Source organism: Melospiza melodia, chromosome W, assembly GCF_035770615.1.
Source record: "Melospiza melodia melodia isolate bMelMel2 chromosome W, bMelMel2.pri, whole genome shotgun sequence".
Lineage (NCBI taxonomy): Eukaryota > Metazoa > Chordata > Aves > Passeriformes > Passerellidae > Melospiza > Melospiza melodia.
Window position 1 is genome coordinate 33683769 of NC_086225.1, and position 142268 is coordinate 33826036.

Here is a 142268-nt window from a genome sequence, read left to right on the forward strand (position 1 = left end):
TACAACACTGGGAATGTGTGCGCAGCTTGCCAACTGATAGAAAACAGTACCGTTGCACTCTCCTGACTTTTCCAATCACATGAACATTCGATTGGAAGCTGTTTTGGACAACTTTTCTTTTCTTCCTGCCAAACACTTGGCAGACCTCCGTGCAACATCTAGAACACGATGGGAGATGTTTTCTGCGCTGGCACAGTTTTTCCTAGCCAGACATAGTGGAAAAGCGTTTTGCTGAGATGTAGATGAGAAGAGACGCTAAAGACAAAGGTACGATGCTCTCCCGAGCTAAGAGCCGCTCCCGAGCGTCTTTCGGCAGAAGCCGCGCTAAGGAGAGCACTGTGAGCGGCACAATCGTCTTTGCGCGAAGAAGCCGCTTCTTCGGCTCCGGGAGCCGTAGGGAGCGGCAGCTTCGGGAAGGTGAAGAAGCAAGCTGTACAACACTGGGATTGTGTGCGCAGCTTGCCAACTGAAAGAAAACAGTACCTTTGCACTCTCCTGACTTTTCCAATCACATGAACATTTGATTGGAAGCTGTTTTGGAAAACTTTTCTTTTCTTCCTGCCAAACACTTGGCAGATATCTCTGCAACGTATAGAACACGATGGGAGATGTTTTCTGTGCTGGCACAGTTTTTCCGAGCCAGAAAAAGTGGAAAAGTGTTTTGGTAAGATGTAGATGAGAAGAGACGCTAAAGACGAAGGTACGATGCTCTCCGGAGCTAAGAGCCGCTCCCGGGCGTCTTTCGGCAGAAGCCGCGCTAAGGAGATCACTGTGAGCGGCACAATCGTCTTTGCGCGAAGAAGCCGCTTCTTCGGCTCCGGGAGCCGTAGGGAGCGGCATCTTAGGGAAGGTGAAGAAGGAAGCTGTACAACACTGGGATTGTGTGCGCAGCTTGCCAATTGATAGAAAACAGTACCTTTGCACTCTCCTGACTTTTCCAATCACATGAACATTCGATTGGAAGCTGTTTTGGACAACTTTTCTTTTCTTCCTGCCAAACACTTGGCAGACATCTCTGCGACTTCTAGAACATGATGGGAGATGTTTTCTGTGCTGGCACAGTTTTTCCTAGCCAGACATAGTGGAAAAGTGTTTTGGTAAGATGTAGATGAGAAGAGACGCTAAAGACGAAGGTACGATGCTCTCCGGAGCTAAGAGCCGCTCCCGGGCGTCTTTCGGCAGAAGCCGCGCTAAGGAGATCACTGTGAGCGGCACAATCGTCTTTGCGCGAAGAAGCCGCTTCTTCGGCTCCGGGAGCCGGAGAGAGCGGCATCTTCGGGAAGGTGAAGAAGCAAGCTGTACAACACTGGGAATGTGTGCGCAGCTTGCCAACTGATAGAAAACAGTACCGTTGCACTCTCCTGACTTTTCCAATCACATGAACATTCGATTGGAAGCTGTTTTGGACAACTTTTCTTTTCTTCCTGCCAAACACTTGGCAGACCTCCGTGCAACGTCTAGAACACGATGGGAGATGTTTTCTGCGCTGGCACAGTTTTTCCTAGCCAGACATAGTGGAAAAGCGTTTTGCTGAGATGTAGATGAGAAGAGACGCTAAAGACAAAGGTACGATGCTCTCCCGAGCTAAGAGCCGCTCCCGGGCGTCTTTCGGCAGAAGCCGCGCTAAGGAGAGCACTGTGAGCGGCACAATCGTCTTTGCGCGAAGAAGCCGCTTCTTCGGCTCCGGGAGCCGTAGGGAGCGGCAGCTTCGGGAAGGTGAAGAAGCAAGCTGTACAACACTGGGATTGTGTGCGCAGCTTGCCAACTGAAAGAAAACAGTACCTTTGCACTCTCCTGACTTTTCCAATCACATGAACATTCGATTGGAAGCTGTTTTGGACAACTTTTCTTTTCTTCCTGCCAAACACTTGGCAGATATCTCTGCAACGTCTAGAACACGATGGGAGATGTTTTCTGTGCTGGCACAGTTTTTCCTAGCCAGACATAGTGGAAAAGTGTTTTGGTAAGATGTAGATGAGAAGAGACGCTAAAGACGAAGGTACGATGCTCTCCGGAGCTAAGAGCCGCTCCCGGGCGTCTTTCGGCAGAAGCCGCGCTAAGGAGAGCATTGTGAGCGGCACAACCGTCTTTGCGCGAAGAAGCCGCTTCTTCGGCTCCGGGAGCCGGAGAGAGCGGCATCTTCGGGAAGGTGAAGAAGCAAGCTGTACAACACTGGGATTGTGTGCGCAGCTTGCCAACTGATAGAAAACAGTACCGTTGCACTCTCCTGACTTTTCCAATCACATGAACATTCGATTGGAAGCTGTTTTGGACAACTTTTCTTTCTTCCTGCCAAACACTTGGCAGACCTCCGTGCAACGTCTAGAACACGATGGGAGATGTTTTCTGTGCTGGCACAGTTTTTCCTAGCCAGACATAGTGGAAAAGCGTTTTGCTGAGATGTAGATGAGAAGAGACGCTAAAGACGAAGGTACGATGCTCTCCGGAGCTAAGAGCCGCTCCCGGGCGTCTTTCGGCAGAAGCCGTGCTAAGGAGAGCACTGTGAACGGCACAATCGTCTTTGCGCGAAGAAGCCGCTTCTTCGGCTCCGGGAGCCTTAGGGAGCGGCAGCTTCGGGAAGGCGAAGAAGCAGGCTGTACAACACTGGGATTGTGTGCGCAGCTTGCCAACTGATAGAAAACAGTACCTTTGCACTCTCCTGACTTTTCCAATCACATGAAAATTCGATTGGAAGCTGTTTTTGATAACTGTTCTTTTCTTCCTGCCAAACACTTGGCAGACCTCCGTGCAACGTCTAGAACACGATGGGAGATGTTTTCTGTGCTGGCACAGTTTTTCCTAGCCAGACATAGTGGAAAAGTGTTTTGGTAAGATGTAGATGAGAAGAGACGCTAAAGACGAAGGTACGATGCTCTCCGGAGATAAGACCCGCTCCCGGGCGTCTTTCGGCAGAAGCCGCGCTAAAGAGAGCACTGTGAGCGGCACAAGCGTCTTTGCGCGAAGAAGCCGCTTCTTCGGCTCCGGGAGCCGGAGAGAGCGGCATCTTCGGGAAGGTGAAGAAGCAAGCTGTACAACACTGGGATTGTGTGCGCAGCTTGCCAACTGATAGAAAACAGTACCGTTGCACTCTCCTGACTTTTCCAATCACATGAACATTCGATTGGAAGCTGTTTTGGACAACTTTTCTTTTCTTCCTGCCAAATACTTGGCAGACCTCCGTGCAACGTCTAGAACACGATGGAGATGTTTTCTGTGCTGACACAGTTTTTCGTAGCCAGACATAGTGGAAAAACGTTTTGGTAAGATGTAGATGAGAAGAGACGCTAAAGACGAAGGTACGATGCTCCCCGGAGCTAAGAGCCGCTCCCGGGCGTCTATTTGCAGAAGCCGTGCTAAGGAGAGCACTGTGAGCGGCACAATCGTCTTTGCGCGAAGAAGCCGCTTCTTCGGCTCCGGGAGCCGTAGGGAGCGGCAGCTTTGGGAAGGCGAAGAAGCAAGCTGTACAACACTGGGATTGTGTGCGCAGCTTGCCAACTGATAGAAAACAGTACCTTTGCACTCTCCTGACTTTTCCAATCGCATGAAAATTCGATTGGAAGCTGTTTTTGATAACTGTTCTTTTCTTCCTGCCAAACACTTGGCAGACCTCCGTGCAACGTCTAGAACACGATGGGAGATGTTTTCTGTGCTGGCACAGTTTTTCCTAGCCAGACATAGTGGAAAAGCGTTTTGGTAATATGTAGATGAGAAGAGACGTTAAAGACGAAAGTACGATGCTCTCCCGAGCTAAGAGCCGCTCCCGGGCGTCTTTCAGCAGAAGCCGCGCTAAGGAGAGCACTTTGAGCGGCACAATCGTCTTTGCGCGAAGAAGCCGCTTCTTCCGCTCCGGGAGCCGTAGGGAGCGGCAGCTTCGGGAAGGTGAAGAAGCAAGCTGTACAACACTGGGATTGTGTGCGCAGCTTGCCAACTGATAGAAAACAGTACCTTTGCACTCTCCTGACTTTTCCAATCACATGAACATTCGATTGGAAGCTGTTTTGGACAACTTTTCTTTTCTTCCTGCCAAACACTTGGCAGACATCTCTGCGACTTCTAGAACATGATGGGAGATGTTTTCTGTGCTGGCACAGTTTTTCCTAGCCAGACATAGTGGAAAAGCTTTTTGCTGAGATGTAGATGAGAAGAGACGCTAAAGACGAAGGTACGATGCTCTCCGGAGCTAAGAGCCGCTCCCGGGCGTCTTTCAGCAGAAGCCGCGCTAAGGAGAGCACTGTGAGCGGCACAATCGTCTTTGCGCGAAGAAGCCGCTTCTTCGGCTCCGGGAGCCGGAGAGAGCGGCATCTTCGGGAAGGTAAAGAAGCAAGCTGTACAACACTGGGAATGTGTGCGCAGCTTGCCAACTGATAGAAAACAGTACCGTTGCACTCTCCTGACTTTTCCAATCACATGAACATTCGATTGGAAGCTGTTTTGGACAACTTTTCTTTTCTTCCTGCCAAACACTTGGCCGACCTCCGTGCCGCGTCTAGAACACGATGGGAGATGTTTTCTGTGCTGGCACAGTTTTTCCGAGCCAGACAAAGTGGAAAAGCGTTTTGCTGAGATGTAGATGAGAAGAGACGCTAAAGACAAAGGTACGATGCTCTCCCGAGCTAAGAGCCGCTCCCGGGCGTCTTTCGGCAGAAGCCGCGCTAAGGAGAGCACTGTGAGCGGCACAATCGTCTTTGCGCGAAGAAGCCGCTTCTTCGGCTCCGGGAGCCGTAGGGAGCGGCAGCTTCGGGAAGGTGAAGAAGCAAGCTGTACAACACTGGGATTGTGTGCGCAGCTTGCCAACTGATAGAAAACAGTACCTTTGCACTCTCCTGACTTTTCCAATCACATGAACATTCGATTGGAAGCTGTTTTGGACAACTTTTCTTTTCTTCCTGCCAAACACTTGGCAGACATCTCTGCGACTTCTAGAACATGATGGGAGATGTTTTCTGTGCTGGCACAGTTTTTCCTAGCCAGACATAGTGGAAAAGCGTTTTGCTGAGATGTAGATGAGAAGAGACGCTAAAGACGAAGGTACGATGCTCTCCGGAGCTAAGAGCCGCTCCCGGGCGTCTTTCAGCAGAAGCCGCGCTAAGGAGAGCACTGTGAGCGGCACAATCGTCTTTGCGCGAAGAAGCCGCTTCTTCGGCTCCGGGAGCCGGAGATAGCGGCATCTTCGGGAAGGTAAAGAAGCAAGCTGTACAACACTGGGAATGTGTGCGCAGCTTGCCAACTGATAGAAAACAGTACCGTTGCACTCTCCTGACTTTTCCAATCACATGAACATTCGATTGGAAGCTGTTTTGGACAACTTTTCTTTTCTTCCTGCCAAACACTTGGCCGACCTCCGTGCAACGTCTAGAACACGATGGGAGATGTTTTCTGTGCTGGCACAGTTTTTCCGAGCCAGACAAAGTGGAAAAGCGTTTTGCTGAGATGTAGATGAGAAGAGACGCTAAAGACAAAGGTACGATGCTCTCCCGAGCTAAGAGCCGCTCCCGGGCGTCTTTCGGCAGAAGCCGCGCTAAGGAGAGCACTGTGAGCGGCACAATCGTCTTTGCGCGAAGAAGCGGCTTCTTCGGCTCCGGGAGCCGTAGGGAGCGGCAGCTTCGGGAAGGTGAAGAAGCAAGCTGTACAACACTGGGATTGTGTGCGCAGCTTGCCAACTGATAGAAAACAGTACCGTTGCACTCTCCTGACTTTTCCAATCACATGAACATTCGATTGGAAGCTGTTTTGGAGAACTTTTCTTTTCTTCCTGCCAAACACTTGGCAGACATCTCTGCGACTTCTAGAACATGATGGGAGATGTTTTCTGTGCTGGCACAGTTTTTCCTAGCCAGACATAGTGGAAAAGCGTTTTGCTGAGATGTAGATGAGAAGAGACGCTAAAGACGAAGGTACGATGCTCTCCGGAGCTAAGAGCCGCTCCCGGGCGTCTTTCGGCAGAAGCCGCGCTAAGGAGAGCACTGTGAGCGGCACAATCATCTTTGCGCGAAGAAGCCGCTTCTTCGGCTCTGGGAGCCGGAGAGAGCGGCATCTTCGGGAAGGTGAAGAAGCAAGCTGTACAACACTGGGATTGTGTGCGCAGCTTGCCAACTGATAGAAAACAGTACCGTTGCACTCTCCTGACTTTTCCAATCACATGAACATTCGATTGGAAGCTGTTTTGGACAACTTTTCTTTTCTTCCTGCCAAACACTTGGCAGACCTCCGTGCAACGTCTAGAACACGATGGGAGATGTTTTCTGTGCTGGCACAGTTTTTCCTAGCCAGACATAGTGGAAAAGCGTTTTGGTAATATGTAGATGAGAAGAGACGCTAAAGACGAAAGTACGATGCTCTCCGGAGCTAAGAGCCGCTCCCGGGCGTCTTTCGGCAGAAGCCGCGCTAAGGAGAGCACTGTGAGCGGCACAATCGTCTTTGCGCGAAGAAGCCGCTTCTTCGGCTCCGGGAGCCGGAGTGAGCGGCAGCTTCGGGAAGGTGAAGAAGGAAGCTCTGCAACACTGGGATTGTGTGCGCAGCTTGCCAACTGATAGAAAACAGTCCCGTTGCACTCTCCTGACTTTTCCAATCACATGAACATTCGATTGGAAGCTGTTTTGGACAACTTTTCTTTCCTTCCTGCCAAACACTTGGCAGATATCTCTGCAACGTATAGAACACGATGGGAGATGTTTTCAGTGCTGGCACAGTTTTTCCTAGCCAGACATAGTGGAAAAGCGTTTTGCTGAGATGTAGATGAGAAGAGACGCTAAAGACGAAGGTACGATGCTCTCCCGAGCTAAGAGCAGCTCCCGGGCGTCTTTCAGCAGAAGCCGCGCTAAGGAGAGCACTGTGAGCGGCACAATCGTCTTTGTGCGAAGAAGCCGCTTCTTCGGCTCCGGGAGCCGTAGGGAGCGGCAGCTTCGGGAAGGTGAAGAAGCAAGCTGTACAACACTGGGATTGTGTGCGCAGCTTGCCAACTGATAGAAAACAGTACCTTTGCACTCTCCTGACTTTTCCAATCACATGAACATTCGATTGGAAGCTGTTTTGGACAACTTTTCTTCCTGCCAAACACTTGGCAGACATCTCTGCGACTTCTAGAACATGATGGGAGATGTTTTCTGTGCTGGCACAGTTTTTCCTAGCCAGACATAGTGGAAAAGCGTTTTGCTGAGATGTAGATGAGAAGAGACGCTAAAGACAAAGGTACGATGCTCTCCGGAGCTAAGAGCCGCTCCCGAGCGTCTTTCAGCAGAAGCCGCGCTAAGGAGAGCACTGTGAGCGGCACAATCGTCTTTGCGCGAAGAAGCCGCTTCTTCGGCTCTGGGAGCCGGAGAGAGCGGCATCTTCGTGAAGGTGAAGAAGCAAGCTGTACAACACTGGGATTGTGTGCGCAGCTTGCCAACTGATAGAAATCAGTACCGTTGCACTCTCCTGACTTTTCCAATCACATGAACATTTGATTGGAAGCTGTTTTGGACAACTTTACTTTTCTTCCTGCAAAATACTTGGCAGACCTCCGTGCAACGTCTAGAACACGATGGGAGATGTTTTCTGTGCTGGCACAGTTTTTCCTAGCCAGACATAGTGGAAAAACGTTTTGGTAAGATGTAGATGAGAAGAGACGCTAAAGACGAAGGTACAATGCTCCCCGGAGCTAAGAGCCGCTCCCGGGCGTCTATCTGCAGAAGCCGCGCTAAGGAGAGCACTGTGAGCGGCACAATCGTCTTTGCGCGAAGAAGCCGCTTCTTCGGCTCCGGGAGCCGTAGGGAGCGGCAGCTTCGGGAAGGTGAAGAAGCAAGCTGTACAACACTGGGATTGTGTGCGCAGCTTGCCAACTGATAGAAAACAGTACCTTTGCACTCTCCTGACTTTTCCAATCACATGAACATTCGATTGGAAGCTGTTTTGGACAACTTTTCTTTTCTTCCTGCCAAACACTTGGCAGACATCTCTGCGACTTCTAGAACATGATGGGAGATGTTTTCTGTGCTGGCACAGTTTTTCCTAGCCAGACATAGTGGAAAAGCGTTTTGCTGAGATGTAGATGAGAAGAGACGCTAAAGACGAAGGTACGATGCTCTCTGGAGCTAAGAGCTGCTCCCGGGCGTCTTTCGGCAGAAGCCGCGCTAAGGAGAGCACTGTGAGCGGCACAATCGTCTTTGCGCGAAGAAGCCGCTTCTTCGGCTCTGGGAGCCGGAGAGAGCGGCATCTTCGGGAAGGTGAAGAAGCAAGCTGTACAACACTGGGAATGTGTGCGCAGCTTGCCAACTGATAGAAAACAGTACCGTTGCACTCTCCTGACTTTTCCAATCACATGAACATTCGATTGGAAGCTGTTTTGGACAACTTTTCTTTTCTTCCTGCCAAACACTTGGCAGACCTCCGTGCAACGTCTAGAACACGATGGGAGATGTTTTCTGTGCTGGCACAGTTTTTCCTAGCCAGACATAGTGGAAAAACGTTTTGGTAAGATGTAGATGAGAAGAGACGCTAAAGACGAAGGTACGATGCTCCCCGGAGCTAAGAGCCGCTCCCGGGCGTCTTTCGGCAGAAGCCGTGCTAAGGAGAGCACTGTGAGCGGCACAATCGTCTTTGCGCGAAGAAGCCGCTTCTTCGGCTCCGGGAGCCTTAGGGAGCGGCAGCTTCGGGAAGGCGAAGAAGCAAGCTGTACAACACTGGGATTGTGTGCGCAGCTTGCCAACTGATAGAAAACAGTACCTTTGCACTCTCCTGACTTTTCCAATCACATGAAAATTCGATTGGAAGCTGTTTTTGATAACTGTTCTTTTCTTCCTGCCAAACACTTGGCAGACCTCCGTGCAACGTCTAGAACACGATGGGAGATGTTTTCTGTGCTGGCACAGTTTTTCCTAGCCAGACATAGTGGAAAAGTGTTTTGCTGAGATGTAGATGAGAAGAGACGCTAAAGACGAAGGTACGATTCTCTCCGGAGCTAAGAGCCGCTCCCGGGCGTCTTTCGGCAGAAGCCACGCTAAGGAGAGCACTGTGAGCGGCACAAGCGTCTTTGCGCGAAGAAGCCGCTTCTTCGGCTCCAGGAGCCGGAGAGAGCGGCATCTTCGGGAAGGTGAAGAAGCAAGCTGTACAACACTGGGATTGTGTGCGCAGCTTGCCAACTGATAGAAAACAGTCCCGTTGCACTCTCCTGACTTTTCCAATCACATGAACATTCGATTGGAAGCTGTTTTGGACAACTTTTCTTTCCTTCCTGCCAAACACTTGGCAGATATCTCTGCAACGTATAGAACACGATGGGAGATGTTTTCTCTGCTGGCACAGTTTTTCCTAGCCAGACATAGTGGAAAAGCGTTTTGCTGAGATGTAGATGAGAAGAGACGCTAAAGACGAAGGTACGATGCTCTCCCGAGCTAAGAGCCGCTCCCGGGCGTCTTTCAGCAGAAGCCGCGCTAAGGAGAGCACTGTGAGCGGCACAATCGTCTTTGTGCGAAGAAGCCGCTTCTTCGGCTCCGGGAGCCGTAGGGAGCGGCATCTTCGGGAAGGTAAAGAAGCAAGCTGTACAACACTGGGATTGTGTGCGCAGCTTGCCAACTGATAGAAAACAGTACCTTTGCACTCTCCTGACTTTTCCAATCACATGAACATTCGATTGGAAGCTGTTTTGGACAACTTTTCTTTTCTTCCTGCCAAACACTTGGCAGACCTCCGTGCAACGTCTAGAACACGATGGGAGATGTTTTCTGTGCTGGCACAGTTTTTCCGAGCCAGACAAAGTGGAAAAGCTTTTTGCTGAGATGTAGATGAGAAGAGACGCTAAAGACAAAGGTACGATGCTCTCCCGAGCTAAGAGCCGCTCCCGGGCGTCTTTCGGCAGAAGGCGCGCTAAGGAGAGCACTGTGAGCGGCACAATCGTCTTTGCGCGAAGAAGCCGCTTCTTCGGCTCCGGGAGCCGTAGGGAGCGGCATCTTCGGGAAGGTGAAGAAGCAAGCTGTACAACACTGGGATTGTGTGCGCAGCTTGCCAACTGATAGAAAACAGTACCGTTGCACTCTCCTGACTTTTCCAATCACATGAACATTCGATTGGAAGCTGTTTTGGACAACTTTTCTTTTCTTCCTGCCAAATACTTGGCAGACCTCCGTGCAACGTCTAGAACACGATGGGAGATGTTTTCTGTGCTGGCACAGTTTTTTCCTGCCAGACATAGTGGAAAAACGTTTTGGTAAGATGTAGATGAGAAGAGACGCTAAAGACGAAGGTACGATGCTCCCCGGAGCTGAGAGCCGCTCCCGGGCGTCTATCTGCAGAAGCCGTGCTAAGGAGAGCACTGTGAGCGGCACAATCGTCTTTGCGCGAAGAAGCCGCTTCTTCGGCTCCGGGAGCCGTAGGGAGCGGCAGCTTTGGGAAGGCGAAGAAGCAAGCTGTACAACACTGGGATTGTGTGCACAGCTTGCCAACTGATAGAAAACAGTACCTTTGCACTCTCCTGACTTTTCCAATCGCATGAAAATTCGATTGGAAGCTGTTTTTGATAACTGTTCTTTTCTTCCTGCCAAACACTTGGCAGACCTCCGTGCAACATCTAGAACACGATGGGAGATGTTTTCTGTGCTGGCACAGTTTTTCCTAGCCAGACATAGTGGAAAAGCGTTTTGGTAATATGTAGATGAGAAGAGACGTTAAAGACGAAAGTAAGATGCTCTCCCGAGCTAAGAGCCGCTCCCGGGCGTCTTTCGGCAGAAGCCGCGCTAAGGAGAGCTCTGTGAGCGGCACAATCATCTTTGCGCGATGAAGCCGCTTCTTCGCCTCCGGGAGCCGGAGAGAGCGGCAGCTTCGGGAAGGTGAAGAAGGAAGCTGTACAACACTGGGATTGTGTGCGCAGCTTGCCAACTGATAGAAAACAGTACCTTTGCACTCTCCTGACTTTTCCAATCACATGAACATTCGATTGGAAGCTGTTTTGGACAACTTTTCTTTTCTTCCTGCCAAACACTTGGCAGACATCTCTGCAACTTCTAGAACATGATGGGAGATGTTTTCTGTGCTGGCACAGTTTTTCCCAGCCAGACATAGTGGAAAAGCTTTTTGCTGAGATGTAGATGAGAAGAGACGCTAAAGACGAAGGTACGATGCTCTCCGGAGCTAAGAGCCGCTCCCGGGCGTCTTTCAGCAGAAGCCGCGCTAAGGAGAGCACTGTGAGCGGCACAATCGTCTTTGCGCGAAGAAGCCGCTTCTTCGGCTCCGGGAGCCGGAGAGAGCGGCATCTTCGGGAAGGTAAAGAAGCAAGCTGTACAACACTGGGATTGTGTGCGCAGCTTGCCAACTGATAGAAAACAGTACCGTTGCACTCTCCTGACTTTTCCAATCACATGAACATTCGATTGGAAGCTGTTTTGGACAACTTTTCTTTTCTTCCTGCCAAACACTTGGCCGACCTCCGTGCAACGTCTAGAACACGATGGGAGATGTTTTCTGTGCTGGCACAGTTTTTCCGAGCCAGACAAAGTGGAAAAGCGTTTTGCTGAGATGTAGATGAGAAGAGACGCTAAAGACAAAGGTACGATGCTCTCCCGAGCTAAGAGCCGCTCCCGGGCGTCTTTCGGCAGAAGCCGCGCTAAGGAGAGCACTGTGAGCGGCACAATCCTCTTTGCGCGAAGAAGCCGCTTCTTCGGCTCCGGGAGCCGTAGGGAGCGGCAGCTTCGGGAAGGTGAAGAAGGAACCTGTACAACACTGGGATTGTGTGCGCAGCTTGCCAACTGATAGAAAACAGTACCGTTGCACTCTCCTGACTTTTCCAATCACATGAACATTCGATTGGAAGCTGTTTTGGACAACTTTTCTTTTCTTCCTGCCAAACACTTGGCAGACCTCCGTGCAACGTCTAGAACACGATGGGAGATGTTTTCTGTGCTGGCACAGTTTTTCCTAGCCAGACATAGTGGAAAAACGTTTTGGTAAGATGTAGATGAGAAGAGACGCTAAAGACGAAGGTACGATGCTCCCCGGAGCTAAGAGCCGCTCCCGGGCGTCTATCTGCAGAAGCCGTGCTAAGGAGAGCACTGTGAGCGGCACAATCGTCTTTGCGCGAAGAAGCCGCTTCTTCGGCTCCGGGAGCCGTAGGGAGCGGCAGCTTCGGGAAGGCGAAGAAGCAAGCTGTACAACACTGGGATTGTGTGCGCAGCTTGCCAACTGATAGAAAACAGTACCTTTGCACTCTCCTGACTTTTCCAATCACATGAATATTCGATTGGAAGCTGTTTTTGATAACTGTTCTTTTCTTCCTGCCAAACACTTGGCAGACCTCCGTGCAACGTCTAGAACACGATGGGAGATGTTTTCTGTGCTGGCACAGTTTTTCCTAGCCAGACATAGTGGAAAAGCGTTTTGGTAATATGTAGATGAGAAGAGACGCTAAAGACGAAGGTACGATGCTCCCCGGAGCTAAGAGCCGCTCCCGGGCGTCTATCTGCAGAAGCCGTGCTAAGGAGAGCACTGTGAGCGGCACAATCGTCTTTGCGCGAAGAAGCCGCTTCTTCGGCTCCGGGAGCCGTAGGGAGCGGCAGCTTCGGGAAGGCGAAGAAGGAAGCTCTGCAACACTGGGATTGTGTGCGCAGCTTGCCAACTGATAGAAAACAGCCCCGTTGCACTCTCCTGACTTTTCCAATCACATGAACATTCGATTGGAAGCTGTTTTGGACAACTTTTCTTTCCTTCCTGCCAAACACTTGGCAGATATCTCTGCAACGTATAGAACACGATGGGAGATGTTTTCAGTGCTGGCACAGTTTTTCCTAGCCAGACATAGTGGAAAAGCGTTTTGCTGAGATGTAGATGAGAAGAGACGCTAAAGACGAAGGTACGATGCTCTCCGGAGCTAAGAGCCGCTCCCGGGCGTCTTTCGGCAGAAGCCGCGCTAAGGAGATCACTGTGAGCGTCACAATCGTCTTTGCGCGAAGAAGCCGCTTCTTCGGCTCCGGGAGCCGGACAGAGCGGCATCTTCGGGAAGGTGAAGAAGCAAGCTGTACAACACTGGGAATGTGTGCGCAGCTTGCCAACTGATAGAAAACAGTACCGTTGCACTCTCCTGACTTTTCCAATCACATGAACATTCGATTGGAAGCTGTTTTGGACAACTTTTCTTTTCTTCCTGCCAAACACTTGGCAGACCTCCGTGCAACATCTAGAACACGATGGGAGATGTTTTCTGCGCTGGCACAGTTTTTCCTAGCCAGACATAGTGGAAAAGCGTTTTGCTGAGATGTAGATGAGAAGAGACGCTAAAGACAAAGGTACGATGCTCTCCCGAGCTAAGAGCCGCTCCCGAGCGTCTTTCGGCAGAAGCCGCGCTAAGGAGAGCACTGTGAGCGGCACAATCGTCTTTGCGCGAAGAAGCCGCTTCTTCGGCTCCGGGAGCCGTAGGGAGCGGCAGCTTCGGGAAGGTGAAGAAGCAAGCTGTACAACACTGGGATTGTGTGCGCAGCTTGCCAACTGAAAGAAAACAGTACCTTTGCACTCTCCTGACTTTTCCAATCACATGAACATTCGATTGGAAGCTGTTTTGGAAAACTTTTCTTTTCTTCCTGCCAAACACTTGGCAGATATCTCTGCAACGTATAGAACACGATGGGAGATGTTTTCTGTGCTGGCACAGTTTTTCCGAGCCAGAAAAAGTGGAAAAGTGTTTTGGTAAGATGTAGATGAGAAGAGACGCTAAAGACGAAGGTACGATGCTCTCCGGAGCTAAGAGCCGCTCCCGGGCGTCTTTCGGCAGAAGCCGCGCTAAGGAGATCACTGTGAGCGGCACAATCGTCTTTGCGCGAAGAAGCCGCTTCTTCGGCTCCGGGAGCCGTAGGGAGCGGCATCTTAGGGAAGGTGAAGAAGGAAGCTGTACAACACTGGGATTGTGTGCGCAGCTTGCCAATTGATAGAAAACAGTACCTTTGCACTCTCCTGACTTTTCCAATCACATGAACATTCGATTGGAAGCTGTTTTGGACAACTTTTCTTTTCTTCCTGCCAAACACTTGGCAGACATCTCTGCGACTTCTAGAACATGATGGGAGATGTTTTCTGTGCTGGCACAGTTTTTCCTAGCCAGACATAGTGGAAAAGTGTTTTGGTAAGATGTAGATGAGAAGAGACGCTAAAGACGAAGGTACGATGCTCTCCGGAGCTAAGAGCCGCTCCCGGGCGTCTTTCGGCAGAAGCCGCGCTAAGGAGATCACTGTGAGCGGCACAATCGTCTTTGCGCGAAGAAGCCGCTTCTTCGGCTCCGGGAGCCGGAGAGAGCGGCATCTTCGGGAAGGTGAAGAAGCAAGCTGTACAACACTGGGAATGTGTGCGCAGCTTGCCAACTGATAGAAAACAGTACCGTTGCACTCTCCTGACTTTTCCAATCACATGAACATTCGATTGGAAGCTGTTTTGGACAACTTTTCTTTTCTTCCTGCCAAACACTTGGCAGACCTCCGTGCAACGTCTAGAACACGATGGGAGATGTTTTCTGCGCTGGCACAGTTTTTCCTAGCCAGACATAGTGGAAAAGCGTTTTGCTGAGATGTAGATGAGAAGAGACGCTAAAGACAAAGGTACGATGCTCTCCCGAGCTAAGAGCCGCTCCCGGGCGTCTTTCGGCAGAAGCCGCGCTAAGGAGAGCACTGTGAGCGGCACAATCGTCTTTGCGCGAAGAAGCCGCTTCTTCGGCTCCGGGAGCCGTAGGGAGCGGCAGCTTCGGGAAGGTGAAGAAGCAAGCTGTACAACACTGGGATTGTGTGCGCAGCTTGCCAACTGAAAGAAAACAGTACCTTTGCACTCTCCTGACTTTTCCAATCACATGAACATTCGATTGGAAGCTGTTTTGGACAACTTTTCTTTTCTTCCTGCCAAACACTTGGCAGATATCTCTGCAACGTCTAGAACACGATGGGAGATGTTTTCTGTGCTGGCACAGTTTTTCCTAGCCAGACATAGTGGAAAAGTGTTTTGGTAAGATGTAGATGAGAAGAGACGCTAAAGACGAAGGTACGATGCTCTCCGGAGCTAAGAGCCGCTCCCGGGCGTCTTTCGGCAGAAGCCGCGCTAAGGAGAGCATTGTGAGCGGCACAACCGTCTTTGCGCGAAGAAGCCGCTTCTTCGGCTCCGGGAGCCGGAGAGAGCGGCATCTTCGGGAAGGTGAAGAAGCAAGCTGTACAACACTGGGATTGTGTGCGCAGCTTGCCAACTGATAGAAAACAGTACCGTTGCACTCTCCTGACTTTTCCAATCACATGAACATTCGATTGGAAGCTGTTTTGGACAACTTTTCTTTCTTCCTGCCAAACACTTGGCAGACCTCCGTGCAACGTCTAGAACACGATGGGAGATGTTTTCTGTGCTGGCACAGTTTTTCCTAGCCAGACATAGTGGAAAAGCGTTTTGCTGAGATGTAGATGAGAAGAGACGCTAAAGACGAAGGTACGATGCTCTCCGGAGCTAAGAGCCGCTCCCGGGCGTCTTTCGGCAGAAGCCGCGCTAAAGAGAGCACTGTGAGCGGCACAATCGTCTTTGCGCGAAGAAGCCGCTTCTTCGGCTCTGGGAGCCGGAGAGAGCGGCATCTTCGGGAAGGTGAAGAAGCAAGCTGTACAACACTGGGATTGTGTGCGCAGCATGCCAACTGATAGAAAACAGTACCGTTGCACTCTCCTGACTTTTCCAATCACATGAACATTCGATTGGAAGCTGTTTTGGACAACTTTTCTTTTCTTCCTGCCAAACACTTGGCAGACCTCCGTGCAACGTCTAGAACACGATGGGAGATGTTTTCTGTGCTGGCACAGTTTTTCCGAGCCAGACAAAGTGGAAAAGCGTTTTGCTGAGGTGTAGATGAGAAGAGACGCTAAAGACAAATGTACGATGCTCTCCCGAGCTAAGAGCCGCTCCCGGGCGTCTTTCGGCAGAAGCCGCGCTAAGGAGAGCACTGTGAGCGGCACAATCGTCTTTGCGCGAAGAAGCCGCTTCTTCGGCTCCGGGAGCCGTAGGGAGCGGCAGCTTCGGGAAGGTGAAGAAGCAAGCTGTACAACACTGGGATTGTGTGCGCAGCTTGCCAACTGATAGAAAACAGTACCTTTGCACTCTCCTGACTTTTCCAATCACATGAACATTCGATTGGAAGCTGTTTTGGACAACTTTTCTTTTCTTCCTGCCAAACACTTGGCAGACCTCCGTGCAACGTCTAGAACACGATGGGAGATGTTTTCTGTGCTGGCACAGTTTTTCCTAGCCAGACATAGTGGAAAAACTTTTTGGTAAGATGTAGATGAGAAGAGACGCTAAAGACGAAGGTACGATGCTCCCCGGAGCTAAGAGCCGCTCCCGGGCGTCTTTCGGCAGAAGCCGTGCTAAGGAGAGCACTGTGAACGGCACAATCGTCTTTGCGCGAAGAAGCCGCTTCTTCGGCTCCGGGAGCCTTAGGGAGCGGCAGCTTCGGGAAGGCGAAGAAGCAGGCTGTACAACACTGGGATTGTGTGCGCAGCTTGCCAACTGATAGAAAACAGTACCTTTGCACTCTCCTGACTTTTCCAATCACATGAAAATTCGATTGGAAGCTGTTTTTGATAACTGTTCTTTTCTTCCTGCCAAACACTTGGCAGACCTCCGTGCAACGTCTAGAACACGATGGGAGATGTTTTCTGTGCTGGCACAGTTTTTCCTAGCCAGACATAGTGGAAAAGTGTTTTGGTAAGATGTAGATGAGAAGAGACGCTAAAGACGAAGGTACGATGCTCTCCGGAGATAAGACCCGCTCCCGGGCGTCTTTCGGCAGAAGCCGCGCTAAAGAGAGCACTGTGAGCGGCACAAGCGTCTTTGCGCGAAGAAGCCGCTTCTTCGGCTCCGGGAGCCGGAGAGAGCGGCATCTTCGGGAAGGTGAAGAAGCAAGCTGTACAACACTGGGATTGTGTGCGCAGCTTGCCAACTGATAGAAAACAGTACCGTTGCACTCTCCTGACTTTTCCAATCACATGAACATTCGATTGGAAGCTGTTTTGGACAACTTTTCTTTTCTTCCTGCCAAATACTTGGCAGACCTCCGTGCAACGTCTAGAACACGATGGAGATGTTTTCTGTGCTGACACAGTTTTTCGTAGCCAGACATAGTGGAAAAACGTTTTGGTAAGATGTAGATGAGAAGAGACGCTAAAGACGAAGGTACGATGCTCCCCGGAGCTAAGAGCCGCTCCCGGGCGTCTATTTGCAGAAGCCGTGCTAAGGAGAGCACTGTGAGCGGCACAATCGTCTTTGCGCGAAGAAGCCGCTTCTTCGGCTCCGGGAGCCGTAGGGAGCGGCAGCTTTGGGAAGGCGAAGAAGCAAGCTGTACAACACTGGGATTGTGTGCGCAGCTTGCCAACTGATAGAAAACAGTACCTTTGCACTCTCCTGACTTTTCCAATCGCATGAAAATTCGATTGGAAGCTGTTTTTGATAACTGTTCTTTTCTTCCTGCCAAACACTTGGCAGACCTCCGTGCAACGTCTAGAACACGATGGGAGATGTTTTCTGTGCTGGCACAGTTTTTCCTAGCCAGACATAGTGGAAAAGCGTTTTGGTAATATGTAGATGAGAAGAGACGTTAAAGACGAAAGTACGATGCTCTCCCGAGCTAAGAGCCGCTCCCGGGCGTCTTTCAGCAGAAGCCGCGCTAAGGAGAGCACTTTGAGCGGCACAATCGTCTTTGCGCGAAGAAGCCGCTTCTTCCGCTCCGGGAGCCGTAGGGAGCGGCAGCTTCGGGAAGGTGAAGAAGCAAGCTGTACAACACTGGGATTGTGTGCGCAGCTTGCCAACTGATAGAAAACAGTACCTTTGCACTCTCCTGACTTTTCCAATCACATGAACATTCGATTGGAAGCTGTTTTGGACAACTTTTCTTTTCTTCCTGCCAAACACTTGGCAGACATCTCTGCGACTTCTAGAACATGATGGGAGATGTTTTCTGTGCTGGCACAGTTTTTCCTAGCCAGACATAGTGGAAAAGCTTTTTGCTGAGATGTAGATGAGAAGAGACGCTAAAGACGAAGGTACGATGCTCTCCGGAGCTAAGAGCCGCTCCCGGGCGTCTTTCAGCAGAAGCCGCGCTAAGGAGAGCACTGTGAGCGGCACAATCGTCTTTGCGCGAAGAAGCCGCTTCTTCGGCTCCGGGAGCCGGAGAGAGCGGCATCTTCGGGAAGGTAAAGAAGGAAGCTGTACAACACTGGGAATGTGTGCGCAGCTTGCCAACTGATAGAAAACAGTACCGTTGCACTCTCCTGACTTTTCCAATCACATGAACATTCGATTGGAAGCTGTTTTGGACAACTTTTCTTTTCTTCCTGCCAAACACTTGGCCGACCTCCGTGCCGCGTCTAGAACACGATGGGAGATGTTTTCTGTGCTGGCACAGTTTTTCCGAGCCAGACAAAGTGGAAAAGCGTTTTGCTGAGATGTAGATGAGAAGAGACGCTAAAGACAAAGGTACGATGCTCTCCCGAGCTAAGAGCCGCTCCCGGGCGTCTTTCGGCAGAAGCCGCGCTAAGGAGAGCACTGTGAGCGGCACAATCGTCTTTGCGCGAAGAAGCCGCTTCTTCGGCTCCGGGAGCCGTAGGGAGCGGCAGCTTCGGGAAGGTGAAGAAGCAAGCTGTACAACACTGGGATTGTGTGCGCAGCTTGCCAACTGATAGAAAACAGTACCTTTGCACTCTCCTGACTTTTCCAATCACATGAACATTCGATTGGAAGCTGTTTTGGACAACTTTTCTTTTCTTCCTGCCAAACACTTGGCAGACATCTCTGCGACTTCTAGAACATGATGGGAGATGTTTTCTGTGCTGGCACAGTTTTTCCTAGCCAGACATAGTGGAAAAGCGTTTTGCTGAGATGTAGATGAGAAGAGACGCTAAAGACGAAGGTACGATGCTCTCCGGAGCTAAGAGCCGCTCCCGGGCGTCTTTCAGCAGAAGCCGCGCTAAGGAGAGCACTGTGAGCGGCACAATCGTCTTTGCGCGAAGAAGCCGCTTCTTCGGCTCCGGGAGCCGGAGATAGCGGCATCTTCGGGAAGGTAAAGAAGCAAGCTGTACAACACTGGGAATGTGTGCGCAGCTTGCCAACTGATAGAAAACAGTACCGTTGCACTCTCCTGACTTTTCCAATCACATGAACATTCGATTGGAAGCTGTTTTGGACAACTTTTCTTTTCTTCCTGCCAAACACTTGGCCGACCTCCGTGCAACGTCTAGAACACGATGGGAGATGTTTTCTGTGCTGGCACAGTTTTTCCGAGCCAGACAAAGTGGAAAAGCGTTTTGCTGAGATGTAGATGAGAAGAGACGCTAAAGACAAAGGTACGATGCTCTCCCGAGCTAAGAGCCGCTCCCGGGCGTCTTTCGGCAGAAGCCGCGCTAAGGAGAGCACTGTGAGCGGCACAATCGTCTTTGCGCGAAGAAGCGGCTTCTTCGGCTCCGGGAGCCGTAGGGAGCGGCAGCTTCGGGAAGGTGAAGAAGCAAGCTGTACAACACTGGGATTGTGTGCGCAGCTTGCCAACTGATAGAAAACAGTACCGTTGCACTCTCCTGACTTTTCCAATCACATGAACATTCGATTGGAAGCTGTTTTGGAGAACTTTTCTTTTCTTCCTGCCAAACACTTGGCAGACATCTCTGCGACTTCTAGAACATGATGGGAGATGTTTTCTGTGCTGGCACAGTTTTTCCTAGCCAGACATAGTGGAAAAGCGTTTTGCTGAGATGTAGATGAGAAGAGACGCTAAAGACGAAGGTACGATGCTCTCCGGAGCTAAGAGCCGCTCCCGGGCGTCTTTCGGCAGAAGCCGCGCTAAGGAGAGCACTGTGAGCGGCACAATCATCTTTGCGCGAAGAAGCCGCTTCTTCGGCTCTGGGAGCCGGAGAGAGCGGCATCTTCGGGAAGGTGAAGAAGCAAGCTGTACAACACTGGGATTGTGTGCGCAGCTTGCCAACTGATAGAAAACAGTACCGTTGCACTCTCCTGACTTTTCCAATCACATGAACATTCGATTGGAAGCTGTTTTGGACAACTTTTCTTTTCTTCCTGCCAAACACTTGGCAGACCTCCGTGCAACGTCTAGAACACGATGGGAGATGTTTTCTGTGCTGGCACAGTTTTTCCTAGCCAGACATAGTGGAAAAGCGTTTTGGTAATATGTAGATGAGAAGAGACGCTAAAGACGAAAGTACGATGCTCTCCGGAGCTAAGAGCCGCTCCCGGGCGTCTTTCGGCAGAAGCCGCGCTAAGGAGAGCACTGTGAGCGGCACAATCGTCTTTGCGCGAAGAAGCCGCTTCTTCGGCTCCGGGAGCCGGAGTGAGCGGCAGCTTCGGGAAGGTGAAGAAGGAAGCTCTGCAACACTGGGATTGTGTGCGCAGCTTGCCAACTGATAGAAAACAGTCCCGTTGCACTCTCCTGACTTTTCCAATCACATGAACATTCGATTGGAAGCTGTTTTGGACAACTTTTCTTTCCTTCCTGCCAAACACTTGGCAGATATCTCTGCAACGTATAGAACACGATGGGAGATGTTTTCAGTGCTGGCACAGTTTTTCCTAGCCAGACATAGTGGAAAAGCGTTTTGCAGAGATGTAAATGAGAAGAGACGCTAAAGACGAAGGTACGATGCTCTCCCGAGCTAAGAGCAGCTCCCGGGCGTCTTTCAGCAGAAGCCGCGCTAAGGAGAGCACTGTGAGCGGCACAATCGTCTTTGTGCGAAGAAGCCGCTTCTTCGGCTCCGGGAGCCGTAGGGAGCGGCAGCTTCGGGAAGGTGAAGAAGCAAGCTGTACAACACTGGGATTGTGTGCGCAGCTTGCCAACTGATAGAAAACAGTACCTTTGCACTCTCCTGACTTTTCCAATCACATGAACATTCGATTGGAAGCTGTTTTGGACAACTTTTCTTCCTGCCAAACACTTGGCAGACATCTCTGCGACTTCTAGAACATGATGGGAGATGTTTTCTGTGCTGGCACAGTTTTTCCTAGCCAGACATAGTGGAAAAGCGTTTTGCTGAGATGTAGATGAGAAGAGACGCTAAAGACAAAGGTACGATGCTCTCCGGAGCTAAGAGCCGCTCCCGAGCGTCTTTCAGCAGAAGCCGCGCTAAGGAGAGCACTGTGAGCGGCACAATCGTCTTTGCGCGAAGAAGCCGCTTCTTCGGCTCTGGGAGCCGGAGAGAGCGGCATCTTCGTGAAGGTGAAGAAGCAAGCTGTACAACACTGGGATTGTGTGCGCAGCTTGCCAACTGATAGAAATCAGTACCGTTGCACTCTCCTGACTTTTCCAATCACATGAACATTTGATTGGAAGCTGTTTTGGACAACTTTACTTTTCTTCCTGCAAAATACTTGGCAGACCTCCGTGCAACGTCTAGAACACGATGGGAGATGTTTTCTGTGCTGGCACAGTTTTTCCTAGCCAGACATAGTGGAAAAACGTTTTGGTAAGATGTAGATGAGAAGAGACGCTAAAGACGAAGGTACAATGCTCCCCGGAGCTAAGAGCCGCTCCCGGGCGTCTATCTGCAGAAGCCGCGCTAAGGAGAGCACTGTGAGCGGCACAATCGTCTTTGCGCGAAGAAGCCGCTTCTTCGGCTCCGGGAGCCGTAGGGAGCGGCAGCTTCGGGAAGGTGAAGAAGCAAGCTGTACAACACTGGGATTGTGTGCGCAGCTTGCCAACTGATAGAAAACAGTACCTTTGCACTCTCCTGACTTTTCCAATCACATGAACATTCGATTGGAAGCTCTTTTGGACAACTTTTCTTTTCTTCCTGCCAAACACTTGGCAGACATCTCTGCGACTTCTAGAACATGATGGGAGATGTTTTCTGTGCTGGCACAGTTTTTCCTAGCCAGACATAGTGGAAAAGCGTTTTGCTGAGATGTAGATGAGAAGAGACGCTAAAGACGAAGGTACGATGCTCTCTGGAGCTAAGAGCTGCTCCCGGGCGTCTTTCGGCAGAAGCCGCGCTAAGGAGAGCACTGTGAGCGGCACAATCGTCTTTGCGCGAAGAAGCCGCTTCTTCGGCTCTGGGAGCCGGAGAGAGCGGCATCTTCGGGAAGGTGAAGAAGCAAGCTGTACAACACTGGGAATGTGTGCGCAGCTTGCCAACTGATAGAAAACAGTACCGTTGCACTCTCCTGACTTTTCCAATCACATGAACATTCGATTGGAAGCTGTTTTGGACAACTTTTCTTTTCTTCCTGCCAAACACTTGGCAGACCTCCGTGCAACGTCTAGAACACGATGGGAGATGTTTTCTGTGCTGGCACAGTTTTTCCTAGCCAGACATAGTGGAAAAACGTTTTGGTAAGATGTAGATGAGAAGAGACGCTAAAGACGAAGGTACGATGCTCCCCGGAGCTAAGAGCCGCTCCCGGGCGTCTTTCGGCAGAAGCCGTGCTAAGGAGAGCACTGTGAGCGGCACAATCGTCTTTGCGCGAAGAAGCCGCTTCTTCGGCTCCGGGAGCCTTAGGGAGCGGCAGCTTCGGGAAGGCGAAGAAGCAAGCTGTACAACACTGGGATTGTGTGCGCAGCTTGCCAACTGATAGAAAACAGTACCTTTGCACTCTCCTGACTTTTCCAATCACATGAAAATTCGATTGGAAGCTGTTTTTGATAACTGTTCTTTTCTTCCTGCCAAACACTTGGCAGACCTCCGTGCAACGTCTAGAACACGATGGGAGATGTTTTCTGTGCTGGCACAGTTTTTCCTAGCCAGACATAGTGGAAAAGTGTTTTGCTGAGATGTAGATGAGAAGAGACGCTAAAGACGAAGGTACGATTCTCTCCGGAGCTAAGAGCCGCTCCCGGGCGTCTTTCGGCAGAAGCCACGCTAAGGAGAGCACTGTGAGCGGCACAAGCGTCTTTGCGCGAAGAAGCCGCTTCTTCGGCTCCAGGAGCCGGAGAGAGCGGCATCTTCGGGAAGGTGAAGAAGCAAGCTGTACAACACTGGGATTGTGTGCGCAGCTTGCCAACTGATAGAAAACAGTCCCGTTGCACTCTCCTGACTTTTCCAATCACATGAACATTCGATTGGAAGCTGTTTTGGACAACTTTTCTTTCCTTCCTGCCAAACACTTGGCAGATATCTCTGCAACGTATAGAACACGATGGGAGATGTTTTCTGTGCTGGCACAGTTTTTCCTAGCCAGACATAGTGGAAAAGCGTTTTGCTGAGATGTAGATGAGAAGAGACGCTAAAGACGAAGGTACGATGCTCTCCCGAGCTAAGAGCCGCTCCCGGGCGTCTTTCAGCAGAAGCCGCGCTAAGGAGAGCACTGTGAGCGGCACAATCGTCTTTGTGCGAAGAAGCCGCTTCTTCGGCTCCGGGAGCCGTAGGGAGCGGCATCTTCGGGAAGGTAAAGAAGCAAGCTGTACAACACTGGGATTGTGTGCGCAGCTTGCCAACTGATAGAAAACAGTACCTTTGCACTCTCCTGACTTTTCCAATCACATGAACATTCGATTGGAAGCTGTTTTGGACAACTTTTCTTTTCTTCCTGCCAAACACTTGGCAGACCTCCGTGCAACGTCTAGAACACGATGGGAGATGTTTTCTGTGCTGGCACAGTTTTTCCGAGCCAGACAAAGTGGAAAAGCTTTTTGCTGAGATGTAGATGAGAAGAGACGCTAAAGACAAAGGTACGATGCTCTCCCGAGCTAAGAGCCGCTCCCGGGCGTCTTTCGGCAGAAGGCGCGCTAAGGAGAGCACTGTGAGCGGCACAATCGTCTTTGCGCGAAGAAGCCGCTTCTTCGGCTCCGGGAGCCGTAGGGAGCGGCATCTTCGGGAAGGTGAAGAAGCAAGCTGTACAACACTGGGATTGTGTGCGCAGCTTGCCAACTGATAGAAAACAGTACCGTTGCACTCTCCTGACTTTTCCAATCACATGAACATTCGATTGGAAGCTGTTTTGGACAACTTTTCTTTTCTTCCTGCCAAATACTTGGCAGACCTCCGTGCAACGTCTAGAACACGATGGGAGATGTTTTCTGTGCTGACACAGTTTTTCCTAGCCAGACATAGTGGAAAAACGTTTTGGTAAGATGTAGATGAGAAGAGACGCTAAAGACGAAGGTACGATGCTCCCCGGAGCTGAGAGCCGCTCCCGGGCGTCTATCTGCAGAAGCCGTGCTAAGGAGAGCACTGTGAGCGGCACAATCGTCTTTGCGCGAAGAAGCCGCTTCTTCGGCTCCGGGAGCCGTAGGGAGCGGCAGCTTTGGGAAGGCGAAGAAGCAAGCTGTACAACACTGGGATTGTGTGCACAGCTTGCCAACTGATAGAAAACAGTACCTTTGCACTCTCCTGACTTTTCCAATCGCATGAAAATTCGATTGGAAGCTGTTTTTGATAACTGTTCTTTTCTTCCTGCCAAACACTTGGCAGACCTCCGTGCAACATCTAGAACACGATGGGAGATGTTTTCTGTGCTGGCACAGTTTTTCCTAGCCAGACATAGTGGAAAAGCGTTTTGGTAATATGTAGATGAGAAGAGACGTTAAAGACGAAAGTAAGATGCTCTCCCGAGCTAAGAGCCGCTCCCGGGCGTCTTTCGGCAGAAGCCGCGCTAAGGAGAGCTCTGTGAGCGGCACAATCATCTTTGCGCGATGAAGCCGCTTCTTCGCCTCCGGGAGCCGGAGAGAGCGGCAGCTTCGGGAAGGTGAAGAAGGAAGCTGTACAACACTGGGATTGTGTGCGCAGCTTGCCAACTGATAGAAAACAGTACCTTTGCACTCTCCTGACTTTTCCAATCACATGAACATTCGATTGGAAGCTGTTTTGGACAACTTTTCTTTTCTTCCTGCCAAACACTTGGCAGACATCTCTGCAACTTCTAGAACATGATGGGAGATGTTTTCTGTGCTGGCACAGTTTTTCCCAGCCAGACATAGTGGAAAAGCTTTTTGCTGAGATGTAGATGAGAAGAGACGCTAAAGACGAAGGTACGATGCTCTCCGGAGCTAAGAGCCGCTCCCGGGCGTCTTTCAGCAGAAGCCGCGCTAAGGAGAGCACTGTGAGCGGCACAATCGTCTTTGCGCGAAGAAGCCGCTTCTTCGGCTCCGGGAGCCGGAGAGAGCGGCATCTTCGGGAAGGTAAAGAAGCAAGCTGTACAACACTGGGATTGTGTGCGCAGCTTGCCAACTGATAGAAAACAGTACCGTTGCACTCTCCTGACTTTTCCAATCACATGAACATTCGATTGGAAGCTGTTTTGGACAACTTTTCTTTTCTTCCTGCCAAACACTTGGCCGACCTCCGTGCAACGTCTAGAACACGATGGGAGATGTTTTCTGTGCTGGCACAGTTTTTCCGAGCCAGACAAAGTGGAAAAGCGTTTTGCTGAGATGTAGATGAGAAGAGACGCTAAAGACAAAGGTACGATGCTCTCCCGAGCTAAGAGCCGCTCCCGGGCGTCTTTCGGCAGAAGCCGCGCTAAGGAGAGCACTGTGAGCGGCACAATCCTCTTTGCGCGAAGAAGCCGCTTCTTCGGCTCCGGGAGCCGTAGGGAGCGGCAGCTTCGGGAAGGTGAAGAAGGAAGCTGTACAACACTGGGATTGTGTGCGCAGCTTGCCAACTGATAGAAAACAGTACCGTTGCACTCTCCTGACTTTTCCAATCACATGAACATTCGATTGGAAGCTGTTTTGGACAACTTTTCTTTTCTTCCTGCCAAACACTTGGCAGACCTCCGTGCAACGTCTAGAACACGATGGGAGATGTTTTCTGTGCTGGCACAGTTTTTCCTAGCCAGACATAGTGGAAAAACGTTTTGGTAAGATGTAGATGAGAAGAGACGCTAAAGACGAAGGTACGATGCTCCCCGGAGCTAAGAGCCGCTCCCGGGCGTCTATCTGCAGAAGCCGTGCTAAGGAGAGCACTGTGAGCGGCACAATCGTCTTTGCGCGAAGAAGCCGCTTCTTCGGCTCCGGGAGCCGTAGGGAGCGGCAGCTTCGGGAAGGCGAAGAAGCAAGCTGTACAACACTGGGATTGTGTGCGCAGCTTGCCAACTGATAGAAAACAGTACCTTTGCACTCTCCTGACTTTTCCAATCACATGAATATTCGATTGGAAGCTGTTTTTGATAACTGTTCTTTTCTTCCTGCCAAACACTTGGCAGACCTCCGTGCAACGTCTAGAACACGATGGGAGATGTTTTCTGTGCTGGCACAGTTTTTCCTAGCCAGACATAGTGGAAAAGCGTTTTGGTAATATGTAGATGAGAAGAGACGCTAAAGACGAAGGTACGATGCTCCCCGGAGCTAAGAGCCGCTCCCGGGCGTCTATCTGCAGAAGCCGTGCTAAGGAGAGCACTGTGAGCGGCACAATCGTCTTTGCGCGAAGAAGCCGCTTCTTCGGCTCCGGGAGCCGTAGGGAGCGGCAGCTTCGGGAAGGCGAAGAAGGAAGCTCTGCAACACTGGGATTGTGTGCGCAGCTTGCCAACTGATAGAAAACAGCCCCGTTGCACTCTCCTGACTTTTCCAATCACATGAACATTCGATTGGAAGCTGTTTTGGACAACTTTTCTTTCCTTCCTGCCAAACACTTGGCAGATATCTCTGCAACGTATAGAACACGATGGGAGATGTTTTCAGTGCTGGCACAGTTTTTCCTAGCCAGACATAGTGGAAAAGCGTTTTGCTGAGATGTAGATGAGAAGAGACGCTAAAGACGAAGGTACGATGCTCTCCCGAGCTAAGAGCCGCTCCCGGGCGTCTTTCAGCAGAAGCCGCGCTAAGGAGAGCACTGTGAGCGGCACAATCGTCTTTGGGCGAAGAAGCCGCTTCTTCGTCTCCGGGAGCCGTAGGGAGCGGCAGCTTCGGGAAGGTGAAGAAGCAAGCTGTACAACACTGGGATTGTGTGCGCAGCTTGCCAACTGATAGAAAACAGTACCTTTGCACTCTCCTGACTTTTCCAATCACATGAACATTCGATTGGAAGCTGTTTTGGACAACTTTTCTTTTCTTCCTGCCAAACACTTGGCAGACCTCCGTGCAACGTCTAGAACACGATGGGAGATGTTTTCTGTGCTGGCACAGTTTTTCCGAGCCAGACAAAGTGGAAAAGCGTTTTGCTGAGATGTAGATGAGAAGAGACGCTAAAGACAAAGGTACGATGCTCTCCCGAGCTAAGAACCGCTCCTGAGCGTCTTTCAGCAGAAGCCGCGCTAAGGAGAGCACTGTGAGCAGCACAATCGTCTTTGCGCGAAGAAGCCGCTTCTTCGGCTCCGGGAGCCGTAGGGAGCGGCAGCTTCGGGAAGGTGAAGAAGCAAGCTGTACAACACTGGGATTGTGTGCGCAGCTTGCCAACTGATAGAAAACAGTACCTTTGCACTCTCCTGACTTTTCCAATCACATGAACATTCGATTGGAAGCTGTTTTGGACAACTTTTCTTCCTGCCAAACACTTGGCAGACATCTCTGCGACTTCTAGAACATGATGGGAGATGTTTTCTGTGCTGGCACAGTTTTTCCTAGCCAGACATAGTGGAAAAGCGTTTTGCTGAGATGTAGATGAGAAGAGACGCTAAAGACGAAGGTACGATGCTCCCCGGAGCTAAGAGCCGCTCCCGGGCGTCTATCTGCAGAAGCCGTGCTAAGGAGAGCACTGTGAGCGGCACAATCGTCTTTGCGCGAAGAAGCCGCTTATTCGGCTCCGGGAGCCGTAGGGAGCGGCAGCTTTGGGAAGGCGAAGAAGCAAGCTGTACAACACTGGGATTGTGTGCGCAGCTTGCCAACTGATAGAAAACAGTACCTTTGCACTCTCCTGACTTTTCCAATCGCATGAAAATTCGATTGGAAGCTGTTTTTGATAACTGTTCTTTTCTTCCTGCCAAACACTTGGCAGACCTCCGTGCAACGTCTAGAACACGATGGGAGATGTTTTCTGTGCTGGCACAGTTTTTCCTAGCCAGACATAGTGGAAAAGCGTTTTGGTAATATGTAGATGAGAAGAGACGTTAAAGACGAAAGTACGATGCTCTCCCGAGCTAAGAGCCGCTCCCGGGCGTCTTTCGGCAGAAGCCGCGCTAAGGAGAGCTCTGTGAGCGGCACAATCGTCTTTGCGCGAAGAAGCCTCTTCTTCGCCTCGGGAGCCGGAGAGAGCGGCAGCTTCGGGAAGGTGAAGAAGCAAGCTGTACAACATTGGGATTGTGTGCGCAGCTTGCCAACTGATAGAAAACAGTACCGTTGCACTCTCCTGACTTTTCCAATCACATGAACATTCGATTGGAAGCTGTTTTGGACAACTTTTCTTTCCTTCCTGCCAAACACTTGGCAGATATCTCTGCAACGTATAGAACACGATGGGAGATGTTTTCTGTGCTGGCACAGTTTTTCCTAGCCAGACATAGTGGAAAAGCGTTTTACTGAGATGTAGATGAGAAGAGACGCTAAAGACAAAGGTACGATGCTCTCCCGAGCTAAGAGCCGCTCCCGAGCGTCTTTCAGCAGAAGCCGCGCTAAGGAGAGCACTGTGAGCGGCACAATCGTCTTTGCGCGAAGAAGCCACTACTTCGGCTCCGGGAGCCGTAGGGAGCGGCAGCTTCGGGAAGGTGAAGAAGCAAGCTGTACAACACTGGGATTGTGTGCGCAGCTTGCCAACTGATAGAAAACAGTACCTTTGCACTCTCCTGACTTTTCCAATCACATGAACATTCGATTGGAAGCTGTTTTGGACAACTTTTCTTTTCTTCCTGCCAAACACTTGGCAGACATCTCTGCGAATCTAGAACATGATGGGAGATATTTTCTGTGCTGGCACAGTTTTTCCTAGCCAGACATAGTGGAAAAGTGTTTTGCTGAGATGTAGATGAGAAGAGACGCTAAAGACGAATGTATGATGCTCTCCGGAGCTAAGAGCCGCTCCCGGGCGTCTATCTGCAGAAGCCGTGCTAAGGAGAGCACTGTGAGCGGCACAATCGTCTTTGCGCGAAGAAGCCGCTTCTTCGGCTCCGGGAGCCGGAGAGAGCGGCAGCTTCGGGAAGGTGAAGAAGCAAGCTGTACAACACTGGGATTGTGTGCGCAGCTTGCCAACTGATAGAAAACAGTACCGTTGCACTCTCCTGACTTTTCCAATCACATGAACATTCGATTGGAAGCTGTTTTGGACAACTTTTCTTTTCTTCCTGCCAAACACTTGGCAGACCTCCGTGCAACGTCTAGAACACGATGGGAGATGTTTTCTTTGCTGGCACAGTTTTTCCTAGCCAGACATAGTGGAAAAGCGTTTTGCTGAGATGTAGATGAGAAGAGACGCTAAAGACGAAGGTACGATGCTCTCCGGAGCTAAGAGCCGCTCCCGGGCGTCTTTCGGCAGAAGCCGCGCTAAGGAGAGCACTGTGAGCGGCACAATCGTCTTTGCGCGAAGAAGCCGCTTCTTCGGCTCCGGGAGCCGGAGAGAGCGGCATCTTCAGGAAGGTGAAGAAGGAAGCTGTACAACACTGGGATTGTGTGCGCAGCTTGCCAACTGATAGAAAACAGTACCGTTGCACTCTCCTGACTTTTCCAATCACATGAACATTCGATTGGAAGCTGTTTTGGACAACTTTTCTTTTCTTCCTGCCAAACACTTGGCAGACCTCCGTGCAACGTATAGAACACGATGGGAGATGTTTTCTGTGCTGGCACAGTTTTTCCTAGCCAGACATAGTGGAAAAGCGTTTTGCTGAGATGTAGATGAGAAGAGACGCTAAAGACGAAGGTACGATGCTCTCCGGAGCTAAGAGCCGCTCCCGGGCGTCTTTCGGCAGAAGCCGCGCTAAGGAGAGCACTGTGAGCGGCACAATCGTCTTTGCGCGAAGAAGCCGCTTCTTCGGCTCCGGGAGCCGGAGAGAGCGGCATCTTCGGGAAGGTGAAGAAGCAAGCTGTACAACACTGGGATTGTGTGCGCAGCTTGCCAACTGATAGAAAACAGTACCGTTGCACTCTCCTGACTTTTCCAATCACATGAACATTCGATTGGAAGCTGTTTTGGACAACTTTTCTTTTCTTCCTGCCAAACACTTGGCAGACCTCCGTGCAACGTCTAGAACACGATGGGAGATGTTTTCTGTGCTGGCACAGTTTTTCCTAGCCAGACATAGTGGAAAAGCGTTTTGCTGAGATGTAGATGAGAAGCGACGCTAAAGACGAAGGTACGATGCTCTCCGGAGCTAAGAGCCGCTCCCGGGCGTCTTTCGGCAGAAGCCGCGCTAAGGAGAGCACTGTGAGCGGCACAATCATCTTTGCGCGAAGAAGCCGCTTCTTCGGCTCCGGGAGCCGGAGAGAGCGGCATCTTCGGGAAGGTGAAGAAGCAAGCTGTACAACACTGGGATTGTGTGCGCAGCTTGCCAACTGATAGAAAACAGTACCGTTGCACTCTCCTGACTTTTCCAATCACATGAACATTCGATTGGAAGCTGTTTTGGACAACTTTTCTTTTCTTCCTGCCAAACACTTGGCAGACCTCCGTGCAACGTCTAGAACACGATGGGAGATGTTTTCTGTGCTGGCACAGTTTTTCCGAGCCAGACAAAGTGGAAAAGCGTTTTGCTGAGATGTAGATGAGAAGAGACGCTAAAGACGAAGGTACGATGCTCTCCCGAGCTAAGAGCCGCTCCCGGGCGTCTTTCAGCAGAAGCCGCGCTAAGGAGAGCACTGTGAGGAGCACAATCGTCTTTGCGCGAAGAAGCCGCTTCTTCCGCTCCGGGAGCCGTAGGGAGCGGCAGCTTCGGGAAGGTGAAGAAGCAAGCTGTACAACACTGGGATTGTGTGCGCAGCTTGCCAACTGATAGAAAACAGTACCTTTGCACTCTCCTGACTTTTCCAATCACATGAACATTCGATTGGAAGCTGTTTTGGACAACTTTTCTTTTCTTCCTGCCAAACACTTGGCAGACCTCCGTGCAACGTCTAGAACACGATGGGAGATGTTTTCTGTGCTGGCACAGTTTTTCCTAGCCAGACATAGTGGAAAAACGTTTTGGTAAGATGTAGATGAGAAGAGACGCTAAAGACGAAGGTACGATGCTCCCCGGAGCTAAGAGCCGCTCCCGGGCGTCTATCTGCAGAAGCCGTGCTAAGGAGAGCACTGTGAGCGGCACAATCGTCTTTGCACGAAGAAGCCGCTTCTTCGGCTCCGGGAGCCGTAGGGAGCGGCAGCTTTGGGAAGGCGAAGAAGCAAGCTGTACAACACTGGGATTGTGTGCGCAGCTTGCCAACTGATAGAAAACAGTACCTTTGCACTCTCCTGACTTTTCCAATCGCATGAAAATTCGATTGGAAGCTGTTTTTGATAACTGTTCTTTTCTTCCTGCCAAACACTTGGCAGACCTCCGTGCAACGTCTAGAACATCTTGGGAGATGTTTTCTGTGCTGGCACAGTTTTTCCTAGCCAGACATAGTGGAAAAGCGTTTTGGTAATATGCAGATGAGAAGAGACGTTAAAGACGAAGGTACGATGCTCTCCGGAGCTAAGAGCCGCTCCCGGGCGTCTTTCGGCAGAAGCCGCGCTAAGGAGAGCTCTGTGAGCGGCACAATCGTCTTTGCGCGAAGAAGCCGCTTCTTCGGCTCCGGGAGCCGTAGGGAGCGGCAGCTTTGGGAAGGTGAAGAAGCAAGCTGTACAACACTGGGATTGTGTGCGCAGCTTGCCAACTGATAGAAAACAGTACCGTTGCACTCTCCTGACTTTTCCAATCACATGAACATTCGATTGGAAGCTGTTTTGGACAACTTTTCTTTTCTTCCTGCCAAACACTTGGCAGACCTCCGTGCAACGTCTAGAACACGATGGGAGATGTTTTCTGTGCTGGCACAGTTTTTCCTAGCCAGACATAGTGGAAAAGCGTTTTGCTGAGATGTAGATGAGAAGAGACGCTAAAGACGAAGGTACGATGCTCTCCGGAGCTAAGAGCCGCTCCCGGGCGTCTTTCGGCAGAAGCCGCGCTAAGGAGAGCACTGTGAGCGGCACAATCGTCTTTGCGCGAAGAAGCCGCTTCTTCGGCTCCGGGAGACGGAGAGAGCGGCAGCTTCGTGTAGGTGAAGAAGCAAGCTGTACCACAATGGGATTGTGTGCGCAGCTTGCCAACTGATAGAAAACAGGACAGTTGCACTCTCCTGACTTTTCCAATCACATGAACATTCGATTGGAAGCTGTTTTGGACAACTTTTCTTTTCTTCCTGCCAAACACTTGGCAGACCTCCGTGCAACGTCTAGAACACGATGGGAGATGTTTTCTGTGCTGGCACAGTTTTTCCGAGCCAGACAAAGTGGAAAAGCGTTTTGCTGAGATGTAGGTGAGAACAGACGCTAAAGACAAAGGTACGATGCTCTCCCGAGCTAAGAGCCGCTCCCGAGCGTCTTTCAGCAGAAGCCGCGCTAAGGAGAGCACTGTGAGCGGCACAATCGTCTTTGCGCGAAGAAGCCGCTTCTTCGGCTCCGGGAGCCGTAGGGAGCGGCATCTTTGGGAAGGTGAAGAAGGAAGCTGTACAACACTGGGATTGTGTGCGCAGCTTGCCAACTGATAGAAAACAGTACCTTTGCACTCTCCTGACTTTTCCAATCACATGAACATTCGATTGGAAGCTGTTTTGGACAACTTTTCTTTTCTTCCTGCCAAACACTTGGCAGACATCTCTGCGACTTCTAGAACATGATGGGAGATGTTTTCTGTGCTGGCACAGTTTTTCCTAGCCAGACATAGTGGAAAAGTGTTTTGGTAAGATGTAGATGAGAAGAGACGCTAAAGACGAAGGTACGATGCTCTCCGGAGCTAAGAGCCGCTCCCGGGCGTCTTTCGGCAGAAGCCGCGCTAAGGAGATCACTGTGAGCGGCACAATCGTCTTTGCGCGAAGAAGCCGCTTCTTCGGCTCTGGGAGCCGGAGAGAGCGGCATCTTCGGGAAGGTGAAGAAGCAAGCTGTACAACACTGGGAATGTGTGCGCAGCTTGCCAACTGATAGAAAACAGTACCGTTGCACTCTCCTGACATTTCCAATCACATGAACATTCGATTGGAAGCTGTTTTGGACAACTTTTCTTTTCTTCCTGCCAAACACTTGGCAGACCTCCGTGCAACGTCTAGAACACGATGGGAGATGTTTTCTGTGCTGGCACAGTTTTTCCTAGCCAGACATAGTGGAAAAGCGTTTTGCTGAGATGTAGATGAGAAGAGACGCTAAAGACAAAGGTACGATGCTCTCCCGAGCTAAGAGCCGCTCCCGAGCGTCTTTCAGCAGAAGCCGCGCTAAGGAGAGCACTGTGAGCGGCACAATCGTCTTTGCGCGAAGAAGCCGCTTCTTCGGCTCCGGGAGCCATAGGGAGCGGCAGCTTCGGGAAGGTGAAGAAGCAAGCTGTACAACACTGGGATTGTGTGCGCAGCTTGCCAACTGATAGAAAACAGTACCTTTGCACTCTCCTGACTTTTCCAATCACATGAACATTCGATTGGAAGCTGTTTTGGACAACTTTTCTTTTCTTCCTTCCAAACACTTGGCAGACCTCCGTGCAACGTCTAGAACACGATGGGAGATGTTTTCTGTGCTGGCACAGTTTTTCCTAGCCAGACATAGTGGAAAAGCGTTTTGCTGAGATGTAGATGAGAAGAGACGCTAAAGACGAAGGTACGATGCTCTCCGGAGCTAAGAGCCGCTCCCGGGCGTCTTTCGGCAGAAGTCGCGCTAAGGAGAGCACTGTGAGCGGCACAATCGTCTTTGCGCGAAGAAGCCGCTTCTTCGGCTCTGGGAGCCGGAGAGAGCGGCATCTTCGGGAAGGTGAAGAAGCAAGCTGTACAACACTGGGATTGTGTGCGCACCTTGCCAACTGATAGAAAACAGTACCGTTGCACTCTCCTGACTTTTCCAATCACATGAACATTCGATTGGAAGCTGTTTTGGACAACTTTTCTTTTCTTCCTGCCAAACACTTGGCAGAAATCTCTGCGACTTCTAGAACATGATGGGAGATGTTTTCTGTGCTGGCACAGTTTTTCCGAGCCAGACATAGTGGAAAAGTGTTTTGGTAAGATGTAGATGAGAAGAGACGCTAAAGACGAAGGTACGATGCTCTCCGGAGCTAAGAGCCGCTCCCGGGCGTCTTTCGGCAGAAGCCGCGCTAAGGAGATCACTGTGAGCGGCACAATCGTCTTTGCGCGAAGAAGCCGCTTCTTCGGCTCTGGGAGCCGGAGAGAGCGGCATCTTCGGGAAGGTGAAGAAGCAAGCTGTACAACACTGGGAATGTGTGCGCAGCTTGCCAACTGATAGAAAACAGTACCGTTGCACTCTCCTGACTTTTCCAATCACATGAACATTCGATTGGAAGCTGTTTTGGACAACTTTTCTTTTCTTCCTGCCAAACACTTGGCAGACCTCCGTGCAACGTCTAGAACACGATGGGAGATGTTTTCTGTGCTGGCACAGTTTTTCCTAGCCAGACATAGTGGAAAAGCGTTTTGCTGAGATGTAGATTAGAAGAGACGCTAAAGACAAAGGTACGATGCTCTCCCGAGCTAAGAGCCGCTCCCGAGCGTCTTTCAGCAGAAGCCGCGCTAAGGAGAGCACTGTGAGCGGCACAATCGTCTTTGCGCGAAGAAGCCGCTTCTCCGGCTCCGGGAGCCGTAGGGAGCGGCAGCTTCAGGAAGGTGAAGAAGAAAGCTGTACAACACTGGGATTGTGTGCGCAGCTTGCCAACTGATAGAAAACAGTACCTTTGCACTCTCCTGACTTTTCCAATCACATGAACATTCGATTGGAAGCTGTTTTGGACAACTTTTCTTTTCTTCCTGCCAAACACTTGGCAGATATCTCTGCAACGTATAGAACACGATGGGAGATGTTTTCTGTGCTGGCACAGTTTTTCCTAGCCAGACATAGTGGAAAAGTGTTTTGCTGAGATGTAGATGAGAAGAGACGCTAAAGACGAAGGTACGATGCTCTCCGGAGCTAAGAGCCGCTCCCGGGCGTCTTTCGGCAGAAGCCGCGCTAAGGAGAGCACTGTGAGCGGCACAATCCTCTTTGCGCGAAGAAGCCGCTTCTTCGGCTCCGGGAGCCGGAGAGAGCGGAATCTTCGGGAAGGTGAAGAAGCAAGCTGTACAACACTGGGAATGTGTGCGCAGCTTGCCAACTGATAGAAAACAGTACCGTTGCACTCTCCTGACTTTTCCAATCACATGAACATTCGATTGGAAGCTGTTTTGGACAACTTTTCTTTTCTTCCTGCCAAACACTTGGCAGACCTCCGTGCAACGTATAGAACACGATGGGAGATGTTTTCTGTGCTGGCACAGTTTTTCCGAGCCAGACAAAGTGGAAAAGCGTTTTGCTGAGATGTAGATGAGAAGAGACGCTAAAGACAAAGGTACGATGCTCTCCCGAGCTAAGAGCCGCTCCCGAGCGTCTTTCAGCAGAAGCCGCGCTAAGGAGAGCACTGTGAGCGGCACAATCGTCTTTGCATGAAGAAGCCGCTTCTTCGGCTCCGGGAGCCGGAGAGAGCGGCATCTTCAGGAAGGTGAAGAAGGAAGCTGTACAACACTGGGATTGTGTGCGCAGCTTGCCAACTGATAGAAAACAGTACCGTTGCACTCTCCTGACTTTTCCAATCACATGAACATTCGATTGGAAGCTGTTTTGGACAACTTTCCTTTTCTTCCTGCCAAACACTTGGCAGACCTCCGTGCAACGTCTAGAACACGATGGGAGATGTTTTCTGTGCTGGCACAGTTTTTCCGAGCCAGACATAGTGGAAAAGCGTTTTGCTGAGGTGTAGATGAGAAGAGACGCTAAAGACGAAGGTACGATGCTCTCCGGATCTAAGAGCCGCTCCCGGGCGTCTTTCGGCAGAAGCCGCACTAAGGAAAGCACTGTCAGCGGCACAATCGTCTTTGCGCGAAGAAGCCGCTTCTTCGGCTCCGGGAGCCGGAGAGAGCGGCAGCTTCGGGAAGGTGAAGAAGCAAACTGTACAACAATGGGATTGTGTGCGCAGCTTGCCAACTGATAGAAAACAGTACCGTTGCACTCTCCTGACTTTTCCAATCACATGAACATTCGATTGGAAGCTGTTTTGGACAACTTTTCTTTTCTTCCTGCCAAACACTTGGCAGACATCTCTGAGACTTCTAGAACATGATGGGAGATGTTTTCTGTGCTGGCACAGTTTTTCCTAGCCAGACATAGTGGAAAAGTGTTTTGGTAAGATGTAGATGAGAAGAGACGCTAAAGACGAAGGTACGATGCTCTCCGGAGCTAAGAGCCGCTCCCGGGCGTCTTTCGGCAGAAGCCGCGCTAAGGAGATCACTGTGAGCGGCACAATCGTCTTTGCGCGAAGAAGCCGCTTCTTCGGCTCTGGGAGCCGGAGAGAGCGGCATCTTCGGGAAGGTGAAGAAGCAAGCTGTACAACACTGGGAATGTGTGCGCAGCTTGCCAACTGATAGAAAACAGTACCGTTGCACTCTCCTGACTTTTCCAATCACATGAACATTCGATTGGAAGCTGTTTTGGACAACTTTTCTTTTCTTCCTGCCAAACACTTGGCAGACCTCCGTGCAACGTCTAGAACACGATGGGAGATGTTTTCTGTGCTGGCACAGTTTTTCCTAGCCAGACATAGTGGAAAAGCGTTTTGCTGAGATGTAGATGAGAAGAGACGCTAAAGACAAAGGTACGATGCTCTCCCGAGCTAAGAGCCGCTCCCGAGCGTCTTTCAGCAGAAGCCGCGCTAAGGAGAGCACTGTGAGCGGCACAATCGTCTTTGCGCGAAGAAGCCGCTTCTTCGGCTCCGGGAGCCGTAGGGAGCGGCAGCTTCAGGAAGGTGAAGAAGAAAGCTGTACAACACTGGGATTGTGTGCGCAGCTTGCCAACTGATAGAAAACAGTACCTTTGCACTCTCCTGACTTTTCCAATCACATGAACATTCGATTGGAAGCTGTTTTGGACAACTTTTCTTTTCTTCCTGCCAAACACTTGGCAGATATCTCTGCAACGTATAGAACACGATGGGAGATGTTTTCTGTGCTGGCACAGTTTTTCCTAGCCAGACATAGTGGAAAAGTGTTTTGCTGAGATGTAGATGAGAAGAGACGCTAAAGACAAAGGTACGATGCTCTCCGGAGCTAAGAGCCGCTCCCGGGCGTCTTTCGGCAGAAGTCGCGCTAAGGAGAGCACTGTGAGCGGCACAATCCTCTTTGCGCGAAGAAGCCGCTTCTTCGGCTCCGGGAGCCGGAGAGAGCGGCATCTTCGGGAAGGTTAAGAAGCAAGCTGTACAACACTGGGAATGTGTGCGCAGCTTGCCAACTGATAGAAAACAGTACCGTTGCACTCTCCTGACTTTTCCAATCACATGAACATTCGATTGGAAGCTGTTTTGGACAACTTTTCTTTTCTTCCTGCCAAACACTTGGCAGACCTCCGTGCAACGTCTAGAACACGATGGGAGATGTTTTCTGTGCTGGCACAGTTTTTCCGAGCCAGACAAAGTGGAAAAGCGTTTTGCTGAGATGTAGATGAGAAGAGACGCTAAAGACAAAGGTACGATGCTCTCCCGAGCTAAGAGCCGCTCCCGAGCGTCTTTCAGCAGAAGCCGCGCTAAGGAGAGCACTGTGAGCGGCACAATCGTCTTTGCGTGAAGAAGCCGCTTCTTCGGCTCCGGGAGCCGTAGGGAGCGGCAGCTTCGGGAAGGTGAAGAAGCAAGCTGTACAACACTGGGATTGTGTGCGCAGCTTGCCAACTGATAGAAAACAGTACCTTTGCACTCTCCTGACTTTTCCAATCACATGAACATTCGATTGGAAGCTGTTTTGGACAACTTTTCTTTTCTTCCTGCCAAACACTTGGCAGACCTCCGTGCAACGTCTAGAACACGATGGGAGATGTTTTCTGTGCTGGCACAGTTTTTCCTAGCCAGACATAGTGGAAAAGCGTTTTGCTGAGATGTAGATGAGAAGAGACGCTAAAGACGAAGGTACGATGCTCTCCGGAGCTAAGAGCCGCTCCCGGGCGTCTTTCAGCAGAAGCCGCGCTAAGGAGAGCACTGGGAGCGGCACAATCGTCTTTGCGCGAAGAAGCCGCTTCTTCGGCTCCGGGAGCCGTAGGGAGCGACAGCTTCGGGAAGGTGAAGAAGCAAGCTGTACAACACTGGGATTGTGTGCGCAGCATGCCAACTGATAGAAAACAGTACCTTTGCACTCTCCTGACTTTTCCAATCACATGAACATTCGATTGGAAGCTGTTTTGGACAACTTTTCTTTTCTTCCTGCCAAACACTTCCCAGACATCTCTGCGACTTCTAGAACACGATGGGGGATGTTTTCTGTGCTGGCACAGTTTTTCCTAGCCAGACATAGATGAAAAGCTTTTTGCTGAGATGTAGATGAGAAGAGACGCTAAAGACGAAGGTACGATGCTCTCCGGAGCTAAGAGCCGCTCCCAGGCGTCTATCTGCAGAAGCCGTGCTAAGGAGAGCACTGTGAGCGGCACAATCGTCTTTGCGCGAAGAAGCCGCTTCTTCGGCTCCGGGAGCCGGAGAGAGCGGCATCTTCAGGAAGGTGAAGAAGGAAGCTGTACAACACTGGGATTGTGTGCGCAGCTTGCCAACTGATAGAAAACAGTACCGTTGCACTCTCCTGACTTTTCCAATCACATGAACATTCGATTGGAAGCTGTTTTGGACAACTTTTCTTTTCTTCCTGCCAAACACTTGGCAGATATCTCTGCAACGTATAGAACACGATGGGAGATGTTTTCTGTGCTGGCACAGTTTTTCCTAGCCAGACATAGTGGAAAAGTGTTTTGGTAAGATGTAGATGAGAAGAGACGCTAAAGACGAAGGTACGATGCTCTCCGGAGCTAGGAGCCGCTCCCAGGCGTCTTTAGGCAGAAGCCGCGCTAAGGAGAGCACTGTGAGCGGCACAATCCTCTTTGCGCGAAGAAGCCGCTTCTTCGGCTCCGGCAGCCGGAGAGAGCGGCAGCTTCGGGAAGGTGAAGAAGCAAGCTGTACAACACTGGGATTGTGTGCGCAGCTTGCCAACTTATAGAAAACAGTACCGTTGCACTCTCCTGACTTTTCCAATCACATGAACATTTGATTGGAAGCTGTTTTGGACAACTTTTCTTTTCTTCCTGCCAAACACTTGGCAGATATCTCTGCAACGTATAGAACACGATGGGAGATGTTTTCTGTGCTGGCACAGTTTTTCCTAGCCAGACATAGTGGAAAAACGTTTTGCTGAGATGTAGATGAGAAGAGACGCTAAAGACGAAGGTACGATGCTCCCCGGAGCTAAGAGCCGCTCCCGGGCGTCTATCTGCAGAAGCCGCGCTAAGGAGAGCACTGTGAGCGGCACAATCGTCTTTGCGCGAAGAAGCCGCTTCTTCGGCTCCGGGAGCCGTAGGGAGCGGCAGCTTCGGGAAGGTGAAGAAGCAAGCTGTACAACACTGGGATTGTTTGTGCAGGTTGTCAACAGATAGAAAACAGTACCTTTGCACTCTCCTGACTTTTCCAATCACATGAACATTCGATTGGAAGCTGTTTTGGACAACTTTTCTTTTCTTCCTGCCAAACACTTGGCAGAAATCTCCGCGATTTCTAGAACACGATGGGAGATGTTTTCTGTGCTGGCACAGTTTTTCCTAGCCAGACATAGAGGAAAAGCTTTTTGCTGAGATGTAGATGAGAAGAGACGCTAAAGAGGAAGGTACGATGCTCTCCGGAGCTAAGAGCCGCTCCCGGGCGTCTTTCGGCAGAAGCCGCGCTAAGGAGAGCACTGTGAGCGGCACAATCGTCTTTGCGCGAAGAAGCCGCTTCTTCGGCTCTGGGAGCCGGAGAGAGCGGCATCTTCGGGAAGGTGAAGAAGCAAGCTGTACAACACTGGGATTATGTGTGCAGCTTGCCAACTGATAGAAAACAGTACCGTTGCACTCTCCTGACTTTTCCAATCACATGAACATTCGATTGGAAGCTGTTTTGGACAACTTTTCTTTTCTTCCTGCCAAACACTTGGCAGACCTCCGTGCAACGTCTAGAACACGATGGGAGATATTTTCTGTGCTGGCACAGTTTTTCCGAGCCAGACAAAGTGGAAAAGCGTTTTGCTGAGATGTAGATGAGAAGAGACGCTAAAGACGAAGGTACGATGCTCTCCGGAGCTAGGAGCCGCTCCCGGGCGTCTTTCGGCAGAAGCCGTGCTAAGGAGAGCACTGTGAGCGGCACAATCGTCTTTGTGCAAAGAAGCCGCTTCTTCGGCTCCGGGAGCCGTAGGGAGCGGCAGCTTCGGGAAGGTGAAGAAGCAAGCTGTACAACACTGGGATTGTGTGCGCAGCTTGCCAACTTATAGAAAACAGTACCTTTGCACTCTCCTGACTTTTCCAATCACATGAACATTTGATTGGAAGCTGTTTTGGACAACTTTTCTTTTCTTCCTGCCAAACACTTGGCAGACCTCCGTGCAACGTCTAGAACACGATGGGAGATGTTTTCTGTGCTGGCACAGTTTTTCCGAGCCAGACATAGTGGAAAAGCGTTTTGCTGAGATGTAGATGAGAAGAGACGCTAAAGACAAATGTACGATGCTCTCCCGAGCTAAGAGCCGCTCCCGGGCGTCTTTCGGCAGAAGCCGCGCTAAGGAGAGCACTGTGAGCGGCACAATCCTCTTTGCGCGAAGAAGCCGCTTCTTCGGCTCCGGGAGCCGGAGAGAGCGGAATCTTCGGGAAGGTGAAGAAGCAAGCTGTACAACACTGGGAATGTGTGCGCAGCTTGCCAACTGATAGAAAACAGTACCGTTGCACTCTCCTGAATTTTCCAATCACATGAACATTCGATTGGAAGCTGTTTTGGACAACTTTTCTTTTCTTCCTGCCAAACACTTGGCAGACCTCCGTGCAACGTCTAGAACACGATGGGAGATGTTTTCTGTGCTGGCACAGTTTTTCCTAGCCAGACATAGTGGAAAAGCGTTTTGCTGAGATGTAGATGAGAAGAGACGCTAAAGACGAAGGTACGATGCTCTCCGGAGCTAAGAGCCGCTCCCGGGCGTCTTTCGGCAGAAGCCGCGCTAAGGAGAGCACTGTGAGCGGCACAATCGTCTTTGCGCGAAGAAGCCGCTTCTTCGGCTCTGGGAGCCGGAGAGAGCGGCATCTTCGGGAAGGTGAAGAAGCAAGCTGTACAACACTGGGATTGTGTGCGCAGCTTGCCAACTGATAGAAAACAGTACCGTTGCACTTTCCTGACTTTTCCAATCACATGAACATTCGATTGGAAGCTGTTTTGGACAACTTTTCTTTTCTTCCTGCCAAACACTTGGCAGACCTCCGTGCAACGTCTAGAACACGATGGGAGATGTTTTCTGTGCTGGCACAGTTTTTCCTAGCCAGACATAGTGGAAAAGCGTTTTGCTGAGATGTAGATGAGAAGAGACGCTAAAGACAAAGGTACGATGCTCTCCCGAGCTAAGAGCCGCTCCCGAGCGTCTTTCAGCAGAAGCCGCGCTAAGGAGAGCACTGTGAGCGGCACAATCGTCTTTGCGCGAAGAAGCCGCTTCTTCGGCTCCGTGAGCCGTAGGGAGCGGCAGCTTCAGGAAGGTGAAGAAGAAAGCTGTACAACACTGGGATTGTGTGCGCAGCTTGCCAACTGATAGAAAACAGTACCTTTGCACTCTCCTGACTTTTCCAATCACATGAACATTCGATTGGAAGCTGTTTTGGACAACTTTTCTTTTCTTCCTGCCAAACACTTGGCAGATATCTCTGCAACGTATAGAACACGATGGGAGATGTTTTCTGTGCTGGCACAGTTTTTCCTAGCCAGACATAGTGGAAAAGTGTTTTGCTGAGATGTAGATGAGAAGAGACGCTAAAGACGAAGGTACGATGCTCTCCGGAGCTAAGAGCCGCTCCCGGGCGTCTTTCGGCAGAAGCCGCGCTAAGGAGAGCACTGTGAGCGGCACAATCCTCTTTGCGCGAAGAAGCCGCTTCTTCGGCTCCGGGAGCCGGAGAGAGCGGAATCTTCGGGAAGGTGAAGAAGCAAGCTGTACAACACTGGGAATGTGTGCGCAGCTTGCCAACTGATAGAAAACAGTACCGTTGCACTCTCCTGACTTTTCCAATCACATGAACATTCGATTGGAAGCTGTTTTGGACAACTTTTCTTTTCTTCCTGCCAAACACTTGGCAGACCTCCGTGCAACGTCTAGAACACGATGGGAGATGTTTTCTGTGCTGGCACAGTTTTTCCGAGCCAGACAAAGTGGAAAAGCGTTTTGCTGAGATGTAGATGAGAAGAGACGCTAAAGACAAAGGTACGATGCTCTCCCGAGCTAAGAGCCGCTCCCGAGCGTCTTTCAGCAGAAGCCGCGCTAAGGAGAGCACTGTGAGCGGCACAATCGTTTTTGCGTGAAGAAGCCGCTTCTTCGGCTCCGGGAGCCGTAGGGAGCGGCAACTTCGGGAAGGTGAAGAAGCAAGCTGTACAACACTGGGATTGTGTGCGCAGCTTGCCAACTTATAGAAAACAGTACCGTTGCACTCTCCTGACTTTTCCAATCACATGAACATTTGATTGGAAGCTGTTTTGGACAACTTTTCTTTTCTTCCTGCCAAACACTTGGCAGATATCTCTGCAACGTATAGAACACGATGGGAGATGTTTTCTGTGCTGGCACAGTTTTTCCTAGCCAGACATAGTGGAAAAACGTTTTGCTGAGATGTAGATGAGAAGAGACGCTAAAGACGAAGGTACGATGCTCCCCGGAGCTAAGAGCCGCTCCCGGGCGTCTATCTGCAGAAGCCGCGCTAAGGAGAGCACTGTGAGCGGCACAATCGTCTTTGCGCGAAGAAGCCGCTTCTTCGGCTCCGGGAGCCGTAGGGAGCGGCAGCTTCGGGAAGGTGAAGAAGCAAGCTGTACAACACTGGGATTGTTTGTGCAGGTTGTCAACAGATAGAAAACAGTACCTTTGCACTCTCCTGACTTTTCCAATCACATGAACATTCGATTGGAAGCTGTTTTGGACAACTTTTCTTTTCTTCCTGCCAAACACTTGGCAGAAATCTCCGCGATTTCTAGAACACGATGGGAGATGTTTTCTGTGCTGGCACAGTTTTTCCTAGCCAGACATAGAGGAAAAGCTTTTTGCTGAGATGTAGATGAGAAGAGACGCTAAAGAGGAAGGTACGATGCTCTCCGGAGCTAAGAGCCGCTCCCGGGCGTCTTTCGGCAGAAGCCGCGCTAAGGAGAGCACTGTGAGCGGCACAATCGTCTTTGCGCGAAGAAGCCGCTTCTTCGGCTCTGGGAGCCGGAGAGAGCGGCATCTTCGGGAAGGTGAAGAAGCAAGCTGTACAACACTGGGATTATGTGTGCAGCTTGCCAACTGATAGAAAACAGTACCGTTGCACTCTCCTGACTTTTCCAATCACATGAACATTCGATTGGAAGCTGTTTTGGACAACTTTTCTTTTCTTCCTGCCAAACACTTGGCAGACCTCCGTGCAACGTCTAGAACACGATGGGAGATATTTTCTGTGCTGGCACAGTTTTTCCGAGCCAGACAAAGTGGAAAAGCGTTTTGCTGAGATGTAGATGAGAAGAGACGCTAAAGACGAAGGTACGATGCTCTCCGGAGCTAGGAGCCGCTCCCGGGCGTCTTTCGGCAGAAGCCGTGCTAAGGAGAGCACTGTGAGCGGCACAATCGTCTTTGTGCAAAGAAGCCGCTTCTTCGGCTCCGGGAGCCGTAGGGAGCGGCAGCTTCGGGAAGGTGAAGAAGCAAGCTGTACAACACTGGGATTGTGTGCGCAGCTTGCCAACTTATAGAAAACAGTACCTTTGCACTCTCCTGACTTTTCCAATCACATGAACATTTGATTGGAAGCTGTTTTGGACAACTTTTCTTTTCTTCCTGCCAAACACTTGGCAGACCTCCGTGCAACGTCTAGAACACGATGGGAGATGTTTTCTGTGCTGGCACAGTTTTTCCGAGCCAGACATAGTGGAAAAGCGTTTTGCTGAGATGTAGATGAGAAGAGACGCTAAAGACAAATGTACGATGCTCTCCCGAGCTAAGAGCCGCTCCCGGGCGTCTTTCGGCAGAAGCCGCGCTAAGGAGAGCACTGTGAGCGGCACAATCCTCTTTGCGCGAAGAAGCCGCTTCTTCGGCTCCGGGAGCCGGAGAGAGCGGAATCTTCGGGAAGGTGAAGAAGCAAGCTGTACAACACTGGGAATGTGTGCGCAGCTTGCCAACTGATAGAAAACAGTACCGTTGCACTCTCCTGAATTTTCCAATCACATGAACATTCGATTGGAAGCTGTTTTGGACAACTTTTCTTTTCTTCCTGCCAAACACTTGGCAGACCTCCGTGCAACGTCTAGAACACGATGGGAGATGTTTTCTGTGCTGGCACAGTTTTTCCTAGCCAGACATAGTGGAAAAGCGTTTTGCTGAGATGTAGATGAGAAGAGACGCTAAAGACGAAGGTACGATGCTCTCCGGAGCTAAGAGCCGCTCCCGGGCGTCTTTCGGCAGAAGCCGCGCTAAGGAGAGCACTGTGAGCGGCACAATCGTCTTTGCGCGAAGAAGCCGCTTCTTCGGCTCTGGGAGCCGGAGAGAGCGGCATCTTCGGGAAGGTGAAGAAGCAAGCTGTACAACACTGGGATTGTGTGCGCAGCTTGCCAACTGATAGAAAACAGTACCGTTGCACTTTCCTGACTTTTCCAATCACATGAACATTCGATTGGAAGCTGTTTTGGACAACTTTTCTTTTCTTCCTGCCAAACACTTGGCAGACCTCCGTGCAACGTCTAGAACACGATGGGAGATGTTTTCTGTGCTGGCACAGTTTTTCCTAGCCAGACATAGTGGAAAAGCGTTTTGCTGAGATGTAGATGAGAAGAGAGGCTAAAGACAAAGGTACGATGCTCTCCCGAGCTAAGAGCCGCTCCCGAGCGTCTTTCAGCAGAAGCCGCGCTAAGGAGAGCACTGTGAGCGGCACAATCGTCTTTGCGCGAAGAAGCCGCTTCTTCGGCTCCGTGAGCCGTAGGGAGCGGCAGCTTCAGGAAGGTGAAGAAGAAAGCTGTACAACACTGGGATTGTGTGCGCAGCTTGCCAACTGATAGAAAACAGTACCTTTGCACTCTCCTGACTTTTCCAATCACATGAACATTCGATTGGAAGCTGTTTTGGACAACTTTTCTTTTCTTCCTGCCAAACACTTGGCAGATATCTCTGCAACGTATAGAACACGATGGGAGATGTTTTCTGTGCTGGCACAGTTTTTCCTAGCCAGACATAGTGGAAAAGTGTTTTGCTGAGATGTAGATGAGAAGAGACGCTAAAGACGAAGGTACGATGCTCTCCGGAGCTAAGAGCCGCTCCCGGGCGTCTTTCGGCAGAAGCCGCGCTAAGGAGAGCACTGTGAGCGGCACAATCCTCTTTGCGCGAAGAAGCCGCTTCTTCGGCTCCGGGAGCCGGAGAGAGCGGAATCTTCGGGAAGGTGAAGAAGCAAGCTGTACAACACTGGGAATGTGTGCGCAGCTTGCCAACTGATAGAAAACAGTACCGTTGCACTCTCCTGACTTTTCCAATCACATGAACATTCGATTGGAAGCTGTTTTGGACAACTTTTCTTTTCTTCCTGCCAAACACTTGGCAGACCTCCGTGCAACGTCTAGAACACGATGGGAGATGTTTTCTGTGCTGGCACAGTTTTTCCGAGCCAGACAAAGTGGAAAAGCGTTTTGCTGAGATGTAGATGAGAAGAGACGCTAAAGACAAAGGTACGATGCTCTCCCGAGCTAAGAGCCGCTCCCGAGCGTCTTTCAGCAGAAGCCGCTCTAAGGAGAGCACTGTGAGCGGCACAATCGTTTTTGCGTGAAGAAGCCGCTTCTTCGGCTCCGGGAGCCGTAGGGAGCGGCAACTTCGGGAAGGTGAAGAAGCAAGCTGTACAACACTGGGATTGTGTGCGCAGCTTGCCAACTGATAGAAAACAGTACCTTTGCACTCTCCTGACTTTTCCAATCACATGAACATTCGATTGGAAGCTGTTTTGGACAACTTTTCTTTTCTTCCTGCCAAACACTTGGCAGACCTCCGTGCAACGTCTAGAACACGATGGGAGATGTTTTCTGTGCTGGCACAGTTTTTCCTAGCCAGACATAGTGGAAAAGCGTTTTGCTGAGATGTAGATGAGAAGAGACGCTAAAGACGAAGGTACGATGCTCTCCGGAGCTAAGAGCCGCTCCCGGGCGTCTTTCGGCAGAAGCCGCGCTAAGGAGAGCACTGTGAGCGGCACAATCGTCTTTGCGCGAAGAAGCCGCTTCTTCGGCTCTGGGAGCCGGAGAGAGCGGCATCTTCGGGAAGGTGAAGAAGCAAGCTGTACAACACTGGGATTGTGTGCGCACCTTGCCAACTGATAGAAAACAGTACCGGTGCACTCTCCTGACTTTTCCAATCACATGAACATTCGATTGGAAGCTGTTTTGGACAACTTTTCTTTTCTTCCTGCCAAACACTTGGCAGACCTCCGTGCAAGGTCTAGAACACGATGGGAGATGTTTTCTGTGCTGGCACAGTTTTTCCGAGCCAGACAAAGTGGAAAAGCGTTTTGCTGAGATGTAGATGAGAAGAGACGCTAAAGACAAAGGTACGATGCTCTCCCGAGTTAAGAGCCGCTCCCGAGCGTCTTTCAGCAGAAGCCGCGCTAAGGAGAGCACTGGGAGCGGCACAATCGTCTTTGCGCGAAGAAGCCGCTTCTTCGGCTCCGGGAGCCGTAGGGAGCGACAGCTTCGGGAAGGTGAAGAAGCAAGCTGTACAACACTGGGATTGTGTGCGCAGCATGCCAACTGATAGAAAACAGTACCTTTGCACTCTCCTGACTTTTCCAATCACATGAACATTCGATTGGAAGCTGTTTTGGACAACTTTTCTTTTCTTCCTGCCAAACACTTCCCAGACATCTCTGCGACTTCTAGAACACGATGGGAGATGTTTTCTGTGCTGGCACAGTTTTTCCTAGCCAGACATAGATGAAAAGCTTTTTGCTGAGATGTAGATGAGAAGAGACGCTAAAGACGAAGGTACGATGCTCTCCGGAGCTAAGAGCCGCTCCCGGGCGTCTATGTGCAGAAGCCGTGCTAAGGAGAGCACTGTGAGCGGCACAATCGTCTTTGCGCGAAGAAGCCGCTTCTTCGGCTCCGGGAGCCGGAGAGAGCGGCATCTTCAGGAAGGTGAAGAAGGAAGCTGTACAACACTGGGATTGTGTGCGCAGCTTGCCAACTGATAGAAAACAGTACCGTTGCACTCTCCTGACTTTTCCAATCACATGAACATTTGATTGGAAGCTGTTTTGGACAACTTTTCTTTTCTTCCTGCCAAACACTTGGCAGACCTCCGTGCAACGTCTAGAACACGATGGGAGATGTTTTCTGTGCTGGCACAGTTTTTCCTAGCCAGACATAGTGGAAAAACGTTTTGCTGAGATGTAGATGAGAAGAGACGCTAAAGACGAAGGTACGCTGCTCCCCGGAGCTAAGAGCCGCTCCCGGGCGTCTATCTGCAGAAGCCGTGCTAAGGAGAGCACTGTGAGCGGCACAATCGTCTTTGCGCGAAGAAGCCGCTTCTTCGGCTCCGGGAGCCGGAGAGAGCGGCATCTTCGGGAAGGTGAAGAAGGAAGCTGTACAACACTGGGATTGTGTGCGCAGCTTGCCAACTGATAGAAAACAGTACCGTTGCACTCTCCTGAATTTTCCAATCACATGAACATTCGATTGGAAGCTGTTTTGGACAACTTTTCTTTTCTTCCTGCCAAACACTTGGCAGACCTCCGTGCAAGGTCTAGAACACGATGGGAGATGTTTTCTGTGCTGGCACAGTTTTTCCGAGCCAGACAAAGTGGAAAAGCGTTTTGCTGAGATGTAGATGAGAAGAGACGCTAAAGACAAAGGTACGATGCTCTCCCGAGTTAAGAGCCGCTCCCGAGCGTCTTTCAGCAGAAGCCGCGCTAAGGAGAGCACTGGGAGCGGCACAATCGTCTTTGCGCGAAGAAGCCGCTTCTTCGGCTCCGGGAGCCGTAGGGAGCGACAGCTTCGGGAAGGTGAAGAAACAAGCTGTACAACACTGGGATTGTGTGCGCAGCATGCCAACTGATAGAAAACAGTACCTTTGCACTCTCCTGACTTTTCCAATCACATGAACATTCGATTGGAAGCTGTTTTGGACAACTTTTCTTTTCTTCCTGCCAAACACTTCCCAGACATCTCTGCGACTTCTAGAACACGATGGGAGATGTTTTCTGTGCTGGCACAGTTTTTCCTAGCCAGACATAGATGAAAAGCTTTTTGCTGAGATGTAGATGAGAAGAGACGCTAAAGACGAAGGTACGATGCTCTCCGGAGCTAAGAGCCGCTCCCGGGCGTCTATCTGCAGAAGCCGTGCTAAGGAGAGCACTGTGAGCGGCACAATCGTCTTTGCGCGAAGAAGCCGCTTCTTCGGCTCCGGGAGCCGGAGAGAGTGGAATCTTCAGGAAGGTGAAGAAGGAAGCTGTACAACACTGGGATTGTGTGCGCAGCTTGCCAACTGATAGAAAACAGTACCGTTGCACTCTCCTGACTTTTCCAATCACATGAACATTTGATTGGAAGCTGTTTTGGACAACTTTTCTTTTCTTCCTGCCAAACACTTGGCAGACCTCCGTGCAAAGTCTAGAACACGATGGGAGATGTTTTCTGTGCTGGCACAGTTTTTCCTAGCCAGACATAGTGGAAAAACGTTTTGCTGAGATGTAGATGAGAAGAGACGCTAAAGACGAAGGTACGCTGCTCCCCGGAGCTAAGAGCCGCTCCCGGGCGTCTATCTGCAGAAGCCGTGCTAAGGAGAGCACTGTGAGCGGCACAATCGTCTTTGCGCGAAGAAGCCGCTTCTTCGGCTCCGGGAGCCGGAGAGAGCGGCATCTTCGGGAAGGTGAAGAAGGAAGCTGTACAACACTGGGATTGTGTGCGCATCTTGCCAACTGATAGAAAACAGTACCGTTGCACTCTCCTGAATTTTCCAATCACATGAACATTCGATTGGAAGCTGTTTTGGACAACTTTTCTTTTCTTCCTGCCAAACACTTGGCAGACCTCCGTGCAACGTCTAGAACACGATGGGAGATGTTTTCTGTGCTGGCACAGTTTTTCCGAGCCAGACAAAGTGGAAAAGCGTTTTGCTGAGATGTAGATGAGAAGAGACGCTAAAGACAAAGGTACGATGCTCTCCCGAGCTAAGAGCCGCTCCCAAGCGTCTTTCAGCAGAAGCCGCGCTGAGGAGAGCACTGTGAGCGGCACAATCCTCTTTGCGCGAAGAAGCCGCTTCTTCGGCTCCGGGAGCCGTAGGGAGCGGCAGCTTCGGGAAGGTGAAGAAGCAAGCTGTACAACACTGGGATTGTTTGTGCAGGTTGCCAACAGATAGAAAACAGTACCTTTGCACTCTCCTGACTTTTCCAATCACATGAACATTCGATTGGAAGCTGTTTTGGACAACTTTTCTTTTCTTCCTGCCAAACACTTGGCAGACATCTCTGCGACTTCGAGAACATGATGGGAGATGTTTTCTGTGCTGGCACAGTTTTTCCTAGCCAGACATAGTGGAAAAGCTTTTTGCTGAGATGTAGAGGAGAAGAGACGCTAAAGACGAAGGTACGATGCTCTCCGGAGCTAAGAGCCGCTCCCGGGCGTCTTTCGGCAGAAGCCGCGCTAAGGAGAGCACTGTGAGCGGCACAATCGTCTTTGCGCGAAGAAGCCGCTTCTTCGGCTCTGGGAGCCGGAGAGAGCGGCATCTTCGGGAAGGTGAAGAAGCAAGCTGTACAACACTGGGATTGTGTGCGCAGCTTGCCAACTGATAGAAAACAGTACCGTTGCACTCTCCTGACTTTTCCAATCACATGAACATTCGATTGGAAGCTGTTTTGGACAACTTTTCTTTTCTTCCTGCCAAACACTTGGCAGACCTCCGTGCAACGTCTAGAACACGATGGGAGATATTTTCTGTGCTGGCACAGTTTTTCCGAGCCAGACAAAGTGGAAAAGCGTTTTGCTGAGATGTAGATGAGAAGAGACGCTAAAGACGAAGGTACAATGCTCTCCGGAGCTAGGAGCCGCTCCCGGGCGTCTTTCGGCAGAAGCCGCGCTAAGGAGAGCACTGTGAGCGGCACAATCGTCTTTGTGCGAAGAAGCCGCTTCTTCGGCTCCGGGAGCCGTAGGGAGCGGCAGCTTCGGGAAGGTGAAGAAGCAAGCTGTACAACACTGGGATTGTGTGTGCAGCTTGCCAACTTATAGAAAACAGTACCTTTGCACTCTCCTGACTTTTCCAATCACATGAACATTTGATTGGAAGCTGTTTTGGACAACTTTTCTTTTCTTCCTGCCAAACACTTGGCAGACCTCCGTGCAACGTCTAGAACACGATGGGAGATGTTTTCTGTGCTGGCACAGTTTTTCCGAGCCAGACATAGTGGAAAAGCGTTTTGCTGAGATGTAGATGAGAAGAGACGCTAAAGACAAAGGTACGATGCTCTCCCGAGCTAAGAGCCGCTCCCGAGCGTCTTTCAGCAGAAGCCGCGCTAAGGAGAGCACTGTGAGCGGCACAATCGTCTTTGCGCGAAGAAGCCGCTTCTTCGGCTCCGGGAGCCGGAGAGAGCGGCATCTTCGGGAAGGTGAAGAAGGAAGCTGTACAACACTGGGATTGTGTGCGCAGCTTGCCAACTGATAGAAAACAGTACCGTTGCACTCTCCTGAATTTTCCAATCACATGAACATTCGATTGGAAGCTGTTTTGGACAACTTTTCTTTTCTTCCTGCCAAACACTTGGCAGACATCTCTGCGACTTCTAGAACACGATGGGAGATGTTTTCTGTGCTGGCACAGTTTTTCCTAGCCAGACATAGAGGAAAAGCTTTTTGCTGAGATGTAGATGAGAAGAGACGCTAAAGACAAAGGTACGATGCTGTCCCGAGCTAAGAGCCGCTCCCAAGCGTCTTTCAGCAGAAGCCGCGCTAAGGAGAGCACTGTGAGCGGCACAATCGTCTTTGCGCGAAGAAGCCGCTTCTTCGGCTCCGGGAGCCGGAGAGAGCGGCATCTTCGGGAAGGTGAAGAAGGAAGCTGTACAACACTGGGATTGTGCGCGCAGCTTGCCAACTGATAGAAAACAGTACCTTTGCACTCTCCTGACTTTTCCAATCACATGAACATTCGATTGGAAGCTGTTTTGGACAACTTTTCTTTTCTTCCTGCCAAACACTTGGCAGACATCTCTGCGACTTCTAGAACATGATGGGAGATGTTTTCTGTGCTGGCACAGTTTTTCCTAGCCAGACATAGCGGAAAAGCGTTTTGCTAAGATGTAAATGAGAAGAGACGCTAAAGACGAAGGTACGATGCTCTCCGGAGCTAAGAGCCGCTCCCGGGCGTCTTTCGGCAGAAGCCGCGCTAAGGAGAGCACTGTGAGCGGCACAATCGTCTTTGCGCGAAGAAGCCGCTTCTTCGGCTCTGGGAGCCGGAGAGAGCGGCATCTTCTGGAAGGTGACGAAGCAAGCTGTACAACAATGGGATTGTGTGCGCAGCTTGCCAACTGATAGAAAACAGTACCGTTGCACTCTCCTGACTTTTCCAATCACATGAACATTCGATTGGAAGCTTTTTTGGACAACTTTTCTTTTCTTCCTGCCAAACACTTGGCAGACCTCCGTGCAACGTCTAGAACACGATGGGAGATGTTTTCTGTGCTGGCACAGTTTTTCCTAGCCAGACATAGTGGAAAAGCGTTTTGCTGAGATGTAGATGAGAAGAGACGCTAAAGACAAAGGTACGATTCTCTCCCGAGCTAAGAGCCGCTCCCGAGCGTCTTTCAGCAGAAGCCGCGCTAAGGAGAGCACTGTGAGCGGCACAATCGTCTTTGCGCGAAGAAGCCGCTTCTTCGGCTCTGGGTGCCGGAGAGAGCGGCATCTTCGGGAAGGTGAAGAAGCAAGCTGTACAACACTGGGATTGTGTGCGCAGCTTGCCAACTGATAGAAAACAGTACCGTTGCACTCTCCTGACTTTTCCAATCACATGAACATTCGATTGGAAGCTGTTTTGGACAACTTTACTTTTCTTCCTGCCAAACACTTGGCAGACCTCCGTGCAACGTCTAGAACACGATGGGAGATATTTTCTGTGCTGGCACAGTTTTTCCGAGCCAGACAAAGTGGAAAAGCGTTTTGCTGAGATGTAGATGAGAAGAGACGCTAAAGACAAAGGTACGATGCTCTCCCGAGCTAAGAGCCGCTCCCAAGCGTCTTACAGCAGAAGCCGCGCTAAGGAGAGCACTGTGAGCGGCACAATCGTCTTTGCGCGAAGAAGCCGCTTCTTCGGCTCCGGGAGCCGTAGGGAGCGGCAGCTTCGGGAAGGTGAAGAAGCAAGCTGTACAACACTGGGATTGTTTGTGCAGCTTGCCAACAGATAGAAAACAGTACCTTTGCACTCTCCTGACTTTTCCAATCACATGAACATTCGATTGGAAGCTGTTTTGGACAACTTTTCTTTTCTTCCTGCCAAACACTTGGCAGACATCTCTGCGACTTCGAGAACATGATGGGAGATGTTTTCTGTGCTGGCACAGTTTTTCCTAGCCAGACATAGTGGAAAAGCTTTTTGCTGAGATGTAGATGAGAAGAGACGCTAAAGACGAAGGTACGATGCTCTCCGGAGCTAAGAGCCGCTCCCGGGCGTCTTTCGGCAGAAGCCGCGCTAAGGAGAGCACTGTGAGCGGCACAATCGTCTTTGCGCGAAGAAGCCGCTTCTTCGGCTCCGGGAGCCGTAGGGAGCGGCAGCTTCGGGAAGGTGAAGAAGCAAGCTGTACAATACTGGGATTGTTTGTGCAGCTTGCCAACAGATTGAAAACAGTACCTTTGCACTCTCCTGACTTTTCCAATCACATGAACATTCGATTGGAAGCTGTTTTGGACAACTTTTCTTTTCTTCCTGCCAAACACTTGGCAGACATCTCTGCGACTTCTAGAACACGATGGGAGATGTTTTCTGTGCTGGCACAGTTTTTCCTAGCCAGACATAGAGGAAAAGCTTTTTGCTGAGATGTAGATGAGAAGAGACGCTAAAGACGATGGTACGATGCTCTCCGGAGCTAGGAGCCGCTCCCGGGCGTCTTTCGGCAGAAGCCGCGCTAAGGAGAGCACTGTGAGCGGCACAATCCTCTTTGCGCGAAGAAGCCGCTTCTTCGGCTCCGGGAGCCGAAGAGAGCGGCAGCTTCGGGAAGGTGAAGAAGCAAGCTGTACAACACTGGGATTGTGTGCGCAGCTTGCCAACTTATAGAAAACAGTACCTTTGCACTCTCCTGACTTTTCCAATCACATGAACATTTGATTGGAAGCTGTTTTGGACAACTTTTCTTTTCTTCCTGCCAAACACTTGGCAGACCTCCGTGCAACGTCTAGAACACGATGGGAGATGTTTTCTGTGCTGGCACAGTTTTTCCTAGCCAGACATAGTGGAAAAACGTTTTGGTAAGATGTAGATGAGAAGAGACGCTAAAGACGAAGGTACGATGCTCTCCGGAGCTAAGAGCCGCTCCCGGGCGTCTTTCGGCAGAAGCCGCGCTAAGGAGAGCACTGTGAGCAGCACAATCATCTTTGCGCGAAGAAGCCGCTTTTTCGCCTCCGGGAGCCGGAGAGAGCGGCAGCTTCGGGAAGGTGAAGAAGCAAGCTGTACAACAATGGGATTGTGTGCGCAGCTTGCCAACTGATAGAAAACAGTACCGTTGCACTCTCCTGACTTTTCCAATCACATGAACATTCGATTGGAAGCTGTTTTGGACAACTTTTCTTTTCTTCCTGCCAAACACTTGGCAGACATCTCTGCGACTTCTAGAACATGATGGGAGATGTTTTCTGTGCTGGCACAGTTTTTCCTAGCCAGACATAGCGGAAAAGCGTTTTGCTAAGATGTAAATGAGAAGAGACGCTAAAGACGAAGGTACGATGCTCTCCGGAGCTAAGAGCCGCTCCCGGGCGTCTTTCGGCAGAAGCCGCGCTAAGGAGAGCACTGTGAGCGGCACAATCGTCTTTGCGCGAAGAAGCCGCTTCTTCGGCTCTGGGAGCCGGAGAGAGCGGCATCTTCTGGAAGGTGACGAAGCAAGCTGTACAACAATGGGATTGTGTGCGCAGCTTGCCAACTGATAGAAAACAGTACCGTTGCACTCTCCTGACTTTTCCAATCACATGAACATTCGATTGGAAGCTTTTTTGGACAACTTTTCTTTTCTTCCTGCCAAACACTTGGCAGACCTCCGTGCAACGTCTAGAACACGATGGGAGATGTTTTCTGTGCTGGCACAGTTTTTCCTAGCCAGACATAGTGGAAAAGCGTTTTGCTGAGATGTAGATGAGAAGAGACGCTAAAGACAAAGGTACGATTCTCTCCCGAGCTAAGAGCCGCTCCCGAGCGTCTTTCAGCAGAAGCCGCGCTAAGGAGAGCACTGTGAGCGGCACAATCGTCTTTGCGCGAAGAAGCCGCTTCTTCGGCTCTGGGTGCCGGAGAGAGCGGCATCTTCGGGAAGGTGAAGAAGCAAGCTGTACAACACTGGGATTGTGTGCGCAGCTTGCCAACTGATAGAAAACAGTACCGTTGCACTCTCCTGACTTTTCCAATCACATGAACATTCGATTGGAAGCTGTTTTGGACAACTTTACTTTTCTTCCTGCCAAACACTTGGCAGACCTCCGTGCAACGTCTAGAACACGATGGGAGATATTTTCTGTGCTGGCACAGTTTTTCCGAGCCAGACAAAGTGGAAAAGCGTTTTGCTGAGATGTAGATGAGAAGAGACGCTAAAGACAAAGGTACGATGCTCTCCCGAGCTAAGAGCCGCTCCCAAGCGTCTTACAGCAGAAGCCGCGCTAAGGAGAGCACTGTGAGCGGCACAATCGTCTTTGCGCGAAGAAGCCGCTTCTTCGGCTCCGGGAGCCGTAGGGAGCGGCAGCTTCGGGAAGGTGAAGAAGCAAGCTGTACAACACTGGGATTGTTTGTGCAGCTTGCCAACAGATAGAAAACAGTACCTTTGCACTCTCCTGACTTTTCCAATCACATGAACATTCGATTGGAAGCTGTTTTGGACAACTTTTCTTTTCTTCCTGCCAAACACTTGGCAGACATCTCTGCGACTTCGAGAACATGATGGGAGATGTTTTCTGTGCTGGCACAGTTTTTCCTAGCCAGACATAGTGGAAAAGCTTTTTGCTGAGATGTAGATGAGAAGAGACGCTAAAGACGAAGGTACGATGCTCTCCGGAGCTAAGAGCCGCTCCCGGGCGTCTTTCGGCAGAAGCCGCGCTAAGGAGAGCACTGTGAGCGGCACAATCGTCTTTGCGCGAAGAAGCCGCTTCTTCGGCTCCGGGAGCCGTAGGGAGCGGCAGCTTCGGGAAGGTGAAGAAGCAAGCTGTACAATACTGGGATTGTTTGTGCAGCTTGCCAACAGATTGAAAACAGTACCTTTGCACTCTCCTGACTTTTCCAATCACATGAACATTCGATTGGAAGCTGTTTTGGACAACTTTTCTTTTCTTCCTGCCAAACACTTGGCAGACATCTCTGCGACTTCTAGAACACGATGGGAGATGTTTTCTGTGCTGGCACAGTTTTTCCTAGCCAGACATAGAGGAAAAGCTTTTTGCTGAGATGTAGATGAGAAGAGACGCTAAAGACGATGGTACGATGCTCTCCGGAGCTAGGAGCCGCTCCCGGGCGTCTTTCGGCAGAAGCCGCGCTAAGGAGAGCACTGTGAGCGGCACAATCCTCTTTGCGCGAAGAAGCCGCTTCTTCGGCTCCGGGAGCCGAAGAGAGCGGCAGCTTCGGGAAGGTGAAGAAGCAAGCTGTACAACACTGGGATTGTGTGCGCAGCTTGCCAACTTATAGAAAACAGTACCTTTGCACTCTCCTGACTTTTCCAATCACATGAACATTTGATTGGAAGCTGTTTTGGACAACTTTTCTTTTCTTCCTGCCAAACACTTGGCAGACCTCCGTGCAACGTCTAGAACACGATGGGAGATGTTTTCTGTGCTGGCACAGTTTTTCCTAGCCAGACATAGTGGAAAAACGTTTTGGTAAGATGTAGATGAGAAGAGACGCTAAAGACGAAGGTACGATGCTCTCCGGAGCTAAGAGCCGCTCCCGGGCGTCTTTCGGCAGAAGCCGCGCTAAGGAGAGCACTGTGAGCAGCACAATCATCTTTGCGCGAAGAAGCCGCTTTTTCGCCTCCGGGAGCCGGAGAGAGCGGCAGCTTCGGGAAGGTGAAGAAGCAAGCTGTACAACAATGGGATTGTGTGCGCAGCTTGCCAACTGATAGAAAACAGTACCGTTGCACTCTCCTGACTTTTCCAATCACATGAACATTCGATTGGAAGCTGTTTTGGACAACTTTTCTTTTCTTCCTGCCAAACACTTGGCAGACATCTCTGCGACTTCGAGAACATGATGGGAGATGTTTTCTGTGCTGGCACAGTTTTTCCTAGCCAGACATAGTGGAAAAGCTTTTGGCTGAGATGTAGATGAGAAGAGACGCTAAAGACGAAGGTACGATGATCTCCGGAGCTAAGAGCCGCTCCCGGGCGTCTTTCGGCAGAAGCCGCGCTAAGGACAGCACTGTGAGCGGCACAATCGTCTTTGCGCGAAGAAGCCGCTTCTTCGGCTCCGGGAGCCGTAGGGAGCGGCAGCTTCGGGAAGGTGAAGAAGCAAGCTGTACAACACTGGGATTGTTTGTGCAGCTTGCCAACAGATTGAAAACAGTACCTTTGCACTCTCCTGACTTTTCCAATCACATGAACATTCGATTGGAAGCTGTTTTGGACAACTTTTCTTTTCTTCCTGCCAAACACTTGGCAGACATCTCCGCGACTTCTAGAACACGATGGGAGATGTTTTCTGTGCTGCCACAGTTTTTTTTAGCCAGACATAGAGGAAAAGCTTTTTGCTGAGATGTAGATGAGAAGAGACGCTAAAGACGAAGGTACGATGCTCTCCGGAGCTAAGAGCCGCTCCCGGGCGTCTTTCGGCAGAAGCCGCGCTAAGGAGAGCACTGTGAGCAGCACAATCCTCTTTGCGCGAAGAAGCCGCTTCTTCGGCTCCGGGAGCCGAAGAGAGCGGCAGCTTCGGGAAGGTGAAGAAGCAAGCTGTACAACACTGGGATTGTGTGTGCAGCTTGCCAACTTATAGAAAACAGTACCTTTGCACTCTCCTGACTTTTCCAATCACATGAACATTTGATTGAAAGCTGTTTTGGACAACTTTTCTTTTCTTCCTGCCAAACACTTGGCAGACCTCCGTGCAACGTCTAGAACACGATGGGAGATGTTTTCTGTGCTGGCACAGTTTTTCCGAGCCAGACATAGTGGAAAAGCGTTTTGCTGAGATGTAGATGAGAAGAGACGCTAAAGACAAAGGTACGATGCTCTCCCGAGCTAAGAGCCGCTCCCGAGCGTCTTTCAGCAGAAGCCGCGCTAAGGAGAGCACTGTGAGCGGCACAATCGTCTTTGCGCGAAGAAGCCGCTTCTTCGGCTCCGGGAGCCGGAGAGAGCGGCATCTTCGGGAAGGTGAAGAAGGAAGCTGTACAACACTGGGATTGTGTGCGCAGCTTGCCAACTGATAGAAAACAGTACCGTTGCACTCTCCTGAATTTTCCAATCACATGAACATTCGATTGGAAGCTGTTTTGGACAACTTTTCTTTTCTTCCTGCCAAACACTTCGCAGACATCTCTGCGACTTCTAGAACACGATGGGAGATGTTTTCTGTGCTGGCACAGTTTTTCCTAGCCAGACATAGCGGAAAAGCGTTTTGCTAAGATGTAAATGAGAAGAGACGCTAAAGACGAAGGTACGATGCTCTCCGGAGCTAAGAGCCGCTCCCGGGCGTCTTTCGGCAGAAGCCGCGCTAAGGAGAGCACTGTGAGCGGCACAATCGTCTTTGCGCGAAGAAGCCGCTTCTTCGGCTCTGGGAGCCGGAGAGAGCGGCATCTTCTGGAAGGTGACGAAGCAAGCTGTACAACAATGGGATTGTGTGCGCAGCTTGCCAACTGATAGAAAACAGTACCGTTGCACTCTCCTGACTTTTCCAATCACATGAACATTCGATTGGAAGCTTTTTTGGACAACTTTTCTTTTCTTCCTGCCAAACACTTGGCAGACCTCCGTGCAACGTCTAGAACACGATGGGAGATGTTTTCTGTGCTGGCACAGTTTTTCCGAGCCAGACAAAGTGGAAAAGCGTTTTGCTGAGATGTAGATGAGAAGAGACGCTAAAGACAAAGGTACGATGCTCTCCCGAGCTAAGAGCCGCTCCCGAGCGTCTTTCAGCAGAAGCCGCGCTAAGGAGAGCACTGTGAGCGGCACAATCGTCTTTGCGCGAAGAAGCCGCTTCTTCGGCTCTGGGTGCCGGAGAGAGCGGCATCTTCGGGAAGGTGAAGAAGCAAGCTGTACAACACTGGGATTGTGTGCGCAGCTTGCCAACTGATAGAAAACAGTACCGTTGCACTCTCCTGACTTTTCCAATCACATGAACATTCGATTGGAAGCTGTTTTGGACAACTTTACTTTTCTTCCTGCCAAACACTTGGCAGACCTCCGTGCAACGTCTAGAACACGATGGGAGATATTTTCTGTGCTGGCACAGTTTTTCCGAGCCAGACAAAGTGGAAAAGCGTTTTGCTGAGATGTAGATGAGAAGAGACGCTAAAGACAAAGGTACGATGCTCTCCCGAGCTAAGAGCCGCTCCCAAGCGTCTTTCAGCAGAAGCCGCGCTAAGGAGAGCACTGTGAGCGGCACAATCGTCTTTGCGCGAAGAAGCCGCTTCTTCGGCTCCGGGAGCCGTAGGGAGCGGCAGCTTCGGGAAGGTGAAGAAGCAAGCTGTACAACACTGGGATTGTTTGTGCAGCTTGCCAACAGATAGAAAACAGTACCTTTGCACTCTCCTGACTTTTCCAATCACATGAACATTCGATTGGAAGCTGTTTTGGACAACTTTTCTTTTCTTCCTGCCAAACACTTGGCAGACATCTCTGCGACTTCGAGAACATGATGGGAGATGTTTTCTGTGCTGGCACAGTTTTTCCTAGCCAGACATAGTGGAAAAGCTTTTTGCTGAGATGTAGATGAGAAGAGACGCTAAAGACGAAGGTACGATGCTCTCCGGAGCTAAGAGCCGCTCCCGGGCGTCTTTCGGCAGAAGCCGCGCTAAGGAGAGCACTGTGAGCGGCACAATCGTCTTTGCGCGAAGAAGCCGCTTCTTCAACTCCGGGAGCCGTAGGGAGCGGCAGCTTCGGGAAGGTGAAGAAGCAAGCTGTACAATACTGGGATTGTTTGTGCAGCTTGCCAACAGATTGAAAACAGTACCGTTGCACTCTCCTGACTTTTCCAATCACATGAACATTCGATTGGAAGCTGTTTTGGACAACTTTTCTTTTCTTCCTGCCAAACACTTGGCAGACCTCCGTGCAACGTCTAGAACACGATGGGAGATGTTTTCTGTGCTGGCACAGTTTTTCCTAGCCAGACATAGTGGAAAAGCGTTTTGCTAAGATGTAGATGAGAAGAGACGCTAAAGACGAAGGTACGATGCTCTCTGGAGCTAAGAGCCGCTCCCGGGCATCTTTCGGCAGAAGCCGCGCTAAGGAGGGCACTGTGAGCGGCACAATCGTCTTTGCGCGAAGAAGCCGCTTCTTCGGCTCCGGGAGCCGGAGAGAGCGGCAGCTTCGGGAAGGTGAAGAAGGAAGCTGTAAAACACTGGGATTGTGTGCGCAGCTTGCCAACTGATAGAAAACAGTACCGTTGCACTCTCCTGACTTTTCCAATCACATGAACATTCGATTGGAAGCTGTTTTGGACAACTTTTCTTTTGTTCCTGCCAAACACTTGGCAGACCTCCGTGCCACGTCTAGAACACGATGGGAGATGTTTTCTGTGCTGGCACAGTTTTTCCTAGCCAGACATAGTGGAAAAGCGTTTTGGTAAGATGTAGATGAGAAGAGACACTAAAGACGAAGGTACGATGCTCTCCGGAGCTAAGAGCCGCTCCCGGGCGTCTTTCGGCAGAAGCCACGCTAAGGAGAGCACTGTGAGCGGCACAATTGTTTTTGCGCGAAGAAGCCGCTTCTGCGGCTCCGGGAGCCGGAGAGAGTGGCAGCTTCGGGAAGGTGAAGAAGCAAGCTGTAAAACACTGGGATTGTGTGCGCAGCTTGCCAACTGATAGAAAACAGTACCGTTGCACTCTCCTGACTTTTCCAATCACATGAACATTCGATTGGAAGCTGTTTTGGACAACTTTTCTTTTCTTCCTGCCAAACACTTGGCAGACCTCCGTGCAACGTCTAGAACACGATGGGAGATGTTTTCTGTGCTGGCACAGTTTTTCCTAGCCAGACATAGTGGAAAAGCGTTTTGCTGAGATGTAAATGAGAAGAGACGCGAAAGACGAAGGTACGATGTTCTCCGGAGCTAAGAGCCGCTCCCGGGCATCTTTCGGCAGAAGCCGCGCTAAGGAGAGCACTGTGAGCGGCACAATCGTCTTTGCACGAAGAAGCCGCTTCTTCGGCTCCGGGAGCCGGAGAGAGCGGCATCTTCGGGAAGGTGAAGAAGCAAGCTGTACAACACTGGGATTGTGTGCGCAGCTTGCCAACTGATAGAAAACAGTACCGTTGCACTCTCCTGACTTTTCCAATCACATGAACATTCGATTGGAAGCTGTTTTGGACAACATTTCCTCCTGCCAAACACTTGGCAGATATCTCTGCAACGTCTAGAACACGATGGGAGATGTTTTCTGTGCTGCCACAGGTTTTTTTAGCCAGACATAGAGGAAAAGCATTTTGCTGAGATGTAGATGAGAAGAGACGCTAAAGACGAAGGTACGATGCTCTCCGGAGCTAGGAGCCGCTCCCGGGCGTCTTTCGGCAGAAGCCGCGCTAAGGAGAGCACTGTGAGCGGCACAATTGTTTTTGCGCGAAGAAGCCGCTTCTGCGGCTCCGGGAGCCGGAGAGAGTGGCAGCTTCGGGAAGGTGAAGAAGCAAGCTGTACAACACTGGGATTGTGTGCGCAGCTTGCCAACTGATAGAAAACAGTACCGTTGCACTCTCCTGACTTTTCCAATCACATGAACATTCGATTGGAAGCTGTTTTGGACAACTTTTCTTTTCTTCCTGCCAAACACTTGGCAGACCTCCGTGCAACGTCTAGAACACGATGGGAGATGTTTTCTGTGCTGGCACAGTTTTTCCTAGCCAGACATAGTGGAAAAGCGTTTTGGTAAGACGTAGATGAGAAGAGACGCTAAAGACGAAGGTACGATGCTCTCCGGAGCTAAGAGTCGCTCCCGGGCGTCTATCGGCAGAAGCCGTGCTAAGGAGAGCACTGTGAGCGGCACAATCGTCTTTGCGCGAAGAAGCCGCTTCTTCGGCTCCGGGAGCCGGGGAGAGCGGCATCTTCCGGAAGGTGAAGAAGCAAGCTGTACAACACTGGGATTGTGTGCGCAGCTTGCCAACTGATAGAAAACAGTACCGTTGCACTCTCCTGACTTCTCCAATCACATGAACATTCGATTGGAAGCTGTTTTGGACAACATTTCCTCCTGCCAAACACTTGGCAGATATCTCTGCAACGGCTAGAACACGATGGGAGAGGTTTTCTGTGCTGCCACAGGTTTTTTTAGCCAGACATAGACGAAAAGCGTTTTGCTGAGATGTAGATGAGAAGAGACGCTAAAGACGAAGGTACGATGCTCTCCGGAGCCAGGAGCCGCTCCCGGGCGTCTTTCGGCAGAAGCCGCGCTAAGGAGAGCACTGTGAGCGGCACAATCGTCTTTGCGCGAAGAAGCCGCTTCTTCGGCTCCGGGAGCCTGAGAGAGCGGCATCGTTGGGAAGGTGAAGAAGCAAGCTGTACAACAATGGGATTGTGTGCGCAGCTTGCCAACTGATAGAAAAACGTACCGTTGCACTCTCCTGACTTTTCCAATCACATGAACATTTGATTGGCAGCTGTTTTGGACAACTTTTCTTTTCTTCCTGCCAAACACTTGGCAGACCTCCGTGCAACGTCTAGAACACGATGGGAGATGTTTTCTGTGCTGGCACAGTTTTTCCTAGCCAGACATAGATGAAAAGCTTTTTGCTGAGATGTAGATGAGAAGAGACGCTAAAGACGAAGGTACGATGCTCTCCGGAGCTAGGAGCCGCTCCCGGGCGTCTTTCGGCAGAAGCCGCGCTAAGGAGAGCACTGTGAGTGGCACAATCGTCTTTGCGCGAAGAAGCCGCTTCTTCGGCTCTGGGTGCCGGAGAGAGCCGGAGCTTCGGGAAGGTGAAGAAGCAAGCTGTACAACACTGGGATTGTGTGCGCAGCTTGCCAACTGATAGAAAACAGTACCGTTGCACTCTCCTGACTTTTCCAATCACATGAACATTCGATTGGAAGCTGTTTTGGACAACTTTTCTTTTCTTCCTGCCAAACACTTGGCAGACCTCCGTGCAACGTCTAGAACACGATGGGAGATGTTTTCTGTGCTGGCACAGTTTTTCCTAGCCAGACATAGTGGAAAAGCGTTTTGCTGAGATGTAGATGAGAAGAGACGCTAAAGACGAAGGTACGATGCTCTCTGGAGCTAAGAGGCGCTCCCGGGCATCTTTCGGCAGAAGCCGCGCTAAGGAGGGCACTGTGAGCGGCACAATCGTCTTTGCGCGAAGAAGCCGCTTCTTCGGCTCCGGGAGCCGGAGAGAGCGGCAGCTTCGGGAAGGTGAAGAAGGAAGCTGTACAACACTGGGATTGTGTGCGCAGCTTGCCAACTGATAGAAAACAGTACCTTTGCACTCTCCTGACTTTTCCAATCACATGAACATTCGATTGGAAGCTGTTTTGGACAACTTTTCTTTTGTTCCTGCCAAACACTTGGCAGACCTCCGTGCCACGTCTAGAACACGATGGGAGATGTTTTCTGTGCTGGCACAGTTTTTCCTAGCCAGACATAGTGGAAAAGCGTTTTGGTAAGATGTAGATGAGAAGAGACACTAAAGACGAAGGTACGATGCTCTCCGGAGCTAAGAGCCGCTCCCGGGCGTCTTTCGGCAGAAGCCGCGCTAAGGAGAGCACTGTGAGCGGCACAATCGTCTTTGCGCGAAGAAGCCGCTTCTTCGGCTCTGGGTGCCGGAGAGAGCGGCATCGTCGGGAAGGTGAAGAAGCAAGCTGTACAACACTGGGATTGTGTGCGCAGCTTGCCAACTGATAGAAAACAGTACCGTTGCACTCTCCTGACTTTTCCAATCACATGAACATTCGATTGGAAGCTGTTTTGGACAACTTTTCTTTTCTTCCTGCCAAACACTTGGCAGACCTCCGTGCAACGTCTAGAACATGATGGGAGATGTTTTCTGTGCTGGCACAGTTTTTCCGAGCCAGAAAAAGTGGAAAAGCGTTTTGCTTAGATGGAGACGAGAAGAGACGCTAAAGACAAATGTACGATGCTCTCCCGAGCTAAGAGCCGATCCCGAGCGTCTTTCAGCAGAAGCCGCGCTAAGGAGAGCACTGTGAGCGGCACAATCGTCTTTGCGCGAATAAGCCGCTTCTTCGGCTCCGGGAGCCGGAGAGAGCGGCATCTTCGGGAAGGTGAAGAAGCAAGCTGTACAACACTGGGATTGTGTGCGCAGTTTGCCAACTGATGGAAAACAGTACCTTTGCACTCTCCTGACTTTTCCAATCACATGAACATTCGATTGGAAGCTGTTTTGGACAACTTTTCTTTTCTTCCTGCCAAACACTTGGCAGACCTCCGTGAAACGTCTAGAACACGATGGGAGATGTTTTCTGTGCTGGCACAGTTTTTCCTAGCCAGACATAGTGGAAAAGCGTTTTGCTGAGATGTAGATGAGAAGAGACGCTAAAGACGAAGGTACGATGCTCTCCGGAGCTAAGAGCCGCTCCCGGGCGTCTTTCGGCAGAAGCCGCGCTAAGGAGAGCACTGTGAGTGGCACAATCGTCTTTGCGCGAAGAAGCCGCTTCCTCGGCTCTGCGTGCCGGAGAGAGCCGGAGCTTCGGGAAGGTGAAGAAGCAAGCTGTACAACACTGGGATTGTGTGCGCAGCTTGCCAACTGATAGAAAACAGTACCGTTGCACTCTCCTGACTTTTCCAATCACATGAACATTCGATTGGAAGCTGTTTTGGACAACTTTTCTTTTCTTCCTGCCAAACACTTGGCAGACCTCCGTGCAACGTCTAGAACACGATGGGAGATGTTTTCTGTGCTGGCACAGTTTTTCCTAGCCAGACATAGTGGAAAAGCGTTTTGCTGAGATGTAGATGAGAAGAGACGCGAAAGACGAAGGTACGATGTTCTCCGGAGCTAAGAGCCGCTCCCGGGCATCTTTCGGCAGAAGCCGCGCTAAGGAGAGCACTGTGAGCGGCACAATCGTCTTTGCACGAAGAAGCCGCTTCTTCGGCTCCGGGAGCCGGAGAGAGCGACATCTTTGGGAAGGTGAAGAAGCAAGCTGTACAACACTGGGATTGTGTGCGCAGCTTGCCAACTGATAGAAAACAGTACCGTTGCACTCTCCTGACTTTTCCAATCACATGAACATTCGATTGGAAGCTGTTTTGGACAACTTTTCTTTTCTTCCTGCCAAACACTTGGCAGACCTCCGTGCAACGTCTAGAACACGATGGGAGATGTTTTCTGTGCTGGCACAGTTTTTCCTAGCCAGACATAGTGGAAAAGCGTTTTGCTGAGATGTAGATGAGAAGAGACGCTAAAGACGAAGGTACGATGCTCTCCGGAGCTAAGAGCCGCTCCCGGGCGTCTTTCGGCAGAAGCCGCGCTAAGGAGAGCACTGTGAGTGGCACAATCGTCTTTGCGCGAAGAAGCCGCTTCTTCGGCTCTGGGTGCCGGAGGGAGCCGGAGCTTCGGGAAGGTGAAGAAGCAAGCTGTACAACACTGGGATTGTGTGCGCAGCTTGCCAACTGATAGAAAACAGTACCGTTGCACTCTCCTGACTTTTCCAATCACATGAACATTCGATTGGAAGCTGTTTTGGACAACTTTTCTTCCTGCCAAACACTTGGCAGATATCTCTGCAACGTCTAGAACACGATGGGAGATGTTTTCTGTGCTGCCACAGGTTTTTTTAGCCAGACATAGAGGAAAAGCATTTTGCTGAGATGTAGATGAGAAGAGACGCTAAAGACGAAGGTACGATGCTCTCCGGAGCTAGGAGCCGCTCCCGGGCGTCTTTCGGCAGAAGCCGCGCTAAGGAGAGCACTGTGAGCGGCACAATTGTTTTTGCGCGAAGAAGCCGCTTCTGCGGCTCCGGGAGCCGGAGAGAGTGGCAGCTTCGGGAAGGTGAAGAAGCAAGCTGTACAACACTGGGATTGTGTGCGCAGCTTGCCAACTGATAGAAAACAGTACCGTTGCACTCTCCTGACTTTTCCAATCACATGAACATTCGATTGGAAGCTGTTTTGGACAACTTTTCTTTTCTTCCTGCCAAACACTTGGCAGACCTCCGTGCAACGTCTAGAACACGATGGGAGATGTTTTCTGTGCTGGCACAGTTTTTCCTAGCCAGACATAGTGGAAAAGCGTTTTGGTAAGACGTAGATGAGAAGAGACGCTAAAGACGAAGGTACGATTCTCTCCGGAGCTAAGAGTCGCTCCCGGGCGTCTATCGGCAGAAGCCGTGCTAAGGAGAGCACTGTGAGCGGCACAATCGTCTTTGCGCGAAGAAGCCGCTTCTTCGGCTCCGGGAGCCGGGGAGAGCGGCATCTTCCGGAAGGTGAAGAAGCAAGCTGTACAACACTGGGATTGTGTGCGCAGCTTGCCAACTGATAGAAAACAGTACCGTTGCACTCTCCTGACTTTTCCAATCACATGAACATTCGATTGGAAGCTGTTTTGGACAACTTTTCCTCCTGCCAAACACTTGGCAGATATCTCTGCAACGGCTAGAACACGATGGGAGAGGTTTTCTGTGCTGCCACAGGTTTTTTTAGCCAGACATAGACGAAACGCGTTTTGCTGAGATGTAGATGAGAAGAGACGCTAAAGACGAAGGTACGATGCTCTCCGGAGCTAGGAGCCGCTCCCGGGCGTCTTTCGGCAGAAGCCGCGCTAAGGAGAGCACTGTGAGCGGCACAATCGTCTTTGCGCAAAGAAGCCGCTTCTTCGGCTCCGGGAGACGGAGAGAGCCGGAGCTTCGGGAAGGTGAAGAAGCAAGCTGTACAACACTGGGATTGTGTGCGCAGCTTGCCAACTGATAGAAAACAGTACCGTTGCACTCTCCTGACTTTTCCAATCACATGAACATTCGATTGGAAGCTGTTTTGGACAACTTTTCTTTTCTTCCTGCCAAACACTTGGCAGACCTCCGTGCAACGTCTAGAACATGATGGGAGATGTTTTCTGTGCTGGCACAGTTTTTCCGAGCCAGACATAGTGGAAAAGCGTTTTGCTGAGATGTAGATGAGAAGAGACGATAATGACGAAGGTACGATGCTTGCCGGAGCTAAGAGCCGCTCCCGGGCGTCTTTCGGCAGAAGCCGCGCAAAGGAGAGCACTCTGAGGAGCACAATCGTCTTTGCGCGAAGAAGCCGCTTCTTCGGCTCCGGGAGCCAGAGAGAGCGGCATCTTCGGGAAGGTGAAGAAGCAAGCTGTACAACACTGGGATTGTGTGCGCAGTTTGCCAACTGATAGAAAACAGTACCTTTGCACTCTCCTGACTTTTCCAATCACATGAACATTCGATTGGAAGCTGTTTTGGACAACTTTTCTTTTCTTCCTGCCAAACACTTGGCAGACCTCCGTGCAACGTCTAGAACACGATGGGAGATGTTTTCTGTGCTGGCACAGTTTTTCCTAGCCAGACATAGTGGAAAAGCGTTTTGCTAAGATGTAGATGAGAAGAGACGCTAAAGACGAAGGTACGATGCTCTCCGGAGCTAAGAGCCGCTCCCGGGCGTCTTTCGGCAGAAGCCGCGCTAAGGAGAGCACTGTGAGCGGCACAATCCTCTTTGCGCGAAGAAGCCGCTTCTTTGGCTCCGGGAGCCGGAGAGAGCGGCAGCTTCGGGAAGGTGAAGAAGCAAGCTGTACAACACTGGGATTGTGTGCGCAGCTTGCCAACTGATAGAAAACAGTACCGTTGCACTCTCCTGACTTTTCCAATAACATGAACATTCGATTGGAAGCTGTTTTGGACAACTTTTCTTTTCTTCCTGCCAAACACTTGGCAGACCTCCGTGCAACGTCTAGAACACGATGGGAGATGTTTTCTGTGCTGGCACAGTTTTTCCGAGCCAGACATAGTGGAAAAGCGTTTTGCTGAGATGTAGATGAGAAGAGACGCTAAAGACGAAGGTACGATGCTCTCCGGAGCTAAGAGCCGCTCCCGGGCATCTTTCGGCAGAAGCCGCGCTAAGGAGAGCACTGTGAGCGGCACAATCATCTTTGCGCGAAGAAGCCGCTTCTTCGGCTCCGGGAGACGGAGAGAGCCGGAGCTTCGGGAAGGTGAAGAAGCAAGCTGTACAACACTGGGATTGTGTGCGCAGCTTGCCAACTGATAGAAAACAGTACCGTTGCACTCTCCTGACTTTTCCAATCACATGAACATTCGATTGGAAGCTGTTTTGGACAACTTTTCTTTTCTTCCTGCCAAACACTTGGCAGACCTCCGTGCAACGTCTAGAACACGATGGGAGATGTTTTCTGTGCTGGCACAGTTTTTCCTAGCCAGACATAGTGGAAAAGCGTTTTGGTAAGACGTAGATGAGAAGAGACGCTAAAGACGAAGGTACGATGCTCTCCGGAGTTAAGAGCCGCTCCCGGGCGTCTATCGGCAGAAGCCGTGCTAAGGAGAGCACTGTGAGCGGCACAATCGTCTTTGCGCGAAGAAGCCGCTTCTTCGGCTCCGGGAGCCAGAGAGAGCGGCATCTTCGGGAAGGTGAAGAAGCAAGCTGTACAACACTGGGATTGTGTGCGCAGCTTGCCAACTGATAGAAAACAGTACCGTTGCACTCTCCTGACTTTTCCAATCACATGAACATTCGATTGGAAGCTGTTTTGGACAACTTTTCTTTTCTTCCTGCCAAACACTTGGCAGACCTCCGTGCAACGTCTAGAACACGATGGGAGATGTTTTCTGTGCTGGCACAGTTTTTCCTAGCCAGACATAGTGGAAAAGCGTTTTGCTGAGATGTAGATGAGAAGAGACGCTAAAGACGAAGGTACGATGCTCTCCGGAGCTAAGAGCCGCTCCCGGGCGTCTTTCGGCAGAAGCCGCGCTAAGGAGAGCACTGTGAGCGGCACAATCGTCTTTGCGCGAAGAAGCCGCTTCTTCGGCTCTGGGTACCGGAGAGAGCGGCATCGTCGGGAAGGTGAAGAAGCAAGCTGTACAACACTGGGATTGTGTGCGCAGCTTGCCAACTGATAGAAAACAGTACCGTTGCACTCTCCTGACTTTTCCAATCACATGAACATTCGATTGGAAGCTGTTTTGGACAACTTTTCTTTTCTTCCTGCCAAACACTTGGCAGACCTCCGTGCAATGTCTAGAACATGATGGGAGATGTTTTCTGTGCTGGCACAGTTTTTCCGAGCCAGAAAAAGTGGAAAAGCGTTTTGCTGAGATGGAGATGAGAAGAGACGCTAAAGACAAATGTACGATGCTCTCCCGAGCTAAGAGCCGCTCCTGAGCGTCTTTCAGCAGAAGCCGCGCTAAGGAGAGCACTGTGAGCGGCACAATCGTCTTTGCGCGAATAAGCCGCTTCTTCGGCTCCGGGAGCCGGAGAGAGCGGCATCTTCGGGAAGGTGAAGAAGCAAGCTGTACAACACTGGGATTGTGTGCGCAGTTTGCCAACTGATGGAAAACAGTACCTTTGCACTCTCCTGACTTTTCCAATCACATGAACATTCGATTGGAAGCTGTTTTGGACAACTTTTCTTTTCTTCCTGCCAAACACTTGGCAGACCTCCGTGAAACGTCTAGAACACGATGGGAGATGTTTTCTGTGCTGGCACAGTTTTTCCTAGCCAGACATAGTGGAAAAGCGTTTTGCTGAGATGTAGATGAGAAGAGACGCTAAAGACGAAGGTACGATGCTCTCCGGAGCTAAGAGCCGCTCCCGGGCGTCTTTCGGCAGAAGCCGCGCTAAGGAGAGCACTGTGAGTGGCACAATCGTCTTTGCGCGAAGAAGCCGCTTCCTCGGCTCTGCGTGCCGGAGAGAGCCGGAGCTTCGGGAAGGTGAAGAAGCAAGCTGTACAACACTGGGATTGTGTGCGCAGCTTGCCAACTGATAGAAAACAGTACCGTTGCACTCTCCTGACTTTTCCAATCACATGAACATTCGATTGGAAGCTGTTTTGGACAACTTTTCTTTTCTTCCTGCCAAACACTTGGCAGACCTCCGTGCAACGTCTAGAACACGATGGGAGATGTTTTCTGTGCTGGCACAGTTTTTCCTAGCCAGACATAGTGGAAAAGCATTTTGCTGAGATGTAGATGAGAAGAGACGCGAAAGACGAAGGTACGATGTTCTCCGGAGCTAAGAGCCGCTCCCGGGCATCTTTCGGCAGAAGCCGCGCTAAGGAGAGCACTGTGAGGGGCACAATCGTCTTTGCACGAAGAAGCCGCTTCTTCGGCTCCGGGAGCCGGAGAGAGCGGCATCTTCGGGAAGGTGAAGAAGCAAGCTGTACAACACTGGGATTGTGTGCGCAGCTTGCCAACTGATAGAAAACAGTACCGTTGCACTCTCCTGACTTTTCCAATCACATGAACATTCGATTGGAAGCTGTTTTGGACAACTTTTCTTTTCTTCCTGCCAAACACTTGGCAGACCTCCGTGCAACGTCTAGAACACGATGGGAGATGTTTTCTGTGCTGGCACAGTTTTTCCTAGCCAGACATAGTGGAAAAGCGTTTTGCTGAGATGTAGAAGAGAAGAGACGCTAAAGACGAAGGTACGATGCTCTCCGGAGCTAAGAGCCGCTCCCGGGCGTCTTTCGGCAGAAGCCGCGCTAAGGAGAGCACTGTGAGTGGCACAATCGTCTTTGCGCGAAGAAGCCGCTTCTTCGGCTCTGGGTGCCGGAGAGAGCCGGAGCTTCGGGAAGGTGAAGAAGCAAGCTGTACAACACTGGGATTGTGTGCGCAGCTTGCCAACTGATAGAAAACAGTACCGTTGCACTCTCCTGACTTTTCCAATCACATGAACATTCGATTGGAAGCTGTTTTGGACAACTTTTCTTCCTGCCAAACACTTGGCAGATATCTCTGCAACGTCTAGAACACGATGGGAGATGTTTTCTGTGCTGCCACAGGTTTTTTTAGCCAGACATAGAGGAAAAGCATTTTGCTGAGATGTAGATGAGAAGAGACGCTAAAGACGAAGGTACGATGCTCTCCGGAGCTAGGAGCCGCTCCCGGGCGTCTTTCGGCAGAAGCCGCGCTAAGGAGAGCACTGTGAGCGGCACAATTGTTTTTGCGCGAAGAAGCCGCTTCTGCGGCTCCGGGAGCCGGAGAGAGTGGCAGCTTCGGGAAGGTGAAGAAGCAAGCTGTACAACACTGGGATTGTGTGCGCAGCTTGCCAACTGATAGAAAACAGTACCGTTGCACTCTCCTGACTTTTCCAATCACATGAACATTCGATTGGAAGCTGTTTTGGACAACTTTTCTTTTCTTCCTGCCAAACACTTGGCAGACCTCTGTGCAACGTCTAGAACACGATGGGAGATGTTTTCTGTGCTGGCACAGTTTTTCCTAGCCAGACATAGTGGAAAAGCGTTTTGGTAAGACGTAGATGAGAAGAGACGCTAAAGACGAAGGTACGATGCTCTCCGGAGCTAAGAGTCGCTCCCGGGCGTCTATCGGCAGAAGCCGTGCTAAGGAGAGCACTGTGAGCGGCACAATCGTCTTTGCGCGAAGAAGCCGCTTCTTCGGCTCCGGGAGCCGGGGAGAGCGGCATCTTCCGGAAGGTGAAGAAGCAAGCTGTACAACACTGGGATTGTGTGCGCAGCTTGCCAACTGATAGAAAACAGTACCGTTGCACTCACCTGACTTTTCCAATCACATGAACATTCGATTGGAAACTGTTTTGGACAACTTTTCCTCCTGCCAAACACTTGGCAGATATCTCTGCAACGGCTAGAACACGATGGGAGAGGTTTTCTGTGCTGCCACAGGTTTTTTTAGCCAGACATAGACGAAAAGCGTTTTGCTGAGATGTAGATGAGAAGAGACGCTAAAGACGAAGGTACGATGCTCTCCGGAGCCAGGAGCCGCTCCCGGGCGTCTTTCGGCAGAAGCCGCGCTAAGGAGAGCACTGTGAGCGGCACAATCGTCTTTGCGCGAAGAAGCCGCTTCTTCGGCTCCGGGAGACGGAGAGAGCCGGAGCTTCGGGAAGGTGAAGAAGCAAGCTGTACAACACTGGGATTGTGTGCGCAGCTTGCCAACTGATAGAAAACAGTACCGTTGCACTCTCCTGACTTTTCCAATCACATGAACATTCGATTGGAAGCTGTTTTGGACAACTTTTCTTTTCTTCCTGCCAAACACTTGGCAGACCTCCATGCAACGTCTAGAACATGATGGGAGATGTTTTCTGTGCTGGCACAGTTTTTCCGAGCCAGACATAGTGGAAAAGCGTTTTGCTGAGATGTAGATGAGAAGAGACGATAATGACGAAGGTACGATGCTTGCCGGAGCTAAGAGCCGCTCCCGGGCGTCTTTCGGCAGAAGCCGCGCAAAGGAGAGCACTCTAAGGAGCACAATCGTCTTCGCGCGAAGAAGCCGCTTCTTCGGCTCCGGGAGCCAGAGAGAGCGGCATCTTCGGGAAGGTGAAGAAGCAAGCTGTACAACACTGGGATTGTGTGCGCAGTTTGCCAACTGATAGAAAACAGTACCTTTGCACTCTCCTGACTTTTCCAATCACATGAACATTCGATTGGAAGCTGTTTTGGACAACTTTTCTTTTCTTCCTGCCAAACACTTGGCAGACCTCCGTGCAACGTCTACAACACGATGGGAGATGTTTTCTGTGCTGGCACAGTTTTTCCTAGCCAGACATAGTGGAAAAGCGTTTTGCTAAGATGTAGATGAGAAGAGACGCTAAAGACGAAGGTACGATGCTATCCGGAGCTAAGAGCCGCTCCCGGGCGTCTTTCGGCAGAAGCCGCGCTAAGGAGAGCACTGTGAGCGGCACAATCCTCTTTGCGCGAAGAAGCCGCTTCTTTGGCTCCGGGAGCCGGAGAGAGCGGCAGCTTCGGGAAGGTGAAGAAGCAAGCTGTACAACACTGGGATTGTGTGCGCAGCTTGCCAACTGATAGAAAACAGTACCGTTGCACTCTCCTGACTTTTCCAATCACATGAACATTCGATTGGAAGCTGTTTTGGACAACTTTTCTTTTCTTCCTGCCAAACACTTGGCAGACCTCCGTGCAACGTCTAGAACACGATGGGAGATGTTTTCTGTGCTGGCACAGTTTTTCCGAGCCAGACATAGTGGAAAAGCGTTTTGCTGAGATGTAGATGAGAAGAGACGCTAAAGACGAAGGTACGATGCTCTCCGGAGCTAAGAGCCGCTCCCGGGCATCTTTCGGCAGAAGCCGCGCTAAGGAGAGCACTGTGAGCGGCACAATCGTCTTTGCGCGAAGAAGCCGCTTCTTCGGCTCCGGGAGCCAGAGAGAGCGGCATCTTCGGGAAGGTGAAGAAGCAAGCTGTACAACACTGGGATTGTGTGCGCAGCTTGCCAACTGATAGAAAACAGTACCGTTGCACTCTCCTGACTTTTCCAATCACATGAACATTCGATTGGAAGCTGTTTTGGACAACTTTTCTTTTCTTCCTGCCAAACACTTGGCAGACCTCCGTGCAACGTCTAGAACACGATGGGAGATGTTTTCTGTGCTGGCACAGTTTTTCCTAGCCAGACATAGAGGAAAAGCGTTTTGGTAAGATGTAGATGAGAAGAGACACTAAAGACGAAGGTACGATGCTCTCCGGAGCTAAGAGCCGCTCCCGGGCGTCTTTCGGCAGAAGCCGCGCTAAGGAGAGCACTGTGAGCGGCACAATCGTCTTTGCGCGAAGAAGCCGCTTCTTTGGCTCTGGGTGCCGGAGAGAGCGGCATCGTTGGGAAGGTGAAGAAGCAAGCTGTACAACACTGGGATTGTGTGCGCAGCTTGCCAACTGATAGAAAACAGTACCGTTGCACTCTCCTGACTTTTCCAATCACATGAACATTCGATTGGAAGCTGTTTTGGACAACTTTTCTTTTCTTCCTGCCAAACACTTGGCAGACCCCTGTGCAACGTCTAGAACACGATGGGAGATGTTTTCTGTGCTGGCACAGTTTTTCCTAGCCAGACATAGTGGAAAAGCGTTTTGGTAAGACGTAGATGAGAAGAGACGCTAAAGACGAAGGTACGATGCTCTCCGGAGTTTAGAGCCGCTCCCGGGCGTCTATCGGCAGAAGCCGTGCTAAGGAGAGCACTGTGAGCGGCACAATCGTCTTTGCGCGAAGAAGCCGCTTCTTCGGCTCCGGGAGCCAGAGAGAGCGGAATCTTCGGGAAGGTGAAGAAGCAAGCTGTACAACACTGGGATTGTGTGCGCAGCTTGCCAATTGATAGAAAACAGTACCGTTGCACTCTCCTGACTTTTCCAATCACATGAACATTTGATTGGAAGCTGTTTTGGACAACTTTTCTTTTCTTCCTGCCAAACACTTGGCAGACCTCCGTGCAACGTCTAGAACACGATGGGAGATGTTTTCTGTGCTGGCACAGTTTTTCCTAGCCAGACATAGTGGAAAAGCGTTTTGCTGAGATGTAGATGAGAAGAGACGCTAAAGACGAAGGTACGATGCTCTCCGGAGCTAAGAGCCGCTCCCGGGCGTCTTTCGGCAGAAGCCGTGCTAAGGAGAGCACTGTGAGCGGCACAATCGTCTTTGCGCGAAGAACCCGCTTCTTCGGCTCCGGGAGCCTGGGAGAGCGGCATCTTCGGGAAGGTGAAGAAGCAAGCTGTACAACACTGGGATTGTGTGCGCAGCTTGCCAACTGATAGAAAACAGTACTGTTGCACTCTCCTGACTTTTCCAATCACATGAACATTCGTTTGGAAGCTGTTTTGGACAACTTTTCTTCCTGCCAAACACTTGGCAGACCTCCGTGCAACGTCTAGAACACGATGGGAGATGTTTTCTGTGCTGGCACAGTTTTTCCCAGCCAGACATAGTGGAAAAGCGTTTTGCTGAGATGTAGATGAGAAGAGACGCTAAAGACGAAGGTACGATGCTCTCCGGAGCTAAGAGCCGCTCCCGGGCATCTTTCGGCAGAAGCCGCGCTAAGGAGAGCACTGTGAGCGGCACAATCGTCTTTGCGCGAAGAAGCCGCTTCTTCGGCTCCGGGAGCCGGAGAGAGCGGCAGCTTCGGGAAGGTGAAGAAGCAAGCTGTACAACACTGGGATTGTGTGCGCAGCTTGCCAACTGATAGAAAACAGTACCGTTGCACTCTCCTGACTTTTCCAATCACATGAACATTCGATTGGAAGCTGTTTTGGACAACTTTTCTTCCTGCCAAACACTTGGCAGATATCTCTGCAACGTCTAGAACACGATGGGAGATGTTTTCTGTGCTGCCACAGGTTTTTTTAGCCAGACATAGAGGAAAAGCATTTTGCTGAGATGTAGATGAGAAGAGACGCTAAAGACGAAGGTACGATGCTCTCCGGAGCTAGGAGCCGCTCCCGGGCGTCTTTCGGCAGAAGCCGCGCTAAGGAGAGCACTGTGAGCGGCACAATTGTTTTTGCGCGAAGAAGCCGCTTCTGCGGCTCCGGGAGCCGGAGAGAGTGGCAGCTTCGGGAAGGTGAAGAAGCAAGCTGTACAACACTGGGATTGTGTGCGCAGCTTGCCAACTGACAGAAAACAGTACCGTTGCACTCTCCTGACTTTTCCAATCACATGAACATTCGATTGGAAGCTGTTTTGGACAACTTTTCTTTTCTTCCTGCCAAACACTTGGCAGACCTCCGTGCAACGTCTAGAACACGATGGGAGATGTTTTCTGTGCTGGCACAGTTTTTCCTAGCCAGACATAGTGGAAAAGCGTTTTGGTAAGACGTAGATGAGAAGAGACGCTAAAGACGAAGGTACGATGCTCTCCGGAGCTAAGAGTCGCTCCCGGGCGTCTATCGGCAGAAGCCGTGCTAAGGAGAGCACTGTGAGCGGCACAATCGTCTTTGCGCGAAGAAGCCGCTTCTTCGGCTCCGGGAGCCGGGGAGAGCGGCATCTTCCGGAAGGTGAAGAAGCAAGCTGTACAACACTGGGATTGTGTGCGCAGCTTGCCAACTGATAGAAAACAGTACCGTTGCACTCTCCTGACTTTTCCAATCACATGAACATTCGATTGGAAGCTGTTTTGGACAACTTTTCCTCCTGCCAAACACTTGGCAGATATCTCTGCAACGGCTAGAACACGATGGGAGAGGTTTTCTGTGCTGCCACAGGTTTTTTTAGCCAGACATAGACGAAAAGCGTTTTGCTGAGATGTAGATGAGAAGAGACGCTAAAGACGAAGGTACGATGCTCTCCGGAGCCAGGAGCCGCTCCCGGGCGTCTTTCGGCAGAAGCCGCGCTAAGGAGAGCACTGTGAGCGGCACAATCGTCTTTGCGCGAAGAAGCCGCTTCTTCGGCTCCGGGAGACGGAGAGAGCCGGAGCTTCGGGAAGGTGAAGAAGCAAGCTGTACAACACTGGGATTGTGTGCGCAGCTTGCCAACTGATAGAAAACAGTACCGTTGCACTCTCCTGACTTTTCCAATCACATGAACATTCGATTGGAAGCTGTTTTGGACAACTTTCCTTTTCTTCCTGCCAAACACTTGGCAGACCTCCGTGCAACGTCTAGAACATGATGGGAGATGTTTTCTGTGCTGGCACAGTTTTTCCGAGCCAGACATAGTGGAAAAGCGTTTTGCTGAGATGTAGATGAGAAGAGACGATAATGACGAAGGTACGATGCTTGCCGGAGCTAAGAGCCGCTCCCGGGCGTCTTTCGGCAGAAGCCGCGCAAAGGAGAGCACTCTGAGGAGCACAATCGTCTTTGCGCGAAGAAGCCGCTTCTTCGGCTCCGGGAGCCAGAGAGAGCGGCATCTTCGGGAAGGTGAAGAAGCAAGCTGTACAACACTGGGATTGTGTGCGCAGTTTGCCAACTGATAGAAAACAGTGCCTTTGCACTCTCCTGACTTTTCCAATCACATGAACATTCGATTGGAAGCTGTTTTGGACAACTTTTCTTTTCTTCCTACCAAAAACTTGGCAGACCTCCGTGCAACGTCTAGAACACGATGGGAGATGTTTTCTGTGCTGGCACAGTTTTTCCTAGCCAGACATAGTGGAAAAGCGTTTTGCTAAGATGTAGATGAGAAGAGACGCTAAAGACGAAGGTACGATGCTCTCCGGAGCTAAGAGCCGCTCCCGGGCATCTTTCGGCAGAAGCCGCGCTAAGGAGAGCACTGTGAGCGGCACAATCCTCTTTGCGCGAAGAAGCCGCTTCTTTGGCTCCGGGAGCCGGAGAGAGCGGCAGCTTCGGGAAGGTGAAGAAGCAAGCTGTACAACACTGGGATTGTGTGCGCAGCTTGCCAACTGATAGAAAACAGTACCGTTGCACTCTCCTGACTTTTCCAATCACATGAACATTCGATTGGAAGCTGTTTTGGACAACTTTTCTTTTCTTCCTGCCAAACACTTGGCAGACCTCCGTGCAACGTCTAGAACACGATGGGAGATGTTTTCTGTGCTGGCACAGTTTTTCCCAGCCAGACATAGTTGAAAAGCGTTTTGCTGAGATGTAGATGAGAAGAGACACTAAAGACGAAGGTACGATGCTCTCCGGAGCTAAGAGCCGCTCCCGGGCATCTTTCGGCAGAAGCCGCGCTAAGGAGAGCACTGTGAGCGGCACAATCGTCTTTGCGCGAAGAAGCCGCTTCTTCGGCTCCGGGAGACGGAGAGAGCCGGAGCTTCGGGAAGGTGAAGAAGCAAGCTGTACAACACTGGGATTGTGTGCGCAGCTTGCCAACTGATAGAAAACAGTACCGTTGCACTCTCCTGACTTTTCCAATCACATGAACATTCGATTGGAAGCTGTTTTGGACAACTTTTCTTTTCTTCCTGCCAAACACTTGGCAGACCTCCGTGCAACGTCTAGAACACGATGGGAGATGTTTTCTGTGCTGGCACAGTTTTTCCTAGCCAGACATAGAGGAAAAGCGTTTTGGTAACATGTAGATGAGAAGAGACACTAAAGACGAAGGTACGATGCTCTCCGGAGCTAAGAGCCGCTCCCGGGCGTCTTTCGGCAGAAGCCGCGCTAAGGAGAGCACTGTGAGCGGCACAATCGTCTTTGCGCGAAGAAGCCGCTTCTTTGGCTCTGGGTGCCGGAGAGAGCGGCATCGTTGGGAAGGTGAAGAAGCAAGCTGTACAACACTGGGATTGTGTGCGCAGCTTGCCAACTGATAGAAAACAGTACCGTTGCACTCTCCTGACTTTTCCAATCACATGAACATTCGATTGGAAGCTGTTTTGGACAACTTTTCCTCCTGCCAAACACTTGGCAGATATCTCTGCAACGTCTAGAACACGATGGGAGAGGTTTTCTGTGCTGCCACAGGTCTTTTTAGCCAGACATAGACGAAAAGCGTTTTGCTGAGATGTAGATGAGAAGAGACGCTAAAGACGAAGGTACGATGCTCTCCGGAGCTAGGAGCCGCTCCCGGGCGTCTTTCGGCAGAAGCCGCGCTAAGGAGAGCACTGTGAGCGGCACAATCCTCTATGCGCGAAGAAGCCGCTTCTGCGGCTCCGGGAGCCGGAGAGAGTGGCAGCTTCGGGAAGGTGAAGAAGGAAGCTGGACAACACTGGGATTGTGTGCGCAGCTTGCCAACTGATAGAAAACATTACCGTTGCACTCTCCTGACTTTTCCAATCACATGAACATTCGATTGGAAGCTGTTTTGGACAACTTTTCTTTTCTTCCTGCCAAACACTTGGCAGACCTCCGTGCAACGTCTAGAACACGATGGGAGATGTTTTCTGTGCTGGCACAGTTTTTCCGAGCCAGACATAGTGGAAAAGCGTTTTGCTGAGATGTAGATGAGAAGAGACGATAATGACGAAGGTACGATGCTTGCCGGAGCTAAGAGCCGCTCCCGGGCGTCTTTCGGCAGAAGCCTCGCTAAGGAGAGCACTCTGAGCAGCACAATCGTCTTTGCGCGAAGAAGCCGCTTCTTCGGCTCCGGGAGCCGGAGAGAGCGGCATCTTCGGGAAGGTGAAGAAGCAAGCTGTACAACACTGGGATTGTGTGCGCAGTTTGCCAACTGATAGAAAACAGTACCTTTGCACTCTCCTGACTTTTCCAATCACATGAACATTCGATTGGAAGCTGTTTTGGACAACTTTTCTTTTCTTCCTGCCAAACACTTGGCAGACCTCCGTGAAACGTCTAGAACACGATGGGAGATGTTTTCTGTGCTGGCACAGTTTTTCCTAGCCAGACATAGTGGAAAAGCGTTTTGCTGAGATGTAGATGAGAAGAGACGCTAAAGACGAAGGTACGATGCTCTCCGGAGCTAAGAGCCGCTCCCGGGCGTCTTTCGGCAGAAGCCGCGCTAAGGAGAGCACTGTGAGCGGCACAATCGTCTTTGCGCGAAGAAGTCGCTTCCTCGGCTCTGGGTGCCGGAAAGAGCCGGAGCTTCGGGAAGGTGAAGAAGCAAGCTGTACAACACTGGGATTGTGTGCGCAGCTTGCCAACTGATAGAAAACAGTACCGTTGCACTCTCCTGACTTTTCCAATCACATGAACATTCGATTGGAAGCTGTTTTGGACAACTTTTCTTTTCTTCCTGCCAAACACTTGGCAGACCTCCGTGCAACGTCTAGAACACGATGGGAGATGTTTTCTGTGCTGGCACAGTTTTTCCTAGCCAGACATAGTGGAAAAGCGTTTTGCTGAGATGTAGATGAGAAGAGACGCTAAAGACGAAGGTACGATGCTCTCCGGAGCTAAGAGCCGCTCCCGGGCGTCTTTCGGCAGAAGCCGCGCTAAGGAGAGCACTGTGAGCGGCACAATCGTCTTTGCACGAAGAAGCCGCTTCTTCGGCTCCGGGAGCCGGAGAGAGCGGCATCTTCGGGAAGGTGAAGAAGCAAGCTGTACAACACTGGGATTGTGTGCGCAGTTTGCCAACTGATAGAAAACAGTACCTTTGCACTCTCCTGACTTTTCCAATCACATGAACATTCGATTGGAAGCTGTTTTGGACATCTTTTCTTTTCTTCCTGCCAAACACTTGGCAGACCTCCGTGAAACGTCTAGAACACGATGGGAGATGTTTTCTGCGCTGGCACAGTTTTTCCTAGCCAGACATAGTGGAAAAGCGTTTTGCTGAGATGTAGATGAGAAGAGACGCTAAAGACGAAGGTACGATGCTCTCCGGAGCTAAGAGCCGCTCCCGGGCGTCTTTCGGCAGAAGCCGCGCTAAGGAGAGCACTGTGAGCGGCACAATCGTCTTTGCGCGAAGAAGTCGCTTCCTCGGCTCTGGGTGCCGGAGAGAGCCGGAGCTTCGGGAAGGTGAAGAAGCAAGCTGTACAACACTGGGATTGTGTGCGCAGCTTGCCAACTGATAGAAAACAGTACCGTTGCACTCTCCTGACTTTTCCAATCACATGAACATTCGATTGGAAGCTGTTTTGGACAACTTTTCTTTTCTTCCTGCCAAACACTTGGCAGACCTCCGTGCAACGTCTAGAACACGATGGGAGATGTTTTCTGTGCTGGCACAGTTTTTCCTAGCCAGACATAGTGGAAAAGCGTTTTGCTGAGATGTAGATGAGAAGAGACGCTAAAGACGAAGGTACGATGCTCTCCGGAGCTAAGAGCCGCTCCCGGGCGTCTTTCGGCAGAAGCCGCGCTAAGGAGAGCACTGTGAGCGGCACAATCGTCTTTGCACGAAGAAGCCGCTTCTTCGGCTCCGGGAGCCGGAGAGAGCGGCATCTTCGGGAAGGTGATGAAGCAAGCTGTACAACACTGGGATTGTGTGCGCAGCTTGCCAACTGATAGAAAACAGTACCGTTGCACTCTCCAGACTTTTCCAATCACATGAACATTCGTTTGGAAGCTGTTTTGGACAACTTTTCTTTTCTTCCTGCCAAACACTTGGCAGACCTCCGTGCAACGTCTAGAACACGATGGGAGATGTTTTCTGTGCTGGCACAGTTTTTCCTAGCCAGACATAGTGGAAAAGCGTTTTTCTGAGATGTAGATGAGAAGAGACGCTAAAGACGAAGGTACGATGCTCTCCGGAGCTAAGAGCCGCTCCCGGGCATCTTTCGGCAGAAGCCGCGCTAAGGAGAGCACTGTGAGCGGCACAATCGTCTTTGCGCGAAGAAGCCGCTTCTTCGGCTCCGGGAGCCGGAGAGAGCGGCAGCTTCGGGAAGGTGAAGAAGCAAGCTGTACAACACTGGGATTGTGTGCGCAGCTTGCCAACTGATAGAAAACAGTACCTTTGCACTCTCCTGACTTTTCCAATCACATGAACATTCGATTGGAAGCTGTTTTGGACAACTTTTCTTTTCTTCCTGCCAAACACTTGGCAGACATCTCTGCGAGTTCTAGAACATGATGGGAGATGTTTTCTGTGCTGGCACAGTTTTTCCTAGCCAGACATAGTGGAAAAGCGTTTTGCTGAGATGTAGATGAGAAGAGACGCTAAAGACGAAGGTACGATGCTCTCCGGAGCTAAGAGCCACTCCCGGGCGTCTTTCGGCAGAAGCCGCGCTAAGGAGAGCACTGTGAGCGGCACAATCGTCTTTGCGCGAAGAAGCCGCTTCTTCGGCTCTGGGAGCCTGGGAGAGCGGCATCTTCGGGAAGGTGAAGAAGGAAGCTGTACAACACTGGGATTGTGTGCGCAGCTTGCCAACTGATAGAAAACAGTACCGTTGCACTCTCCTGACTTTTCCAATCATATGAACATTCGATTGGAAGCTGTTTTGGACAACTTTTCTTCCTGCCAAACACTTGGCAGATATCTCTGCAACGTCTAGAACACGATGGGAGATGTTTTCTGTGCTGCCACAGGTTTTTTTAGCCAGACATAGAGGAAAAGCGTTTTGCTGAGATGTAGATGAGAAGAGACGCTAAAGACGAAGGTACGATGCTCTCCGGAGCTAGGAGCCGCTCCCGGGCGTCTTTCGGCAGAAGCCGCGCTAAGGAGAGCACTGTGAGCGGCACAATCCTCTTTGCACGAAGAAGCCGCTTCTGCGGCTCCGGGAGCCGGAGAGAGCGGCAGCTTCGGGAAGGTGAAGAAGCAAGCTGTACAACACTGGGATTGTGTGCGCAGCTTGCCAACTGATAGAAAACAGTACCGTTGCACTCTCCTGACTTTTCCAATCACATGAACATTCGATTGGAAGCTGTTTTGGACAACTTTTCTTTTCTTCCTGCCAAACACTTGGCAGACCTCTGTGCAACGTCTAGAACACGATGGGAGATGTTTTCTGTGCTGGCACAGTTTTTCCTAGCCAGACATAGTGGAAAAGCGTTTTGGTAAGACGTAGATGAGAAGAGACGCTAAAGACGAAGGTACGATGCTCTCCGGAGCTAAGAGTCGCTCCCGGGCGTCTATCGGCAGAAGCCGTGCTAAGGAGAGCACTGTGAGCGGCACAATCGTCTTTGCGCGAAGAAGCCGCTTCTTCGGCTCCGGGAGCCGGGGAGAGCGGCATCTTCCGGAAGGTGAAGAAGCAAGCTGTACAACACTGGGATTGTGTGCGCAGCTTGCCAACTGATAGAAAACAGTACCGTTGCACTCTCCTGACTTTTCCAATCACATGAACATTCGATTGGAAGCTGTTTTGGACAACTTTTCTTTTCTTCCTGCCAAACACTTGGCAGACATCCGTGCAACGTCTAGAACACGATGGGAGATGTTTTCTGTGCTGGCACAGTTTTTCCTAGCCAGACATAGAGGAAAAGCGTTTTGGTAAGATGTAGATGAGAAGAGACACTAAAGACGAAGGTACGATGCTCTCCGGAGCTAAGAGCCGCTCCCGGGCGTCTTTCGGCAGAAGACGCGCTAAGGAGAGCACTGTGAGCGGCACAATCGTCTTTGCGCGAAGAAGCCGCTTCTTTGGCTCTGGGTGCCGGAGAGAGCGGCATCGTTGGGAAGGTGAAGAAGCAAGCTGTACAACACTGGGATTGTGTGCGCAGCTTGCCAACTGATAGAAAACAGTACCGTTGCACTCTCCTGACTTTTCCAATCACATGAACATTCGATTGGAAGCTGTTTTGGACAACTTTTCTTTTCTTCCTGCCAAACACTTGGCAGACCTCCGTGCAACGTCTAGAACACGATGGGAGATGTTTTCTGTGCTGGCACAGTTTTTCCGAGCCAGACATAGTGGAAAAGCGTTTTGCTGAGCTGTAGATGAGAAGAGACGATAATGACGAAGGTACGATGCTTGCCGGAGCTAAGAGCCGCTCCCGGGCGTCTTTTGGCAGAAGCCGCGCTAAGGAGAGCACTCTGAGCAGCACAATCGTCTTTGCGCGAAGAAGCCGCTTCTTCGGCTCCGGAAGCCGGAGAGAGCGGCATCTTCGGGAAGGTGAAGAAGCAAGCTGTACAACACTGGGATTGTGTGCGCAGTTTGCCAACTGATAGAAAACAGTACCGTTGCACTCTCCTGACTTTTCCAATCACATGAACATTCGATTGGAAGCTGTTTTGGACAACTTTTCTTTTCTTCCTGCCAAACACTTGGCAGAACTCCGTGCAACGTCTAGAACACGATGGGAGATGTTTTCTGTGCTGGCACAGTTTTTCCGAGCCGGAAAAAGTGGAAAAGAGTTTTGCTGAGATGTAGATGAGAAGAGACGCTAAAGACGAAGGTACGATGCTCTCCGGCGCTAGGAGCCGCTCCCGGGCGTCTTTCGGCAGAAGCCGCGCTAAGGAGAGCACTGTGAGCGGCACAATCCTCTTTGCGCGAAGAAGCCGCTTCTGCGGCTCCGGGAGCCGGAGAGAGTGGCAGCTTCGGGAAGGTGAAGAAGCAAGCTGTACAACACTGGGATTGTGTGCGCAGCTTGCCAACTGATAGAAAACAGTACCGTTGCACTCTCCTGACTTTTCCAATCACATGAACATTCGATTGGAAGCTGTTTTGGACAACTTTTCTTTTCTTCCTGCCAAACACTTGGCAGACCTCCGTGCAACGTCTAGAACACAATGGGAGATGTTTTCTGTGCTGGCACAGTTTTTCCGAGCCAGACATAGTGGAAAAGCGTTTTGCTGAGATGTAGATGAGAAGAGACGATAATGACGAAGGTACGATGCTTGCCGGAGCTAAGAGCCGCTCCCGGGCGTCTTTCGGCAGAAGCCTCGCTAAGGAGAGCACTCTGAGCAGCACAATCGTCTTTGCGCGAAGAAGCCGCTTCTTCGGCTCCGGGAGCCGGAGAGAGCGGCATCTTCGGGAAGGTGAAGAAGCAAGCTGTACAACACTGGGATTGTGTGCGCAGCTTGCCAACTGATAGAAAACAGTACTGTTGCACTCTCCTGACTTTTCCAATCACATGAACATTCGATTGGAAGCTGTTTTGGACAACTTTTCTTTTCTTCCTGCCAAACACTTGGCAGAACTCCGTGCAACGTCTAGAACACGATGGGAGATGTTTTCTGTGCTGGCACAGTTTTTCCTAGCCAGACATAGTGGAAAAGTGTTTTGGTAAGATGTAGATGAGAAGAGACACTAAAGACGAAGGTACGATGCGCTCCGGAGCTAAGAGCCGCTCCCGGGCGTCTTTCGGCAGAAGCCGCGCTAAGGAGAGCACTGTGAGCGGCACAATCGTCTTTGCGCGAAGAAGCCGCTTCTTTGGCTCTGGGTGCCGGAGAGAGCGGCATCGTTGGGAAGGTGAAGAAGCAAGCTGTACAACACTGGGATAGTGTGCGCAGCTTGCCAACTGATAGAAAACAGTACCGTTGCACTCTCCTGACTTTTCCAATCACATGAATATTCGATTGGAAGCTGTTTTGGACAACTTTTCATCCTGCCAAACACTTGGCAGACCTCCGTGCAACGTCTAGAACACGATGGGATATTTTTTCTGTGCTGGCACAATTTTTCCGAGCCAGACATAGTGGAAAAGCGTTTTGCTGAGCTGTAGATGAGAAGAGACGATAATGACGAAGGTACGATGCTTGCCGGAGCTAAGAGCCGCTCCCGGGCGTCTTTCGGCAGAAGCCGCGCTAAGGAGAGCACTCTGAGCAGCACAATCGTCTTTGCGCGAAGAAGCCGCTTCTTCGGCTCCGGGAGCCGGAGAGAGCGGCATCTTCGGGAAGGTGAAGAAGCAAGATGTACAACACTGGGATTGTGTGCGCAGTTTGCCAACTGATAGAAAACAGTACCTTTGCACTCTCCTGACTTTTCCAATCACATGAACATTCGATTGGAAGCTGTTTTGGACAACTTTTCTTTTCTTCCTGCCAAACACTTGGCAGACCTCCGTGCAACGTCTAGAACACGATGGGAGATGTTTTCTGTGCTGGCACAGTTTTTCCGAGCCGGAAAAAGTGGAAAAGCGTTTTGCTGAGATGTAGATGAGAAGAGACGCTAAAGACGAAGGTACGATGCTCTCCGGAGCTAAGAGCCGCTCCCGGGCGTCTTTCGGCAGAAGCCGCGCTAAGGAGAGCACTGTGAGTGGCACAATCGTCTTTGCGCGAAGAAGCCGCTTCTTCGGCTCTTGGTGCCGGAGAGAGCCTGAGCTTCGGGAAGGTGAAGAAGCAAGCTGTACAACACTGGGATTGTGTGCGCAGCTTGCCAACTGATACAAAACAGTACCTTTGCACTCTCCTGACTTTTCCAATCACATGAACATTCGATTGGAAGCTTTTTTGGACAACTTTTCTTTTCTTCCTGCCAAACACTTGGCAGACCTCCGTGCAACGTCTAGAACACGATGGGAGATGTTTTCTGTGCTGGCACAGTTTTTCCTAGCCAGACATAGTGGAAAAGCGTTTTGGTAAGACGTAGATGAGAAGAGACGCTAAAGACGAAGGTACGATGCTCTCCGGAGCTAAGAGTCGCTCCCGGGCGTCTATCGGCAGAAGCCGTGCTAAGGAGAGCACTGTGAGCGGCACAATCGTCTTTGCGCGAAGAAGCCGCTTCTTCGGCTCCGGGAGCCGGGGAGAGCGGCATCTTCCGGAAGGTGAAGAAGCAAGCTGTACAACACTGGGATTGTGTGCGCAGCTTGCCAACTGATAGAAAACAGTACCGTTGCACTCTCCTGACTTTTCCAATCACATGAACATTCGATTGGAAGCTGTTTTGGACAACTTTTCCTCCTGCCAAACACTTGGCAGATACCTCTGCAACGTCTAGAAAACGATGGGAGAGGTTATCTGTGCTGCCACAGGTTTTTTTAGCCAGACATAGAGGAAAAGCGTTTTGCTGAGATGTAGATGAGAAGAGACGCTAAAGACGAAGGTACGATGCTCTCCGGAGCTAGGAGCCGCTCCCGGGCGTCTTTCGGCAGAAGCCGCGCTAAGGAGAGCACTGTGAGCGGCACAATCCTATTTGCGCGAAGAAGCCGCTTCTGCGGCTCCGGGAGCCGGAGAGAGTGGCAGCTTCGGGAAGGTGAAGAAGCAAGCTGTACAACACTGGGATTGTGTGCGCACCTTGCCAACTGATAGAAAACAGTACCGTTGCACTCTCCTGACTTTTCCAATCACATGAACATTCGATTGGAAGCTGTTTTGGACAACTTTTCTTTTCTTCCTGCCAAACACTTGGCAGACCTCCGTGCAACGTCTAGAACACTATGGGAGATGTTTTCTGTGCTGGCACAGTTTTTCCGAGCCAGACATAGTGGAAAAGCGTTTTGCTGAGATGTAGATGAGAAGAGACGATAATGACGAAGGTACGATGCTTGCCGGAGCTAAGAGCCGCTCCCGGGCGTCTTTCGGCAGAAGCCTCGCTAAGGAGAGCACTCTGAGCAGCACAATCGTCTTTGCGCGAAGAAGCCGCTTCTTCGGCTCCGGGAGCCGGAGAGAGCGGCATCTTCGGGAAGGTGAAGAAGCAAGCTGTACAACACTGGGATTGTGTGCGCAGTTTGCCAACTGATAGAAAACAGTACATTTGCACTCTCCTGACTTTTCCAATCACATGAACATTCGATTGGAAGCTGTTTTGGACAACTTTTCTTTTCTTCCTGCCAAACACTTGGCAGACCTCCGTGCAACGTCTAGAACACGATGGGAGATGTTTTCTGTGCTGGCACAGTTTTTCCTAGCCAGACATAGTGGAAAAGCGTTTTGCTGAGATGTAGATGAGAAGAGACGCTAAAGACGAAGGTACGATGCTCTCCGGAGCTAAGAGCCGCTCCCGGGCGTCTTTCGGCAGAAGCCGCGCTAAGGAGAGCACTGTGAGCGGCACAATCGTCTTTGCGCGAAGAAGCCGCTTCTTCGGCTCCGGGAGCCGGAGAGAGCCGGAGCTTCGGGAAGGTGAAGAAGCAAGCTGTACAACACTGGGATTGTGTGCGCAGCTTGCCAACTGATAGAAAACAGTACCGTTGCACTCTCCTGACTTTTCCAATCACATGAACATTCGATTGGAAGCTGTTTTGGACAACTTTTCTTTTCTTCCTGCCAAACACTTGGCAGACCTCCGTGCAACGTCTAGAACACGATGGGAGATGTTTTCTGTGCTGGCACAGTTTTTCCTAGCCAGACATAGTGGAAAAGTGTTTTGGTAAGATGTAGATGAGAAGAGACACTAAAGACGAAGGTACGATGCTCTCCGGAGCTAAGAGCCGCTCCCGGGCGTCTTTCGGCAGAAGCCGCGCTAAGGAGAGCACTCTGAGCAGCACAATCGTCTTTGCGCGAAGAAGCCGCTTCTTCGGCTCCGGGGGCCGGAGAGAGCGGCATCTTCGGGAAGGTGAAGAAGCAAGCTGTACAACACTGGGATTGTGTGCGCAGTTTGCCAACTGATAGAAAACAGTACCTTTGCACTCTCCTGACTTTTCCAATCACATGAACATTCGATTGGAAGCTGTTTTGGACAACTTTTCTTTTCTTCCTGCCAAACACTTGGCAGACCTCCGTGCAACGTCTAGAACACGATGGGAGATGTTTTCTGTGCTGGCACAGTTTTTCCTAGCCAGACATAGTGGAAAAGCGTTTTGCTGAGATGTAGATTAGAAGAGACGCTAAAGACGAAGGTACGATGCTCTCCGGAGCTAAGAGCCGCTCCCGGGCATCTTTCGGCAGAAGCCGCGCTAAGGAGAGCACTGTGAGCGGCACAATCGTCTTTGGGCGAAGAAGCCGCTTCTTCGGCTCCGGGAGCCGGAGATAGCCGGAGCTTCGGGAAGGTGAAGAAGCAAGCTGTACAACACTGGGATTGTGTGCGCAGCTTGCCAACTGATAGAAAACAGTACCGTTGCACTCTCCTGACTTTTCCAATCACATGAACATTCGATTGGAAGCTGTTTTGGACAACTTTTCTTTTCTTCCTGCCAAACACTTGGCAGACCTCCGTGCAACGTCTAGAACACGATGGGAGATGTTTTCTGTGCTGGCACAGTTTTTCCGAGCCAGACATAGTGGAAAAGCGTTTTGCTGAGCTGTAGATGAGAAGAGACGATAATGACGAAGGTACGATGCTTGCCGGAGCTAAGAGCCGCTCCCGGGCGTCTTTCGGCAGAAGCCGCGCTAAGGAGAGCACTCTGAGCAGCACAATCGTCTTTGCGCGAAGAAGCCGCTTCTTCGGCTCCGGGAGCCGGAGAGAGCGGCATCTTCGGGAAGGTGAAGAACCAAGATGTAAAACACTGGGATTGTGTGCGCAGTTTGCCAACTGATAGAAAACAGTACCTTTGCACTCTCCTGACTTTTCCAATCACATGAACATTCGATTGGAAGCTGTTTTGGACAACTTTTCTTTTCTTCCTGCCAAACACTTGGCAGACCTCCGTGCAACGTCTAGAACACGATGGGAGATGTTTTCTGTGCTGGCACAGTTTTTCCGAGCCGGAAAAAGTGGAAAAGCGTTTTGCTGAGATGTAGATGAGAAGAGACGCTAAAGACGAAGGTACGATGCTCTCCGGAGCTAAGAGCCGCTCCCGGGCGTCTTTCGGCAGAAGCCGCGCTAAGGAGAGCACTGTGAGTGGCACAATCGTCTTTGCGCGAAGAAGCCGCTTCTTCGGCTCTTGGTGCCGGAGAGAGCCTGAGCTTCGGGAAGGTGAAGAAGCAAGCTGTACAACACTGGGATTGTGTGCGCAGCTTGCCAACTGATACAAAACAGTACCTTTGCACTCTCCTGACTTTTCCAATCACATGAACATTTGATTGGAAGCTTTTTTGGACAACTTTTCTTTTCTTCCTGCCAAACACTTGGCAGACCTCCGTGAAACGTCTAGAACACGATGGGAGATGTTTTCTGTGCTGGCACAGTTTTTCCTAGCCAGACATAGTGGAAAAGCGTTTTGCTGAGATGTAGATGAGAAGAGACGCTAAAGACGAAGGTACGATGCTCTCCGGAGCTAAGAGCCACTCCCGGGCATCTTTCGGCAGAAGCCGCGCTAAGGAGAGCACTGTGAGCGGCACAATCGTCTTTGCGTGAAGAAGCCGCTTCTTCGGCTCCGGGAGCCGGAGAGAGCGACAGCTTCGGGAAGGTGAAGAAGCAATCTGCACAACACTGGGATTGTGTGCGCAGCTTGCCAACTGATAGAAAACAGTACCTTTGCACTCTCCTGACTTTTCCAATCACATGAACATTCGATTGGAAGCTGTTTTGGACAACTTTTCTTTTCTTCCTGCCAAACACTTGGCAGACCTCCGTGCAACGTCTAGAACACGATGGGAGATGTTTTCTGTGCTGGCACAGTTTTTCCTAGCCAGACATAGTGGAAAAGCGTTTTGGTTAGATGTAGATGAGAAGAGACACTAAAGACGAAGGTACGATGCTCTCCGGAGCTAAGAGCCGCTCCCGGGCGTCTTTCGGCAGAAGCCGCGCTAAGGAGAGCACTGTGAGCGGCACAATCGTCTTTGCGCGAAGAAGCCGCTTCTTCGGCTCCGGGAGCCAGAGAGAGCGGCATCTTCGGGAAGGTGAAGAAGGAAGCTGTACAACACTGGGATTGTGTGCGCAGCTTGCCAACTGATAGAAAACAGTACCGTTGCACTCTCCTGACTTTTCCAATCACATGAACATTCGATTGGAAGCTGTTTTGGACAACTTTTCTTTTCATCCTGCCAAACACTTGGCAGACCTCCGTGCAACGTCTAGAACACGATGGGAGATGTTTTCTGTGCTGGCACAGTTTTTCCGAGCCAGACATAGTGGAAAAGCGTTTTGCTGAGCTGTAGATGAGAAGAGACGATAATGACGAAGGTACGATGCTTGCCGGAGCTAAGAGCCGCTCCCGGGCGTCTTTCGGCAGAAGCCGCGCTAAGGAGAGCACTCTGAGCAGCACAATCGTCTTTGCGCGAAGAAGCCGCTTCTTCGGCTCCGGGAGCCGGAGAGAGCGGCATCTTCGGGAAGGTGAAGAAGCAAGATGTACAACACTGGGATTGTGTGCGCAGCTTGCCAACTGATAGAAAACAGTACCTTTGCACTCTCCTGACTTTTCCAATCACATGAACATTCGATTGGAAGCTGTTTTGGACAACTTTTCTTTTCTTCCTGCCAAACACTTGGCAGACCTCCGTGCAACGTCTAGAACAAGATGGGAGATGTTTTCTGTGCTGGCACAGTTTTTCCGAGCCGGAAAAAGTGGAAAAGCGTTTTGCTGAGATGTAGATGAGAAGAGACGCTAAAGACGAAGGTACGATGCTCTCCGGAGCTAAGAGCCGCTCCCGGGCGTCTTTCGGCAGAAGCCGCGCTAAGGAGAGCACTGTGAGTGGCACAATCGTCTTTGCGCGAAGAAGCCGCTTCTTCGGCTCTTGGTGCCGGAGAGAGCCTGAGCTTCGGGAAGGTGAAGAAGCAAGCTGTACAACACTGGGATTGTGTGCGCAGCTTGCCAACTGATACAAAACAGTACCTTTGCACTCTCCTGACTTTTCCAATCACATGAACATTTGATTGGAAGCTTTTTTGGACAACTTTTCTTTTCTTCCTGCCAAACACTTGGCAGACCTCCGTGAAACGTCTAGAACACGATGGGAGATGTTTTCTGTGCTGGCACAGTTTTTCCTAGCCAGACATAGTGGAAAAGCGTTTTGCTGAGATGTAGATGAGAAGAGACGCTAAAGACGAAGGTACGATGCTCTCCGGAGCTAAGAGCCGCTCCCGGGCATCTTTCGGCAGAAGCCGCGCTAAGGAGAGCACTGTGAGCGGCACAATCGTCTTTGCGTGAAGAAGCCGCTTCTTCGGCTCCGGGAGCCGGAGAGAGCGACAGCTTCGGGAAGGTGAAGAAGCAAGCTGTACAACACTGGGATTGTGTGCGCAGCTTGCCAACTGATAGAAAACAGTACCTTTGCACTCTCCTGACTTTTCCAATCACATGAACATTCGATTGGAAGCTGTTTTGGACAACTTTTCTTTTCTTCCTGCCAAACACTTGGCAGACCTCCGTGCAACGTCTAGAACACGATGGGAGATGTTTTCTGTGCTGGCACAGTTTTTCCTAGCCAGACATAGTGGAAAAGCGTTTTGGTTAGATGTAGATGAGAAGAGACACTAAAGACGAAGGTACGATGCTCTCCGGAGCTAAGAGCCGCTCCCGGGCGTCTTTCGGCAGAAGCCGCGCTAAGGAGAGCACTGTGAGCGGCACAATCGTCTTTGCGCGAAGAAGCCGCTTCTCCAACTCTGGGTGCCGGAGAGAGCGGCATCGTCGGGAAGGTGAAGAAGCAAGCTGTACAACACTGGGATTGTGTGCGCAGCTTGCCAACTGATAGAAAACAGTACCGTTGCACTCTCCTGACTTTTCCAATCACATGAACATTCGATTGGAAGCTGTTTTGGACAACTTTTCTTTTCTTCCTGCCAAACACTTGGCAGACATCTCTGCGAGTTCAAGAACAGGATGGGAGATGTTTTCTGTGCTGGCACAGTTTTTCCTAGCCAGACATAGTGGAAAAGCGTTTTGCTGAGATGTAGATGAGAAGAGACGATAATGACGAAGGTACGATGCTTGCCGGAGCTAAGAGCCGCTCCCGGGCGTCTTTCGGCAGAAGCCTCGCTAAGGAGAGCACTCTGAGCAGCACAATCGTCTTTGCGCGAAGAAGCCGCTTCTTCGGCTCCGGGAGCCGGAGAGAGCGGCATCTTCGGGAAGGTGAAGAAGCAAGCTGTACAACACTGGGATTGTGTGCGCAGTTTGCCAACTGATAGAAAACAGTACCTTTGCACTCTCCTGACTTTTCCAATCACATGAACATTCGATTGGAAGCTGTTTTGGACAACTTTTCTTTTCTTCCTGCCAAACACTTGGCAGACCTCCGTGCAACGTCTAGAACACGATGGGAGATGTTTTCTGTGCTGGCACAGTTTTTCCTAGCCAGACATAGTGGAAAAGCGTTTTGCTGAGATGTAGATGAGAAGAGACACTAAAGACAATGGTACGATGCTCTCCGGAGCTAAGAGCCGCTCCCGGGCATCTTTCGGCAGAAGCCGCGCTAAGGAGAGCACTGTGAGCGGCACAATCGTCTTTGGGCGAAGAAGCCGCTTCTTCGGCTCCGGGAGCCGGAGATAGCCGGAGCTTCAAGAAGGTGAAGAAGCAAGCTGTACAACACTGGGATTGTGTGCGCAGCTTGCCAACTGATAGAAAACAGTGCCGTTGCACTCTCCTGACTTTTCCAATCACATGAACATTCGATTGGAAGCTGTTTTGGACAACTTTTCTTTTCTTCCTGCCAAACACTTGGCAGACCTCCGTGCAACGTCTAGAACACGATGGGAGATGTTTTCTGTGCTGGCACAGTTTTTCCTAGCCAGACATAGTGGAAAAGCGTTTTGCTGAGATGTAGATGAGAAGAGACGCTAAAGACGAAGGTACGATGCTCTCCGGAGCTAAGAGCCGCTCCCGGGCATCTTTCGGCAGAAGCCGCGCTAAGGAGAGCACTGTGAGCGGCACAATCGTCTTTGCGCGAAGAAGCCGCTTCTTCGGCTCCGGGAGCCGGAGAGAGCCGGAGCTTCGGGAAGGTGAAGAAGCAAGCTGTACAACACTGGGATTGTGTGCGCAGCTTGCCAACTGATAGAAAACAGTACCGTTGCACTCTCCTGACTTTTCCAATCACATGAACATTCGATTGGAAGCTGTTTTGGACAACTTTTCTTTTCTTCCTGCCAAACACTTGGCAGACCTCCGTGCAACGTCTAGAACACGATGGGAGATGTTTTCTGTGCTGGCACAGTTTTTCCTAGCCAGACATAGTGGAAAAGTGTTTTGGTAAGATGTAGATGAGAAGAGACACTAAAGACGAAGGTACGATGCTCTCCGGAGCTAAGAGCCGCTCCCGGGCGTCTTTCGGCAGAAGCCGCGCTAAGGAGAGCACTGTGAGCGGCACAATCGTCTTTGCGCGAAGAAGCCGCTTCTTTGGCTCTGGGTGCCGGAGAGAGCGGCATCGTTGGGAAGGTGAAGAAGCAAGCTGTACAACACTGGGATTGTGTGCGCAGCTTGCCAACTGATAGAAAACAGTACCGTTGCACTCTCCTGACTTTTCCAATCACATGAACATTCGATTGGAAGCTGTTTTGGACAACTTTTCTTTTCTTCCTGCCAAACACTTGGCAGACCTCCGTGCAACGTCTAGAACACGATGGGAGATGTTTTCTGTGCTGGCACAGTTTTTCCTAGCCAGACATAGTGGAAAAGCGTTTTGGTAAGACGTAGATGAGAAGAGACGCTAAAGACGAAGGTACGATGCTCTCCGGAGCTAAGAGCCGCTCCCGGGCGTCTATCGGCAGAAGCCGTGCTAAGGAGAGCACTGTGAGCGGCACAATCGTCTTTGCGCGAAGAAGCCGCTTCTCTGGCTCCGGGAGCCAGAGAGAGCGGCATCTTCGGGAAGGTGAAGAAGGAAGCTGTACAACACTGGGATTGTGTGCGCAGCTTGCCAACTGATAGAAAACAGTACCGTTGCACTCTCCTGACTTTTCCAATCACATGAACATTCGATTGGAAGCTGTTTTGGACAACTTTTCTTTTCATCCTGCCAAACACTTGGAAGACCTCCGTGCAACGTCTAGAACACGATGGGAGATTTTTTCTGTGCTGGCACAGTTTTTCCGAGCCAGACATAGTGGAAAAGCGTTTTGCTGAGCTGTAGATGAGAAGAGACGATAATGACGAAGGTACGATGCTTGCCGTAGCTAAGAGCCGCTCCCGGGCGTCTTTCGGCAGAAGCCGCGCTAAGGAGAGCACTCTGAGCAGCACAATCGTCTTTGCGCGAAGAAGCCGCTTCTTCGGCTCCGGGAGCCGGAGAGAGCGGCATCTTCGGGAAGGTGAAGAAGCAAGATGTACAACACTGGGATTGTGTGCGCAGTTTGCCAACTGATAGAAAACAGTACCTTTGCACTCTCCTGACTTTTCCAATCACATGAACATTCGATTGGAAGCTGTTTTGGACAACTTTTCTTTTCTTCCTGCCAAACACTTGGCAGACCTCCGTGCAACGTCTAGAACACGATGGGAGATGTTTTCTGTGCTGGCACAGTTTTTCCGAGCCGGAAAAAGTGGAAAAGCGTTTTGCTGAGATGTAGATGAGAAGAGACGCTAAAGACGAAGGTACGATGCTCTCCGGAGCTAAGAGCCGCTCCCGGGCGTCTTTCGGCAGAAGCCGCGCTAAGGAGAGCACTGTGAGTGGCACAATCGTCTTTGCGCGAAGAAGCCGCTTCTTCGGCTCTTGGTGCCGGAGAGAGCCTGAGCTTCGGGAAGGTGAAGAAGCAAGCTGTACAACACTGGGATTGTGTGCGCAGCTTGCCAACTGATACAAAACAGTACCTTTGCACTCTCCTGACTTTTCCAATCACATGAACATTTGATTGGAAGCTTTTTTGGACAACTTTTCTTTTCTTCCTGCCAAACACTTGGCAGACCTCCGTGAAACGTCTAGAACACGATGGGAGATGTTTTCTGTGCTGGCACAGTTTTTCCTAGCCAGACATAGTGGAAAAGCGTTTTGCTGAGATGTAGATGAGAAGAGACGCTAAAGACGAAGGTACGATGCTCTCCGGAGCTAAGAGCCGCTCCCGGGCATCTTTCGGCAGAAGCCGCGCTAAGGAGAGCACTGTGAGCGGCACAATCGTCTTTGCGTGAAGAAGCCGCTTCTTCGGCTCCGGGAGCCGGAGAGAGCGACAGCTTCGGGAAGGTGAAGAAGCAAGCTGTACAACACTGGGATTGTGTGCGCAGCTTGCCAACTGATAGAAAACAGTACCTTTGCACTCTCCTGACTTTTCCAATCACATGAACATTCGATTGGAAGCTGTTTTGGACAACTTTTCTTTTCTTCCTGCCAAACACTTGGCAGACCTCCGTGCAACGTCTAGAACACGATGGGAGATGTTTTCTGTGCTGGCACAGTTTTTCCTAGCCAGACATAGTGGAAAAGCGTTTTGGTTAGATGTAGATGAGAAGAGACACTAAAGACGAAGGTACGATGCTCTCCGGAGCTAAGAGCCGCTCCCGGGCGTCTTTCGGCAGAAGCCGCGCTAAGGAGAGCACTGTGAGCGGCACAATCGTCTTTGGGCGAAGAAGCCGCTTCTCCAACTCTGGGTGCCGGAGAGAGCGGCATCGTCGGGAAGGTGAAGAAGCAAGCTGTACAACACTGGGATTGTGTGCGCAGCTTGCCAACTGATAGAAAACAGTACCGTTGCACTCTCCTGACTTTTCCAATCACATGAACATTCGATTGGAAGCTGTTTTGGACAACTTTTCTTTTCTTCCTGCCAAACACTTGGCAGACATCTCTGCGAGTTCAAGAACAGGATGGGAGATGTTTTCTGTGCTGGCACAGTTTTTCCTAGCCAGACATAGTGGAAAAGCTTTTTGCTGAGATGTAGATGAGAAGAGACGCTAAAGACGAAGGTACGATGCTCTCCGGAGCTAAGAGCCGCTCCCGGGCGTCTTTCGGCAGAAGCCGCGCTAAGGAGAGCACTGTGAGCGGCACAATCGTCTTTGCGCGAAGAAGCCGCTTCTTCGGCTCCGGGAGCCTGGGAGAGCGGCATCTTCGGGAAGGTGAAGAAGCAAGCTGTACAACACTGGGATTGTGTGCGCAGCTTGCCAACTGATAGAAAACAGTACCGTTGCACTCTCCTGACTTTTCCAATCACATGAACATTCGATTGGAAGCTGTTTTGGACAACTTTTCTTTTCTTCCTGCCAAACACTTGGCAGATATCTCTGCAACGTCTAGAACACGATGGGAGATGTTTTCTGTGCCGCCACAGGTTTTTTTAGCCAGACATAGAGGAAAAGCGTTTTGCTGAGATGTAGATGAGAAGAGACGCTAAAGACGAAGGTACGATGCTCTCCGGAGCTAGGAGCCGCTCCCGGGCGTCTTTCGGCAGAAGCCGCGCTAAGGAGAGCACTGTGAGCGGCACAATCCTCTTTGCGCGAAGAAGCCGCTTCTGCGGCTCCGGGAGCCGGAGAGAGTGGCAGCTTCGGGAAGGTGAAGAAGCAAGCTGTACAACACTGGGATTGTGTGCGCAGCTTGCCAACTGATAGAAAACAGTACCGTTGCACTCTCCTGACTTTTCCAATCACATGAACATTCGATTGGAAGCTGTTTTGGACAACTTTTCTTTTCTTCCTGCCAAACACTTGGCAGACCTCCGTGCAACGTCTAGAACACGATGGGAGATGTTTTCTGTGCTGGCACAGTTTTTCCTAGCCAGACATAGTGGAAAAGCGTTTTGGTAAGACGTAGATGAGAAGAGACGCTAAAGACGAAGGTACGATGCTCTCCGGAGCTAAGAGCCGCTCCCGGGCGTCTATCGGCAGAAGCCGTGCTAAGGAGAGCACTGTGAGCGGCACAATCGTCTTTGCGCGAAGAAGCCGCTTCTTCGGCTCCGGGAATCAGAGAGAGCGGCATCTTCGGGAAGGTGAAGAAGGAAGCTGTACAACACTGGGATTGTGTGCGCAGCTTGCCAACTGATAGAAAACAGTACCGTTGCACTCTCCTGACTTTTCCAATCACATGAACATTCGATTGGAAGCTGTTTTGGACAACTTTTCTTTTCATCCTGCCAAACACTTGGCAGACCTCCGTGCAACGTCTAGAACACGATGGGAGATTTTTTCTGTGCTGGCACAGTTTTTCCGAGCCAGACATAGTGGAAAAGCGTTTTGCTGAGCTGTAGATGAGAAGAGACGATAATGACGAAGGTACGATGCTTGCCGTAGCTAAGAGCCGCTCCCGGGCGTCTTTCGGCAGAAGCCGCGCTAAGGAGAGCACTCTGAGCAGCACAATCGTCTTTGCGCGAAGAAGCCGCTTCTTCGGCTCCGGGAGCCGGAGAGAGCGGCATCTTCGGGAAGGTGAAGAAGCAAGATGTACAACACTGGGATTGTGTGCGCAGTTTGCCAACTGATAGAAAACAGTACCTTTGCACTCTCCTGACTTTTCCAATCACATGAACATTCGATTGGAAGCTGTTTTGGACAACTTTTCTTTTCTTCCTGCCAAACACTTGGCAGACCTCCGTGCAACGTCTAGAACACGATGGGAGATGTTTTCTGTGCTGGCACAGTTTTTCCGAGCCGGAAAAAGTGGAAAAGCGTTTTGCTGAGATGTAGATGAGAAGAGACGCTAAAGACGAAGGTACGATGCTCTCCGGAGCTAAGAGCCGCTCCCGGGCGTCTTTCGGCAGAAGCCGCGCTAAGGAGAGCACTGTGAGTGGCACAATCGTCTTTGCGCGAAGAAGCCGCTTCTTCGGCTCTTGGTGCCGGAGAGAGCCTGAGCTTCGGGAAGGTGAAGAAGCAAGCTGTACAACACTGGGATTGTGTGCGCAGCTTGCCAACTGATACAAAACAGTACCTTTGCACTCTCCTGACTTTTCCAATCACATGAACATTTGATTGGAAGCTTTTTTGGACAACTTTTCTTTTCTTCCTGCCAAACACTTGGCAGACCTCCGTGAAACGTCTAGAACACGATGGGAGATGTTTTCTGTGCTGGCACAGTTTTTCCTAGCCAGACATAGTGGAAAAGCGTTTTGCTGAGATGTAGATGAGAAGAGACGCTAAAGACGAAGGTACGATGCTCTCCGGAGCTAAGAGCCGCTCCCGGGCATCTTTCGGCAGAAGCCGCGCTAAGGAGAGCACTGTGAGCGGCACAATCGTCTTTGCGTGAAGAAGCCGCTTCTTCGGCTCCGGGAGCCGGAGAGAGCGACAGCTTCGGGAAGGTGAAGAAGCAAGCTGTACAACACTGGGATTGTGTGCGCAGCTTGCCAACTGATAGAAAACAGTACCTTTGCACTCTCCTGACTTTTCCAATCACATGAACATTCGATTGGAAGCTGTTTTGGACAACTTTTCTTTTCTTCCTGCCAAACACTTGGCAGACCTCCGTGCAACGTCTAGAACACGATGGGAGATGTTTTCTGTGCTGGCACAGTTTTTCCTAGCCAGACATAGTGGAAAAGCGTTTTGGTTAGATGTAGATGAGAAGAGACACTAAAGACGAAGGTACGATGCTCTCCGGAGCTAAGAGCCGCTCCCGGGCGTCTTTCGGCAGAAGCCGCGCTAAGGAGAGCACTGTGAGCGGCACAATCGTCTTTGGGCGAAGAAGCCGCTTCTCCAACTCTGGGTGCCGGAGAGAGCGGCATCGTCGGGAAGGTGAAGAAGCAAGCTGTACAACACTGGGATTGTGTGCGCAGCTTGCCAACTGATAGAAAACAGTACCGTTGCACTCTCCTGACTTTTCCAATCACATGAACATTCGATTGGAAGCTGTTTTGGACAACTTTTCTTTTCTTCCTGCCAAACACTTGGCAGACATCTCTGCGAGTTCAAGAACAGGATGGGAGATGTTTTCTGTGCTGGCACAGTTTTTCCAAGCCAGACATAGTGGAAAAGCTTTTTGCTGAGATGTAGATGAGAAGAGACGCTAAAGACGAAGGTACGATGCTCTCCGGAGCTAAGAGCCGCTCCCGGGCGTCTTTCGGCAGAAGCCGCGCTAAGGAGAGCACTGTGAGCGGCACAATCGTCTTTGCGCGAAGAAGCCGCTTCTTCGGCTCCGGGAGCCTGGGAGAGCGGCATCTTCGGGAAGGTGAAGAAGCAAGCTGTACAACACTGGGATTGTGTGCGCAGCTTGCCAACTGATAGAAAACAGTACCGTTGCACTCTCCTGACTTTTCCAATCACATGAACATTCGATTGGAAGCTGTTTTGGACAACTTTTCTTTTCTTCCTGCCAAACACTTGGCAGATATCTCTGCAACGTCTAGAACACGATGGGAGATGTTTTCTGTGCCGCCACAGGTTTTTTTAGCCAGACATAGAGGAAAAGCGTTTTGCTGAGATGTAGATGAGAAGAGACGCTAAAGACGAAGGTACGATGCTCTCCGGAGCTAGGAGCCGCTCCCGGGCGTCTTTCGGCAGAAGCCGCGCTAAGGAGAGCACTGTGAGCGGCACAATCCTCTTTGCGCGAAGAAGCCGCTTCTGCGGCTCCGGGAGCCGGAGAGAGTGGCAGCTTCGGGAAGGTGAAGAAGCAAGCTGTACAACACTGGGATTGTGTGCGCAGCTTGCCAACTGATAGAAAACAGTACCGTTGCACTCTCCTGACTTTTCCAATCACATGAACATTCGATTGGAAGCTGTTTTGGACAACTTTTCTTTTCTTCCTGCCAAACACTTGGCAGACCTCCGTGCAACGTCTAGAACACGATGGGAGATGTTTTCTGTGCTGGCACAGTTTTTCCTAGCCAGACATAGTGGAAAAGCGTTTTGGTAAGACGTAGATGAGAAGAGACGCTAAAGACGAAGGTACGATGCTCTCCGGAGCTAAGAGTCGCTCCCGGGCGTCTATCGGCAGAAGCCGTTCTAAGGAGAGCACTGTGAGCGGCACAATCGTCTTTGCGCGAAGAAGCCGCTTCTTCGGCTCCGGGAGCCGGGGAGAGCGGCATCTTCCGGAAGGTGAAGAAGCAAGCTGTACAACACTGGGATTGTGTGCGCAGCTTGCCAACTGATAGAAAACAGTACCGTTGCACTCTCCTGACTTTTCCAATCACATGAACATTCGATTGGAAGCTGTTTTGGACAACTTTTCTTTTCTTCCTGCCAAACACTTGGCAGAACTCCGTGCAATGTCTAGAACACGATGGGAGATGTTTTCTGTGCTGGCACAGTTTTTCCGAGCCAGACATAGTGGAAAAGCGTTTTGCTGAGCTGTAGATGAGAAGAGACGATAATGACGAAGGTACGATGCTTGCCGGAGCTAAGAACCGCTCCCGGGCGTCTTTCGGCAGAAGCCGCGCTAAGGAGAGCACTCTGAGCAGCACAATCGTCTTTGCGCGAAGAAGCCGCTTCTTCGGCTCCGGGAGCCGGAGAGAGCGGCATCTTCGGGAAGGTGAAGAAGCAAGCTGTACAAAACTGGGATTGTGTGCGCAGTTTGCCAACTGATAGAAAACAGTACCGTTGCACTCTCCTGACTTTTCCAATCACATGAACATTCGATTGGAAGCTGTTTTGGACAACTTTTCTTTTCTTCCTGCCAAACACTTGGCAGAACTCCGTGCAATGTCTAGAACACGATGGGAGATGTTTTCTGTGCTGGCACAGTTTTTCCTAGCCAGACATAGTGGAAAAGCGTTTTGCTGAGATGTAGATGAGAAGAGACGCTAAAGACGAAGGTACGATGCTCTCCGGAGCTAGGAGCCGCTCCCGGGCGTCTTTCGGCAGAAGCCGCGCTAAGGAGAGCACTGTGAGCGGCACAATCCTCTTTGCGCGAAGAAGCCGCTTCTGCGGCTCCGGGAGCCGGAGAGAGCGGCATCTTCGGGAAGGTGAAGAAGCAAGCTGTACAACACTGGGATTGTGTGCGCAGTTTGCCAACTGATAGAAAACAGTACCTTTGCACTCTCCTGACTTTTCCAATCACATGAACATTCGATTGGAAGCTGTTTTGGACAACTTTTCTTTTCTTCCTGCCAAACACTTGGCAGACCTCCGTGAAACGTCTAGAACACGATGGGAGATGTTTTCTGTGCTGGCACAGTTTTTCCTAGCCAGACATAGTGGAAAAGCGTTTTGCTGAGATGTAGATGAGAAGAGACGCTAAAGACGAAGGTACGATGCTCTCCGGAGCTAGGAGCCGCTCCCGGGCGTCTTTCGGCAGAAGCCGCGCTAAGGAGAGCACTGTGAGCGGCACAATCCTCTTTGCGCGAAGAAGCCGCTTCTGCGGCTCCGGGAGCCGGAGAGAGCGGCATCTTCGGGAAGGTGAAGAAGCAAGCTGTACAACACTGGGATTGTGTGCGCAGTTTGCCAACTGATAGAAAACAGTACCTTTGCACTCTCCTGACTTTTCCAATCACATGAACATTCGATTGGAAGCTGTTTTGGACAACTTTTCTTTTCTTCCTGCCAAACACTTGGCAGACCTCCGTGAAACGTCTAGAACACGATGGGAGATGTTTTCTGTGCTGGCACAGTTTTTCCTAGCCAGACATAGTGGAAAAGCGTTTTGCTGAGATGTAGATGAGAAGAGACGCTAAAGACGAAGGTACGATGCTCTCTGGAGCTAAGAGCCGCTCCCGGGCATCTTTCGGCAGAAGCCGCGCTAAGGAGAGCACTGTGAGCGGCACAATCGTCTTTGCGCGAAGAAGCCGCTTCTTCGGCTCCGGGAGCCGGAGAGAGCGGCATCGTCGGGAAGGTGAAGAAGCAAGCTGTACAACACTGGGATTGTGTGCGCAGCTTGCCAACTGATAGAAAACAGTACCGTTGCACTCTCCTGACTTTTCCAATCACATGAACATTCGATTGGAAGCTGTTTTGGACAACTTTTCTTTTCTTCCCGCCAAACACTTGGCAGAACTCCGTGCAACGTCTAGAACACGATGGGAGATGTTTTCTGTGCTGGCACAGTTTTTCCGAGCCGGAAAAAGTGGAAAAGCGTTTTGCTGAGATGTCGATGAGAAGAGACGCTAAAGACGAAGGTACGATGCTCTCCGGAGCTAGGAGCCGCTCCCGGGCGTCTTTCGGCAGAAGCCGCGCTAAGGAGAGCACTGTGAGCGGCACAATCCTCTTTGCGCGAAGAAGCCGCTTCTGCGGCTCCGGGAGCCGGAGAGAGCGGCATCTTCGGGAAGGTGAAGAAGCAAGCTGTACAACACTGGGATTGTGTGCGCAGCTTGCCAACTGATAGAAAACAGTACCGTTGCACTCTCCTGACTTTTCCAATCACATGAACATTCGATTGGAAGCTGTTTTGGACAACTTTTCTTTTCTTCCTGCCAAACACCTGGCAGACCTCCGTGCAACGTCTAGAACACGATGGGAGATGTTTTCTGTGCTGGCACAGTTTTTCCTAGCCAGACATAGTGGAAAAGCGTTTTGCTGAGATGTAGATGAGAAGAGACGCTAAAGACGAAGGTACGATGCTCTCCGGAGCTAAGAGCCGCTCCCGGGCGTCTTTCGGCAGAAGCCGCGCTAAGGAGAGCACTGTGAGCGGCACAATCGTCTTTGCGCGAAGAAGCCGCTTCTTCGGCTCCGGGAGCCGGAGAGAGCGGCATCGTCGGGAAGGTGAAGAAGCAAGCTGTACAACACTGGGATTGTGTGCGCAGCTTGCCAACTGATAGAAAACAGTACCGTTGCACTCTCCTGACTTTTCCAATCACATGAACATTCGATTGGAAGCTGTTTTGGACAACTTTTCTTTTCTTCCTGCCAAACACTTGGCAGAACTCCGTGCAACGTCTAGAACACGATGGGAGATGTTTTCTGTGCTGGCACAGTTTTTCCGAGCCGGAAAAAGTGGAAAAGCGTTTTGCTGAGATGTCGATGAGAAGAGACGCTAAAGACGAAGGTACGATGCTCTCCGGAGCTAGGAGCCGCTCCCGGGCGTCTTTCGGCAGAAGCCGCGCTAAGGAGAGCACTGTGAGCGGCACAATCCTCTTTGCGCGAAGAAGCCGCTTCTGCGGCTCCGGGAGCCGGAGAGAGCGGCATCTTCGGGAAGGTGAAGAAGCAAGCTGTACAACACTGGGATTGTGTGCGCAGTTTGCCAACTGATAGAAAACAGTACCTTTGCACTCTCCTGACTTTTCCAATCACATGAACATTCGATTGGAAGCTGTTTTGGACAACTTTTCTTTTCTTCCTGCCAAACACTTGGCAGACCTCCGTGCAACGTCTAGAACACGATGGGAGATGTTTTCTGTGCTGGCACAGTTTTTCCTAGCCAGACATAGTGGAAAAGCGTTTTGCTGAGATGTAGATGAGAAGAGACGCTAAAGACGAAGGTACGATGCTCTCCGGAGCTAAGAGCCGCTCCCGGGCATCTTTCGGCAGAAGCCGCGCTAAGGAGAGCACTGTGAGCGGCACAATCGTCTTTGGGCGAAGAAGCCGCTTCTTCGGCTCCGGGAGCCGGAGATACCCGGAGCTTCGGGAAGGTGAAGAAGCAAGCTGTACAACACTGGGATTGTGTGCGCAGCTTGCCAACTGATAGAAAACAGTACCGTTGCACTCTCCTGACTTTTCCAATCACATGAACATTCGATTGGAAGCTGTTTTGGACAACTTTTCTTTTCTTCCTGCCAAACACTTGGCAGACCTCCGTGCAACGTCTAGAACACGATGGGAGATGTTTTCTGTGCTGGCACAGTTTTTCCCAGCCAGACATAGTGGAAAAGCGTTTTGGTAAGACGTAGATGAGAAGAGACGCTAAAGACGAAGGTACGATGCTCTCCGGAGCTAAGAGTCGCTCCCGGGCGTCTATCGGCAGAAGCCGTTCTAAGGAGAGCACTGTGAGCGGCACAATCGTCTTTGCGCGAAGAAGCCGCGTCTTCGGCTCCGGGAGCCGGGGAGAGCGGCATCTTCCGGAAGGTGAAGAAGCAAGCTGTACAACACTGGGATTGTGTGCGCAGCTTGCCAACTGATAGAAAACAGTACCGTTGCACTCTCCTGACTTTTCCAATCACATGAACATTCGATTGGAAGCTGTTTTGGACAACTTTTCTTTTCTTCCTGCCAAACACTTGGCAGAACTCCGTGCAATGTCTAGAACACGATGGGAGATGTTTTCTGTGCTGGCACAGTTTTTCCGAGCCAGACATAGTGGAAAAGCGTTTTGCTGAGCTGTAGATGAGAAGAGACGATAATGACGAAGGTACGATGCTTGCCGGAGCTAAGAACCGCTCCCGGGCGTCTTTCGGCAGAAGCCGCGCTAAGGAGAGCACTCTGAGCAGCACAATCGTCTTTGCGCGAAGAAGCCGCTTCTTCGGCTCCGGGAGCCGGAGAGAGCGGCATCTTCGGGAAGGTGAAGAAGCAAGCTGTACAAAACTGGGATTGTGTGCGCAGTTTGCCAACTGATAGAAAACAGTACCGTTGCACTCTCCTGACTTTTCCAATCACATGAACATTCGATTGGAAGCTGTTTTGGACAACTTTTCTTTTCTTCCTGCCAAACACTTGGCAGAACTCCGTGCAATGTCTAGAACACGATGGGAGATGTTTTCTGTGCTGGCACAGTTTTTCCTAGCCAGACATAGTGGAAAAGCGTTTTGCTGAGATGTAGATGAGAAGAGACGCTAAAGACGAAGGTACGATGCTCTCCGGAGCTAGGAGCCGCTCCCGGGCGTCTTTCGGCAGAAGCCGCGCTAAGGAGAGCACTGTGAGCGGCACAATCCTCTTTGCGCGAAGAAGCCGCTTCTGCGGCTCCGGGAGCCGGAGAGAGCGGCATCTTCGGGAAGGTGAAGAAGCAAGCTGTACAACACTGGGATTGTGTGCGCAGTTTGCCAACTGATAGAAAACAGTACCTTTGCACTCTCCTGACTTTTCCAATCACATGAACATTCGATTGGAAGCTGTTTTGGACAACTTTTCTTTTCTTCCTGCCAAACACTTGGCAGACCTCCGTGAAACGTCTAGAACACGATGGGAGATGTTTTCTGTGCTGGCACAGTTTTTCCTAGCCAGACATAGTGGAAAAGCGTTTTGCTGAGATGTAGATGAGAAGAGACGCTAAAGACGAAGGTACGATGCTCTCCGGAGCTAAGAGCCGCTCCCGGGCGTCTTTCGGCAGAAGCCGCGCTAAGGAGAGCACTGTGAGCGGCACAATCCTCTTTGCGCGAAGAAGCCGCTTCTGCGGCTCCGGGAGCCGGAGAGAGTGGCAGCTTCGGGAAGGTGAAGAAGCAAGCTGTACAACACTGGGATTGTGTGCGCAGCTTGCCAACTGATAGAAAACAGTACCGTTGCACTCTCCTGACTTTTCCAATCACATGAACATTCGATTGGAAGCTGTTTTGGACAACTTTTCTTTTCTTCCTTCCAAACACTTGGCAGAACTCCGTGCAATGTCTAGAACACGATGGGAGATGTTTTCTGTGCTGGCACAGTTTTTCCTAGCCAGACATAGTGGAAAAGCGTTTTGCTGAGATGTAGATGAGAAGAGACGCTAAAGACGAAGGTACGATGCTCTCCGGAGCTAGGAGCCGCTCCCGGGCGTCTTTCGGCAGAAGCCGCGCTAAGGAGAGCACTGTGAGCGGCACAATCCTCTTTGCGCGAAGAAGCCGCTTCTGCGGCTCCGGGAGCCGGAGAGAGCGGCATCTTCGGGAAGGTGAAGAAGCAAGCTGTACAACACTGGGATTGTGTGCGCAGTTTGCCAACTGATAGAAAACAGTACCTTTGCACTCTCCTGACTTTTCCAATCACATGAACATTCGATTGGAAGCTGTTTTGGACAACTTTTCTTTTCTTCCTGCCAAACACTTGGCAGACCTCCGTGAAACGTCTAGAACACGATGGGAGATGTTTTCTGTGCTGGCACAGTTTTTCCTAGCCAGACATAGTGGAAAAGCGTTTTGCTGAGATGTAGATGAGAAGAGACGCTAAAGACGAAGGTACGATGCTCTCCGGAGCTAAGAGCCGCTCCCGGGCATCTTTCGGCAGAAGCCGCGCTAAGGAGAGCACTGTGAGCGGCACAATCGTCTTTGCGCGAAGAAGCCGCTTCTTCGGCTCCGGGAGCCGGAGATAGCCGGAGCTTCGGGAAGGTGAAGAAGCAAGCTGTACAACACTGGGATTGTGTGCGCAGCTTGCCAACTGATAGAAAACAGTACCGTTGCACTCTCCTGACTTTTCCAATCACATGAACATTCGATTGGAAGCTGTTTTGGACAACTTTTCTTTTCTTCCTGCCAAACACCTGGCAGACCTCCGTGCAACGTCTAGAACACGATGGGAGATGTTTTCTGTGCTGGCACAGTTTTTCCTAGCCAGACATAGTGGAAAAGCGTTTTGCTGAGATGTAGATGAGAAGAGACGCTAAAGACGAAGGTACGATGCTCTCCGGAGCTAAGAGCCGCTCCCGGGCGTCTTTCGGCAGAAGCCGCGCTAAGGAGAGCACTGTGAGCGGCACAATCGTCTTTGCGCGAAGAAGCCGCTTCTTCGGCTCCGGGAGCCGGAGAGAGCGGCATCGTCGGGAAGGTGAAGAAGCAAGCTGTACAACACTGGGATTGTGTGCGCAGCTTGCCAACTGATAGAAAACAGTACCGTTGCACTCTCCTGACTTTTCCAATCACATGAACATTCGATTGGAAGCTGTTTTGGACAACTTTTCTTTTCTTCCCGCCAAACACTTGGCAGAACTCCGTGCAACGTCTAGAACACGATGGGAGATGTTTTCTGTGCTGGCACAGTTTTTCCGAGCCGGAAAAAGTGGAAAAGCGTTTTGCTGAGATGTCGATGAGAAGAGACGCTAAAGACGAAGGTACGATGCTCTCCGGAGCTAGGAGCCGCTCCCGGGCGTCTTTCGGCAGAAGCCGCGCTAAGGAGAGCACTGTGAGCGGCACAATCCTCTTTGCGCGAAGAAGCCGCTTCTGCGGCTCCGGGAGCCGGAGAGAGCGGCATCTTCGGGAAGGTGAAGAAGCAAGCTGTACAACACTGGGATTGTGTGCGCAGCTTGCCAACTGATAGAAAACAGTACCGTTGCACTCTCCTGACTTTTCCAATCACATGAACATTCGATTGGAAGCTGTTTTGGACAACTTTTCTTTTCTTCCTGCCAAACACCTGGCAGACCTCCGTGCAACGTCTAGAACACGATGGGAGATGTTTTCTGTGCTGGCACAGTTTTTCCTAGCCAGACATAGTGGAAAAGCGTTTTGCTGAGATGTAGATGAGAAGAGACGCTAAAGACGAAGGTACGATGCTCTCCGGAGCTAAGAGCCGCTCCCGGGCGTCTTTCGGCAGAAGCCGCGCTAAGGAGAGCACTGTGAGCGGCACAATCGTCTTTGCGCGAAGAAGCCGCTTCTTCGGCTCCGGGAGCCGGAGAGAGCGGCATCGTCGGGAAGGTGAAGAAGCAAGCTGTACAACACTGGGATTGTGTGCGCAGCTTGCCAACTGATAGAAAACAGTACCGTTGCACTCTCCTGACTTTTCCAATCACATGAACATTCGATTGGAAGCTGTTTTGGACAACTTTTCTTTTCTTCCTGCCAAACACTTGGCAGAACTCCGTGCAACGTCTAGAACACGATGGGAGATGTTTTCTGTGCTGGCACAGTTTTTCCGAGCCGGAAAAAGTGGAAAAGCGTTTTGCTGAGATGTCGATGAGAAGAGACGCTAAAGACGAAGGTACGATGCTCTCCGGAGCTAGGAGCCGCTCCCGGGCGTCTTTCGGCAGAAGCCGCGCTAAGGAGAGCACTGTGAGCGGCACAATCCTCTTTGCGCGAAGAAGCCGCTTCTGCGGCTCCGGGAGCCGGAGAGAGCGGCATCTTCGGGAAGGTGAAGAAGCAAGCTGTACAACACTGGGATTGTGTGCGCAGTTTGCCAACTGATAGAAAACAGTACCTTTGCACTCTCCTGACTTTTCCAATCACATGAACATTCGATTGGAAGCTGTTTTGGACAACTTTTCTTTTCTTCCTGCCAAACACTTGGCAGACCTCCGTGAAACGTCTAGAACACGATGGGAGATGTTTTCTGTGCTGGCACAGTTTTTCCGAGCCAGACATAGTGGAAAAGCGTTTTGCTGAGCTGTAGATGAGAAGAGACGCTAAAGACGAAGGTACGATGCTCTCCGGAGCTAAGAGCCGCTCCCGGGCATCTTTCGGCAGAAGCCGCGCTAAGGAGAGCACTGTGAGCGGCACAATCGTCTTTGGGCGAAGAAGCCGCTTCTTCGGCTCCGGGAGCCGGAGATACCCGGAGCTTCGGGAAGGTGAAGAAGCAAGCTGTACAACACTGGGATTGTGTGCGCAGCTTGCCAACTGATAGAAAACAGTACCGTTGCACTCTCCTGACTTTTCCAATCACATGAACATTCGATTGGAAGCTGTTTTGGACAACTTTTCTTTTCTTCCTGCCAAACACTTGGCAGACCTCCGTGCAACGTCTAGAACACGATGGGAGATGTTTTCTGTGCTGGCACAGTTTTTCCTAGCCAGACATAGTGGAAAAGCGTTTTGCTGAGATGTAGATGAGAAGAGACGCTAAAGACGAAGGTACGATGCTCTCCGGAGCTAAGAGCCGCTCCCGGGCGTCTTTCGGCAGAAGCCGCGCTAAGGAGAGCACTGTGAGCGGCACAATCGTCTTTGCGCGAAGAAGCCGCTTCTTCGGCTCCGGCAGCCGTAAGGAGCCGGAGCTTCGGGAAGGTGAAGAAGCAAGCTGTACAACACTGGGATTGTGTGCGCAGCTTGCCAACTGATAGAAAACAGTACCGTTGCACTCTCCTGATTTTCCAATCACATGAACATTCGATTGGAAGCTGTTTTGGACAACTTTTCTTTTCTTCCTGCCAAACACTTGGCAGACCTCCGTGCAACGTCTAGAACACGATGGGAGATGTTTTCTGTGCTGGCACAGTTTTTCCTAGCCAGACATAGTGGAAAAGCGTTTTGGTAAGACGTAGATGAGAAGAGACGCTAAAGACGAAGGTACGATGCTCTCCGGAGCTAAGAGCCGCTCCCGGGCGTCTTTCGGCAGAAGCCGTGCTAAGGAGAGCACTGTGAGCGGCACAATCGTCTTTGCGCGAAGAAGCCGCTTCTTCGGCTCCGGGAGCCAGAGAGAGCGGCATCTTCGGGAAGGTGAAGAAGCAAGCTGTCCAACACTGGGATTGTGTGCGCAGCTTGCCAACTGATAGAAAACAGTACCGTTGCACTCTCCTGACTTTTCCAATCACATGAACATTCGATTGGAAGCTGTTTTGGACAACTTTTCTTTTCTTCCTGCCAAACACTTGACAGACCTCTGTGCAACGTCTAGAACACGATGGGAGATGTTTTCTGTGCTGGCACAGTTTTTCCGAGCCAGACATAGTGGAAAAGCGTTTTGCTGAGCTGTAGATGAGAAGACACGATAATGACGAAGGTACGATGCTTGCCGGAGCTAAGAGCCGCTCCCAGGCGTCTTTCGGCAGAAGCCGCGCTAAGGAGAGCACTCTGAGCAGCACAATCGTCTTTGCGCGAAGAAGCCGCTTCTTCGGCTCCGGGAGCCGGAGAGAGCGGCATCTTCGGGAAGGTGAAGAAGCAAGCTGTACAACACTGGGATTGTGTGCGCAGTTTGCCAACTGATAGAAAACAGTACCTTTGCACTCTCCTGACTTTTCCAATCACATGAACATTCGATTGGAAGCTGTTTTGGACAACTTTTCTTCCTGCCAAACACTTGGCAGACCTCCGTGCAACGTCTAGAACACGATGGGAGATGTTTTCTGTGCTGGCACAGTTTTTCCGAGCCGGAAAAAGTGGAAAAGCGTTTTGCTGAGATGTAGATGAGAAGAGACGCTAAAGACGAAGGTACGATGCTCTCCGGAGCTAAGAGCCGCTCCCGGGCGTCTTTCGGCAGAAGCCGCGCTAAGGAGAGCACTGTGAGTGGCACAATCGTCTTTGCGCGAAGAAGCCGCTTCTGGGGCTCTTGGTGCCGGAGAGAGCCTGAGCTTCGGGAAGGTGAAGAAGCAAGCTGTACAACACTGGGATTGTGTGCGCAGCTTGCCAACTGATACAAAACAGTACCTTTGCACTCTCCTGACTTTTCCAATCACATGAACATTCGATTGGAAGCTTTTTTGGACAACTTTTCTTTTCTTCCTGCCAAACACTTGGCAGACCTCCGTGCAACGTCTAGAACACGATGGGAGATGTTTTCTGTGCTGGCACAGTTTTTCCTAGCCAGACATAGTGGAAAAGCGTTTTGCTGAGATGTAGATGAGAAGAGACGCTAAAGACGAAGGTACGATGCTCTCCGGAGCTAAGAGCCGCTCCCGGGCATCTTTCGGCAGAAGCCGCGCTAAGGAGAGCACTGTGAGCGGCACAATCGTCTTTGCGTGAAGAAGCCGCTTCTTCGGCTCCGGGAGCCGGAGAGAGCGGCAGCTTCGGGAAGGTGAAGAAGCAAGCTGTACAACACTGGGATTGTGTGCGCAGCTTGCCAACTGATAGAAAACAGTACCTTTGCACTCTCCTGACTTTTCCAATCACATGAACATTCGATTGGAAGCTGTTTTGGACAACTTTTCTTTTCTTCCTGCCAAACACTTGGCAGACCTCCGTGCAACGTCTAGAACACGATGGGAGATGTTTTCTGTGCTGGCACAGTTTTTCCTAGCCAGACATTGTGGAAAAGCGTTTTGGTTAGATGTAGATGAGAAGAGACACTAAAGACGAAGGTACGATGCTCTCCGGAGCTAAGAGCCGCTCCCGGGCGTCTTTCGGCAGAAGCCGCGCTAAGGAGAGCACTGTGAGCGGCACAATCGTCTTTGCGCGAAGAAGCCGCTTCTCCGGCTCTGGGTGCCGGAGAGAGCGGCATCATCGGGAAGGTGAAGAAGCAAGCTGTACAACACTGGGATTGTGTGCGCAGCTTGCCAACTGATAGAAAACAGTACCGTTGCACTCTCCTGACTTTTCCAATCACATGAACATTCGATTGGAAGCTGTTTTGGACAACTTTTCTTCCTGCCAAACACTTGGCAGGTATCTCTGCAACGTCTAGAACACGATGGGAGATGTTTTCTGTGCTGCCACAGGTTTTTTTAGCCAGACATAGAGGAAAAGCGTTTTGCTGAGATGTAGATGAGAAGAGACGCTAAAGACGAAGGTACGATGCTCTCCGGAGCTAAGAGCCGCTTCCGGGCGTCTATCGGCAGAAGCCGTGCTAAGGAGAGCACTGTGAGCGGCACAATCGTCTTTGCGCGAAGAGGCCGCTTCTTCGGCTCCGGGAGCCGGAGAGAGCGGCATCTTCAGGATGGTGAAGAAGGAAGCTGTACAACACTGGGATTGTGTGCGCAGCTTGCCAACTGATAGAAAACAGTACCGTTGCACTCTCCTGACTTTTCCAATCACATGAACATTCGATTGGAAGCTGTTTTGGACAACTTTTCTTTTCTTCCTGCCAAACACTTGGCAGACCTCCGTGCAACGTCTAGAACACGATGGGAGATGTTTTCTGTGCTGGCACAGTTTTTCCGAGCCAGACATAGTGGAAAAGCGTTTTGCTGAGATGTAGATGAGAAGAGACGCTAAAGACGAAGGTACGATGCTCTCCGGAGCTAAGAGCCACTCCCGGGCGTCTTTCGGCAGAAGCCGCGCTAAGGAGAGCACTGTGAGCGGCACAATCGTCTTTGCGCGAAGAAGCCGCTTCTTCGGCTCCGGGAGCCGGAGAGAGCCGGAGCTTCGGGAAGGTGAAGAAGCAAGCTGTACAACACTGGGATTGTGTGCGCAGCTTGCCAACTGATAGAAAACAGTACCGTTGCACTCTCCTGACTTTTCCAATCACATGAACATTCGATTGGAAGCTGTTTTGGACAACTTTTCTTTTCTTCCTGCCAAACACTTGGCAGACCTCCGTGCAACGTCTAGAACACGATGGGAGATGTTTTCTGTGCTGGCACAGTTTTTCCTAGCCAGACATAGTGGAAAAGCGTTTTGGTAAGATGTAGATGAGAAGAGACACTAAAGACGAAGGTACGATGCTCTCCGGAGCTAAGAGCCGCTCCCGGGCGTCTTTCGGCAGAAGCCGCGCTAAGGAGAGCACTGTGAGCGGCACAATCGTCTTTGCGCGAAGAAGCCGCTTCTTTGGCTCTGGGTGCCGGAGAGAGCGGCATCGTTGGGAAGGTTAAGAAGCAAGCTGTACAACACTGGGATTGTGTGCGCAGCTTGCCAACTGATAGAAAACAGTACCGTTGCACTCTCCTGATTTTCCAATCACATGAACATTCGATTGGAAGCTGTTTTGGACAACTTTTCTTTTCTTCCTGCCAAACACTTGGCAGACCTCCGTGCAACGTCTAGAACACGATGGGAGATGTTTTCTGTGCTGGCACAGTTTTTCCTAGCCAGACATAGTGGAAAAGCGTTTTGGTAAGACGTAGATGAGAAGAGACGCTAAAGACGAAGGTACGATGCTCTCCAGAGCTAAGAGCCGCTCCCGGGCGTCTATCGGCAGAAGCCGTGCTAAGGAGAGCACTGTGAGCGGCACAATCGTCTTTGCGCGAAGAAGCCGCTTCTTCGGCTCCGGGAGCCAGAGAGAGCGGCATCTTCGGGAAGGTGAAGAAGCAAGCTGTCCAACACTGGGATTGTGTGCGCAGCTTGCCAACTGATAGAAAACAGTACCGTTGCACTCTCCTGACTTTTCCAATCACATGAACATTCGATTGGAAGCTGTTTTGGACAACTTTTCTTTTCTTCCTGCCAAACACTTGACAGACCTCCGTGCAACGTCTAGAACACGATGGGAGATGTTTTCTGTGCTGGCACAGTTTTTCCGAGCCAGACATAGTGGAAAAGCGTTTTGCTGAGCTGTAGATGAGAAGACACGATAATGACGAAGGTACGATGCTTGCCGGAGCTAAGAGCCGCTCCCGGGCATCTTTCGGCAGAAGCCGCGCTAAGGAGAGCACTCTGAGCAGCACAATCGTCTTTGCGCGAAGAAGCCGCTTCTTCGGCTCCGGGAGCCGGAGAGAGCGGCATCTTCGGGAAGGTGAAGAAGCAAGCTGTACAACACTGGGATTGTGTGCGCAGTTTGCCAACTGATAGAAAACAGTACCTTTGCACTCTCCTGACTTTTCCAATCACATGAACATTCGATTGGAAGCTGTTTTGGACAACTTTTCTTCCTGCCAAACACTTGGCAGACCTCCGTGCAACGTCTAGAACACGATGGGAGATGTTTTCTGTGCTGGCACAGTTTTTCCGAGCCGGAAAAAGTGGAAAAGCGTTTTGCTGAGATGTAGATGAGAAGAGACGCTAAAGACGAAGGTACGATGCTCTCCGGAGCTAAGAGCCGCTCCCGGGCGTCTTTCGGCAGAAGCCGCGCTAAGGAGAGCACTGTGAGCGGCACAATCGTCTTTGCGCGAAGAAGCCGCTTCTTCGGCTCCGGCAGCCGGAGAGAGCCTGAGCTTCGGGAAGGTGAAGAAGCAAGCTGTACAACACTGGGATTGTGTGCGCAGCTTGCCAACTGATACAAAACAGTACCTTTGCACTCTCCTGACTTTTCCAATCACATGAACATTCGATTGGAAGCTTTTTTGGACAACTTTTCTTTTCTTCCTGCCAAACACTTGGCAGACCTCCGTGCAACGTCTAGAACACGATGGGAGATGTTTTCTGTGCTGGCACAGTTTTTCCTAGCCAGACATAGTGGAAAAGCGTTTTGCTGAGATGTAGATGAGAAGAGACGCTAAAGACGAAGGTACGATGCTCTCCGGAGCTAAGAGCCGCTCCCGGGCATCTTTCGGCAGAAGCCGCGCTAAGGAGAGCACTGTGAGCGGCACAATCGTCTTTGCGTGAAGAAGCCGCTTCTTCGGCTCCGGGAGCCGGAGAGAGCGGCAGCTTCGGGAAGGTGAAGAAGCAAGCTGTACAACACTGGGATTGTGTGCGCAGCTTGCCAACTGATAGAAAACAGTACCTTTGCACTCTCCTGACTTTTCCAATCACATGAACATTCGATTGGAAGCTGTTTTGGACAACTTTTCTTTTCTTCCTGCCAAACACTTGGCAGACATCTCTGCGACTTCAAGAACAGGATGGGAGATGTTTTCTGTGCTGGCACAGTTTTTCCTAGCCAGACATAGTGGAAAAGCTTTTTGCTGAGATGTAGATGAGAAGAGACGCTAAAGACGAAGGTACGATGCTCTCCGGAGCTAAGAGCCGCTCCCGGGCGTCTTTCGGCAGAAGCCGCGCTAAGGAGAGCACTGTGAGCGGCACAATCGTCTTTGCGCGAAGAAGCCGCTTCTTTGGCTCCGGGTGCCGGAGAGAGCGGCATCGTTGGGAAGGTGAAGAAGCAAGCTGTACAACACTGGGATTGTGTGCGCAGCTTGCCAACTGATAGAAAACAGTACCGTTGCACTCTCCTGACTTTTCCAATCACATGAACATTCGATTGGAAGCTGTTTTGGACAACTTTTCTTCCTGCCAAACACTTGGCAGACCTCCGTGCAACGTCTAGAACACGATGGGAGATGTTTTCTGTGCTGCCACAGGTTTTTTTAGGCAGACATAGAGGAAAAGCGTTTTGCTGAGATGTAGATGAGAAGAGACGCTAAAGACGAAGGTACGATGCTCTCCGGAGCTAAGAGCCGCTCCCGGGCGTCTATCGGCAGAAGCCGTGCTAAGGAGAGCACTGTGAGCGGCACAATCGTCTTTGCGCGAAGAAGCCGCTTCTTCGGCTCCGGGAGCCGGAGAGAGCGGCATCTTCAGGATGGTGAAGAAGGAAGCTGTACAACACTGGGATTGTGTGCGCAGCTTGCCAACTGATAGAAAACAGTACCGTTGCACTCTCCTGACTTTTCCAATCACATGAACATTCGATTGGAAGCTGTTTTGGACAACTTTTCTTTTCTTCCTGCCAAACACTTGGCAGACCTCCGTGCAACGTCTAGAACACGATGGGAGATGTTTTCTGTGCTGGCACAGTTTTTCCTAGCCAGACATAGTGGAAAAGCGTTTTGCTGAGATGTAGATGAGAAGAGACGCTAAAGACGAAGGTACGATGCTCTCCGGAGCTAAGAGCCGCTCCCGGGCGTCTTTCGGCAGAAGCCGCGCTAAGGAGAGCACTGTGAGCGGCACAATCGTCTTTGCGCGAAGAAGCCGCTTCTCCGGCTCTGGGAGCCGGAGAGAGCGGCAGCTTTGGGAAGGTGAAGAAGCAAGCTGTACAACACTGGGATTGTGTGCGCAGCTTGCCAACTGATAGAAAACAGTACTTTTGCACTCTCCTGACTTTTCCAATCACATGAACATTCGATTGGAAGCTGTTTTGGACAACTTTTCTTTTCTTCCTGCCAAACACTTGGCAGACCGCCGTGCAACGTCTAGAACACGATGGGAGATGTTTTCTGTGCTGGCACAGTTTTTCCTAGCCAGACATAGTGGAAAAGCGTTTTGCTGAGATGTAGATGAGAAGAGACGCTAAAGACGAAGGTACGATGCTCTCCGGAGCTAAGAGCCGCTCCCGGGCGTCTTTCGGCAGAAGCCGCGCTAAGGAGAGCACTGTGAGCGGCACAATCGTCTTTGCGCGAAGAAACCGCTTCTTCGGCTCCGGGAGCCGGAGAGAGCGGCAGCTTTGGGAAGGTGAAGAAGCAAGCTGTACAACACTGGGATTGTGTGCGCAGCTTGCCAACTGATACAAAACAGTACCTTTGCACTCTCCTGACTTTTCCAATCACATGAACATTCGATTGGAAGCTGTTTTGGACAACTTTTCTTTTCTTCCTGCCAAACACTTGGCAGACCTCCGTGCAACGTCTAGAACACGATGGGAGATGTTTTCTGCGCTGGCACAGTTTTTCCGAGCCGGAAAAAGTGGAAAAGCGTTTTGCTGAGATGTAGATGAGAAGAGACGCTAAAGACGAAGGTACGATGCTCTCCCGAGCTAAGAGCCGCTCCCGGGCGTATTTCAGCAGAAGCCGCGCTAAGGAGAGCACTGTGAGCGGCACAATCGTCTTTGCGCGAAGAAGCCGCTTCTTTGGCTCCGGGAGCCGGAGAGAGCGGCAGCTTCAGGAAGGCGAAGAAGAAAGCTGTACAACACTGGGATTGTGTGCGCAGCTTGCCAACTGATAGAAAACAGTACCGTTGCACTCTCCTGACTTTTCCAATCACATGAACATTCGATTGGAAGCTGTTTTGGACAACTTTTCTTTTCTTCCTGCCAAACACTTGGCAGACCTCCGTGCAACGTCTAGAACACGATGGGAGATGTTTTCTGTGCTGGCACAGTTTTTCCGAGCCAGACATAGTGGAAAAGCGTTTTGGTAAGATGTAGATGAGAAGAGACGCTAAAGACGATGGTACGATGCTCTCCGGAGCTAAGAGCCGCTCCCGGGCGTCTTTCGGCAGAAGCCGCGCTAAGGAGAGCACTGTGAGCAGCACAATCGTCTTTGCGCGAAGAAGCCGCTTCTTTGGCTCTGGGTGCCGGAGAGAGCGGCATCGTTGGGAAGGTGAAGAAGCAAGCTGTACAACACTGGGATTGTGTGCGCAGCTTGCCAACTGATAGAAAACAGTACCGTTGCACTCTCCTGACTTTTCCAATCACATGAACATTCGATTGGAAGCTGTTTTGGACAACTTTTCTTCCTGCCAAACACTTGGCAGGTATCTCTGCAACGTCTAGAACACGATGGGAGATGTTTTCTGTGCTGCCACAGGTTTTTTTAGGCAGACATAGAGGAAAAGCGTTTTGCTGAGATGTAGATGAGAAGAGACGCTAAAGACGAAGGTACGATGCTCTCCGGAGCTAAGAGCCGCTCCCGGGCGTCTATCGGCAGAAGCCGTGCTAAGGAGAGCACTGTGAGCGGCACAATCGTCTTTGCGCGAAGAAGCCGCTTCTTCGGCTCCGGGAGCCGGAGAGAGCGGCATCTTCAGGATGGTGAAGAAGGAAGCTGTACAACACTGGTATTGTGTGCGCAGCTTGCCAACTGATAGAAAACAGTACCGTTGCACTCTCCTGACTTTTCCAATCACATGAACATTCGATTGGAAGCTGTTTTGGACAACTTTTCTTTTCTTCCTGCCAAACACTTGGCAGACCTCCGTGCAACGTCTAGAACACGATGGGAGATGTTTTCTGTGCTGGCACAGTTTTTCCTAGCCAGACATAGTGGAAAAGCGTTTTGCTGAGATGTAGATGAGAAGAGACGCTAAAGACGAAGGTACGATGCTCTCCGGAGCTAAGAGCCGCTCCCGGGCGTCTTTCGGCAGAAGCCGCGCTAAGGAGAGCACTGTGAGTGGCACAATCGTCTTTGCGCGAAGAAGCCGCTTCTTCGGCTCTTGGTGCCGGAGAGAGCCTGAGCTTCGGGAAGGTGAAGAAGCAAGCTGTACAACACTGGGATTGTGTGCGCAGCTTGCCAACTGATAGAAAACAGTACCGTTGCACTCTCCTGACTTTTCCAATCATATGAACATTCGATTGGAAGCTGTTTTGGACAACTTTTCTTTTCTTCCTCCCCAACACTTGGCAGACCGCCGTGCAACGTCTAGAACACGATGGGAGATGTTTTCTGTGCTGGCACAGTTTTTCCTAGCCAGACATAGTGGAAAAGCGTTTTGCTGAGATGTAGATGAGAAGAGACGCTAAAGACGAAGGTACGATGCTCTCCGGAGCTAAGAGCCGCTCCCGGGCGTCTTTCGGCAGAAGCCGCGCTAAGGAGAGCACTGTGAGCGGCACAATCGTCTTTGCGCGAAGAAACCGCTTCTTCGGCTCCGGGAGCCGGAGAGAGCGGCAGCTTTGGGAAGGTGAAGAAGCAAGCTGTACAACACTGGGATTGTGTGCGCAGCTTGCCAACTGATAGAAAACAGTACCGTTGCACTCTCCTGACTTTTCCAATCACATGAACATTCGATTGGAAGCTGTTTTGGACAACTTTTCTTTTCTTCCTGCCAAACACTTGGCAGACCTCCGTGCAACGCCTAGAACACGATGGGAGATGTTTTCTGTGCTGGCACAGTTTTTCCGAGCCAGACATAGTGGAAAAGCGTTTTGGTAAGATGTAGATGAGAAGAGACGCTAAAGACGAAGGTACGATGCTCTCCGGAGCTAAGAGCCGCTCCCGGGCGTCTATCGGCAGAAGCCGTGCTAAGGAGAGCACTGTGAGCGGCACAATCGTCTTTGCGCGAAGAAGCCGCTTCTTCGGCTCCGGGAGCCAGAGAGAGCGGCATCTTCGGGAAGGTGAAGAAGGAAGCTGTACAACACTGGGATTGTGTGCGCAGCTTGCCAACTGATAGAAAACAGTACCGTTGCACTCTCCTGACTTTTCCAATCACATGAACATTCGATTGGAAGCTGTTTTGGACAACTTTTCTTTTCTTCCTGCCAAACACTTGGCAGACCTCCGTGCAACGTCTAGAACACGATGGGAGATGTTTTCTGCGCTGGCACAGTTTTTCCGAGCCGGAAAAAGTGGAAAAGCGTTTTGCTGAGATGTAGATGAGAAGAGACGCTAAAGACGAAGGTACGATGCTCTCCCGAGCTAAGAGCCGCTCCCGGGCGTCTTTCGGCAGAAGCCGCGCTAAGGAGAGCACTGTGAGCGGCACAATCGTCTTTGCGCGAAGAAGCCGCTTCTTTGGCTCCGGGAGCCGGAGAGAGCGGCAGCTTCAGGAAGGTGAAGAAGAAAGCTGTACAACACTGGGATTGTGTGCGCAGCTTGCCAACTGATAGAAAACAGTACCGTTGCACTCTCCTGACTTTTCCAATCACATGAACATTCGATTGGAAGCTGTTTTGGACAACTTTTCTTTTCTTCCTGCCAAACACTTGGCAGACATCTCTGCAACGTCTAGAACACGATGGGAGATGTTTTCTGTGCTGGCACAGTTTTTCCGAGCCAGACATAGTGGAAAAGCGTTTTGGTAAGATGTAGATGAGAAGAGACTCTAAAGACGAAGGTACGATGCTCTCCGGAGCTAAGAGCCGCTCCCGGACGTCTATCGGCAGAAGCCGTGCTAAGGAGAGCACTGTGAGCGGCACAATCGTCTTTGCGCGAAGAAGCCGCTTCTTCGGCTCTGGGAGCCAGAGAGAGCGGCATCTTCGGGAAGGTGAAAAAGGAAGCTGTACAACACTGGGATTGTGTGCGCAGCTTGCCAACTGATAGAAAACAGTACCGTTGCACTCTCCTGACTTTTCCAATCACATGAACATTCGATTGGAAGCTGTTTTGGACAACTTTTCTTTTCTTCCTGCCAAACACTTGGCAGACCTCCGTGCAACGTCTAGAACACGATGGGAGATGTTTTCTGTGCTGGCACAGTTTTTCCGAGCCGGAAAAAGTGGAAAAGCGTTTTGCTGAGATGTAGATGAGAAGAGACGCTAAAGACGAAGGTACGATGCTCTCCCGAGCTAAGAGCCACTCCCGGGCGTCTTTCGGCAGAAGCCGCGCTAAGGAGAGCACTGTGAGCGGCACAATCGTCTTTGCGCGAATTAGCCGCTTCTTCGGCTCCGGCAGCCGTCGGGAGCGGCAGCTTCGGGAAGGTGAAGAAGCAAGCTGTACAACACTGGGATTGTGTGCGCAGCTTGCCAACTGATACAAAACAGTACCTTTGCACTCTCCTGACTTTTCCAATCACATGAACATTCGATTGGAAGCTGTTTTGGACAACTTTTCTTTTCTTCCTGCCAAACACTTGGCAGAAATCTCTGCGACTTCTAGAATATGATGGGAGCTGTTTTCTGTGCTGGCACAGTTTTTCCTAGCCAGACATAGTGGAAAAGCTTTTTGCTGAGATGTAGATGAGAAGAGACGCTAAAGACGAAGGTACGATGCTCTCCGGAGCTAAGAGCCGCTCCCGGGCGTCTATCGGCAGAAGCCACGCTAAGGAGAGTACTGTGAGTGGCACAATCGTCTTTGCGCGAAGAAGCCACTTTTTCGGCTCCGGGAGCCGGAGAGAGCGGCATCTTCAGGAAGGTGAAGAAGGAAGCTGTACAACACTGGGATTGTGTGCGCAGTTTGCCAACTGATAGAAAACAGTACCGTTGCACTCTCCTGACTTTTCCAATCACATGAACATTCGATTGGAAGCTGTTTTGGACAACTTTTCTTTTCTTCCTGCCAAACACTTGGCAGACCTCCGTGCAACGTCTAGAACACGATGGGAGATGTTTACTGTGCTGGCACAGTTTTTCCTAGCCAGACATAGTTGAAAAGCGTTTTGCTGAGATGTAGATGAGAAGAGACGCTAAAGACGAAGGTACGATGCTCTCCGGAGCTAAGAGCCGCTCCCGGGCGTGTTTCGGCAGAAGCCGCGCTAAGGAGAGCACTGTGAGTGGCACAATCGTCTTTGCGCGAAGAAGCCGCTTCTTCGGCTCTGGGTGCCGGAGAGAGCCGGAGCTTCGGGAAGGTGAAGAAGCAAGCGGTACAACACTGGGATTGTGTGCGCAGCTTGCCAACTGATAGAAAACAGTACCGTTGCACTCTCCTGACTTTTCCAATCACATGAACATTCGATTGGAAGCTGTTTTGGACAACTTTTCTTTTCTTCCTGCCAAACACTTGGCAGACCTCCATGCAACGTCTAGAACACGATGGGAGATGTTTTCTGTGCTGGCACAGTTTTTCCTAGCCAGACATAGTGGAAAAGCGTTTTGCTGAGATGTAGATGAGAAGAGACGCTAAAGACGAAGGTACGATGCTCTCCGGAGCTAAGAGCCGCTCCCGGGCGTCTTTCGGCAGAAGCCGCGCTAAGGAGAGCACTGTGAGCGGCACAATCGTCTTTGCGCGAAGAAGCCGCTTCTTCGGCTCCGGGAGCCGGAGAGAGCGGCAGCTTTGGGAAGGTGAAGAAGGAAGCTGTACAACACTGGGATTGTGTGCGCAGCTTGCCAACTGATAGAAAACAGTACCTTTGCACTCTCCTGACTTTTCCAATCACATGAACATTCGATTGGAAGCTGTTTTGGACAACTTTTCTTTTCTTCCTGCCAAACACTTGGCAGACCTCCGTGCAACGTCTAGAACACGATGGGAGATGTTTTCTGTGCTGGCACAGTTTTTCCGAGCCGGAAAAAGTGGAAAAGCGTTTTGCTGAGATGTAGATAAGAAGAGACGCTAAAGACGAAGGTACGATGCTCTCCCGAGCTAAGAGCCGCTCCCGGGCGTCTTTCGTCAGAAGCCGCGCTAAGGAGAGCACTGTGAGCGGCACAATCGTCTTTGCGCGAAGAAGCCGCTTCTTTGGCTCCGGGAGCCGGAGAGAGCGGCAGCTTCAGGAAGGTGAAGAAGCAAGCTGTACAACACTGGGATTGTGTGCGCAGCTTGCCAACTGATAGAAAACAGTACCTTTGCACTCTCCTGACTTTTCCAATCACATGAACATTCGATTGGAAGCTGTTTTGGACAACTTTTCTTTTCTTCCTGCCAAACACTTGGCAGACCTCCGTGCAACGTCTAGAACACGATGGGAGATGTTTTCTGTGCTGGCACAGTTTTTCCTAGCCAGACATAGTGGAAAAGCGTTTTGCTGAGATGTAGATGAGAAGAGACGCTAAAGACGAAGGTACGATGCTCTCCGGAGCTAAGAGCCGCTCCCGGGCATCTTTCGGCAGAAGCCGCGCTAAGGAGAGCACTGTGAGCGGCACAATCGTCTTTGCGCGAAGAAGCCGCTTCTTCGGCTCCGGGAGCCGGAGAGAGCGGCAGCTTCGGGAAGGTGAAGAAGCAAGCTGTACAACACTGGGATTGTGTGCGCGGCTTGCCAACTGATAGAAAACAGTACCTTTGCACTCTCCTGACTTTTCCAATCACATGAACATTCGATTAGAAGCTGTTTTGGACAACTTTTCTTTTCTTCCTGCCAAACACTTGGCAGACCTCCGTGCAACGTCTAGAACACGATGGGAGATGTTTTCTGTGCTGGCACAGTTTTTCCTAGCCAGACATAGTGGAAAAGCGTTTTGGTAAGATGTAGATGAGAAGAGACACTAAAGACGAAGGTACGATGGTCTCCGGAGCTAAGAGCCGCTCCCGGGCGTCTTTCGGCAGAAGCCGCGCTAAGGAGAGCACTGTGAGCGGCACAATCGTCTTTGCGCGAAGAAGCCGCTTCTTTGGCTCTGGGTGCCGGAGAGAGCGGCATCGTCGGGAAGGTGAAGAAGCAAGCTGTACAACACTGGGATTGTGTGCGCAGCTTGCCAACTGATAGAAAACAGTACCGTTGCACTCTCCTGACTTTTCCAATCACATGAACATTTGATTGGAAGCTGTTTTGGACAACTTTTCTTTTCTTCCTGCCAAACACTTGGCAGACCTCCGTTCAACATCTAGAACACGATGGGAGATGTTTTCTGTGCTGGCACAGTTTTTCCGAGCCGGAAAAATTGGAAAAGCGTTTTGCTGAGATGTAGATAAGAAGAGACGCTAAAGACGAAGGTACGATGCTCTCCGGAGCTAAGAGCCGCTCCCGGGCGTCTTTCGGCAGAAGCCGCGCTAAGGAGAGCACTGTGAGTGGCACAATCGTCTTTGCGCTAAGAAGCCGCTTCTTCGGCTCTGGGTGCCGGAGAGAGCCGGAGCTTCGGGAAGGTGAAGAAGCAAGCTGTACAACACTGGGATTGTGTGCGCAGTTTGCCAACTGATAGAAAACAGTACCGTTGCACTCTCCTGACTTTTCCAATCACATGAACATTCGATTGGAAGCTGTTTTGGACAACTTTTCTTTTCTTCCTGCCAAACACTTGGCAGACCTCCGTGCAACGTCTAGAACACGATGGGAGATGTTTTCTGTGCTGGCACAGTTTTTCCTAGCCAGACATAGTGGAAAAGCGTTTTGCTGAGATGTAGATGAGAAGAGACGCTAAAGACGAAGGTACGATGCTCTCCGGAGCTAAGAGCCGCTCCCGGGCGTCTTTCGGCAGAAGCCGCGCTAAGGAGAGCACTGTGAGCGGCACAATCGTCTTTGCGCGAAGAAGCCGCTTCTTCGGCTCCGGGAGCCGGAGAGAGCGGCAGCTTTGGGAAGGTGAAGAAGGAAGCTGTACAACACTGGGATTGTGTGCGCAGCTTGCCAACTGATAGAAAACAGTACCTTTGCACTCTCCTGACTTTTCCAATCACATGAACATTCGATTGGAAGCTGTTTTGGACAACTTTTCTTTTCTTCCCTCCAAACACTTGGCAGACCTCCATGCAATGTCTAGAACACGATGGGAGATGTTTTCTGTGCTGGCACAGTTTTTCCTAGCCAGACATAGTGGAAAAGCGTTTTGGTAAGATGTAGATGAGAAGAGACACTAAAGACGAAGGTACGATGCTCTCCGGAGCTAAGAGCCGCTCCCGGGCGTCTTTCGGCAGAAGCCGCGCTAAGGAGAGCACTGTGAGCGGCACAATCGTCTTTGCGCGAAGAAGCCGCTTCTTCGGCTCTGGGTGCCGGAGAGAGCGGCACCGTCGGGAAGGTGAAGAAGCAAGCTGTACAACACTGGGATTGTGTGCGCAGCTTGCCAACTGATAGAAAACAGTACCGTTGCACTCTCCTGACTTTTCCAATCACATGAACATTCGATTGGAAGCTGTTTTGGACAACTTTTCTTTTCTTCCTGCCAAACACTTGGCAGACCTCCATGCAACGTCTAGAACACGATGGGAGATGTTTTCTGTGCTGGCACAGTTTTTCCTAGCCAGACATAGTGGAAAAGCGTTTTGCTGAGATGTAGATGAGAAGAGACGCTAAAGACGAAGGTACGATGCTCTCCGGAGCTAAGAGCCGCTCCCGGGCGTCTTTCGGCAGAAGCCGCGCTAAGGAGAGCACTGTGAGCGGCACAATCGTCTTTGCGCGAAGAAGCCGCTTCTTCGGCTCCGGGAGCCGGAGAGAGCGGCAGCTTTGGGAAGGTGAAGAAGGAAGCTGTACAACACTGGGATTGTGTGCGCAGCTTGCCAACTGATAGAAAACAGTACCTTTGCACTCTCCTGACTTTTCCAATCACATGAACATTCGATTGGAAGCTGTTTTGGACAACTTTTCTTTTCTTCCCTCCAAACACTTAGCAGACCTCATGCAATGTCTAGAACACGATGGGAGATGTTTTCTGTGCTGGCACAGTTTTTCCTAGCCAGACATAGTGGAAAAGCGTTTTGGTAAGATGTAGATGAGAAGAGACACTAAAGACGAAGGTACGATGCTCTCCGGAGCTAAGAGCCGCTCCCGGGCGTCTTTCGGCAGAAGCCGCGCTAAGGAGAGCACTGTGAGCGGCACAATCGTCTTTGCGCGAAGAAGCCGCTTCTTCGGCTCTGGGTGCCGGAGAGAGCGGCACCGTCGGGAAGGTGAAGAAGCAAGCTGTACAACACTGGGATTGTGTGCGCAGCTTGCCAACTGATAGAAAACAGTACCGTTGCACTCTCCTGACTTTTCCAATCACATGAACATTCGATTGGAAGCTGTTTTGGACAACTTTTCTTTTCTTCCTGCCAAACACTTGGCAGACCTCCGTGCAACGTCTAGAACACGATGGGAGACGTTTTCTGTGCTGGCACAGTTTTTCCTAGCCAGACATAGTGGAAAAGCGTTTTGGTAAGATGTAGATGAGAAGAGACACTAAAGACGAAGGTACGATGCTCTCCCGAGCTAAGAGCCGCTCCCGGGCGTCTTTCGGCAGAAGCCGCGCTAAGGAGAGCACTGTGAGCGGCACAATTGTCTTTGCGCGAAGAAGCCGCTTCTTCGACTCCGGGAGCCGGAGAGAGCGGCATCTTCGGGAAGGTGAAGAAGCAAGCTGTACAACACTGGGATTGTGTGCGCAGTTTGCCAACTGATAGAAAACAGTACCTTTGCACTCTCCTGGCTTTTCCAATCACATGAACATTCGATTGGAAGCTGTTTTGGACAACTTTTCTTTTCTTCCTGCCAAACACTTGGCAGACCTCCGTGCAACGTCTAGAACACGATGGGAGATGTTTTCTGTGATGGCACAGTTTTTCCGAGCCGGAAAAAGTATAAAAGCGTTTTGCTGAGATGTAGATGAGAAGAGACACTAAAGACGAAGGTACGATGCTCTCCCGAGCTAAGAGCCGCTCCCGGGCGTCTTTCGGCAGAAGCCGCGCTAAGGAGAGCACTGTGAGCGGCACAATCGTCTTTGCGCGAATTAGCCGCTTCTTCGGCTCCGGCAGCCGTAGGGAGCGGCAGCTTCGGGAAGGTGAAGAAGCAAGCTGTACAACACTGGGATTGTGTGCGCAGCTTGCCAACTGATACAAAACAGTACCTTTGCACTCTCCTGACTTTTCCAATCACATGAACATTCGATTGGAAGCTGTTTTGGACAACTTTTCTTTTCTTCCTGCCAAACACTTGGCAGACCTCCGTGCAACGTCTAGAACACGATGGGAGATGTTTTATGCGCTGGCACAGTTTTTCCTAGCCAGACATAGTGGAAAAGCGTTTTGGTAAGATGTAGATGAGAAGAGACACTAAAGATGAAGGTACGATGCTCTCCGGAGCTAAGAGCCGCTGCCGGGCGTCTTTCGGCAGAAGCCGCGCTAAGGAGAGCACTGTGAGCGGCACAATCGTCTTTGCGCGAAGAAGCCGCTTCTTTGGCTCTGGGTGCCGGAGAGAGCGGCATCGTCGGGAAGGTGAAGAAGCAAGCTGTACAACACTGGGATTGTGTGCGCAGCTTGCCAACTGATAGAAAACAGTACCGTTGCACTCTCCTGACTTTTCCAATCACATGAACATTTGATTGGAAGCTGTTTTGGACAACTTTTCTTTTCTTCCTGCCAAACACTTGGCAGACCTCCGTGCAACGTCTAGAACACGATGGGAGATGTTTTCTGTGCTGGCACAGTTTTTCCTAGCCAGACATAGTGGAAAAGCGTTTTGGTAAGATGTAGATGAGAAGAGACGCTAAAGACGAAGGTACGATGCTCTCCGGAGCTAAGAGCCGCTCCCGGGCGTCTTTCGGCAGAAGCCGCGCTAAGGAGAGCACTGTGAGCGGCACAATCGTCTTTGCGCGAAGAAGCCGCTTCTTCGGCTCTGGGTGCCGGAGAGAGCCGGAGCTTCGGGAAGGTGAAGAAGCAAGCTGTTCAACACTGGGATTGTGTGCGCAGCTTGCCAACTGATAGAAAACAGTACCGTTGCACTCTCCTGACTTTTCCAATCACATGAACATTCGATTGGAAGCTGTTTTGGACAACTTTTCTTTTCTTCCTGCCAAACACTTGGCAGACCTCCGTGCAACGTCTAGAACACGATGGGAGATGTTTTCTGTGCTGGCACAGTTTTTCCGAGCCAGACATAGTGGAAAAGCGTTTTGCTGAGATGTAGATGAGAAGAGACGCTAAAGACGAAGGTACGATGCTCTCCGGAGCTAAGAGCCGCTCCCGGGCGTCTTTTGGCAGAAGCCGCGCTAAGGAGAGCACTGTGAGCGGCACAATCGTCTTTGCGCGAAGAAGCCGCTTCTTCGGCTCCGGGAGCCGGAGAGAGTGGCAGCTTTGGGAAGGTGAAGAAGGAAGCTGTACAACACTGGGATTGTGTGCGCAGCTTGCCAACTGATAGAAAACAGTACCGTTGCACTCTCCTGACTTTTCCAATCACATGAACATTCGATTGGAAGCTGTTTTGGACAACTTTTCTTTTCTTCCTGCCAAACACTTGGCAGACCTCCATGCAACGTCTAGAACACGATGGGAGATGTTTTCTGTGCTGGCACAGTTTTTCCTAGCCAGACATAGTGGAAAAGCGTTTTGCTAAGATGTAGATGAGAAGAGACACTATAGACGAAGGTACGATGCTCTCCGGAGCTAAGAGCCGCTCCCGGGCGTCTTTCGGCAGAAGCCGCGCTAAGGAGAGCACTGTGAGCGGCACAATCGTCTTTGCGCGAATTAGCCGCTTCTTCGGCTCCGGCAGCCGTAGGGATTGGCAGCTTCGGGAAGGTGAAGAAGCAAGCTGTACAACACTGGGATTGTGTGCGCAGCTTGCCAACTGATAGAAAACAGTACCTTTGCACTCTCCTGACTTTTCCAATCACATGAACATTCGATTGGAAGCTGTTTTGGACAACTTTTCTTTTCTTCCTGCCAAACACTTGGCAGAAATCTCTGCGACTTCTAGAATATGATGGGAGATGTTTTCTGTGCTGGCACAGTTTTTCCTAGCCAGACATAGTGGGAAAGCTTTTTGCTGAGATGTAGATGAGAAGAGACGCTAAAGACGAAGGTACGATGCTCTCCGGAGCTAAGAGCCGCTCCCGGGCGTCTATCGGCTGAAGCCGCGCTAAGGAGAGCACTGTGAGTGGCACAATCGTCTTTGCGCGAAGAAGCCACTTTTTCGGCTCCGGGAGCCGGAGAGAGCGGCATCTTCGGGAAGGTGAAGAAGGAAGCTGTACAACACTGGGATTGTGTGCGCAGCTTGCCAACTGATAGAAAACAGTACCGTTGCACTCTCCTGACTTTTCCAATCACATGAACATTCGATTGGAAGCTGTTTTGGACAACTTTTCTTTTCTTCCTGCAAAACACTTGGCAGACCTCCGTGCAACGTCTAGAACACGATGGGAGATGTTTTCTGTGCTGGCACAGTTTTTCCGAGCCAGACATAGTGGAAAAGCGTTTTGCTGAGCTGTAGATGAGAAGAGACGATAATGACGAAGGTACGATGCTTGCCGGAGCTAAGAGCCGCTCCCGGGCGTCTTTCGGCAGAAGCCGCGCTAAGGAGAGCACTCTGAGCAGCACAATCGTCTTTGCGCGAAGAAGCCGCTTCTTCGGCTCCGGGAGCCGGAGAGAGCGGCATCTTCAGGATGGTGAAGAAGGAAGCTGTACAACACTGGGATTGTGTGCGCAGCTTGCCAACTGATAGAAAACAGTACCGTTGCACTCTCCTGACTTTTCCAATCACATGAACATTCGATTGGAAGCTGCTTTGGACAATTTTTCTTTTCTTCCTGCCAAACACTTGGCAGACCTCCGTGCAACGTCTAGAACACGATGGGAGATGTTTTCTGTGCTGGCACAGTTTTTCCGAGCCAGACATAGTGGAAAAGCGTTTTGCTGAGCTGTAGATGAGAAGAGACGCTAAAGACGAAGGTACGATGCTCTCCCGAGCTAAGAGCCGCTCCCGGGCGTCTTTCGTCAGAAGCCGCGCTAAGGAGAGCACTGTGAGCGGCACAATCGTCTTTGCGCGAAGAAGCCGCTTCTTTGGCTCCGGGAGCCGGAGAGAGCGGCAGCTTCAGGAAGGTGAAGAAGCAAGCTGTACAACACTGGGATTGTGTGCGCAGCTTGCCAACTGATAGAAAACAGTACCTTTGCACTCTCCTGACTTTTCCAATCACATGAACATTCGATTGGAAGCTGTTTTGGACAACTTTTCTTTTCTTCCTGCCAAACACTTGGCAGACCTCCGTGCAACGTCTAGAACACGATGGGAGATGTTTTCTGTGCTGGCACAGTTTTTCCTAGCCAGACATAGTGGAAAAGCGTTTTGCTGAGATGTAGATGAGAAGAGACGCTAAAGACGAAGGTACGATGCTCTCCGGAGCTAAGAGCCGCTCCCGGGCATCTTTCGGCAGAAGCCGCGCTAAGGAGAGCACTGTGAGCGGCACAATCGTCTTTGCGCGAAGAAGCCGCTTCTTCGGCTCCGGGAGCCGGAGAGAGCGGCAGCTTCGGGAAGGTGAAGAAGCAAGCTGTACAACACTGGGATTGTGTGCGCGGCTTGCCAACTGATAGAAAACAGTACCTTTGCACTCTCCTGACTTTTCCAATCACATGAACATTCGATTAGAAGCTGTTTTGGACAACTTTTCTTTTCTTCCTGCCAAACACTTGGCAGACCTCCGTGCAACGTCTAGAACACGATGGGAGATGTTTTCTGTGCTGGCACAGTTTTTCCTAGCCAGACATAGTGGAAAAGCGTTTTGGTAAGATGTAGATGAGAAGAGACACTAAAGACGAAGGTACGATGGTCTCCGGAGCTAAGAGCCGCTCCCGGGCGTCTTTCGGCAGAAGCCGCGCTAAGGAGAGCACTGTGAGCGGCACAATCGTCTTTGCGCGAAGAAGCCGCTTCTTCGGCTCCGGGAGCCGGAGAGAGTGGCAGCTTTGGGAAGGTGAAGAAGGAAGCTGTACAACACTGGGATTGTGTGCGCAGCTTGCCAACTGATAGAAAACAGTACCTTTGCACTCTCCTGACTTTTCCAATCACATGAACATTCGATTGGAAGCTGTTTTGGACAACTTTTCTTTTCTTCCTGCCAAACACTTGGCAGACCTCCATGCAACGTCTAGAACACGATGGGAGATGTTTTCTGTGCTGGCACAGTTTTTCCTAGCCAGACATAGTGGAAAAGCGTTTTGCTAAGATGTAGATGAGAAGAGACACTATAGACGAAGGTACGATGCTCTCCGGAGCTAAGAGCCGCTCCCGGGCGTCTTTCGGCAGAAGCCGCGCTAAGGAGAGCACTGTGAGCGGCACAATCGTCTTTGCGCGAATTAGCCGCTTCTTCGGCTCCGGCAGCCGTAGGGATTGGCAGCTTCGGGAAGGTGAAGAAGCAAGCTGTACAACACTGGGATTGTGTGCGCAGCTTGCCAACTGATAGAAAACAGTACCTTTGCACTCTCCTGACTTTTCCAATCACATGAACATTCGATTGGAAGCTGTTTTGGACAACTTTTCTTTTCTTCCTGCCAAACACTTGGCAGAAATCTCTGCGACTTCTAGAATATGATGGGAGATGTTTTCTGTGCTGGCACAGTTTTTCCTAGCCAGACATAGTGGGAAAGCTTTTTGCTGAGATGTAGATGAGAAGAGACGCTAAAGACGAAGGTACGATGCTCTCCGGAGCTAAGAGCCGCTCCCGGGCGTCTATCGGCTGAAGCCGCGCTAAGGAGAGCACTGTGAGTGGCACAATCGTCTTTGCGCGAAGAAGCCACTTTTTCGGCTCCGGGAGCCGGAGAGAGCGGCATCTTCGGGAAGGTGAAGAAGGAAGCTGTACAACACTGGGATTGTGTGCGCAGCTTGCCAACTGATAGAAAACAGTACCGTTGCACTCTCCTGACTTTTCCAATCACATGAACATTCGATTGGAAGCTGTTTTGGACAACTTTTCTTTTCTTCCTGCCAAACACTTGGCAGACCTCCGTGCAACGTCTAGAACACGATGGGAGATGTTTTCTGTGCTGGCACAGTTTTTCCGAGCCAGACATAGTGGAAAAGCGTTTTGCTGAGCTGTAGATGAGAAGAGACGATAATGACGAAGGTACGATGCTTGCCGGAGCTAAGAGCCGCTCCCGGGCGTCTTTCGGCAGAAGCCGCGCTAAGGAGAGCACTCTGAGCAGCACAATCGTCTTTGCGCGAAGAAGCCGCTTCTTCGGCTCCGGGAGCCGGAGAGAGCGGCATCTTCAGGATGGTGAAGAAGGAAGCTGTACAACACTGGGATTGTGTGCGCAGCTTGCCAACTGATAGAAAACAGTACCGTTGCACTCTCCTGACTTTTCCAATCACATGAACATTCGATTGGAAGCTGCTTTGGACAATTTTTCTTTTCTTCCTGCCAAACACTTGGCAGACCTCCGTGCAACGTCTAGAACACGATGGGAGATGTTTTCTGTGCTGGCACAGTTTTTCCGAGCCAGACATAGTGGAAAAGCGTTTTGCTGAGCTGTAGATGAGAAGAGACGCTAAAGACGAAGGTACGATGCTTGCCGGAGCTAAGAGCCGCTCCCGGGCGTCTTTCGGCAGAAGCTGCGCTAAGGAGAGCACTCTGAGCAGCACAATCGTCTTTGCGCGAAGAAGCCGCTTCTTCGGCTCCGGGAGCCGGAGAGAGCGGCATCTTCGGGAAGGTGAAGAAGCAAGCTGTACAACACAGGGATTGTGTGCGCAGTTTGCCAACTGATAGAAAACAGTACCTTTGCACTCTCCTGACTTTTCCAATCACATGAACATTCGATTGGAAGCTGTTTTGGACAACTTTTCTTTTCTTCCTGCCAAACACTTGGCAGAAATCTCTGCGACTTCTAGAATATGATGGGAGCTGTTTTCTGTGCTGGCACAGTTTTTCCTAGCCAGACATAGTGGAAAAGCGTTTTGGTAAGATGTAGATGAGAAGAGACGCTAAAGACGAAGGTACGATGCTCTCCGGAGCTAAGAGCCGCTCCCGGGCGTCTATCGGCAGAAGCCGTGCGAAGGAGAGCACTGTGAGCGGCACAATCGTCTTTGCGCGAAGAAGCCGCTTCTTCGGCTCCGGGAGCCGGAGAGAGCGGCATCTTCAGGATGGTGAAGAAGGAAGCTGTACAACACTGGGATTGTGTGCGCAGCTTGCCAACTGATAGAAAACAGTACCGTTGCACTCTCCTGACTTTTCCAATCACATAAACATTCGATTGGAAGCTGTTTTGGACAACTTTTCTTCCTGCCAAACACTTGGCAGACCTCCGTGCAACGTCTAGAACACGATGGGAGATGTTTTCTGTGCTGGCACAGTTTTTCCTAGCCAGACATAGTTGAAAAGCGTTTTGCTGAGATGTAGATGAGAAGAGACGCTAAAGACGAAGGTACGATGCTCTCCGGAGCTAAGAGCCGCTCCCGGGCGTGTTTCGGCAGAAGCCGCGCTAAGGAGAGCACTGTGAGTGGCACAATCGTCTTTGCGCGAAGAAGCCGCTTCTTCGGCTCTGGGTGCCGGAGAGAGCCGGAGCTTCGGGAAGGTGAAGAAGCAAGCGGTACAACACTGGGATTGTGTGCGCAGCTTGCCAACTGATAGAAAACAGTACCGTTGCACTCTCCTGACTTTTCCAATCACATGAACATTCGATTGGAAGCTGTTTTGGACAACTTTTCTTTTCTTCCTGCCAAACACTTGGCAGACCTCCGTGCAACGTCTAGAACACGATGGGAGATGTTTTCTGTGCTGGCACAGTTTTTCCTAGCCAGACATAGTGGAAAAGCGTTTTGCTGAGATGTAGATGAGAAGAGACGCTAAAGACGAAGGTACGATGCTCTCCGGAGCTAAGAGCCGCTCCCGGGCGTCTTTCGGCAGAAGCCGCGCTAAGGAGAGCACTGTGAGCGGCACAATCGTCTTTGCGCGAAGAAGCCGCTTCTTCGGCTCCGGGAGCCGGAGAGAGCGGCAGCTTTGGGAAGGTGAAGAAGGAAGCTGTACAACACTGGGATTGTGTGCGCAGCTTGCCAACTGATAGAAAACAGTACCTTTGCACTCTCCTGACTTTTCCAATCACATGAACATTCGATTGGAAGCTGTTTTGGACAACTTTTCTTTTCTTCCTGCCAAACACTTGGCAGACCTCCGTGCAACGTCTAGAACACGATGGGAGATGTTTTCTGTGCTGGCACAGTTTTTCCGAGCCGGAAAAAGTGGAAAAGCGTTTTGCTGAGATGTAGATAAGAAGAGACGCTAAAGACGAAGGTACGATGCTCTCCCGAGCTAAGAGCCGCTCCCGGGCGTCTTTCGTCAGAAGCCGCGCTAAGGAGAGCACTGTGAGCGGCACAATCGTCTTTGCGCGAAGAAGCCGCTTCTTTGGCTCCGGGAGCCGGAGAGAGCGGCAGCTTCAGGAAGGTGAAGAAGCAAGCTGTACAACACTGGGATTGTGTGCGCAGCTTGCCAACTGATAGAAAACAGTACCTTTGCACTCTCCTGACTTTTCCAATCACATGAACATTCGATTGGAAGCTGTTTTGGACAACTTTTCTTTTCTTCCTGCCAAACACTTGGCAGACCTCCGTGCAACGTCTAGAACACGATGGGAGATGTTTTCTGTGCTGGCACAGTTTTTCCTAGCCAGACATAGTGGAAAAGCGTTTTGCTGAGATGTAGATGAGAAGAGACGCTAAAGACGAAGGTACGATGCTCTCCGGAGCTAAGAGCCGCTCCCGGGCATCTTTCGGCAGAAGCCGCGCTAAGGAGAGCACTGTGAGCGGCACAATCGTCTTTGCGCGAAGAAGCCGCTTCTTCGGCTCCGGGAGCCGGAGAGAGCGGCAGCTTCGGGAAGGTGAAGAAGCAAGCTGTACAACACTGGGATTGTGTGCGCGGCTTGCCAACTGATAGAAAACAGTACCTTTGCACTCTCCTGACTTTTCCAATCACATGAACATTCGATTAGAAGCTGTTTTGGACAACTTTTCTTTTCTTCCTGCCAAACACTTGGCAGACCTCCGTGCAACGTCTAGAACACGATGGGAGATGTTTTCTGTGCTGGCACAGTTTTTCCTAGCCAGACATAGTGGAAAAGCGTTTTGGTAAGATGTAGATGAGAAGAGACACTAAAGACGAAGGTACGATGGTCTCCGGAGCTAAGAGCCGCTCCCGGGCGTCTTTCGGCAGAAGCCGCGCTAAGGAGAGCACTGTGAGCGGCACAATCGTCTTTGCGCGAAGAAGCCGCTTCTTTGGCTCTGGGTGCCGGAGAGAGCGGCAGCTTTGGGAAGGTGAAGAAGGAAGCTGTACAACACTGGGATTGTGTGCGCAGCTTGCCAACTGATAGAAAACAGTACCTTTGCACTCTCCTGACTTTTCCAATCACATGAACATTCGATTGGAAGCTGTTTTGGACAACTTTTCTTTTCTTCCCTCCAAACACTTGGCAGACCTCCATGCAATGTCTAGAACACGATGGGAGATGTTTTCTGTGCTGGCACAGTTTTTCCTAGCCAGACATAGTGGAAAAGCGTTTTGGTAAGATGTAGATGAGAAGAGACACTAAAGACGAAGGTACGATGCTCTCCGGAGCTAAGAGCCGCTCCCGGGCGTCTTTCGGCAGAAGCCGCGCTAAGGAGAGCACTGTGAGCGGCACAATCGTCTTTGCGCGAAGAAGCCGCTTCTTCGGCTCTGGGTGCCGGAGAGAGCGGCACCGTCGGGAAGGTGAAGAAGCAAGCTGTACAACACTGGGATTGTGTGCGCAGCTTGCCAACTGATAGAAAACAGTACCGTTGCACTCTCCTGACTTTTCCAATCACATGAACATTCGATTGGAAGCTGTTTTGGACAACTTTTCTTTTCTTCCTGCCAAACACTTGGCAGACCTCCGTGAAACGTCTAGAACACGATGGGAGATGTTTTCTGTGCTGGCACAGTTTTTCCTAGCCAGACATAGTGGAAAAGCGTTTTGGTAAGATGTAGATGAGAAGAGACACTAAAGACGAAGGTACGATGCTCTCCCGAGCTAAGAGCCGCTCCCGGGCGTCTTTCGGCAGAAGCCGCGCTAAGGAGAGCACTGTGAGCGGCACAATTGTCTTTGCGCGAAGAAGCCGCTTCTTCGACTCCGGGAGCCGGAGAGAGCGGCATCTTCGGGAAGGTGAAGAAGCAAGCTGTACAACACTGGGATTGTGTGCGCAGTTTGCCAACTGATAGAAAACAGTACCTTTGCACTCTCCTGGCTTTTCCAATCACATGAACATTCGATTGGAAGCTGTTTTGGACAACTTTTCTTTTCTTCCTGCCAAACACTTGGCAGACCTCCGTGCAACGTCTAGAACACGATGGGAGATGTTTTCTGTGATGGCACAGTTTTTCCGAGCCGGAAAAAGTATAAAAGCGTTTTGCTGAGATGTAGATGAGAAGAGACGCTAAAGACGAAGGTACGATGCTCTCCCGAGCTAAGAGCCGCTCCCGGGCGTCTTTCGGCAGAAGCCGCGCTAAGGAGAGCACTGTGAGCGGCACAATCGTCTTTGCGCGAATTAGCCGCTTCTTCGGCTCCGGCAGCCGTAGGGAGCGGCAGCTTCGGGAAGGTGAAGAAGCAAGCTGTACAACACTGGGATTGTGTGCGCAGCTTGCCAACTGATACAAAACAGTACCTTTGCACTCTCCTGACTTTTCCAATCACATGAACATTCGATTGGAAGCTGTTTTGGACAACTTTTCTTTTCTTCCTGCCAAACACTTGGCAGACCTCCGTGCAACGTCTAGAACACGATGGGAGATGTTTTATGCGCTGGCACAGTTTTTCCTAGCCAGACATAGTGGAAAAGCGTTTTGGTAAGATGTAGATGAGAAGAGACACTAAAGATGAAGGTACGATGCTCTCCGGAGCTAAGAGCCGCTGCCGGGCGTCTTTCGGCAGAAGCCGCGCTAAGGAGAGCACTGTGAGCGGCACAATCGTCTTTGCGCGAAGAAGCCGCTTCTTTGGCTCTGGGTGCCGGAGAGAGCGGCATCGTCGGGAAGGTGAAGAAGCAAGCTGTACAACACTGGGATTGTGTGCGCAGCTTGCCAACTGATAGAAAACAGTACCGTTGCACTCTCCTGACTTTTCCAATCACATGAACATTTGATTGGAAGCTGTTTTGGACAACTTTTCTTTTCTTCCTGCCAAACACTTGGCAGACCTCCGTGCAACGTCTAGAACACGATGGGAGATGTTTTCTGTGCTGGCACAGTTTTTCCTAGCCAGACATAGTGGAAAAGCGTTTTGGTAAGATGTAGATGAGAAGAGACGCTAAAGACGAAGGTACGATGCTCTCCGGAGCTAAGAGCCGCTCCCGGGCGTCTTTCGGCAGAAGCCGCGCTAAGGAGAGCACTGTGAGCGGCACAATCGTCTTTGCGCGAAGAAGCCGCTTCTTCGGCTCTGGGTGCCGGAGAGAGCCGGAGCTTCGGGAAGGTGAAGAAGCAAGCTGTTCAACACTGGGATTGTGTGCGCAGCTTGCCAACTGATAGAAAACAGTACCGTTGCACTCTCCTGACTTTTCCAATCACATGAACATTCGATTGGAAGCTGTTTTGGACAACTTTTCTTTTCTTCCTGCCAAACACTTGGCAGACCTCCGTGCAACGTCTAGAACACGATGGGAGATGTTTTCTGTGCTGGCACAGTTTTTCCGAGCCAGACATAGTGGAAAAGCGTTTTGCTGAGATGTAGATGAGAAGAGACGCTAAAGACGAAGGTACGATGCTCTCCGGAGCTAAGAGCCGCTCCCGGGCGTCTTTTGGCAGAAGCCGCGCTAAGGAGAGCACTGTGAGCGGCACAATCGTCTTTGCGCGAAGAAGCCGCTTCTTCGGCTCCGGGAGCCGGAGAGAGTGGCAGCTTTGGGAAGGTGAAGAAGGAAGCTGTACAACACTGGGATTGTGTGCGCAGCTTGCCAACTGATAGAAAACAGTACCTTTGCACTCTCCTGACTTTTCCAATCACATGAACATTCGATTGGAAGCTGTTTTGGACAACTTTTCTTTTCTTCCTGCCAAACACTTGGCAGACCTCCGTGCAACGTCTAGAACACGATGGGAGATGTTTTCTGTGCTGGCACAGTTTTTCCTAGCCAGACATAGTGGAAAAGCGTTTTGGTAAGATGTAGATGAGAAGAGACGCTAAAGACGAAGGTACGATGCTCTCCGGAGCTAAGAGCCGCTCCCGGGCGTCTATCGGCAGAAGCCGTGCGAAGGAGAGCACTGTGAGCGGCACAATCGTCTTTGCGCGAAGAAGCCGCTTCTTCGGCTCCGGGAGCCGGAGAGAGCGGCATCTTCAGGATGGTGAAGAAGGAAGCTGTACAACACTGGGATTGTGTGCGCAGCTTGCCAACTGATAGAAAACAGTACCGTTGCACTCTCCTGACTTTTCCAATCACATAAACATTCGATTGGAAGCTGTTTTGGACAACTTTTCTTTTCTTCCTGCCAAACACTTGGCAGACCTCCGTGCAACGTCTAGAACACGATGGGAGATGTTTTCTGTGCTGGCACAGTTTTTCCTAGCCAGACATAGTTGAAAAGCGTTTTGCTGAGATGTAGATGAGAAGAGACGCTAAAGACGAAGGTACGATGCTCTCCGGAGCTAAGAGCCGCTCCCGGGCGTGTTTCGGCAGAAGCCGCGCTAAGGAGAGCACTGTGAGTGGCACAATCGTCTTTGCGCGAAGAAGCCGCTTCTTCGGCTCTGGGTGCCGGAGAGAGCCGGAGCTTCGGGAAGGTGAAGAAGCAAGCGGTACAACACTGGGATTGTGTGCGCAGCTTGCCAACTGATAGAAAACAGTACCGTTGCACTCTCCTGACTTTTCCAATCACATGAACATTCGATTGGAAGCTGTTTTGGACAACTTTTCTTTTCTTCCTGCCAAACACTTGGCAGACCTCCGTGCAACGTCTAGAACACGATGGGAGATGTTTTCTGTGCTGGCACAGTTTTTCCTAGCCAGACATAGTGGAAAAGCGTTTTGCTGAGATGTAGATGAGAAGAGACGCTAAAGACGAAGGTACGATGCTCTCCGGAGCTAAGAGCCGCTCCCGGGCGTCTTTCGGCAGAAGCCGCGCTAAGGAGAGCACTGTGAGCGGCACAATCGTCTTTGCGCGAAGAAGCCGCTTCTTCGGCTCCGGGAGCCGGAGAGAGCGGCAGCTTTGGGAAGGTGAAGAAGGAAGCTGTACAACACTGGGATTGTGTGCGCAGCTTGCCAACTGATAGAAAACAGTACCTTTGCACTCTCCTGACTTTTCCAATCACATGAACATTCGATTGGAAGCTGTTTTGGACAACTTTTCTTTTCTTCCTGCCAAACACTTGGCAGACCTCCGTGCAACGTCTAGAACACGATGGGAGATGTTTTCTGTGCTGGCACAGTTTTTCCGAGCCGGAAAAAGTGGAAAAGCGTTTTGCTGAGATGTAGATAAGAAGAGACGCTAAAGACGAAGGTACGATGCTCTCCCGAGCTAAGAGCCGCTCCCGGGCGTCTTTCGTCAGAAGCCGCGCTAAGGAGAGCACTGTGAGCGGCACAATCGTCTTTGCGCGAAGAAGCCGCTTCTTTGGCTCCGGGAGCCGGAGAGAGCGGCAGCTTCAGGAAGGTGAAGAAGCAAGCTGTACAACACTGGGATTGTGTGCGCAGCTTGCCAACTGATAGAAAACAGTACCTTTGCACTCTCCTGACTTTTCCAATCACATGAACATTCGATTGGAAGCTGTTTTGGACAACTTTTCTTTTCTTCCTGCCAAACACTTGGCAGACCTCCGTGCAACGTCTAGAACACGATGGGAGATGTTTTCTGTGCTGGCACAGTTTTTCCTAGCCAGACATAGTGGAAAAGCGTTTTGCTGAGATGTAGATGAGAAGAGACGCTAAAGACGAAGGTACGATGCTCTCCGGAGCTAAGAGCCGCTCCCGGGCATCTTTCGGCAGAAGCCGCGCTAAGGAGAGCACTGTGAGCGGCAAAATCGTCTTTGCGCGAAGAAGCCGCTTCTTCGGCTCCGGGAGCCGGAGAGAGCGGCAGCTTCGGGAAGGTGAAGAAGCAAGCTGTACAACACTGGGATTGTGTGCGCGGCTTGCCAACTGATAGAAAACAGTACCTTTGCACTCTCCTGACTTTTCCAATCACATGAACATTCGATTAGAAGCTGTTTTGGACAACTTTTCTTTTCTTCCTGCCAAACACTTGGCAGACCTCCGTGCAACGTCTAGAACACGATGGGAGATGTTTTCTGTGCTGGCACAGTTTTTCCTAGCCAGACATAGTGGAAAAGCGTTTTGGTAAGATGTAGATGAGAAGAGACACTAAAGACGAAGGTACGATGGTCTCCGGAGCTAAGAGCCGCTCCCGGGCGTCTTTCGGCAGAAGCCGCGCTAAGGAGAGCACTGTGAGCGGCACAATCGTCTTTGCGCGAAGAAGCCGCTTCTTTGGCTCTGGGTGCCGGAGAGAGCGGCAGCTTTGGGAAGGTGAAGAAGGAAGCTGTACAACACTGGGATTGTGTGCGCAGTTTGCCAACTGATAGAAAACAGTACCTTTGCACTCTCCTGACTTTTCCAATCACATGAACATTCGATTGGAAGCTGTTTTGGACAACTTTTCTTTTCTTCCCTCCAAACACTTGGCAGACCTCCATGCAATGTCTAGAACACGATGGGAGATGTTTTCTGTGCTGGCACAGTTTTTCCTAGCCAGACATAGTGGAAAAGCGTTTTGGTAAGATGTAGATGAGAAGAGACACTAAAGACGAAGGTACGATGCTCTCCGGAGCTAAGAGCCGCTCCCGGGCGTCTTTCGGCAGAAGCTGCGCTAAGGAGAGCACTGTGAGCGGCACAATCGTCTTTGCGCGAAGAAGCCGCTTCTTCGGCTCTGGGTGCCGGAGAGAGCGGCACCGTCGGGAAGGTGGAGAAGCAAGCTGTACAACACTGGGATTGTGTGCGCAGCTTGCCAACTGATAGAAAACAGTACCGTTGCACTCTCCTGACTTTTCCAATCACATGAACATTCGATTGGAAGCTGTTTTGGACAACTTTTCTTTTCTTCCTGCCAAACACTTGGCAGACCTCCGTGAAACGTCTAGAACACGATGGGAGATGTTTTCTGTGCTGGCACAGTTTTTCCTAGCCAGACATAGTGGAAAAGCGTTTTGGTAAGATGTAGATGAGAAGAGACACTAAAGACGAAGGTACGATGCTCTCCCGAGCTAAGAGCCGCTCCCGGGCGTCTTTCGGCAGAAGCCGCGCTAAGGAGAGCACTGTGAGCGGCACAATTGTCTTTGCGCGAAGAAGCCGCTTCTTCGACTCCGGGAGCCGGAGAGAGCGGCATCTTCGGGAAGGTGAAGAAGCAAGCTGTACAACACTGGGATTGTGTGCGCAGTTTGCCAACTGATAGAAAACAGTACCTTTGCACTCTCCTGGCTTTTCCAATCACATGAACATTCGATTGGAAGCTGTTTTGGACAACTTTTCTTTTCTTCCTGCCAAACACTTGGCAGACCTCCGTGCAACGTCTAGAACACGATGGGAGATGTTTTCTGTGATGGCACAGTTTTTCCGAGCCGGAAAAAGTATAAAAGCGTTTTGCTGAGATGTAGATGAGAAGAGACGCTAAAGACGAAGGTACGATGCTCTCCCGAGCTAAGAGCCGCTCCCGGGCGTCTTTCGGCAGAAGCCACGCTAAGGAGAGCACTGTGAGCGGCACAATCGTCTTTGCGCGAATTAGCCGCTTCTTCGGCTCCGGCAGCCGTAGGGAGCGGCAGCTTCGGGAAGGTGAAGAAGCAAGCTGTACAACACTGGGATTGTGTGCGCAGCTTGCCAACTGATACAAAACAGTACCTTTGCACTCTCCTGACTTTTCCAATCACATGAACATTCGATTGGAAGCTGTTTTGGACAACTTTTCTTTTCTTCCTGCCAAACACTTGGCAGACCTCCGTGCAACGTCTAGAACACGATGGGAGATGTTTTATGCGCTGGCACAGTTTTTCCTAGCCAGACATAGTGGAAAAGCGTTTTGGTAAGATGTAGATGAGAAGAGACACTAAAGATGAAGGTACGATGCTCTCCGGAGCTAAGAGCCGCTGCCGGGCGTCTTTCGGCAGAAGCCGCGCTAAGGAGAGCACTGTGAGCGGCACAATCGTCTTTGCGCGAAGAAGCCGCTTCTTTGGCTCTGGGTGCCGGAGAGAGCGGCATCGTCGGGAAGGTGAAGAAGCAAGCTGTACAACACTGGGATTGTGTGCGCAGCTTGCCAACTGATAGAAAACAGTACCGTTGCACTCTCCTGACTTTTCCAATCACATGAACATTTGATTGGAAGCTGTTTTGGACAACTTTTCTTTTCTTCCTGCCAAACACTTGGCAGACCTCCGTGCAACGTCTAGAACACGATGGGAGATGTTTTCTGTGCTGGCACAGTTTTTCCTAGCCAGACATAGTGGAAAAGCGTTTTGGTAAGATGTAGATGAGAAGAGACGCTAAAGACGAAGGTACGATGCTCTCCGGAGCTAAGAGCCGCTCCCGGGCGTCTTTCGGCAGAAGCCGCGCTAAGGAGAGCACTGTGAGCGGCACAATCGTCTTTGCGCGAAGAAGCCGCTTCTTCGGCTCTGGGTGCCGGAGAGAGCCGGAGCTTCGGGAAGGTGAAGAAGCAAGCTGTTCAACACTGGGATTGTGTGCGCAGCTTGCCAACTGATAGAAAACAGTACCGTTGCACTCTCCTGACTTTTCCAATCACATGAACATTCGATTGGAAGCTGTTTTGGACAACTTTTCTTTTCTTCCTGCCAAACACTTGGCAGACCTCCGTGCAACGTCTAGAACACGATGGGAGATGTTTTCTGTGCTGGCACAGTTTTTCCGAGCCAGACATAGTGGAAAAGCGTTTTGCTGAGATGTAGATGAGAAGAGACGCTAAAGACGAAGGTACGATGCTCTCCGGAGCTAAGAGCCGCTCCCGGGCGTCTTTTGGCAGAAGCCGCGCTAAGGAGAGCACTGTGAGCGGCACAATCGTCTTTGCGCGAAGAAGCCGCTTCTTCGGCTCCGGGAGCCGGAGAGAGTGGCAGCTTTGGGAAGGTGAAGAAGGAAGCTGTACAACACTGGGATTGTGTGCGCAGCTTGCCAACTGATAGAAAACAGTACCTTTGCACTCTCCTGACTTTTCCAATCACATGAACATTCGATTGGAAGCTGTTTTGGACAACTTTTCTTTTCTTCCTGCCAAACACTTGGCAGACCTCCATGCAACGTCTAGAACACGATGGGAGATGTTTTCTGTGCTGGCACAGTTTTTCCTAGCCAGACATAGTGGAAAAGCGTTTTGCTAAGATGTAGATGAGAAGAGACACTATAGACGAAGGTACGATGCTCTCCGGAGCTAAGAGCCGCTCCCGGGCGTCTTTCGGCAGAAGCCGCGCTAAGGAGAGCACTGTGAGCGGCACAATCGTCTTTGCGCGAATTAGCCGCTTCTTCGGCTCCGGCAGCCGTAGGGATTGGCAGCTTCGGGAAGGTGAAGAAGCAAGCTGTACAACACTGGGATTGTGTGCGCAGCTTGCCAACTGATAGAAAACAGTACCTTTGCACTCTCCTGACTTTTCCAATCACATGAACATTCGATTGGAAGCTGTTTTGGACAACTTTTCTTTTCTTCCTGCCAAACACTTGGCAGAAATCTCTGCGACTTCTAGAATATGATGGGAGATGTTTTCTGTGCTGGCACAGTTTTTCCTAGCCAGACATAGTGGGAAAGCTTTTTGCTGAGATGTAGATGAGAAGAGACGCTAAAGACGAAGGTACGATGCTCTCCGGAGCTAAGAGCCGCTCCCGGGCGTCTATCGGCTGAAGCCGCGCTAAGGAGAGCACTGTGAGTGGCACAATCGTCTTTGCGCGAAGAAGCCACTTTTTCGGCTCCGGGAGCCGGAGAGAGCGGCATCTTTGGGAAGGTGAAGAAGGAAGCTGTACAACACTGGGATTGTGTGCGCAGCTTGCCAACTGATAGAAAACAGTACCGTTGCACTCTCCTGACTTTTCCAATCACATGAACATTCGATTGGAAGCTGTTTTGGACAACTTTTCTTTTCTTCCTGCCAAACACTTGGCAGACCTCCGTGCAACGTCTAGAACACGATGGGAGATGTTTTCTGTGCTGGCACAGTTTTTCCGAGCCAGACATAGTGGAAAAGCGTTTTGCTGAGCTGTAGATGAGAAGAGACGATAATGACGAAGGTACGATGCTTGCCGGAGCTAAGAGCCGCTCCCGGGCGTCTTTCGGCAGAAGCCGCGCTAAGGAGAGCACTCTGAGCAGCACAATCGTCTTTGCGCGAAGAAGCCGCTTCTTCGGCTCCGGGAGCCGGAGAGAGCGGCATCTTCAGGATGGTGAAGAAGGAAGCTGTACAACACTGGGATTGTGTGCGCAGCTTGCCAACTGATAGAAAACAGTACCGTTGCACTCTCCTGACTTTTCCAATCACATGAACATTCGATTGGAAGCTGCTTTGGACAATTTTTCTTTTCTTCCGGCCAAACACTTGGCAGACCTCCGTGCAACGTCTAGAACACGATGGGAGATGTTTTCTGTGCTGGCACAGTTTTTCCGAGCCAGACATAGTGGAAAAGCGTTTTGCTGAGCTGTAGATGAGAAGAGACGCTAAAGACGAAGGTACGATGCTTGCCGGAGCTAAGAGCCGCTCCCGGGCGTCTTTCGGCAGAAGCTGCGCTAAGGAGAGCACTCTGAGCAGCACAATCGTCTTTGCGCGAAGAAGCCGCTTCTTCGGCTCCGGGAGCCGGAGAGAGCGGCATCTTCGGGAAGGTGAAGAAGCAAGCTGTACAACACAGGGATTGTGTGCGCAGTTTGCCAACTGATAGAAAACAGTACCTTTGCACTCTCCTGACTTTTCCAATCACATGAACATTCGATTGGAAGCTGCTTTGGACAACTTTTCTTTTCTTCCTGCCAAACACTTGGCAGACCTCCGTGCAACGTCTAGAACAGGATGGGAGATGTTTTCTGTGCTGGCACAGTTTTTCCGAGCCGGAAAAAGTGGAAAAGCGTTTTGCTGAGATGTAGATGAGAAGAGACGCTAAAGACGAAGGTACGATGCTCTCCCGAGCTAAGAGCCGCTCCCGGGCGTCTTTCGGCAGAAGCCGCGCTAAGGAGAGCACTGTGAGCGGCACAATCGTCTTTGCGC